The sequence below is a fragment of the Neovison vison genome, chromosome 5, assembly GCF_020171115.1.
Source record: "Neovison vison isolate M4711 chromosome 5, ASM_NN_V1, whole genome shotgun sequence".
Taxonomy (NCBI): domain Eukaryota; kingdom Metazoa; phylum Chordata; class Mammalia; order Carnivora; family Mustelidae; genus Neogale; species Neogale vison.
The window spans coordinates 18,753,746-18,889,913 of NC_058095.1; the positions used below are offsets into that span (position 1 = coordinate 18,753,746).

Consider the following 136,168-nt stretch of genomic DNA (forward strand, 5'->3'; position numbering starts at 1 on the left):
TTAGATTTGTGTTCCAAAAGGGTCACTCTGGCTTTGGAAGGGCCCTGGGATGGAGGCAGGAATGGACACAGGAATGTCTCAGGCCAGGGATGATTTGGTTTAGACCAAGCCAGGGGAGGGGTGGTTGTGGGAGGGGGCATGGAGTGGACTGAGTCATGAGATATTTTGTAGGAACAACCTTTAAAATTCATTACAGAAATATTTATTTCATTTACTTTTTCTGATTAAGTAATACATGATCGTTGCAAAATTTCAGATATATACAAAGATGAAGAAAACAAAAGGTAAATATTTTGGTATATATTCTTTTAAGCTTTTAAATATACATATGTATTCAGACATTTGGATCTAATTTGTTGTTTTTTACAATAATGGAACAATTCTGTAATACTCGATTTTCAAGAAAACAATGTATCATGAACATCTTTCAGGTCCATACAGACGTATATATATACGATCTGGATGGTATTCTGCTGAGTGCGTACACTAGTTTATTTGCCAATCCCCTGCCGGTGACTATTCGTGTTGTTTCCAACTTTTCCAACACCATTATAAACAACCTCTTTCCGTCTCCACTTATTTTTGAACACAATGCTTATTTCCTTAGGATCAATTTTTGTTAGTGAAATGACTGGGTCATTGACAAACTGTCTAGGTTTAATCACATATGTTCATACTGGGTCCTAAGGGGAGTTGGAGAGGAGGATGGCATCAGTCAGGAACCGGAAGTCTTCCTTTTGAAGGCCCTGAGCTGTTACAGCTATACTCTGGCCTTTCCAGTCTTTTCTTTCCCTGGCATGGATGCAGTGTGTGCGGTGGCATCTGGTGGCTTCAAGACCTGCCCCAGCCATCCGACCCCAGCCCAGCCCCCTAGGTGGGGCCTTCCGCGGCCCTCCCAGTCCCTAGGAATCCATCCCTAGTTGCCCTCCCCCATCGCGGGAGGACGTGTTAGGGAGAAGCTTAGGCAGGCAACGATTGCACCATCCACGGTTTGAAAGGAAGTTGAGGAAGCGCAGGGAGGAAAGTCGAGCGTCCCAAAGGCCAGGACCCAGCAGCCGGACCAGGTCCCCAGCAACGCTCCTTCCACCACTCCTCGCGGGGCTCGGACCTCGGGCCTTCCACCCCCTCCCCAGCCCTGCCCTTCGATGAGTGCCGGCCCTTTAAGAAGCTGTCACGGTGGCGCTGCTGGCCCCGCCCGGCGGGGAGGGCCGAGAGGGAGGGGAGGAGTTGGTGGTGGCTGAAGCTGGGGCGGGCGGGGAAGGGGGGGGGGGTCTGGGTCTATTTTTAGCTCCGGGTCGGGTCACGTGACGGGAGTGACGTCTCCGAATGTTGTTGTTGGTGGCGGCGGCGAGCGGAGCCGGAGGAGCCGCCGCAAAGATGGAGGAGCCGTCGAGGAGGCGCTGCCGCTGCTGCCGCCGCCGCTGCTGCCGCCGCCGCCCGCGAAGCCGGAGCTCGAGCCGCAGGGGGTGAGCGCGCCGCACCAGCCCAGATCCCATCTCCCCCGGGTCCCCGCGACGCGAGGCGGCGCCCCCTCCTCCTGCCGTCGCTGCCCGCGGGCTCCCCGCGCGCGCGCGCGCCCGCGCCCCCCTTGCTTCCTCCCGGCGCCCGGTGCCAGCCGGCGCCCCCCGAGAGCATCGCCAGCCCGGGAGCCGGGCCTCGGGGTATTGCCCGCGCCCCTCCACGCCCCTCCCGTGCAGGGGCGCGTTCCCTGCAGGTGAGGGAGGGGCCCGCCTTCCCGCGACCCGCACCCTCAAACGGCCCGGAGCCCGGCGGGGGCTGCCTGATTTGCCCCTTCCGGGCCGCGCGTGTTGCGTTGCAGAGCGATCTGAGCCCTGCACCCGGATTCTGTGCAGACCCCTCTTCGCTGGACACTCCTTTCTTGGTACTCTGAGGTGAGGGGCGCTGCCCACCCCACAGCGCTTCCACCCAGACCTAAGAACGCATCCTTGATTTTGTGTCCTTGACTTCTGTGCGTGAGGAGGGGGCCTGCGGGCCCACCTTACTTCTCTTTCCCATTATTCTCACCCCTTCCCCAGTGAGGCGTTATTGCGTTTGCTCCCGCCCTCTTCTCCGTCTGACACCCTGGAGCCAGGGAGAGGTGAAAGCTCCCCTCCTTCCTGTCTGGGGTGGATGCCCCCCATTTTTAATCCTGGGTCCGTGTCTCATAAAGGCTGGGACACTGCTTGTGCCTTTCAACTTGAGGGAGGCTGCTTCCCTACCCCGCCCTTCTCTGTGGTGGGGGGTGGGGGTGGGGGGGAGAGGGGGTGATGAACGCTGGCTTGGCGATAAGTAATTAATTTGGGAGTCTGGTTGTGGGGCAGGGAGAAGTGGGGAAGGTGGGGTGCCCCATTTGGGTACCTGATGGTCACCTGATGCCCCCACTGTTGGCCTTCTGAAACGACCTGTGTCCCCAAGAGGAAGGGTAGCAGCTGCAGTTACTTTTGAGGGGGTGCTCAAGAGACCCACCACTCCTGACGGTGACCACTGTGCTTCTGGGACCTGGAATTCGTTTTGGTGATTGGGGGTGATGATGGTGATGATGGGGTCACCTGGGAGGGGAGGAAGGTGCCAGATGGGAGGAACAAAAGAAGGCAGAGGTTGGGAGATCCAGGAGTCTTGGCCAGAGGTGCTCCTGCCTGGACTGCCCTGCAGGACTGGTGGCGGGGGTGGCGGGGAGTGGGGGCTGGGTCCTGCCCTGGTCCGGTTTGGGTTCAGAGGACAGAGGTAGAGAGGGTCCTTGATCCTAGTTCCCGGCACCAGGGTCCCTGAGATGAGGGGGGTAAGTTGAGAGGCTGGGCTGGGCTGGGCTGGTGAGTGAGCCATGTTGGGGGCTGCTCTCTTCTTCATTTCAGTCTTCTTTCCTTCCTCTCCCTCCTAAACACAAAGCTTGGACAATCGTTGTTTGCCCCTGCCCCTTTTGAATCCTCTCTTTGCTGTGTCTCCCCTTGGAGTTAAATCTGACCTGTTTTGACAGGGCAGGTAGGGGTCTTTCTGAGTTAGAGGGGTGGGCCCCCGGTATCCCCACTCTGTCCGGTATGGGTGCCTGGGATCAGAGAGACACGTACCAGGTGCAAGTTACTTGGGGGCAAGGCTGGAGGACATGTTTTCCCTGTGACAGCCTTCCCTTCCTCCCCAGTATATCCACGGGAGTAGCTGGGCCGAGTAATGGGGGTGGGGGGGTATCACATGCCCCACCCACTCCAAGTAGCTGCAGAAACAAAGGTTTGCTTTTCCTTCCCTAGGGGTGGCATCCTAGCCCAGTGTTTGGAAGTGGGGCCTGGGGATGGGGGTGGGGGATATAGTTTGTGTTTCTCCATAAGGGGGAGGGGGATCAGCTTTCAGAGCTTGGGGGGAGTGCAGTCGGTGCCTAAGTACCAGCTGCTCTTTAATAATTAATTCTTCCTACTCACATCCCTTTGAGGAGGGATGTCTGGAACACAGCATCAGGCTCAGCCAGCCTGCTAGAGGACGCACTCCTGGGTGGGGGGGGGGGAAGAGACTGCGAGGGGGGGCGGTTCTTGGCATTTTGGGAGCCCTGTCGCTTGCTCATGAATGAAAACCTGATGCAGCCCATGAGGGGGCCTATTGTAGTCGACTTTGGCTAATTAAACTTTCTCTGCCTTTCTTCTCCCCTACCCCACCTCACCCCAGCCCCCGCCCCAGCCCTTTTTTGAATGGGGACCCTGTCTGGTAGTGCTGGGGAGGGGGTATGGGTCTGCCTGAGGTTTTAGGGCAAACAGACCCGGTCTCTGCCCTCTGCCTCCACCTCCTCCCTCCCTCCCCTCTCATTCCCCCCTCCCCTTTTTTTTCTAGAAATAGCAGCCTCCTCCATCTGGCTTGTGCAGATGCCTGGAGCTGCGTCTGAGCAGACAAACAGAAATGGGCCGATTGCAAAAATGAATTTGTCAGCCTGGTGCCTTTTTTCCTTTCCTGTTCTCTCCCCATTCCCTTAGTTTGAGGCCTGGACATCCAAGTCAGCACCCCCTCCTGGCTCTGATAATCCTGGGCTACTGGTGGCCCTGCCCAGGGGAGGTACCAGGTGGTGGAAGCTCTCTGGCTGGGAAAGTGATCTGTTCTGGTCCCAGGCAGGAGGGGTTGAGATGAGAGGTCTTTTGTGCCTTGGGATGGGATGTGTGGGTTTGCACCTCTCTGATGAGGTCTTTGTCACAGATCTCCGATTCTGGGCAATCTCAGTTCCCAGGGTTTGGTTCAGATGGCTCCCCAGGCCATCTGTGACCTGGGGAGGGGACCCCAGGCTGCAGTGCTCAGGGCTGGGGAGAAAGCTGCCTAGTGGCGCTGGAGTCCAGGTTCCAGAGAGGCCCTCGGAGGCCTGATTCCCCAGGAATGCTGAGGGAGTTTTTCAGACACAGATACCTGCGGGGCAGCACTGTGAACTTGTGGCCTTTGGGTCCTTACGCTGCTGCATGTCTCCCTTATTTGTCTGCCCTTCTCCTCCCACTTTCTGCCAGAGTTTTTATTACTCATGAATGGGGTGGGCGTGGGGGATTGCCCTACACCCCCCCCCCCCGTGTCTAGCCGTGAGCTTGTAGGAGGAGATGTACCCTGTTACCTTCATTCCGTGCCATTGTGGCTGGAGGTCTGACCACAAGAGCGGATGGGATGGGGACTGGGCTCTGGGGGGTCTGCCTGCTTAGGAGTCATGGAAGCCAGGCTGCTCACTGCTTTGGCATCTACCTGTGCTATCATCCAGCAGTGACATGGCCCTTGGCCCCTGAGTGCCCACCAAGACCCTCCTATAACTGTAGGCAACAGCGAAATTTTGGCAGCAGAGTAGGCACCAGATAACCCGATTTAACCATCCCCCTGTCCTTTTCCCCCTTCATGCCCCACCCCAGACAAGAATCTGTACCTGTCCTGATCAGGCAGTGAACTCTGCTTTGTCTCCCAGAGAGGCCCCTGTTCATTCAGGAGGCCTGATAGAGGTGTCGGCAGACACCCCGTGCTGTGGGGCGAACGGGGGCCCAGGGGTCCTGCTGTGTCCTACAGAGCGGGGAGGAGCGTGGTCTAATTGAATCCTGAGCCAAATGGAGTTCTAGGAGCCCCTCCCTTCCTCTTCTCTGTGGAGGGTGGTGAAGATGATGGAGGGGGCGTCAGAGTTGATCTTAACTTCCATTTTTGTACCATTGAGACTCTGCCCCTTCTCAGCGCCCTGCTGTGGAGGCGCCTTTCACTAAGGAGATGGGCTGGGCCACTCAGGCTGCTGGGAATCGTGGGAATTTCTGAACCTGTGTTCCCCAGCCCACGGGAAAGGGTGTGAGCAGGACTGGGCGCCAGCCCTGGGGTGGGCACGAGCTGATCCGCCTGCCCACGCGGGCCCTGCCAGGGCACCAACAGCCCCACCTGCCACATTCCTGAGCTTGGCCTGAGCCCTGCGCAGCCTCTTTTGTCCTTGCCCCATACCTGTGCCTGCCAGGAGCAGTTCAGCCCCTTCTCTCTGCCTCCTCCTAACTCCCTATCTGAGTGCACCTTTCTCTGCTACAGAGACCCAGCCTTGTGGGTGAAAGCAGGGGGCAGCAGGCCTAGGAAGGCTTGAGGTCTTCCGTGCATGCGTACGTGTGTGTGTGTGTGTGTGTTCGTGTTCCTGTGTCCCAGCCATGCCTGACTCCCTAGCTATTGGCTCCAAATGGACCGCACTCCTGGGAATCTTTGATGAGAATGTAAGGCTTAACAATAGTGAATCCTGCCAGGAGGTGGGGTTTTGGGGGTGGGGGGTGGAGAGCTGATTGCCCCTCCCCAGCTGGGGGAGCAGAGTCTGGGCTTACACATCTCACTCCTTTCAGCCTCACTGGATCACTCCTGCTGCCTCACTTTATCACTGGGTTTTGGAGGGCCTGCCTTCATCTGGAAGAGAATGAATGAGGTCATGTCTGGGGTGGTTCACGGGCCATTCAGGGATGGGCCCAGGTGGGTTCAGGCGTAGCGTCTGAGGCTGGAAGGCTAACCATGGGGCCAGAGGGAGGCGAGGAGCTGGAGGAGTGGGACAGGTTGGCAAACTCATGGTCTTGTAATACTGGGATATCCCCCACTACTGTATTGGTCTGGGCAGACACACCGTTGACACCTTTGTACAAACTGGGAAAAGGTGTCCTTTATTTTGGGTGGTCTCAGCCTGGATGACCCATGGATTGGCAGGCAAAGCCAAGGCTGGTGTTCAGAACTCCTTGCACAGGGCACTGTCTGTCCCACACACACAAAGTCCTGGGCTTGGGTCCTGGACCCCAGTCCGGGGAGTGCTGGATGTGGGGTACGTGTCTCTGCCTTTCTAAATTTCTGGAAACAGCATGGGTTATGGGTAGAAGAGAGGCGGTTACCTTCTTCCCTGGACTCAGTGTTGAATGGGGGAAACCAAGACAGAAGCCTATCACAGTTCCCGAGCCGGGTGGCACGGGGCTTAGGGAAGAAGGAGAAAGTGGCACTCCGCCTGAGGGTCCCCACCCAGGCAGTTGGGGCTGGGAGAGCAGTGTCTCCCTTACCTTCTTCCCGGGACTCCAGCCCTGCTTCTTCCCACTGCCACAGACAAGAGTTCAAATCTGCCTGTGCTTTTCTCCTTTTGTGGACACCCAGTCCCATGTCAGGCACCCAAGCGGGTCTGTAAGGTCTTCCCACCTGGCCGTGGACACTGTCACCTGAAAAGGATTTTGGGTGTGGCTCCTGTAGCCATTTCCCTTTCCTTGAGTGCTGGCAGCCTCACAGTTAAGAGAAGAAGCCAGGGTCTGGCCAGTGCTGCTGCTTTCCGCTGCCCCCCATGCCCCCACCAAGCCTGGGACAGGTGTCCCTCTTCTCTTCCCCAAGTGTAACCCAACAAGCCCCGAGGTCTCCTTCAACTCTCTCAGATTCCCGAGCTGGGGGCCTCTAACCCTGCTCCATCTCTCCCTAGGGATGCCGTTCTGAGTGCCTGACTGCCTCACCCCGAAGGATGGCCTCTGATGGGCAGTAGAGGCCAGCAGCCCCGGGCTCCTGTCCCGTCCGTCTGTCTGTTATCGTCTGTCTCTCTTGACATCACCGCAGCTCCACCCCTTCCCATCCCAGCCCCCAACGCCAGCTTCCTGTGGGCCCAGAGCCGGCATGAACTCTCCCACCGAGTCGGGTAAGAGCTGGAAGGCCAGAGAAGGGCACCCTGGGGTGGTTTTGGCTTCAGGGGGCTGGGTGAGTTTCTAGCCCAGGCCAGCTGACCATCGGGGTCTGAGCTGTAAGGGAATGAGGGGGTCAGGACTGGAGAAGCATTTCCAGAAAAGGAATGAGGCAAACCTGAAGTAACTGACCTGAGGGATAGAGCTGGAAACATGGGCTGACAGTCCAGCCTGGCCCTGGGAGGACCCAGGGTCCAACTCAGTCCCCATGCCTGCTGTATCATCGCGGGGACCTGCTGTTCCGGTTCTGCGCAGTCCCGTTTGCCACTACAGGCAGGCCTGAGAGGGGATATGTGTCCCTGGATGTCTCTGGGCCAGCCGAGTATGATGTTGGAAGGTTTCCTACAAGAGCTGAATGCAGCTTCCTTTTTGTGGTGCTTCTTATCCCGGTGGAGTTTCTCTCCGTTCCATGCTTTTTTCTTAGGGGAGGGTTTGCAGGGCCTTTGGCCTCGGCCTTTGCTGGGGTGTGTGGTACTGGGATGGGGGATGCGATGTCACGCTGATGGAGGAGTCTTGGCTTTCTCCTTTGAATCTGGGTGGACCACTCCTTCTCTTCTTGGGCACTGGCCTGGGGTCCCCAGACTTGGATCTGGGGACTTTGACTCTGTGATGTCCTGTTCCCCTCTGTTCCTAGGAGGCTGCCTTGTGCTGCCAGAAATAGTCCATGGGTGGGACTCCAGGCGGCTTTATGTATGGGTGGGTCTGGGTGTATGCCCGTGAGGATGTGTCCAAGTGGCCTGAGCTGGACCCTCAGGAGTTTCCCAGGAGGGTCATGGGTCAGTGTGGTCAGGGTAATAACTGCCTTCTCTCCCTGGCTGTCTCCTTCTGCACAGTCTTAGAGGGCCAGAGTCTATCTTGTTCCGCTTCAACCCCCCATGGCCCAGCCTGAACCTCCACGTCTCTTTCCGGAGGGATAGAGGGATATTTCCCTTTCTTTTAGGGATAAAAGAACTAGGACCTGGGGATGGAAACCAATTTGCAGGATGGAAGTGGCATCAGTGGGGGTGGGGGGTGCGAATCCAGGCTGCCTCCCATCTCATTGCTTCTCAGCAGTTTGCTGGACCTGATGCTCTCTCTTGGGGGGACCCGATGTGGCCGAGGTCCTGACAGGGCTCCTGGAAGTTCCAGTAGACTTAGGGAGGCTGGGAGTTGGTGGGATTGTTTGGCTTCTTGCCGTTTGTTTTGGTCAAGGTTATGCCCCCTCCTCTTTGTCTCTTTGGCATGACAGTGACATCCTCAGGCCACATAGGGTGTCAGCGGGTGAGGGCTGGGCCCTCAAGACTCCCCAGGTCAGCTTTGCCCAGGGAACCCCCTCCTGCAGTGTGTGCAGTTCCCCCTGCCTCTGTCCTTGCCTTCATTCAACTTGGAGGGGCTGTGGCTAGGAGTTAGACACGGAGAGGTTCTGGGGGACTACAGGGCTGGGGGGGAACAGGCGGTCAAGCTCTGACCTCCTCCTTCCTCCTCTGAGGCTGGTCTGGCCAAGGGAAGGGAGAGGCCTGGTGGGTTCTCCCCAGTCCCTCGCCCCCCTCCTGGACACCGGCCACCATGCCAATGGCTTGTTTCCTCTGAGCTACTGTGCTGACCTATCTAGGGCCACCTACAGTCACACTGAGCCTGGGTCAGACCGTGGGCCAAGGGAACAGAAACTGCCCAGAGGCATCTGATGATGGCTTGGGAAGGACATTTCCCAGCTTTGGGATTTTATTCCCTGAACAGGGAAAGGCTACGACAATCCACTTTGGCTAGATGAGGCCCCTGGATTGCCTTACCAGATGCTGGTGCTTCAAGGTCCTCTTGCAGCCACTTTGGCCAGGGCTGGTGAGAGTATGGTGGTAGATGGAAGGGGGGGGTGTCCACCTGTGGCTCAGAAACCCCCGCCCCTGCAGTGGGGCTTATAGATAGAGCTGGTCTCACCTCCTGGCTGGCTTTCCAGCTCCCCCCAGCAGGGGGAGATGCTGTCTTCTCGTGTTTGGGAAGGAGGGTGAGGAGGAGGGGGCCAGATACCCGTAATTGCATTTTAGGCCTGCAGAGAGGCCTGGGGGCTGGGATCCTTGCTTGGGGGCAAACCCCAGAGGCTCTTCCCGTCCAGTTTCCCTGGGGCTCTGGGGCTGCCTCTCCTTGTGGAGGGAGAGCTGCTCTGGGCCGGGGAGGTGGCCAGCTCCCACATAGCTCTCCTTTTTGAGGGGCCCAGCACCTGCTATTCCCAGAGCTCAGAGTGGCATCTGGGCTGGGGCTGCCGGTGCCCAGCGCCTGGCACCAGCCTGCGGTCCACGTGCCTTTGGACACCACAGAAGGAAGATGAAACCATAGCCGGGCAGATGGGTTTTGACTTCACGATGGATACGCTGACGGGAGCGCTAGGAAGAGCACCGGGCCCTGGGGCCGGGGGAGAGGTGGGAGCAATGAGAATGGGTCGTCCCCGGGACCTGGCTGCCCTGGCCCGGAGCACCTTGCACGCACCCTGTCCTACATCCCTGAGACTTGCTCCCCTATCCTCAGGCCACAGAACAGCGTCCTTCCCTGCCTCCCTCCAGTTCTTTCAGTGTGGGAGCTTTCCGGCTGGCAAGTGCCTGAGTATCCCCAACACGCCCAACCCGGAGCTCAGCCTGCGGGGAAACAGAAGAAAAATAGAAGATGGTCCATCCCTGCCCCCCTAGCAAACGAGTCAGTCAGAGAGCAGGTCCTGGGTGAGGGGCGGCAGGCAGGGAGAGAAGTGTACTTCTGCGGCTCCCCCCCGCCTCCCCAGGGAGTGGGAGCTGACTGACTTACCTCTGGGCTGGGCTACACGCCAGCATTTGACCTGATTTGCCTCTTTTGCAGTCTTGGGAGTACAGGCGGAGGCCATTGATGGGGCTGCCTCTGCTTCCCTGAGGAGGCTGCTCCCCGGTGTCTGGCTTCTCCTCAGGCCAAAGGGGGCTCAAAGAGGAAGGCTTTCTTTCTTTTTCTGGAACTGGTCATTTCTGCTCCCCTCTGTGGGATTGAAGGACAGACAGAACCTGCCCCCTGTCGGGGCTCAGACTGGAGGAGCTGGCGTGGGCCCTGGGCCCTGGGAGCTGGGCCTGCTCTGATCTCTGCCCTGTCCTCTGTGCCATTGCCCAGGAAGGAGGGCAAGAACAAGGGCCGCTGTGGGAGCCGGTTCGGCCGGCGACAGGGCCCCAGGAGGTGGCAGCCAGGTTCCTTAGCCCCAGCGTGGGAGGGGAGACAAGCTTCATGACAACACCGGCCTGCCCAGCACCTCCCAGCACGCTCCACACTTTCTCTCCTTCCCTTTCCCAGGAAGGAGGGAGAGAAAGTAGCTGCCCCCTCTGGGTGACCAGAGAAACTGGGGCATGGGTGTGGGGTGGAGCCAGGAACCTCGGCGTCCTGCCTCCCAGCCTCGGGCTCAGGCTCTGCCTCGGAGCCCCCGGGGACGGCAGGCAGCCAGCCCCGAAGAGGAGAAAGTGGGTCAGTGCGGGCATGGGCCGGGGGGTCTGGGAAGTGGACTCTTGGCATCCCGTCTCCGCTTAGGTGCCCCCTGGTGCACCTGTGCTCCCTGCAGATTGGGATCTGCTCCGCCCTCCTCTTCCCGCTTCATCAGTCGAAAGTCCCATCCAAGGCTCAGATGGGATAGTCAGAGGCAGGGTCAGCCCTAAGGGGATGTGAAAGAGGCCAAAGTAGGTGTTCACGTTTTTCTGGGACTGGGTTTCAGACGACAGGGTTCAGCCAGCACCTGGGACGGAACCTGGCACCTGGCAGCTCCCGGGCGGTGCCAACGGGCTCCAGCATGATGGGCCTCCAAGGGCAGGAGAAAACTGGAGGGCAGGCAGGCCTGATGGCTCCGGGGCCCTGGGACAGCCGGCACCCCCTGCTCTACCCAGGGCGCTCCTGGGCCAGCCCTTGGATTTGTAATGGGCACGAAGAAGACTTGCTTTCTTCTATTAGGTCAGGGCCTTCCCCCAACCTTTTGTACCCAGGAAATGGTAGCCTAGAAGAGCTCAAGAAGCCAGCTTTGGGCTCTTCCCCTCCTCTACCTTTAGAGGGTTAGGAGGCCCGAGGCCAGCCTCTAGGAAGGGAATGAGGTCATTGTGGCCTGGAGGGGGTGGTGCTTGCTCCCAGTGGAGCCCACGCACCCTGTGCTTGGTGGGTGCTCTGGAAGATTTGTGGGATGACCCTTGGGAGAGCTGGATGGCTTGGGACGGAGAAGATGAATGAACCGCAGAGAGAGGCTATAAAGCAGGAAGGATTGAGGTTAGACATTAAGAGGACTTTGTATCTCTCGAATCTCAGAGGAAAAGAAGACACTTGTCCCCACCCCAGGTCTTGTCTCTAATTCCCCTGGAGGATTCTGGGAAGTGCATGGAGGATTATCTGGCTGTCTGGCACTTTGCTTCCCACCTCGTGCTGTTACCGGAAGTCCTGACGTTGCTGGGACCTGCCCTGAGCCCCAGGCTCTGACCACCTCTGGGTGCCCAATCCCCTGGGTGCTCCTGTCTTCCCTTACCAAGGAGTTCTTTTTCCTTGGGTTTTTTGCTGCTCCGGGTTCGGGGGGCCCTGCTTTTGAGTCACTGTAACTGATGACTTCTCCTCCTCCAGAACAGGGCTCCCCTGCCATACTCTCATGTGCCTGGGGCAGGCAGAGAGAGCCGGGACAGGGCTAGCCAGCCCTTCTGGTTGCTCCCAGCGTGGGTGGGTGGAGTCCTGAGCTGGGAAGGGCTGCTGCCTCCGGCTTTCTGGGGCGGTCTTGAGTCTGCTGCCCATCACCCCGCTGGGGGGACCTTGGTCTTCCCTTCTCTTCCTCTTCAGAGAGTCTGGTCAGCCAGGATGAGGTTGGAGCGGGAGGTCGTGAATGAGGTCCCCAGGCCCACCCCTGGGGTGTCTCTCAACTCCAAACCCCCACGGGGAGCACTGCTCCATCACTATTTTTCTAGAGTCTACCATGGCAGAGAAGCTGAGGCTCTGGATCTTTGTTCAGGTCCTGTTTCTCATCCCCCACCTCAAAGTACATCTTATCATAGAATATCGGCTAGTCCAGGGCCTGGGAAAGTCCACTTCCGCCACCTCCCCTGTCCCCGTGGCTCCCCTCACCTGCCCCTTTGCCGTCCTCTCTGCCTGGCCGGAGAGCCGGCTGGGAAGATGGGCCGCGGGCGCCATGGCTACTGTGTCCTTGGTTGGCCAGCTCCTCCAGGGCTCCCAACAGGAGGGTGAGGTCATCCAGTCCAGGGAGAGGACAGGTGTCCCTGGCTCCATGCCTGGAGTTGGGGGCAAGGAGGGGCCAGGAGGGGGCTCTAAAATAGCAACTGTGACATCAGGAAGGGGGGAGGGGGACCCAGACCCAGGAATAACCAGGCTATTAAAAGGCTCCAGTGAGGTCAGGGGGCCAAGTGGGATCTCTGTACCAGTGGGAGGCACAACCTGAGGAGGAGGGACGAGCCAGCAGTGGGCAGGGTAGGCGGGCATCACCGGTCCTTGTGGGGCCCTAGCCTGAGGTCCCGTCAGGGCTCCAGGAGCATGGGCTCCTGTGCCAGGTCTGGAGCTGGGAGGGAAGGGCTGGCTTTTATCAGCTTCCTAAGTTCTTAGAGGGGCTCCAGCCTCATGCCTGTGTCTCCTGGGGTGCTGGGGGTCATCGTACCTGTTCATGGAAACCCTGGGGCAGCTTCATGTGTTCCTTTGTGTAGGAGGCAGTGGGCTGTGGTGGTTAGCACTCAGACTGGAGCCTCAGACATCCCGGCCTTACCATTTAAGCAGCCGTATGACCTAGAGTGAGTGACTGCATCTCTCTGCCTCAGTTTCCCCACCTGCACCTATCTCCTGAGGTCATCGTGCAGAGTAAACGAGGTGATGTATGTGCTGTTGCTAGCGTCGCCCCTGGTATGTTGCCAGGGAGGAGCTGTGTGTGCTCCCACAATGGGCAGGTGCTCCCTGGTCCCCTTCTGTGGTGAGGGCCAAGGCCTATCCGGGAAGACCGCCTCTGCTCCCTGGATGGCAGCTGAGCAGCCCCTGGAGGTGACACCCTTCCAGGGGGTAAGGGTAGGAGGGACCCCTGCTGCCCCGGGGTCTCCCTTCTGAATGAGGGGGTGGGGAGGCACCCTCCAGCTCTTGAGGGAGGACAGAAATCAAATCAATTCCCATCTGGCTGGTAGGAGGGCTCCGGGGAAGATGTGAGGGTAGGGCAAGTGGCCCTGTCTGCCACCCTCTCCCAGACCTTTCTGGTTTCTTTACCTGCTCTGATGGCGAGAGGGAATGTGGAGATTGAATCTGGTGTTTGGGTCTCTGGCCCCTCGGATAGCACCCGAGCCGGTCCCAGACACATGGGTACTCTGGCCTGTGTCCTTCCCCGGCCCAGCCTCCGGCCACCCGGCTCTATGGCCTTGGCCCCGAGTGCGGGCCCTCCCCTGGCCCCCATCCCCCTGCCTGGCGCTTCCTCCTGGGGTGGAACGCGCCTCCCCCCCACTGGGGCCTCCGCCAGCCCGGGCTCCTGGGCTCCTGGCAGCCAGCCGGCGGCTCCCTGAGCATGCTCCACCTATTTATAGACAGGGCCCTCCCCCAACTGCTATTTCAGTCTCCTGCCAGCTGCCGGCGGCTCATTCGGGAAGGAGGAGCAGGGAGCCAGGCCCAGAGCTGTCACCCAGGGCTGGGAGGGAACACAGAGAGCCCGCCTGCCTGCTGAGCTCCCCTTCCTGTCCCCTGAGTGCTCAGCCATATAGCCCGGCTCCGGGGAGCTGGGCAAGGCCCGCGGTCTGATGCCCCTCTAGCGGAGAGCCGGGCCTGTAGCTCTGGGGCCTCCTGGCTCCTCCTGCTGCCTGGAGCGCCCAGGCCGGATGAGGCGCCTCCCCATTGCCCGGGTCCCAGCGGCAGTGGCCTGGGGGAGCCCCTGAGCAGCGAGGGCCCCGCCCGACCACCTTTCCCTTTGGCCGACTCACGCCTCCAGCGGCCCCCTCCCGCCTCCGGCGGCCCCTTCCCTGGCATGCTGCTGGTGCCCAAGGCTCAGGGGCTCGTGGAGATGCTGCAGACCATCTATGAGACGGAATCCTGTTTCTCAGCAGATGGGATGTCAGGCCGGGAACCAGCCTTGGAAATCCTGCCTCGGACCCCTCTACACGGCATCCCTGTGGCAGGTGAGTGCCTCGGTGTCCCCGCCTGCCCTCTGGCGTCACGCATCCTTGTCCCCGGGGCCAGGCGTCTGGCTCTAAGCATCGCCCAGCTGGGGTCCTGCCTGGATCTTTGTGGAGGGCTTTGCTGAGAAGATGGGTGGTCAGGGGAGCTGGGCTTCCTGAGGTGGGCTCTGTGGCTCTCCCCGGCCTGACCCTGCCTTCCCCGCCGTACCCTCCAGCCACACTGTGCTGCATTCGCGAGTCTCTCTGGTTTCCGGCAGGGTCGGCTTAAGCTGCTGGGGGCCATGGATCGCTGGAGGATCCTGGCCTAGTTGGCACTGTGGTCGGAGGGGAGGAAGTGGGTCAGTGACCTGCCTCCCAGGGGCCCACTTCCCAGGTCCGGGCAAAGGAATAAACTAGCTGAGGATCCACAAGACTAAAGGCGACCCCAGCTCCTCTGGCTGGTTTCTTGGGGAGCATGTGGCTTCTGCAAGTCTCCCAGTCAGGAGTTCCCAGGGAATCAGATGTGATGCAGGGTTAGGTAGGGTTAGGTAGAGGCTGTGTGGTAGGGTTAGGAAGAGGCTGGCAGCTGGCATGTCGGGGGTCCTGGCTCTCTTAGCTTCCTCATCTCTCTGTCCCTCAGGCCTTGGTTTCATCCCATCTCGTGATGGCGAAGGAGTGTTACTCCAGTTCATTTGGGCTTGAGGACCCCCTGGTCCTGCCACCTTCTCAGCAGGGACATTTTTGGTTCTTGGCTGGGGGTGGGGTCCTCCAGAGATGGGCCACTCCCTCCCTCCCTCCCAGGAACCTGTTGGCAGCATCGGGCCGTTCTGGCACAGCCTTCCCACTGGGCCGGCACCACGAGATGCTTCTTTTAGGGAGGGGCCTGCTGGACCCTTGCCCGCTTGGCCCCTCCTGGCAGTGGCTTGGCACTTGGGTGTGGGTGACTGTGTGCCTATGTACTGGGAGTCTTGGCCTCTGGATACGTGGGTGGGGGTCCCAAGCTTTGAATTGGGAGGTGGGAACTGTGTGTCTCTGCAGGTGCCTGTGATTGGCTCTAAGCTGTCCAGGGATAATGTTGCAGCTGGACTAAGATGCGTCAGAAGATAGATGTTTTGGGAAATTTTGGAAAATCCTTGGAATAAGGCCTGCCCTCTGCCTGGGCAGTGATGACCACAGAGTCTCCTAGGGTAGGGGCCTAACCTTAGGAGCCAGCCCTGCAGGGTGCCCACACAGGCCCCGGGGATAGGGGCCTAACCTTGGGGGCCGGCCATGCGGGGGACCGACACCATCCCCTCGGAGGAAACGTAAACCCAGAGCTCTAGCCCTGGTCTGGTGGAGTTGGCAGCTCTCAGTTCTAAGCTCTAAGTGCCTGTGGACCCCTGCCTGGAAGCCTCAGAGAGCTGGTCCCCTGGAGGGCAGAGGACTTGACGGACAGCTCTCCCCCATCATGCACATTTCGGTCCACGCATCCTGCCCTTTTCCCCTGCTGTCCCTTGCCTCCCAGCAGCGGCTGGCAGTTGGTCTGAAGTTGCCTCCTCAGCATGTTCTCTTATCTTCTTTCAAGTTAGACCCCAAAACCCTCACAGGCTGGATCCCTGCTGCTCTTGTCCCTTCCCTAAGACTGCCTGTTCCTGCATAGACCTCCTCTGGGCCAGCCCTCTCTCCAGATCCCTGTGTCCCCCCACCACACACACACGCGCACACATGCATTGCCTAGCTTTCTGATCGGCGGTGTGGTCCATGCCGGCAGGAGGGAGGTGTGAGTCACCTCAGCGGCTCCGGGAGAGGGCTAAGAATGTTCCCCCTGCGCAGCTCTGATGCTGTGTTTGTGACGCGGCTGGGGACAGATATAGGCCTGGAGCTCGGCTGCCTTGTGTTTTTTTTTTTTTTTTGGACTCTGGAATGTAAATAGATGTTTCAAATAGAAACGCTTTAACCTTTGGGTTAAAAAAAAATCCACCCCGGATAAACACGGCCATGAGGGCCCAGGCAGCCCGGTGTTCCCCCCCCGCCCCCGCCCGCCTCCTCTCCCTATCTCTTGATCAGTCTCCAAACAGGAGGCCGAAGCCTATGGCTAAAAAAAACAGGTGTCCAGGAACGCTTCTTGGGCAGTATGTGTCGCCTGGTCTCTCTGGCCGGAGAGGCTGGGGAACAGGGCTTTCCAGGGTGGCTGGCTGCTTCACCAGCAGGTCTTTGGAACTCTGTTTTTGGGCCATCCTTTGCTCCCTGAGTTGTCTGTTGCTGTCTGTGCACGCCGTTGTGGAGCACAGTGCCTGGCGCATGGATAAATGAAGGTTGCTTTGAAGGGGCTGGTGTCCAGGGCTGAGGTCAGGATTCCTGGGTTCTACTCTGGGGCTTGGCCATCTGGGTGAGCAGACAGATATGCTGAGTTGCCCCAGTGGGTGAGCCAGAGCCTTGGCAGCGGGGAGCCCACAGGGGCTGCAGGGCGCTCTGTGCCGTCCCTGCTCGAAGAGGGGAACCAGGCACCGCTTTCTTCTAGCCCCATAGAGATCTTCCTTGACGGATGGGATCTCTGCCGGACTTTTCTGCAACAGCCCACCACACAGCGGGCACCCCCATCATTCAGGCCTCGTTGCGGCTTGGGGAGCCTCGGGGCTCAAGTTCCTGTGTGGGATTCCCCAGGACACAGTGCTGGGGGAGCCCGTGTTTCCTGTGGGCCCTGAACGCCCCTGTGGCCCGGACTGGGCAGCGCCGATACGTGCATCGTGCAGGATTTTAGGAGCAGACATGGAAGAAGAGTCTCCTTTTCCCAGTGAGGGAGGGTGTGAGTCCTGCTTGTGCCAGGAAAGGAGGCTGTGAATGCTGGGAAGTGCCATGGCGTTTGGGTTCGGTATTGGGTTTTCCCTTGGATACTCTTGCTCATGTTTTTGGGGCCGTTCCAAGCTTGGCTGGGTGTGTGGGCGTGTAGGTGGAGGGGTGTGGGGAAAGTAGGAAGGGCGAGGCTCAGGTGGGAAGGGAACTAATTATGTCCTAAGCCACGAGCATATCGGGCTTTCCTTACCTTGTCTCTTTTAGGAAGGTTTTATTAGCCATGTTGTACAACTGAGAAGGATCAGAGAGGTTAAGGAACTTGCCCAAGGTCAGAGGGTAAGTGACAGCTGGGGTTCGGATTCAGGTCCACACAATTGTTCCTTTGTGTACGTTTTTGAGAGGTGGCCCTTCTTCTGGGGAGGGTGTACATCTTCATGCCGGAGCAGGTGGCTTTGCCCTTGAGGCGTGGGCTCAATTTCAGTCCTGACTGGCCCCTTGGGTTGGGTCTCCTTGTGTAGTATACAGTCTACACGACCTGTCTTAGTGCCTCCTGCGTGTAAGCATCTCCGGAATAGAGACCAGTGTGGTTCTGTGTGTGTGTGTGGGGGGGGGCTTCTGAGCTCTCAGAGAGGAGACTTTGTTTTCTGTGAACATTGGGGACCCCTTGGTCAGCGCTGTCCCTCCTGCAGGGATTTCAAGGGAGAAGGGACCTTGGGTGCGAAGTTGAACACTCCATCCTGATCAGACCAGCTCCCCTGCCCCCATCCACTCTTCTTGTGTTTGAGACCCTCAGCTGTCCCTTCCTTGCTGTACAGCTGCCAGACAGGAAATCAGATTAACTGTGTCCACACACACAGCTGTAACAGCTGTCAAGTTGGCAGCAGAAGTGCGTGCAGCCCGCCCACCCGGGGACACCATGAGAAAGAAAGTTCTCAAACTTTCAGTTGCATCAGAATTACCGATTTTACATATACTGAATTTATATATTAAAGTGCAGAGCTCCAATCCCAATCCTGGCCCCCCCATCCCCTGAAGGGTTCGGATTCTGTAGGGCAGCCCAGGAGCCAGCGTTTTGGACATATGTCCAGTGACTCTGATGCGAATGGACTCAGACCGTGCTGGGGGTAAGGGCTATGTGGACAGAAGTCGGGCGGACACAGTCATGGGGCCTCGCAGCCTGCCAGTGCATGTCACCAGCAGCCCTGGAAGGCCTGGGCAGGCTCTGGGGCTCCTTGGAGCAGGGTGGACTGCGGAGGGAAGAAGGCTGTCGCCCCAGTCAGAAGCACACCCAGCCCCTAGCAGCCTGGCGGCCTGCAGAGGGAGAATGTCTTGAGACGCTGGGCAGCCCGTGTCTCAACCCCAGCTGGGGGCCAGATTATGGCAAGTGGCCAGGTGACCAGGTGGGCAGGGTGCCCTGCTGGAGGCTGAGTTGCACTTGGGGAATGGAAGCAGAGCCCCTGGCCTGGGGCCCCTGCTGTCCACCCCAAGTGTGGAGTGGACAGTCCCACCAACAGCTGCAGCCTTTGAATGGGTAGCGTGCCTTTTAGCTGCCTCTAACTGGGCACCCTAATGTTCCCTGGAAATGTCTGGGCTGGGAGAAGTGAGTCCATTTCTCCTCCAGATAGCAGCCGAGGTCAGTGAGTAACTCTCTCTTCCTCAGCGAGACACTTCGTGCCTTCCAGCAGGCGTCCACACACCTGCTGGCTTGAGGTCCTTCAGACACATTGTCTGCCTCAAGGTTTCTGGGGGTTCAAACCACCCAGCCCCCTTCTCCCCTGTGCTCCTGGGCCCTGGTGTGCTGGGGGCCTAATGGATGCCCTCTCTAGATCCCTGCATCCTTAATGCAGAGTTTGGTTCCTCTCTTCATCTCTCATTAAATGCAGGAGCAGCCATCATGGTTTCTCCTGGTGGTTTTTCTGTTTGTGTTTTTTTTGGTGGTTGTTGTTTTTTATTGGGAGGCTATTAGAGAGAAGACCCTGTAGAAGCCCTAAGTCCTCTGCCTCCTTTCCAGATGATGTGGACAAACCTCTTTCTTTCTTTTTTTTTTTTTAAGATTTTATTTACTTATTTGACTGAGAGAGAGATCACAAAGTAGGCAGAGAGGCAGGCAGAGAGAGAAAGGGAAGCAGGCTCCCTGCCGAGCAGAGAGCCCGATGTGGGGCTCCATCCCAGGACCCTGGGATCATGACCTGAACCAAGGGCAGAGGCTTTAACCCACTGAGCCACCCAGGCGCCCCAGGGACAAATCTCTTTCATTGTGGCCCCCCGGCCTCTGTTGGTTTGGGAAGCTGAATTGCTGATCAGCAGGCCCTTCCCGCTCAGACGTTCTAAGAGCCTCTGAAGTTGATTGCACTTTGCTTCTGCCTTTCAGGAAGAGGGGCCCAGGAAGATGTGGGATGGTACTGGAGAGTGAGCTGGCACAGGGAGGCTAGAGACCAGAGAAGACTTTCTGACCGCTTGGGGTTGGGGCCCTGAGAGCACGGAGCCACACTCGTGCGCATCTGTGCTAAGTAATGCTTCTGAGGGACCCGAGGGAGGCCGAGGCCTGTGGGCTGTGCTGCAGAGGACGGGGCAGCCCTTCTGGGATGTAGCGAGACAGGACAGATAGCCTGGATATGCTGTGGTCAGCGGGAGGCTGTTCCCAGAGATCCCTGCTCGAGCGCAGGGATCTAGCTGCTGGCTACCCCAGGGTGTGTTGTGTGGGGCGCGCGGGCCGGGCTTTGATCAGGACCACAGAGCGACCTTTGAGTGATCTGAAACCAGAGAGCTAAGGCCTCCCTCTGGCTTGGAGTAGTTCTAAGTATTTTTTTTTTTTTTAAGATTTTATTTATTTTGGGGGGGCATACAAGTGGGAGGAGGGGCAGAGGGAGTGGGAAAGGGTCAAGCAAACTCACCGCTGAGCAGGGAGCCGGATGTGGGGGCTTGATCCCAGGAGCCGGAGTTCATGACCCTAGCTGAAGGCAGATGCCCAACCAACTGAGCCCCCCAGGTGCCCTGAGTTCTACGTATTTTCTTTCCTGAACTTGAGAAACATTCTGAGAAGTGGTCCAGACTGCCAGAGGGGTCTGGGACACACACAGATAGCAGGAACCATTAGTAATCGCCCTGACCAGCTACCCCTGAGATCTTCCTGGGCCTGGGGCCAGGCTCTCCTGGGAGTCCTTTCCTGAGCCTAAGAGCTCTGGGAGGAAGGTGCTGGTCTTACTCCTGTTTCACAGATTGCCAGCCTGGAGCACAGAGAGGGGCACAGGGCCTTGCGCTAGGAAGTGGCACAGCCTGACCTGTACCCGGGCGTTTTCTTACTCCAGGGCCGTGGCTCTTAACCATCACGTGGTGTGTGTGAGCTTGCGTTACGTGAGGAACTGCGAAAATTGCTAGGTGAGAGTCCTCCCCAGCTTGCGCATGGGGAAATACTGTCTGAATTGTGGTAGAACCTGTTGAGCCTAAATTGGGCTCCCTAGTCACGTAAGAGCCCAGAAATAGATCATGGGAAACCGTCCTTGGTGGGGAGGGGTCATCTGCGTCACGGGGAGGAGTGAGAGATGCTGCTCCCTGCCTCCTTCCAAGATCCCTCAAGGCCAAGGAAGGGACAAGTTCCTTTTCCCATTCTCCAGAGGGACAGAACGAGGGCGTTGGACATTGAAGGAAGCTGGGTACCGCCCAGCCTGTGGAGGGAGCTCTTCGGGGCTCAGGTGCCAGGGGAAGGCTCTGCCTTCCGGGTGGGCTGGCAGCATGCTGCTCTCCAGAGGGCCCGGTTCCATAGGTTGCCCTGTGGTGGAGTCAGGCTCTTAGCTAAGTGTTCAGAGGGTGTGAGTCCCCACTGCATAGCTGGGATCTTCTGCACAGTGGCCCAAGAGGTTTGGTTTCTTCGTCTGTGCACAGAGGGGCCCGAGGCAGGTGATCGCAAAGGCCTTTTTCATCCTCTCCCCTTTTCAGCAGGGTAGTTCCTTTGACCCAGGTCTTACCTACAGAGGCCTCGGGGTTTTTTTTTTTTTGTCCTTTGTAGACTTTCCAAATAGCTCAGTGCACCCTTGGCTCTTACTCTGCATACCCTGGGTCCCTTCCTTCTGCCCTAGCCCTCTGTGGTGTGCTCCAGGGAGCAGGGTCTTTAAAGAGCTAAGCGTTAAGCTGTTTTGGCCTGTGGGGCAGGTCTACACACTGGGCTGGCCCTTTCATCTCGGGCTTCTCCAGGGGTGGGTCAGAAGGCACCAGTTTCCCTGTTGCCAGAGTTTGGGTTACAGGGATTCTGGAACTGGTGATTTCTCCACTTGAGGGCTCCGAGCTGGGGCATGGCTTACAGGTATGTTCTGAGCAGGGGGAAGGCTTGGCTTTGCCCTCTGGCAGCCAGATGTGTTTTTTATTTTGAACTCTTATTCCTAAAGCTGTTGCTAAAACCTGCTACTTCCATCCCAGAGCTCCTGCCTGCTTAGGGGCTGCTTCCCTTTGTCTGGACACTCTTTTTAGTCTAAGGCTGTGCTGGTGCGCGTCCTAGAGGTTGTCCCGCCAGCACCTGCCTTGTCTCTACCTAGGAGCCAGCCTATCTATCCCTGGGCATGCTGCCTAAAGACTCTGCTACGGGAGCCCGCCTTGGGCTGGTGGGGCTTGTGGAGAAGTGGGGGTGGGGCAAGCATCCTCACTAAGGTTTTGGCACCGCCCAGGTGGGCCCACAAGACTGGGCAGGGCAGCCCTTCTCTGGCAGAGCCTGGTATGCGTGAGGCCACTCCAGAAATACACTGCCCTGCCCACTCATCTACCTTGGCTGGGGCTTCTCCGTGGAGGCAGCGTGAGTCAGTCTTGCAGAAGGCCGGAGGATGGGATGATAACCTTCTTCTAAGGCCGCTGCTCCCAGGAGGAAGGGTCAGAGTCCCGCAGGAGCAGAGTCTGGAGGAGGGAAGATCTGGACCCTTGTTGCATCTTCCCTCTCTAGGAGGTGACTGTGTTGGCCATCTGACTTCCTTTGTATTCTCTACAGCTCTCTGTCTGAGGGAGGCATGGGGGCCCCAGGACCTTGCCCTCTAAGACCCCTCTCCTGGCCTTTCAGGGATCTCTTTGCTACCTGGAGTTCCTGGCCTTTCCTCTTGGGGAGCAGTGCCCCTCAGCCTGCTTTTTTCCGTCGTCAGAAGTCCTCCCACTGTCTTGGTCCACCAGGAGGCGGTCGAGAGCCTCCTCCTGTCTTCACACACCCATTTCACCTTCCAGGTGCTTGGTTCTAATGGTAACCACGGCCGCCTGCTCGGCTCACGCCCAGCTGGCAGAGGGCACAGATCCTCCAGGGGGTGCAAGGCCAGCCAGGCTGCAGGTTTTGTGTCCAGCAGCCTTCATTCAGGAGGCTCTGTGCCTCCCCCACACCTTTTCCTGGACTCCAGCCGCTCAGCCGTCATCCCTTAGAGCTGGGCTGTGAGCGGGTAGGCCTTGGGCTGCTGTGTTCTGTCCGGGTCACCACAGCACCTGTGGACTCATATTCCCTCGTCGGCTGTGCTTCCTACTTGCATGGGAACGAGGCTGGTGTGGTAGAGCCCACGGCCTGTCCTGCTATCTGCAGAGCCATGGGGCTGTGGCTCTCACTACAGCTGGGGCCTACTCTCCCTGCCACCCCAGGGGGAGGGTCCCCGAGCCCGAGCCCGTGCCCTCTCCACGGGGCTTCTGCAAGGGAAGCCAGCCCTGCTGGCGGCAGTTGCATCCCGAGCCGGGTTATCTGCTGAGAGCCAGAAGCGCTTGGACCCCTGCCCTTCCCCAGGCAGGCAGGCAGGCTGGCAAGCATCCAGCTCCTACAGCCCCAGCCCTGCTGGGAGCAGCAGGTTGAAGCCTGTCCTTCTCTTGGCTGAGCGGTCCGAGTGCCACGGGCCAGGCCATGCCGAGGAATAGATAACTCTCCAGCCAGCTTGGGGCTTTACTGAGCATTTCCAGGGCTGGGGAGACCAGAGGCTGGCCGCTGGGTCCTTGCTGTCACCCTGCTTTGCACACTGGATGGGGTCGGCCACCTCCAGAAAAGCCCCATTGCAGGGCCTTTCCAAGGGCCCTTCCTCCTGGTGCTGGGGGAGGACGTGGGCTGGGAGGGAAAGTGAGTGAGTGAGTGTGTGTCTTTGTATGTAGCCCTGCCCTCCTGGCCACATCTGGCCACTCCTGCAGATGTGGCTCAGGCCTCGTGGCCACAGAGTCGTCAGTGTGGCTGGCGGGCAAACCACAGAGGAACGTGCCTAGCAGTGCTGGGCGGAGAACAGGCGGGCGGGGACCGAGCTATTCTGCTCAGGCTTTACCTTCCCCCAGCTGGTCCCAGAGGCCGTGTTCAGGCATGAGGGTCGTAGCAGGGCCCGAACCTTCAGCAGGCCTGGCCCCTGCCTGGGTGATACTCATTCAGGGTCACTGGAGAGATCCAAACCCACAGACTGTGCAGGGTATGGAAGCCTCTCTTAGCTCAGCCCTCTGAACCCTCCCAACTCCCTGTCCACTCCCAGTGAAGATAAGGGATGGGCGCCTGGGCAGAGAGGTCTGCTCACGAGGGCAGGAGGCACACTGGTAGCCACCAGCATGTTGGGGTCCTTCCTTCTCCAGGCCCAGGCTGGAGTGGGCTGCCTTGCCACAGGAAGGTCTTCCCAGCTCCCTGTGGCCTCCCTGGGCTGGAGTGAGAAAAGTGAGGGCTTTCTTTGGAGAAAGAAATGGAAGAGAAACAAGGTGGGTTGGCCCTGCCTCTCTCAACTTCCTCCTTCCCAGGCAGTGGGTAGCCTGTCTTCCCCTTCCTGCCAGAGGCTCTGTGGAGTTCGGGCTGGGCTTAGGGCTCCCTGCTGGTGTGGTGTTTGCCCAGTTGCCCTGGCAACCGCTGGGCAGTGGTGGGGAGTGACATTGAGTGGCCAGAGGACAGTGCACGAGGATCAAGAAGTCGAGACCCATGCTTCCCATGAGCCCCTTGGAACATTTGCCCAGGGATCCATTGTGCACATGGGGGCCTGGACCTAAGGTCTTGGGACCTAGCTGGCCCCTCTACCCCTTTCCCTTCCCTGCTGGTTCTCCCTGAGACTGGAGTTCTGAGATCTCTGCCTGAGCTCCAGCCTCCGTCCCCCCCACCCCACCCCACCCCATGCTGTTACCCTTCTTCCTGTCTGATTCCCTTTCCTTTCCTGTCTCCTCCTCCTACCTCCTCCCTGCACCGCCCGCCCATTCTCTCATTCCCCCTCCCCCCAGGCACAGCTGCTGTTTGGCTCACTCTATATATAGCGGCATTTTCAGGGTAATTACAATAAAACTGTTGAAAGGAGATAATCCAGCAAAGGAAGCAGAGTCTGACTCCCAGCCCCCTCCTGTCCCCGGTTTGGTGCAGCCCTGCACCCCCTTTGCCTGAGGCCTCCTGCTCCCACCCCCAGTCCCATAGCCTCTCCTTTGGGCCCCATCTGCCCCGTCTGGGTGTGGGACAGAGAGAAGGGGAGAGGCAAGGGTAGGGGTGTCCAGAGGGTCCCCACAGGTCTCTCTTGGGTTTACTAAGAACCCTAGCTCCCAGCCCCCTGAGTTCTAGAACCATCCTCGGCTTCAGTTTCTCTTCTAGTATAGGCTTCTTGGCAGGGAATGTGTGATGTTGAAAGGTGGGGAGGAGGCCTGGGAAGGACGGTGGGTGCAAGCATAGGGTTTGGATTCACATTCAGTTCATCGGTCACCCGGCCGTGTGTCTTTGGTCATGTACTTCAACCTTCCTAAAGCTCAGTTTCCTCTTCCGTAAAGGAGTTCCTGTAAAATGCCCACTAGCGTTAACCATCAATGACAGTATCACAGGTTGAGGACTCAGTCTCCCAGAGACTGTGCTTCATGCTTAAGCATATTTTCTGTTGTTTTCTTTTCTTTTCTTTTTGTTTGAAAGATTGAATGGTTTATTTTAGAAAGAGAGTGAGCTTAAAGTGGGAGAGGGAGAGAGGGAGAAGCAGAATCCCCCCCACCCCAAGTGCAGAGCCCGTTGTGGGGCTCAATTTCAGGATCCTGAGATCCTGATTTGAGCCAAAACCAAGAGGTGGACGCTTAACCGATGGAGCCACCCTGGTGTCCCGGCTTGTGCATGTTTTCTTTTCTTTTTTTAAAGATTTTATTTGTTTATTTGACAGACAGAGATCACAAGTAGGCAGAGAGGCAGGCAGAGAGAGAGGGGGAAGCAGGCTTCCTGCTGAGCAGAGAGCCCGATGTAGGGCTCGATCCCAGGACCCTGAGATCATGACCTGAGCTGACAGCAGAGGCTTAACCCACTGAGCCACCCAGGCACCCCTTGTGCGTGTTTTCTTATTGAAGTTCATGTCTTTGACTTCAGCTAAGACAGAACGTGGTTCTGCGGAGCAGAGGGATTTTCCTGTCCCCCTCCCAGAACTTACCCTCCTGGATCTGGCAGTCCCGGCTGGTGGCTTTCTGGGGCCCCAACATGGCTGCCTGGGTGTCGCGGTGTTGCCATTGGGCTCCCTGACACCCATCTCTTGTCCCCACAGTGGAGGTGAAGCCGGTGCTGCCCGGAGCCATGCCCAGCTCCATGGGGGGTGGGGGAGGAGGCAGCCCCAGCCCCGCGGAGCTGCGGGGGGCTCTGGCAGGCCCTGTGGACCCCGCACTGAGGGAGCAGCAGCTGCAGCAGGAGCTTCTGGCGCTCAAGCAGCAGCAGCAGCTGCAGAAGCAGCTCCTGTTCGCCGAGTTCCAGAAACAGCATGACCACCTGACACGGCAGCATGAGGTCCAGCTGCAGAAGCACCTCAAGGTGAGCGAGGGGGGCGCGGGGGGGCTGCCCAGACCTCCAACCCCCGCCCGGACCTGGCTCACCCTGGGTCCGTCCGTCTCCCCTCCCCCCACCGCACCCCTGCAGCAGCAGCAGGAGATGCTGGCGGCCAAGAGGCAGCAGGAGCTGGAGCAGCAGCGGCAGCGGGAGCAGCAGCGGCAGGAAGAGCTGGAGAAGCAGCGGCTGGAGCAGCAGCTGCTCATCCTGCGAAACAAGGAGAAGAGCAAAGAGAGTAAGGCCTGGGGCCTCCCGCACCGTCCCCCAGCCCAGGGGTCTGGGGCGCCGAGCACCTGGGTCAGCCGTGCCCTGTCCTGCAGGTGCCATCGCCAGCACTGAGGTGAAGCTGAGGCTCCAGGAATTCCTCCTGTCGAAGTCAAAGGAGCCCACGCCAGGCGGCCTCAACCATTCCCTCCCACAGCATCCCAAATGCTGGTAATGGCCCTTGGCAGGCATGGGACACAGAGCTGCCCTGCTCAGGAGCTTGCCTAGCTGCAGGATGGCAGGGGATCTCCTGGCCGGAACCCACAGTCGGGCCCTGCAGTCTCTTAGGGGATGAAACTCCCACCCCTGGCTTTTTTCCTTTCTTCCCTCCCCAGGATCCATTTCTTATCCCTTGATGTGCTGGGCATTTCCTAACGGTGCTTGCTGGGTGTGAGGCCCCGTTGGCTGGGTAGTAACCTAGGTCTGTTTCCATCCCACCCCACATCCTCCAGGGGAGCCCACCATGCTTCTTTGGACCAGAGTTCCCCTCCCCAGAGTGGCCCCCCTGGGACGCCTCCCTCCTACAAACTGCCTTTGCTTGGGCCCTATGACAGCCGCGATGACTTCCCCCTCCGCAAAACAGGTGTGTGGTGGCCAGCCTGGCTTTCTAGAATATGGCTCCTTGGAGGTGGGTGGGGAACGTGGTGGGGCCGGGCTACAGGTGGGTGTGTACCTATTCGTGTGGGTGCATCTGACCCCTGGCTCCCTTCTCCCCAGCCTCTGAACCCAACTTGAAAGTGCGTTCGAGGCTAAAGCAGAAGGTGGCTGAGCGGAGAAGTAGTCCCCTCTTGCGACGCAAGGACGGAACAGTCATTAGCACCTTTAAGAAGAGAGCTGTTGAGATCACCGGCGCTGGGCCTGGGGGTAAGGACTTCTGTTTCGTTCCTGTTCTGAGGTCCTGGGAGTTGGGGGGCGGGGAAGGTGACTCTGAGCATGTCCCGGTGACAGCCAGTTCTCCCGTAGTGTCGTCCGTGTGTAACAGTGCGCCAGGCTCCGGCCCCAGCTCTCCCAACAGCTCCCACAGCACCATTGCTGAGAATGGCTTTACTGGCTCAGTCCCCAACATCCCCACCGAGGTACAGGCCTGCTGAGGGCTGGGCGGGTGGGCCAACCTGCTCCATTTCCCTTGGAAGAAGAAAGGCAGCTCCTTCCTGTCTGTCTTGCTGAGAGTATCCAGCAGGGACCTCCCTGCCCATGTGGACAGGCTAGAGGGACCTGTTGCTTTTAGGTGGGCTTGTCCCATGGGCCTCTGGAGGACTGTGATCTCTCAGTACCCCCAGGTGGGGCTTGGTGTGGGGAGCAGGGAGAGCGAGGCCACCATTCAGAGCCCTTGGCCCCAGAAAGCCCTCCTTTGCTGGCTCTCATGCCTGTCTCTCCCAACTGCTCCCTAGATGCTCCCCCAGCACCGGGCCCTCCCTCTGGACAGCTCCCCCAACCAGTTCAGCCTCTACACGTCTCCCTCTCTGCCCAACATCTCCCTAGGGCTGCAGGCCACAGTCACTGTCACCAACTCACACCTCACCGTAAGTATGGGGTGTGTGCCTCCTCCTCCCTCTGGTGTTGAGGTTTGCTGTCCTGGATGCTTCCAGCCGGGGCTTTGGTCCACACAAGGCCCCGAGTGAGAGCAGATGGCCTTCTGGTGGGCAGAGGGTGGGTGAGGGATGCTGATCCTGGTTGGCAGGACTCGGGGCCATATAAGCCCCTCCCTCATCTCCACCTCCCTTCCCCACCACAGGCCTCCCCGAAGCTGTCAACGCAGCAGGAGGCCGAGAGGCAGGCCCTCCAGTCCCTGCGGCAGGGTGGCGCACTGACGGGCAAGTTCATGAGCACATCCTCCATCCCTGGCTGCCTGCTGGGCGTGGCCCTGGAGGGCGACAGCAGCCCCCACGGTCACGCCTCCCTACTGCAGCACGTGCTGCTGCTGGAGCAGGCTCGGCAGCAGAGCACCCTCATCGCTGGTGAGTGGGCGGGGGGTGGGTGGCTGTGCAGGGGGGATGGGGGGGCACCCGGGTGTCAGGCTGCTGCAGAGGCCCCGCAGGGCCTCCCTAGGGGAGTAGCTAGGGTCGCTCTCCAGCTCTGTCCCAGCTGCCCTCCAGGGCATCGGTGACTTCTGTGTCCTCCAGACATGACTGAGTACATACAGCCCACCAGGCACTGTTCTCGAGGTCATCCACGGCCGCCACGTGCTCACGTCCTCGAGCCGCACTATCCAGTAGACCTACAGCACGAGCCACGCTTGAAACTTCAAGTTTTCTTTCTTTTTTTTTTTTTTAAGACTTTATTTATTTGACAAAGATCACAAGTAGGCAGAGAGGCAGGCAGAGAGAGAGGAGGAAGCAGGCTCCCTGCCAAGCGGAGAGCCCGATGAGGGGCTTGATCCCAGGACCCCGGGACCATGACCTGAGCCGAAGGCAGAGGCTTTAACCCACTGAGCCACCCAGGCGCCCCAACTTCAAGTTTTCTAGAGCCATGTAGTAATATGTAAAATGGGGCACCTGGCTGGCTCGGCTGGGAGAGCACATGACTCTTTTTTTTTTTAAAGATTTTATTTATTTGTCAGAGAGAGAGAGGGAGAGAGAGCGAGCACAGGCAGACAGAATGGCAGGCAGAGGCAGAGGGAGAAGCAGGCTCCCTGCGGGGCAAGGAGCCCGATGTGGGACTCGATCCCAGGACGCTGGGATCATGACCTGAGCCGAAGGCAGCTGCCCAACCAACTGAGCCACCCAGGCATCCCAAGCACATGACTCTTGATCTCAGTCAGTGTTGTGAGTTTGAGCCCCATGTTGGGTGTAGCAGTTACTTAAAAATAAAATCTTAAGAAAAAAAAAAAAGTGAAAAGAAACTGTTAAAATTAACTTTAATAACATACTTAACTCAGTAAATCTGGAATATTGTCATTTTTTAAAGGATTTTATTTATTTGTGAGAGGACAAGCGTGAGATGGGTGGAGGGTTACAGGGAGAAGCAGACTCCCCGCCAAGCAGGGAACCCGATGTGGGACTCAATCCTGGGACCCCAGGATCCTGACCTGAGCCAAAGGCAGATGCTTAATTGACTGAGCCACCAGGTGCCCCTTATTTATGTATTTATTTTTAGATTGTATTTTGTTTATTTATTTTTATTTTGAAAATTTTTATTTATTTTTTTTAAAGGATTTTATTTATTTATTTGACAGAGATCACAAGTAGGCAGAGAAGCAGGCAGAGAGAGAGGAAAGGAAGCAGGCTTCCTGCTGAACCGATGCGGGGCTCGATCCCAGGACCCCAGGACCATGACCCGAGCCTAAGGCAGAGGCTTTAACCCACTGAGCCACCCAGGCACCCCTGTTTATTTATTTTTAAAGATTTTATTTATTTGTCAGAGAGAGCACATGCACAAGCAGGGGGAATGGCTCAGCTCCTGCTGAGCAAGGAGCCTGTTGGGGGATTGATCCCAGGACCCTGGGATCATGACCTGAGCCCAAGGCAGATGCTTAACTGACTGAGCTCCCCAGGGTTCCTTATTTATTTATTTTAGAGAGGGAGAGAGAATGTATGTGGGAGAGGGAGAGGGACACACACACTCTGTGCTGAGCAGGGAGCCCAGCGTGGGGCTTGATCTCATGACCCCGAGATCCTGACTTGAACCAAAATCAGATGTTCAACCGACAGCCTCCCAGACGTTCCCATCTCAATTTAGAGGGGCTGCATTTCAAGTGCTCAGTAGTTACAAGTGGCTGGCATCCCAGAACTGGACAGCATAGCTTTGGACAGTCAGACCTTAAGCAGCTAGTGGCATTAGAAGAGGTTCTGCCTAAAAGACATACAATCCTGGCCCCAGGCTTCCCCACCCGATGGCATCAATGTCTACGATCAGGGCAGTCTTGTTGCAGTTGGAGGAAACAAGTTATTATTCACCTACACTGAGGGCGTAAGACTATATGTGCAATCATAAGGGAATCAAAGGGAGAGAGTGGCGAATCCAGGAAGGCTTGCTGGAGGCAGTGACTCTGAGCTTACAGGACCGTTCCATTGTGGGGAGGAGGAAGAATGGGGCTCAGGTTGGGGAGCCAGGTGCCCCCAGGCCCCTCCAGGGTTTTTCCTGATTATGTAGTTGGTGGTGTTCTAGGAGGGGGAGAGAGCTGGGGTAGGACGGGGGTGCCCAGCACCTTGGCATTGATGGTTCCTCCCCTCCTCCCGCTGCACAGTGCCACTCCACGGGCAGTCCCCGCTGGTGACAGGTGAACGTGTGGCCACCAGCATGCGGACAGTGGGCAAGCTTCCGCGGCACCGGCCCTTGAGCCGCACGCAGTCGTCCCCGCTGCCCCAGAGCCCCCAGGCCCTGCAGCAGCTCGTCATGCAGCAGCAGCACCAGCAGTTCCTGGAAAAGCAGAAGCAACAGCAGCTGCAGCTGGGCAAGGTGAGCCTGGGGCGGCCAAGGGCCAGGGCGGTGCTGGGGGCCGGGCAGAGCAGGGCACCAGTCTGGCAGCGAAGGAGTGGGGAGAGCGGGGGGCTAATGCCCTGGGCCATCCCCCAGGCTCCATCTGCTCCATCATATCACCTGGCCTCCTGGAGAGGCTCCATACCGCTGGCCAGCTGCCAGGGGAGGCCAGGGAAGGACAGACCATCCTGGGCCACAGCTGCATGGCTGCGCCCCCTCCCAGCGGATGTCCCCCCTTGCTCTGCTCCTCCAGATCCTCACCAAGACTGGGGAGCTGTCACGGCAGCCCACCACCCACCCCGAGGAGACGGAGGAGGAGCTGACTGAGCAGCAGGAGGCCTTGCTTGGGGAGGGAGCCCTGACCATTCCCCGGGAAGGCTCCACGGAGAGCGAGAGCACACAGGAAGACCTGGAGGAGGAAGAGGAGGAAGAGGAGGAAGAGGAGGAGGAAGAGGGGGAGGAGGACTGCATCCAGGTCAAGGATGAGGAGGGCGAGAGTGGCCCTGAGGAGGGGCCCGACTTGGATGAGTCCAGTGCTGGCTACAAAAAGGTGACCCCTCCACCCTAGCCCTTGATCACCGCCCCTCTGTCCCCCACATCCCCATCTCCCCGCTCTGTGTGGCCCAGGATGCGGGGGAGGGGGTGGGGGGGACGGTGGCTTTGTGCAGAGGGCAAACACAGAGGAGGAGGGGGCAGGGGGTGGTAGAAGGGGGCGCTGCTTGTGCTGGTCTCAGGAGAGCCTCCTCCACCCAGTCCACCAGCCAGTCCTGGCTGCCACTGTGACTGCCCCCCTGCTGAGCTGTGTGTGTGTGTGTGTGTGTGTGTGTGTGTGTACGCGCACGCGCGCACATGTGTGTACTTGCGAGCGCCGGTGCGTTTCCGCCTGCTTCGGGCCAGTTGTGCGTCGGTCTGTATGTGCACACATGTGTGTGTGTGTGTGTGTGTGTGTATACACACACACCCCCGCTGTTACTCCCGTCTGCCCCGCACCTAGCAGCACTCCATTCATTGCGGACAGCGCTGAGCCCTCCAGGCCTGAGTCATCCTGCCCCCTCCCACGCCCCCGTCCCTCCTGCCTCTTACCTCAGTGCTACTCTGGCTGACTCATCACGTCCCCCCGCCCCCCCACCATCTCCTGGGAGGTGGCAGTGGTGAAGGCTGCAGTGCCTCCTGTCTCTGGTGGGAGGAGATGGAGAGCAGGTTTGGAAGAGACGGGCTGGAACAGGGGGGCCCCCCCGAGAGGCCCCAGGACACTTGTCCTCACTTTCATCTCCTGCCCGCTCTCCTCCTGTGCAGGTGTTCCCCGACGCCCAGCAGCTGCAACCACTTCAGGTGTTCCAGGCGCCCCTCAGCCTGGCCACTGTGCCCCACCAGGCCCTGGGTCGCACCCAGTCCTCACCTGCTGCTCCTGGCGGCCTGAAAAGCCCCCCAGACCAGCCCGCCAAGCACCTCTTCACCACAGGTGAGCCCCACCGCACCAGTGGTCCTCCCCGCATGTACCAGGAGCCTGTGTGTGCTACCCAGCCTTGTACGACCGGCTGAGGGACCACGGGATTTTTGTGCCATCATCACATAAGCCCTGGGTCCCTGGGTGCCGAGAGCCTACTGTCTCAGTTGGGCCCCGGCCTTCTCTGGGTCCTGTCCTCTCTGTGAGGTCAAAAGTGAGGCCTCAGTCCATCCCCGAATGGACTGGGCTCTGAGGGGGCACAGATGCCCGGTGATGGTCTGACCCCACCAGTGGGGTGTCGGGAGTTGGGGGCATGGCACACACGGGCTGTGACAGAAGGGGGAAAAGGAGGCCGTGCCCCAGAGGGGGCACACTGCAGAAAGCACAGTGGGCAGAAATCAAAACCAGTGGGGGTTTTGGCTGCGGCTTGAGGAGCGGGGAGGCTTTTGATGGGCAGTAACAGGTGAAGGGGACCACAGGCGGAGATGAGAGGGCAGGGTGGCTGGGGGGCAGGGTGTGAGGAAGTCCCCGGGACAGGGTGGGCTGGGGGGAGCCCAGGGAGCCCTGCCGAGGGTGGCCGCGGCTGGCTGGGCTGACAGGTGTGTGTGCGGCCCAGGTGTGGTCTACGACACGTTCATGCTGAAGCACCAGTGCATGTGTGGGAACACACACGTGCACCCTGAGCACGCCGGCCGGATCCAGAGCATCTGGTCGAGGCTGCAGGAGACGGGCCTGCTTAGCAAGTGCGAGGTAAGGGAGCCCTTCCTTCTTCCATCCCCCAGCCCAGACCCAGCCAAAACCCTTGTGTCTCCCCGTCCGCGAAGCCTCTCTCTGTGTCATCTTCATCCTTCGTTCAACCCCTGATCTCAGGGTCTGTCCCCTCAGCCACCTTTCTGTCCCTTCCCTTGCAGCCCTCTTTGCTGACTGGGGGCCGTCCTGGACCGGGGCGCCTGGGGGTCAGGGCGCACATTCACAAAAACCACGGGATTCTCTGAAGGCCAGAAAGTGGCTCCATGCGTCCCAGGCTGTGGGGCAGAGAGAGGGTGTGGGCCTCAGGGAGAGCTGGGCCTTCGGCGTGTCCCCTCACCGGCCTCCTCTGCTCTCTCTGCGCAGCGGATCCGGGGTCGCAAAGCCACACTGGACGAGATCCAGACGGTGCACTCCGAGTACCACACCCTGCTCTATGGGACCAGCCCCCTCAACCGACAGAAGCTGGACAGCAAGAAGCTGCTCGGTGAGCCGGCAGGCGGGGTCCGGGCTATGTCCACCGCCCTGTGGAGATAGGGAACTGTCAGGGTAGGGAGGTAGGCCCCCTAGGGCACAGGCCATCCCCTTGCTGCACTGCCCATCTTCAGGGGGTGCGTCTCCAGTCCACATAGACTATCACACGGGTGGGGTGCACTGCAGCTGGTAGAAAGAGGCAGGTCAGGGATAGGGGAGGGCTCTGCTTTTCTCCCTGATCGTCCCCTTTTTCTTCTTGCCATCTGCCCCAGAAGTAAGGTGTGCCCTCCCCAGAATAGAGCACAGACCTCTTCTAGCCGGTGCGGGCCACAGAGGCCTATCTTTTGCTTGGGTCTGGCCGCCTTTTTCAGGCATGGAGCTCGCCACTCTCTGCGGGCCCCAGCTTCCCAAGTAGCTCTGTCCCTCTTCTATGCAGGCCCCATCAGTCAGAAGATGTACGCCGTGCTGCCTTGCGGGGGCATTGGGGTGAGTAGGGTACCTGCTAATAGGGTGGGTGGGTGGCTCTCCCAGCTCTTGCCCCGCCTTTCCTGCCCACCATGGCTGTTGGGCCCACTGTCCAGGTGCCCACCCCCATTCTTGCCCTCCCCCTGCAGGGGGCACGCTGAAGCCTGCTCTCCTGCCCCCGCAGGTGGACAGTGACACTGTGTGGAATGAAATGCACTCCTCCAGTGCTGTGCGCATGGCAGTGGGCTGCCTGGTGGAGCTGGCTTTCAAGGTGGCCTCAGGAGAGCTAAAGGTGAGTGTGTGCCCAAGGCCGCGGCCCCGCCTTTGCTTGGTCCTCAGGGGTGGAGGACAGGGACAACCTTGCCTTTCCCTAGAGCAAGGCACTGTCCCTGGGCGCCTTAACTATCAGATGCCGGAGTCGGGGGCGGGGGAGGTGCTAGCTCCTGGACCAGCTAGGGAGGCGAGGCATCCAGTGGGGACTGGGAAGGAGGCACGGGCATCTGATGCTCTCAGGGGTATCTCGAGGTCAGAGATGGTGCGTGCTGGTGCATGTGGCCTGCGGCTCTGTTCCTCGCGTGAGGGTTCTCTTCCCTGCCTGGTTTATTTTTCCTCCTGTATCCACCCTCTCTGTGGCCACCTTGCCTGCCTGTCTGTTTGTTGTCTCTGACCCTCCGTCTGCACCTCTTCAGAATGGATTTGCCATCATCCGGCCCCCGGGACACCACGCGGAGGAGTCAACAGCCATGTGAGTGCCCCCTCTGCCCCTGCCAGACCCACTGCCCTCCCCCCTTCCCTTTTCCCTCCCAGCTGAGCTGATGTGTCTGTTTTGCTCCGGGAGCAAACATCTGCTACAGCTGACCTCCCCAACCGTTTTCTCCCCCGACCCGGCCACCAGGGGTTTCTGCTTCTTCAACTCTGTAGCCATCACAACCAAACTCCTGCAGCAGAAGCTGAACGTGGGCAAGGTTCTCATCGTGGACTGGGTAGGCAATGGGCTGCTGGGGTCGGTGTCTGCCTTCAGGAGGGCCTCACCCCGACATTGCCCCTTTTTCCTCAGGAGCCCACACCACTGCTGGGCCTGAGGCCTTACCACAGCTCTTCCTGCTGGAGCATTCACCCAGCCTTCCCATTCCCATGGGCCCCCCCTCCTCACGAAGAGACTCGAAAGTGGTTTTAGCCCTGGTCCGTCTTGGCCCCCACCTTGTAGCCTCAAGCAACCGAGATTTTCTACCTTGAATAGTATAGACCATTACTAGCATTGCTAGAATCACTCTTCTTTTTTTAAGATTTATTTATTTGTTTTAGAGAGAGTGAGTGTGTATGCCTGCTGGCAAGGGCAGGTGGAGGGAGAGGGAGAGAGAAACCCAAGTCGACTCTGTGCTGAGCACGAAACTCCATGCGGGGCTTTATCTCACGACCCTGAGATCATGACCTGAGCTGACACTTAACGGGCTGCACCACCCAGGCATCCCTGGAGCCACTCTTGATGCAGGGGGGTGGGGGGGCGGACTCTGCTGGGACACACAGTACTGCTCCTGGCCTCATAGAGTAGTACAGACAAGTTTGGATGTGCATTTCTGTAAGTGGAGATTCTGAGCTGTTGGGTGACATAGCCACAAAGTCACATAGTTTGGGGTGTTAGGCCTGATGCTTGTGTTCCTGCTGCGGGGCACCGCTTCTCAAACCCCACCTCTTAGGGCAGCGGGAAAGGCACCCACCGCTCCCGGTGACTGGAAAGTACCCAGGAACAGTCGTCAGCAAAGACGACATCTCTTTGAACCCCAGATCTGGCTTAGAAATTCATGGAAACGTTGGGTTCATCAGAATGTATCTGCTTTCAATTCCTTACCAGCTCTAATGTTTCCTCCCAATTGTTGAGTGGAATGGGCTTGCAGGGAGGTCCACCATACGTATTCCGCAGCTTTGTGTCTCTGCACAGTGACCCATGGACCCCGGGTAGAGAAGCATGGGATGATACCGTGGTGAACGGAACACGATGCCCTGTAGCCAGTGATGAGCTGCACCCCCTGAGTTCACCATAGAGTGGAGGTGGGGGGCAAGTGGAATTTTGACCTTTGGGGCCAGAGCCTGGGATTTTTTTTTCTGATGCTTCCATCCCTCCCCACTAGGACATTCACCACGGCAATGGCACCCAGCAAGCGTTTTACAATGATCCCTCTGTGCTCTACATCTCCCTGCATCGCTACGACAACGGGAACTTCTTTCCAGGCTCGGGGGCCCCTGAAGAGGTATGGTTCCTGGGCTCAAACGTGGGGCCCCTTGGGGAGGTGGCAGAACAGGACCCGGCAGGGAGCCCCGGAGGCCTGTGGTGGTGCTGGGTCCCCAGGGAGTCTGGGCTTCTAGTGGGAGGACCACACAGGCCAATTGCCTCTCCATGCAGAGCAGCAGTGAGTAGAGCAAGGGCTGGAATCAGGGCTGAGGGTGGGGGCGATGTCTGGGATCCCCAGGCAGTGAGAATAACCCCTCCCCCACCGCGCTGCCAGGTTGGCGGAGGGCCGGGCGTGGGGTACAATGTGAACGTGGCATGGACGGGAGGTGTGGACCCCCCCATCGGAGACGTGGAGTACCTAACGGCCTTCAGGTGGGGACTGAGAAGGGCCAAGGGCGGGGTGGGAGCCCCCTGGGCTCTGCCATGGAGGGGGGCAGAAGGCACTAAGTTTGGTGTGGGTGGAGGGGGTTGTCTCTGGGTGGGGAACAGAGCGAGGTGAGGCCTGGCCTAGCCACCCGCCCAGGTCAGCTTGGGCCCTCTCCTTTTGCAGGACAGTGGTGATGCCCATTGCCCATGAGTTCTCACCTGATGTGGTCCTGGTCTCTGCCGGGTTTGATGCTGTTGAGGGACACCTGTCTCCACTGGGTGGCTACTCTGTCACCGCCAGATGTGAGTGCTGGGGGATGGAGGGAGGCTGCGGAGCAGTGAGGACGGGGTTGAGTGGGGACACAGAGCAGGAAGGAACGGGTACTGCAGAGGCTGGGATGATGGACGCGGGATGGGGGGGCAGGTCCGAGACTTGGAATCATCTTGGCAGGAGCCTCCCGCTCTCCCTCTGCCTGTCTTGGACTTGGGGACAAGCAGGTGGGTGTGGGGTAGCAGAGGGTACGTCTCCTCCCAGATCACAGGGATAGAGCTTGTTGATCCCTTGTGTTTCAGTGGTGCTCCTTGGGACGTATAATTGGAATTTTTAAAAATCTCATCTGTTGTTTTATCTTTAATGGAGCATTTAGTCCATTGACATTAAATTTCATTATGGAGATGTATTGGGGCTTAAATCTGCCATCTTATTTTCTGCTATTTGTTCCACCTCTTGTGTTTATTTTCTCTTCTTCCTTACCTTCTCCTGTTTTTCTTTTTGTTTGTTTGTTTTTCTTTCTTTCTTATTCCTCCCTTCACCCATCTCTAAAGGCTTTGGCCACTTGACCAGGCAGCTGATGACTCTGGCAGGGGGCCGGGTGGTGCTGGCCCTGGAGGGAGGCCACGACTTGACCGCCATCTGTGATGCCTCTGAGGCCTGTGTCTCAGCTCTGCTCAGTGTAGAGGTAAGGGGTACAGGGAGGCAGTGGGGGTGAGAGGCCAGGGAGAGGCTAGTAAGGGAGGGCCCCTTTCTTGATCAAGCAACACTGATCAAGAAGGTGGGAAGGTTTTCCTGGGTCCTAAAGAGAGCTGCTGGCCAGGGAGGGCTTTCTGACCCAGGGTTCCTCCAGAAAGCTAGGTTCGCCCCAGTCACGGGAGATCTCTGGGGCCAAATGTGGGGTGTTTAGGGGACCAGGCCCCACCCTGGCTCACTCTCCACCATGAGCCTTCTCTTCTTTCCCCTTCCAGCTGCAGCCCTTGGACGAGGCAGTCTTGCAACAAAAGCCCAACATCAATGCAGTGGCCACGCTAGAGAAAGTCATCGAGATCCAGAGTGCGTGAGATGAGGCTCAGACCTCAGCCAGCCAAGGGGGCAGAAGCTTACAGGCCTACCAGGGCTGGGGATGTAGTATGGGGCTCTCTGTCCTCCCTGACCCCTGCTTGCCCCTTGTCCACAGGCAAACACTGGAGCTGCGTCCAGAGGTTCGCTGCTGGTCTAGGCCGTTCCCTGCGGGAGGCTCAGGCAGGTGAGACAGAGGAGGCAGAGACTGTGAGCGCCATGGCCTTGCTGTCAGTGGGGGCCGAGCAGGCCCAGGCTGCTGCAGCCCGGGAGCACAGCCCCAGGTAAGCTTCCTTTCTGACTTCTGCCCTTGCCCAAGCTGGTGCCCCTACCTCAGTGCCCACCCCCCTCAATCACCCTGTGCTTGTTCCTCCAGGCCGCCAGAAGAGCCCATGGAACAGGAGCCTGCCCTGTGACACCCTGGCCCCCAATCCTCTGGGCTTCATCATTGTGATTTTGTTTATTTTTTCTATTAAAAACAAAAAGTCACACATTCAACAACGTGTGCCGTGTGGGTCTCTCAGCCTTGCCCCCCTGCTCTTCCAAGCTGTCTTGGGCCTCGCCCCCAACTTCCCACAGCGTGGCCCACGTCTCCATTCTAGAAGTTTGCTTCCCCTGGAAGGCGTGTGTTGGGGGTGCCCTTTCCAGCCCCTCATCTGTGTTGTGTCCCATGCCCACTTTCCCGCAGGCTGTCCTTTTCCTCCTTGGAGCCTGGGCCAGTTTAAGGTGGGTATGGGGGCCCAGATAGTACCTTCTGGTTTTGGGATCTCCCTCACTGAACAGGGAACAGTAAGTTTGGTGCCTTGGCTTCAGTTGACTTGGGGGGAAATGCCTTAATTTCATCCTCCTTCCCTCTCCAACCTCAGGGGAAGATCAGGAAGGTTGCTTTACAGTGTAAGACAGAGTGGAAGGGAGGTGGTCTCCCACCCTGCAATTCCCCACCCTTTTCCCTCTTTGTTGTCCTCACATCTCTGCATAGACCCCTTTCCCCTCCTTTCTCCTGGCCTCAGCACTGAGGGGAGGGCTTCTGCCCCAGGAGGTGGGCCTGTGGTCTGTGGGCCAGGCAATCGTACTTCATGCTTCTCCTGGCCTGTTTTCTGTTCCCAGGGGCTGGAGAGGGTCAGAGTGGGGATGGAATGGGGCAGGACTCCTAGGTTCTGAGGGACGGGGGGAGCTGCAGAACCAGGCCTGCTCTCTGCCTTACTCTTTTGGCTTCCCTGGCCCTCTGCTGGCACAGCCTGGGGATGGGGAGGTGATCCCTGCAGGGGGACTCCAGGCTGGTGAGAGACCCACTGCTGTTCAGGACCACATTACCCCAGCCATCCAGCAGGCCATGAGAAGGGTCAGTGGCCCACCTCCCTCCTGGGGCCTTTGACCCTGAAGTCCAGGGATGGTGAGGGTAGGGGTTCTAGAAGGGGCAAGGCCAGAACCCAGGAACCCAGGAACCCAGGAGTCTGCCCTCAGCTATAGCTTCCCTTCCTCCTGGGCTTCCTCTGCTGGTCACTAGCCCAAGGGAGCTAAGACCAGGAGGGACTGAACAGCACCCTTTCTCTTTCCCAGGAGCCCAGCCTAGCCCTCTGTTTAAGAGGTTGGGGAGCTCATAAGTCTTCTAGGGAATACGGTCTAGCCTGTAGGAAACCAAAGATGAGAAGCGGTTCCCAGGGGGCTGAGTCTTCCTCTTCCTCCCAACACCACACATACTTTCTTTCCACCCCATCCTGAGGGCCTCACCTGTTTACACATTTATTATCTTAATGGGGGCCTGAGTAGGATTGAGGGAGCTAGGAGAGGGCCAGGAGTCCCACCACCGTTGGCTCATTGTGTGCTGTGTCTTGTGTATTGTTAGTATGTTCTAGATCCTCCTGGGGGATGCGGATGGGGCTAGGCCCAGTGTAGCAAGCCTCCCCTTGCTGAGCCCCAGCTCCGGGCCCTTAACCCTCCCTCTCCCCATGGCTGGTCTGGTTCTCATGTAAACCCACTCCTTGCTTTGTCTCCCTGGATATGGATTTCAGTTAAGTATTTTGTAATCTGTTACACTGTGTGTCCTTATGTAAATAAACTTGTTTCTGGCAGTGCCTTCTGGGGCTGTTGTCTCTCTTCTCTGGGCTTCCAAATGGAATAGAGGTTCTCATTCCCCATCCTGGCCTGAAAAGCTGCTCTGCTTTTCTCCAGTCCCTGGAGTAGCCAATTTAGGAAACAAGAGTCTGGGGTGGGAGGGAGCGGTGTCTCTGTCCTCAGAGGTTAGAGACGAGGTTTCACCAAACCTAGCCATAGCATTTCATGGGACCTCTCTTGTGGCCTAGGTGGCGATGCTGGGGAGAGGGCCCAAGCAGAAGGTCTCTGTGGAAACGGGTGTGGGGGGTGCAGAACAGGTGGCCTGGCGAGGGTCTCACTTGGACACACACAGGCAAGATAGTGGAAATGTGCGCATAGGCAAGAAAAGAATCCGGAAGTGTTCAAGGGCTTTATTGGGGCTGTTCTGAGCCCCTCACAGTGTTACAGGAGCCCATTGGTCTTGATGTTGCCTTAGCTCCCTGGGAGCTCAGAGGGGGAAGGCAGGATGACCAGCCTTTCTGGGAGGAGAGAAGGCCCTTCTCTGGGGCTAAGACCAGATGACGGAGCAGTGGGAGACTGAGGATGAGCAAGGCCTGCTGGGAGCTGGAAAGGGAATGGGGCTGCCTTCCGGAGTGTGGAGATCACGGAGTGTTGGCTTTTTGGGGTGGGGGATGCAAATGGGAACAGGAGGCACTTGAAGTCAGGAGGAGCGGACGGGTGGTGTTTCGTGGGCACTGAACGTGTACACCACCCAGGGAACGAGGGCCAGGACCAGGCATGGCCACAGGGTGTACTTGAGGAAATTGAAGATGTAGAAAAGGCTGATCTGAGGGGGGTGGCCCAGCCAGTCCAGGGGGCCCAGCAGCCCCATGGCCAGCACAAGGCAGGCTATCTTCTGGCCATGTCCCAAGTATGCCCGCCGTACCTGGGCATAGCAGGGAGAGTGCAGGGCGATGCCCAGACCCAGGGCAGCCCCCGAGTCGCGGCTCAGGGAGGCAAAGGGCCGGCTATCCACGTGCACCCACTCAGGCCGCTCACACCACTTGGAGGCCAGGCTGATGGACCTATGGGGAGGAGGGTCTTTGCCAGGAAAGATTCCCCTCAAAGCATGAGGACCATGCTCCTTTGGGGTCTACCCCCATGTTCTGCTGTGACCCCGGGAGAGTCTGTATTTGTGAAAAGGAACGTGTCCCCTTTTAGCTACAGCAAACCAGGGACCTACCAAGGCTAGGTACAGGCGAAGCAGGACAGGCCCCAGCCTGCCCAAGCTTCAAAGCAGAACTTACCAAGAAAGATCCAGGCCCAGTGTAAAGAGGGTCCAATAGATGAGGCTGGCACCCAGCAAGAGGGCCAGTGAGGTCAATCCGTAGAAGCTTAGCTCCCGCTCCGTGGGCACGCGGGGGGTCATGAGCCAGCCCAGGACAGCACCTAGAGAAGTAGGGTAACAGCAGCTTCAAGGGGTTTGGGGATATGAGCCCCCTGAGCTGTAGGGAAACTTGGCAAAATAGTCTAAATGAGCTGTAAGGGCACCCTGGGGTCCACTGTACGAAGGGAAGATCCTATACTGGTCCTCCCACTGCCAGAGGCACCCCCAGGCCCACCCTGGGGCCCCAGCTGCTCACCAGTTATTAGGCCACCCAACACCTGGTGAGGGAAATGTGCTAAGAGGAAGATCCGGGACAGGCCGACTGCCAATAGGAAGGTGCAGTAAGCCAGGCTGGGTATCATCCTTACCCAGTGGCTACAAAGAAAAGCAAACAGTTCAGGGGGTGTCCATACACAGCTCGGCTTCCCCCAGCACTCAAGCACTTCATGGTTTGACCAAATACCCCAGGACCCCCAGAACTCCAGCTCCCAGGCTGCCCTGCTGCTGGGTTTTTTGGATCCAGGGGTTGGGGGCATGGTAGGCAATGCCGAGGCGTACCTGTGGGTCCGTGTGGCCAGCTGGGAAGAGATGGCCGTCATGATGGGCCAGAGGGCGGCTCCTGTGATCATGCAGTGTCCAGAAGGGCTGCCTGCCAGGGGATCCAGAAGCTTGAGGTGAGAGCATGAGCGTGGAACTCAGGAGCCCCTGGTGATAGCTGAATGTAGTTGCCATTGCACACCTCCCTCTCACCCCCACCGCTGACCCTGCCTCGCCCCACCTTGGTCCAGGTTCCCTCGGCCCTGCAGCCTACTTCACGGCTGCCTGAGCCCACTGCTCTCAGGTTTCTGCTTTGCCCTGTGTCTCTTGGCTCTACTCAAAACAAGGTGGTTAGCTGCACTCTGGCCTGGGCGCTCTCCTCCCAGAATTCTACTCAGTCTTCCCGGGCTCTCTTTGTTCTCTGGGTCAGTAATGGAGGGGCTGGGTGTCCGGTTAGGCCACCCCGGCTGAAAAGCACTCTGAAACACTCACCAAACCCTAACCACACCAGGACAGGGAGGTTTGGGGCTTCCCACCTGGACCAGTTTCACAAGAAGAGGGGAACTGGTGAACCTGGGCTGGGGCCTGGCTGTAGTACCCAGACTCATGGACCCACCAAAAGGGCCTGTCTCCAAACAGAAACCTAGAAGAGAACAGATGCAAGATGACATTACACGCACATGCAGCCAGGGGAACAGGCAGGGAGCGGAAGGATGTTTTTGGAAGGCCTGCATGGTGGAGTCTGCAGGGGAGTCCAATTCTGTGCATTACCTTGCAGTGATTTTTTTTTTTTTAACTTTGGAAGAGAATGCACGCTATTTTTAAAGAAGTGATGAGGAGACAAGAGACCATGTGTGTGCACATGTGTGCAAGTGCACACTCAGAAATGTTCATTAGTTCCACTCTTATCCCACTGCAAGGCCAGCCCTACTCTTCTCACTCCTAGTGAGCCTAGGGCCTGCCTCTTTTGCTCCCAGACCCCTCCTCATGCTCCTGCTTCTCCCTCTTCCTGTTCCCCAAATTCCAGCCTCAATTACCTACATGTGAACTCCTTAGGTGGCTCTCCAGTGTTTGAAACTGGGAAAGGGAAATGGACAGAGGAAACTGAGAAAGAACAAGGAGGACCAAAAGCTCAAGTTCCCCTGGCTTGGCAGGTGCTTCGCTGGACCCTGGGAAACAGCACTCAGAAGAGGCTATGCTGCTGGGGCCAGAAAGAGAAAAGATGGCAGACCAGAAAAGATGCTGCTGGGGAGGGACATGAGAAAGGGAGCTGCCTCTCCTTGCCACCAGGTTCACATACCAGGTGCTCCAAACACACTTAGGAAATGAACAAGGGCTTTGTCACGTGGGGGAGGGGCACTGAGTGTGTCTACCCAGCACAGCTCACGCAGACTCTGAGCAGAGAGAGAGCACAAAGCAAAGGCAATTAGGCAAAAAGGAAATGGTGAGACCGTTGCTTTTTCCTTTTCAGGAGGGATGAAACTCTTGCAGAGAAGAGTGGAGGGGAGGGTAACTCCTATTTTGTTTTTCAGCAAGTCATTCCAGCCTGTTCAAATGTCTCCTCTGAACTCCCCTCCCCCAGGCAAGGCATCAGGCAACAGGGGATAAGGTGAATGGGGAGGAGCAGCTCACACCCAGCGGGAGGCATAGCTCCCCTCTTCACCCCAGAGAGAACAGGTGGCAACAAGAGATAAGCCCTGGGGGCCCCACACACTTGCCTGGGATTCCCGGCTTCTAAGTCTGTGTGAAGAGCCCACTAGTAAACGGAGGAGAAAAGGAAGGAGCAAGTGTTCCCTGGGAGGCAGTGCTTTTCAAGTCTTACTAGGCACTCCAATTATGTGAGGTGTTTGATAAAATGCAGATTCTGATTCAGTAGCTCTGGCCTGGGGCTTGAGATCTTGCATTTCTAGCAAGTTTGCAAGGGCTTCCCAAGCTGCTGGTCCCGGTCCAGGAAATGCACCTTAATACTCCAGCACCTTAGCAGCTATTGTGAAGCCTGGCACAAAGCATGCTTCTTAGCAACTATGTCAAATAAATGAATGACTAGATGAATGAAAGCGTGAGCTGAGAAGCAGGACTTTTTGCTACTTAAGCCGCCCTAGCCTCTTCTTAAAATACAGATTCCCAACCCTTTCCCTGAAATTTCTAAGTCTGTGTGTCTGAGGTGGGATGAGGTACTGCATTCTAAAGGCGCCTCTTAGGTGATTTCTCTGGTCAGGCCTGTTTGAGAAATACGGGTTTAATGAGTAAAATGGGGACTCTGAGGTCTGAGACCAAGATGCACAGTGATGCTCAAAGGAAAAAAGTCAGGGGACACGGGGTAGGGGAGAGGAGGTCTTAAGGCTATGGGTTCAGTGGGGCGGGTTGGCGGGGGATGTCCGAGCCTTTAAGGCACCTGCTTAGAGAGATCAGGGCTTGCCCAGGACTCAGGGCCCTAGGGGGTGGGGGGCCAGGGCGCCGAGGGCTTCGCTGTCTCACCACTTGAAGACGAGGTTGAGCCACTCGGTGATGAGGCTGATCCAGAGCACTGCGATGCCCACGCGGCGGGAAGCGTAGTAGGCCGCGGGGAAGTAGAACAGAAAGAGGCTCTTGGGATCGCCCAGAAAGGTGACCCAGAGCCACACGTTCTCCAACCAAGGCAGTTGGTTTTGCAGTGCCTCGGCCATCGCGATGCCCGCGCCCAGCGTGGACTCCATGACGACCCAGGGGGCCGGCCGGGCGGGTTTATGCTCTAAGGCGGAAGCCGAGGAGTGTCGGAGACAAGAAGCGGCTCCCCACTGCGGTCCAAAGCCCACCTCTCTGAGCCCCCGGCTCCGCCCCCTGCCCGCGGCCGGCGCAGAGCCCCGCCTCCTGCCCCGCCCCTCAGCAGTCCCAGACTCGCGCGAGCCGGGCCTTTAGCCGGTACCGTTTCCTCCAGTGCTCTTCCCGGGCCTTCCTTTCTACTGGGCAGCGCAGGGGACAAATCTTTGCGAAGGCGTTTCCGCAGAGCCCCACGTGGCCGCTGTTGCCGGCACGTGGGCATTGGGCGCAGAGGCGGCTCTCGCTGCTGTTCCGGGTCAAAGGAAGGATTGACTTGCGGGTCGGCAACGCGCTCGGTGTTCTTGCTTTGCCGCTGCGAGATGGATGTGTTATCACCGACATGTGGATTCCTTCCGTACCAGACCTCTTTTCTCCGGTACCGCTACCCTCCAGAGATATTCTGAGATTTCATGAAGAGAAGGCTACGGGCACTGCTTCATCCGGCGGAGCCAGGCATTGCCGGTCAGCGCTGAAGCGGGACCTTAAATTTACGTACACCTCTAATCAGACCATGCTCTTCTCCCCCAGCCCAAGAATCTTCCGCCCAAATTCATCCGTTATTGATTTGGAAGCTGAGAGATAAGCCTCTTAATTTTGAGGAGTCTTCCGTAAACACTTGCGAATTCTTACACGTAGCAGTCTAAGTCACACTTCCTCCCACTTCTAAGCTTGCTTTACCTTCCTCCTTCCATTTCTTTGCCTTCCAAAACCCCGATGGGCAGGTAAAACCATGAGGTAGTAGCTGGGTTGGTATGGGAAGAGGAGGGGCACACACCCACGACAAAATTTGGAATAATCTTCTCCAGGAACACACACACAAAATAGAAACCTCAGCTATTCTAGGCGAGATTCTGCCTAGAGGCAGAGCTGGGGTGGGAGGAGATTGTTGAGTGGCTCCCCAGTTCTTCCTACCTCAAGCAACTTTTTTCTTAGAGAGTTTTCTGATGGGTGGATGAAATTGAGAATGTAAATATGGTTCTTGGAAAGACATTAATTTCACTAATTAAAAAGGTGTGGGGAAGGGAAGCTGGATACAAATGTCATTTCACTTCCTTGCTAAATGTTTTTCAATTGCCCCAAGGAGAAAGCCTACATTTTCTAGGTCTTTAAAAGTTTGCTCAGGCTCTACCAAGACAACCTTAACCAGCCTACCCCCACAACTCCATTTCATCATATCTCTGAATTACTTTATGTTCTTTGAAATCACCAGTCTCTCTCTCTCCTTTTAGAGATCATGCTTGTCTTTTAGGTCTCAGATTTTTTCACTTCCTCCAGGAAGCTTTTCCTAACAGTACCTGACAGTCATATATATGAAAACCTATAATCATGCTACCATATAAAAAGTGGAGCAGCAGTTACATGTGACTTGAGAGGGTCAGGCTTGAAAGTTCTCTGAAAAAACACAACTAAGAGGGAGCAGTATATTTATTCCTATTACAATGATTGTACTACTATACACCCAATATTGAGAAGTTGATGTCTCTTGCAGGGCAAGGAGACACTTTTGTACTGTGTTCAGGTTAAGTAGGACCAGGGCTGGCCCTTTGCCTCTGTCTGGACTAGAGAAAGTTCAGCCTATTGTTAGTCAGGTATGAGACTCCAGAATTTCCATGGAGAGAGGGGCAGTAGGTGGATTAGGGATAGAAACTGGTGATGACAGGGCTTGAAAATTGCACCTTGCATGTTTAAACTTTCATATGTCAGATGGACACTAATGGGGGAGGGCCAAAACTCCTGCCCCAAGGCCACCTTTGTCACTACTGCTTCTCATTCCTGCCCTTTGCCTGGCTTTCTAGAGAGGGCAAGATGGGAAATGGGGAAACCTCTCAAGTTCCAAGGGTGATGGGTGATCATGGAGGAACAACAATTTATTAAAGACCTACTACATACCATTCATTTGTACACATCATCTCACTAAAAAATACTCTAGACAGTATTATTTAATATAGCAGAACAGTAAATAGCACTGTCTTTGTAAATTGCATTTGTCAGGTAGACCAAATCCTTTCTGACTGTGTGACCCCCACCAAGTTCAGTCTAAGACTTTGGTTTCTTCCTCTGTAAAATGAAGGTGTTGTTTCTTATCCCAAAAGATTGTTGGATTTTCAGTAAGTAATAATAGGGAAGAAATAAAGATTCAGGATCAGGTTTAGTAATTTGCTCAAGTTCATAGAACTTAGCGAGTGGCAGACCTGGGATTCTGATCCCAGTTTAGCTAATCCTATAAGCAATGTTCTTTCCACTACCACTTTGTAACTGGGTATAATAATTTTGGGCAAGTTTCCTTAAGTCCTCTGGGCCTCACATTCCTCATATATAAAATATAGAGTTCATTCATTAAACCCTTGTGTCAAGGTGCGCACATACGTAAACAGCAGCTCCCTCCTCCTTCCCTTTTTCATTCCACGTAGGTCACTTATCTTTAATTTCCGAAAATGACTCTGCAAAGACTTTACCAAGTGGACCCCCAGTTGCACAAACACACTAACTCAGATTCCCCTTTATTTCCTCTTCTTCCCTTTCCACCTAGGCTCCCGCCCCACCCAGCGCGAGGCCACGCCCTAGCGTGTGACGTCAGTGCGCCTCGTGCGTCGCGTCGCGTCGCGGCGCTCACTGGGGGCCCGGCTTTCGCCCGCTGCTGCCGCCGCCGCCGCCGGCCGCGGCTGCTCTCCCAAGATGGCGGCTCCTCCGGGCGAGTACTTCAGCGTTGGGAGCCAGGTGTCGTGCCGGACGTGCCAGGAGCAGCGGCTGCAGGGCGAGGTGGTAGCCTTCGACTACCAGTCCAAAATGCTGGCTTTAAGTATCCTTCGCTGCGCGGAGCCCGAGGCCGGGCCGGCGTGTATGTGCGGTGGCGGGGGGGTGGGGGACGACGGCGGCGGCTGGGGCCCTCTCCGGGCCTAGGGGCGACCGGCTACCGCGGCGCCCGGAGCGCATGCGCACGGGCCTGAGCTCCCCTCCCCCTCTTCGCGTGTCCCTCGGTCCGCTTTGGGGACCCTGTCTCCCACCCCCTGTGGGAGCTGGGCCCCGAGCAAGGGTCAGTGGGTGGAGGGGGGCTTGACACGAGGATGCCTTTTCGGGGGAACGCTGTGAGAGGGGACACGGTGATCCGGAGAGAGGGTGGTCGTGGGAGGGGGCTGGTGGATTGGAGCCCGGATGGAAGGGGGGCGGGTAGAATCATGTGGGGAGGGGGTGTGCAGATTAAGGAACTGCTAGTAGCTCAAGGGTATAGTTTAAGAAGGGGTGTCTTCTGGTAGGATTCGGTCCAAGGAAGGGCGGTGGGGCGGTGACCAAATGGGCCTTGCTTGCTTTTGGGGAGAGTAAGTGCAGGACAGAGTTTGTATCTGAAATGGGGATAGGGGCTTGTTTTGCTGGTGAGTGTGCATGGTGCTATTGGGGGCAGGGAGTATTGAATTAGCTTTCTCAGTCATTTGAAAATTGCTGTTTTGAGAATGTTTGCATAGGAAACCTGGTCCAGACAGAAGACCACGTTTTTTAGGGGCTCCCGTAGGGTTGTGTGGGCTACAGGTGAAAGAGTAAGTTATCTTCTCCTCCTCAGCCCAGCACATGGAGTCCTGACTTTTCCATAGTAGTTGCCTCCCGTTTTGGAAGTGGCGGTGTTAAACAGAATGGAAAAGAAGGCCTGCTTCTTTGGGGTGGAAATGATTTCTGAATTACTCCAGAAAACTCAATCTTGGAATTATAGTACTTCCTGATTGTAATAAATATGCCATCCCTTCCCCTTTCTGAGCCACAAGTGGGTTTATTTGGAATTTTTTTTTTTTTTGGAAGAGTAATCTTTTATGGCATCTTTCAAAAGGAAGTTTCCCTACCGAGTGCTGCATTTGAGTGGCAAGTATTTTAAATTATTTAATCACTTAGTTGTAGATTTGTAGCCTAGGAGGACATCCTCTGAAACTACAGCAACAGCCATGCCTTTTTTTTTTTTTTTTTTTAAATAAAAACTCAGATCTGGACCAAACAGACCTTTTACAATAGTGGTTTAATTGGAAGGGTTTTGACATGAGGAAGTCCTTTACTTTTAATTGGCATATAATACGCTCTTGATAAATAGTTGGAGGGCAGGTGAGTGAATGAATGAATATATATATAAATGAATGATTTATTTAGCTGGGTTCACCTTGAGTGAGCCTCCTTTCCAGTGCTGTAGTTTTCTCCTCTGCAGAATGGGAAATCTGAAATCTAAAAAAGTGAAAAGAGCAGTATATAGATGAAAGGAGTATTATACCAAGAACAGAAAGTACTGCCTCTCCTATGTGGTTCCTTAGGTCCTAGACAAACTATATATACGGTATTAACACGGCATTATCCCTCCCTCCAACCAGAGAGGGGACAGAAACCTTTTCTGAGGTTTCCAGTTTTGGATGGTATTTTGGCTTTGAAAAGCTTGAGATCTTTGGGTTCTGGGTTTTGAGTGGGCAGAAGGTGGCCGGCAGAGATACCCTGAGGAGAGCTGTGATTCTTGCAAGGCTCCCCTCTCTTGCTCATGGCACACCTGTTACACCAGCCTTGTGTGAATTGTGTTTTCCATGCCCCTTTTGGAATGTGTCAGTGCTCGGTTTGCCCCTGTTTTCCTTAACTTTATTTTCTCACCAGAATGTCCCTCTTCCAGTGGAAAGCCCAACCATGCAGACATCTTGCTCATAAACTTACAGTATGTTTCAGAAGTGGAAATAATTAATGACCGAACAGAAACCCCTCCTCCCCTAGCTTCACTCAATGTTAGTAAGGTAAGGACTTGAGGGCAGTTCTGGCTCTCCAGAATGGTGGGGAGATTTGAGATTCATTGACTTTTGGTCATACATACATTGTCCATTGTTTTTCATTTTTTCATTGACTTAAAATTGTTCTGATACCTTTTTGAAAGACTTGTCAGTTTAGGTGTTCTTTTTTTTCCTGGGTATCCTCAGAAGACTTAAGAAACCTTTTAATGCCCAAATAGAGAAAGTTGAGAGTTTGCTTTTGTCCTTTGTGAAAGAGGACTTCTTTTTTTTTTAAACCTGGAGTCCATGTGTGAACTTCTGGTGTTGGTGGGGTTGGGTAGGGGTGTGGCCTGTGAACCTCCTGAAATTGTGCACACATGAATATATGTGATTTTGGTGAACACAGGGAGTATTTTGCAGATCTCTGATTCATGACCTACAAAAATTTGAAAACTACTGCGTTAGAGCTTCATTTTTGTCTTTATGTTTGTATTTTGAGGTCTGACAGAATTAGAGGCTTAGGATATTTTAATCTTGGATGGATATGTTGATAATGTGGGAACCCCCAAATCACTTTGACTCTCCAGTTCTATGAGTGAAAGTTCATGTATAATAACATTAGTAATAATACAACCCCCATGCCCAGTAGTCTTTGCTGTCCTGTACTTGGAACACTCTTTCTTCCGGAATTTGGAGCCGCATCCTTCAGCACCTCTTCCAAGAAGTCTTCTCTGATCACCCAGGCTAAAGTAATTTGCCCCCATTATTCTCTCTTACAGTACTTTATCGTTTAGAGTTAAGGTGGCAGCATTTATAGTCCAACTTGGGACATTTTTGAGAGTAAAGCGTTAGTGCTTTTGTTTTACACTGGTACAGTGGGGCAAGTATAGACCAGTGTGTCCTGGGCAAATTGAAATTTAAGATAACCCTATTTGTAGCCTTTTTATAAGTATAATTGTGTATTGCTTCTTTGCTTTTCTATCTCACCAAACTTTGTTCAGAGGTTGGGAACCATCCCTGTTTTGTATATGGCTGAATATACAGAGCCTTGCACAGAATAAGTGCTTAATATTTTTGAATGAATATTAAACCTTATTAGACGTTCGATTTTAGTAGCAGCTGCCTTTCCTTAAGTCTCTTGAGTTAGTGTGGTGGAAGTTTTTCCCTCTGGAGGAGTCTTGTAATAATGTATATTTTCTTGCTTCTCTCTCGGGAATGTGGTATGTTGGCTACAATTCAGCAAAGCAAGGAAACACTCAGGCAGCTGAAACAATAGAGGGTAACTGAGGCTGGTGGAATATAGTTACCTGCGATCTGGAGCTCCCTTTTTTTCAGATTCCAGGGAAATGCCACTTCTTTTTTTAGTTATGGCTGAAGACAGATTTGGGAGGGTCTTGGGTTTCATGTTAAAGGCTGTTGCATATAGAATGTCCCATTCTTAAAAATCTATAGATTTTTTTAAACCCTGCCTTAGGTACCTCCTACTAGAATATAGGAGCTCCTTGAGTGGTTGTCTTTTTTTTTGACTGAAGAGATTTGAAAGATTCAGGTGAAGTTGTTTATTTCTAGTATATTGAAGAGAAAGTAGTTACTTTTGGTGTCTATACGGTATGAGAAGTTTGTTACTAAATAACTGGATGTTTAGTGAGTATTAGAGGAAAGATTATCTGAAAGGGGGATGATTTTCTCAAATGTAGAGGACTAAGTTTCTGTTCTTGGGACCAGTATGTGCCCCCATTTAGCTGAGAGGGCTTGGAGTATTATGGGGGGGACTGTTAAGAGGTAATTTTCTTATGCTTGACCTCAAATATAAATAGTTCTCGGTTATGGAGTTTGTCTTTAGGGTTTTGCTTTCTGCTGGTCAGTTTTAGATTATTAGTATTGTTGTAAACTAGTTGTTTACCCACTCTTTCAAGAAAGCAGCAGGAATCAATAGGTTAGGGAAGACCAGAAGTTCTTACTTTTCTTATTTTGTGGCATGCTTGCCAGGTCTTGAAAAAGGTTTGCTGAAAAGAGGAGTCAGAAACTAAAAACTAAAATTAGGTTGGAGGGCTATCTTTGGACTTCATTTATTCACTCTTCCCTTCACAGACGTGTTGAGGAGTCAGCTATATTGGCTTTCCCTTGAAACTATCATTTGAGGAGGCTTTGTGATTCCCTGGATTCGATTAGACTTAGAAGAGCCTGCTGTACTGTTACTGAAAACTTAAATCTGGGCAGTTGTTTATGTATTGCTTGAATGACCTGAGAAGTTCATCCCATTGAAGAACATGGACTTGGGGATTTTTTAAGATGGAGAGTTGTTTAAGCATGTTAGGAGGGAACTAAAGTGTTCAGAGATCCCTGGAAGAAAGCTGTTGCTCTCACAGTCTTAGGGAACACCACTTATGTGCTCCACTTTCAGTAGGAAGATACCATCACATGTTGGCTCATGTTGCTGATCTAGTAAGTGCTCCGTTTAATCAATCCCGTTGATATAAATTGGATATTTGTTTACTCTGACCCAGCAGGAAATGGAAGAGAAGGACTTTTATAGAAAATACTTAATTCCAGTCCAACTAGAGAAGGTACGAACTAGCAGTTTTTAGAGATGAGTCTGTTTTGCTTTCCATTGACAGTTCACTGCTGGCTAAGAAGTCCTGTGTCTGTCCACAGATGTGGGATGTGAGAGACAGTGGGGTTGCTGAAGGTGGAAGTTACAGGTATCAATTGATCTTCTCCATAGTACCGTGGTACCCTGTTAAAGTGTTCTGAATTTCCTGACTCTAAGACAGAGGCATTTCAATAAAAGTACAAAAGCACATCAAAGCCAGTCATAAGTGAGGTTCAGATTATTCACCCTCTGGCTTATTAGTTTATTCGTCATGGGGAAGGTATAAATGTTTCTTTAGGACAAGAAGAACTGTAGTGTCCACGTGGCAGGATGAAGTATGATGTTTCTGAACAAGTTCCTTTGAACTGACTCTGCTTCTTGCTCTCTGGGGATGGAGATTACCCGTGGGTTAGTAGTGTTCTCAGGAGACGATTTGGGACATGTCAACATTAACAGGGTTGCTCTTGTGTAGCATTATAAAACATTTCCTGAAATCTGTTTTGTGCAAGGCGCTGTGGTAAGCTCTGCTGGGGACCACAACTTGCAAAGAACTTGGACACCTCTCATTCCATTATCTCAGTCACACCGTGTGATCTTCAGAGTGTATTCTTTTCATTTAACAGATGAGAAAACGGGCTTATTAGTTTAAGTGACTTGTTCTAGGTTATGTGGCTGGTAGCGTAGAAACTAATGTTTTTATGTGCCACTTTAAGCTAGCAACTGGTAGACATCTCATTTAATTCTAACAGTTCTTATGGTATGGGTACCATCAGCATCTCATAAGAGAGTAAACTGAGGCTCAGAGAGAATGAGTCACTAGCTCAAGATCATCCACCTACTAAGTAACAGAGCTGGAATTTGAACTCAGGTCTGATGTTTTGACTGCCAAGTCCCATGTTAGTAATGTTTCTACGTAGAGAAACCTGTGTGTGTGGTCAGGAGCATTGTGGTCTAGTAGAAAAAGCAGGAACCAAGCAGGTAAGTCTTTAAAGTTACTTCTCTGCCTCTTAACTGTACTAAGCATGAATTTCCTGACTGTAAAAATGGGATAATGTTAGAACCTATCTCACAGAGTTGCTGCGGGGATTAGATCAATTGACTAGAATTGGCAGGCGTTAGTTCTGTTCTTCTGCTTAGCTATTTGTAGCCAACTGATGTTCCTTGAATAGGCATAGGGGCACGATGGGAGGATGGGGGCATTGTGACTGAGGGAAGGCAGCCAAGAACATGAATGCTATTACTTTGTCAGTCTTTCCTGGCTTTGGATCGACATTTGTTCAGTTATCCGAACTTGCCAACCCAAGATTGGGGAAAATCAAAATTGTATTGAATGCCATTAATATGTAATAGAGTTAAATATTTTTAAGAGATCTCTTCTTGGTGACCAGAACTAACTTGAACTTTGAGAGCAGTGTTACTAGGTGGTGTAGTTAACAGTTGGCTGGGTACTGGAATTTAGAGTGAGTAGTCACAGAACCTAGGAGGCTGTGCTTTCAACCTCTGAGACCCTTAGGAAAGAACTCATGGACATAGCCAAGGCAAGTGTATGTATTTATTAAATGCATCCAGGGGCACCTGGGTGGCTCAGTGGGTTAAGCCGCTGCCTTCGGCTCAGGTCAGGATCTCAGGGTCCTGGGATCGAGTCCCATATTGGGCTCTCTGCTCGGCAGGGAGCCTGCTTCCTCCTCTCTCTCTCTCTGCCTGCCTCTCTGCCTACTCGTGATCTCTCTCTGTCAAATAAATAAATAAAATCTTAAAAAAAAAAAAAAGATAAATGCATCCAGTGCATTGAATGAGATGTAAGTCATCTTCTCACTTTGCTGAGTCGGAGAAGACTTTCTTGAAGAGATATTTGTGAGTTGTGGGGGGAGGCAGGAAAACTGACAAAGCATAGAAATTGAAATCCGCAGATAAGGCATCCACCTCCCTTACCAAACCACTGACTAATTTGTCAGCCTCTTTTATCCATTTATTACCTATTTAGATCTTGCTAACAAGCATTGAGTTACCAGATGCACCCAGGAAGAAGAGATTCAAAAAGCTTGTCATTAGCCCCTGGTAATGAAGAAGGAGTTGGGTGCCTTTGGATAAAAAAGGGTATTTGGAGATTGGGTGCGGTAGCAGGGGGGTAGTTCTGGAACGGTTGAGAAAACAAAAGAGTCACAGAGTTCGCTTAAAAAAAAAATTGTTTACCTTTAGGTAGTTGTTGTATTCAGGGAAGAGCTGACTTACTCTTTGTTTTGAGTTCTCCCGATTTCAAAGCTAAGGTTTAGGTTAGGGACACCTGGGTGGCTCAGTCATTAAGCATCTGCCTTTAGTTCAGGTCATGATCCCAGGTCGAGCCCCGCATCGGGCTCCCTGCTTGTCAGGAAGCCTGCTTCTCCCTCTCCCACTCCCCCTTCTTGTGTTCCTTCTCTTGTTCTTTCTCTCTCTGTCAAATAAATAAATAAAATTAAAAAAAAAAAATAAGCTAAGGTTTAGCATAGCCATAGACTTTCCAGTGATTTGAGGGTTAATTCCCACGTACGAGTACACTCCTGGAGTGGTTAATAGCTGCTGCCTTACGGCCTTTGTTCGTGGATCTGTCTTGTCAGGTGGGCCCTTGACCATATCGTGACCCTAATGTGTGGAGATACGGAGTTAGCACTGATGGAAACAATTATGTTTCTAGAGAAAGCAAGTCTTTTTTGTCAGATAAAAATTTTTCTAGGTTTTAGAAGCTGTATATAACCTGTTGGCTCACTTGATTAGAGTGTAATGCCAAGGCCCCAGTACCAGGTTAGAGTCCACCAGTGTTTTGCCCGTGGCTGTGAGCAGACACAGCTGTTTCCCTATGAAAGCATCATGGTTTAGGTTGGGGGTGAAAAGGAAGAGCCCATTACTGCTGTGTGACAGGAAGTGTTAAGTAGTGAGTGGTATCAGATGAAGTTAGCACGGTCGAGTGATTTCCATTTTATTTTATTTTAATTTAGATTTATTTATTTATTTTAGAAAGAGGGAGAGCACATGGGGTGGGCAGAAGGAGAGGGAGAGAGAATCTCAAGCAGACTCCCGCTGAGTGGGAAGCCTGACAAAGGGCTTGATCCCAGCACCCCGGGTTCATGACCTGAGCCAAAGGCAGACTCTTAAGCAACTGAGCCACCCAGGTGCCCCTTGGCTTAGGTCTTGATCTCAGTGTCTTGAGTTCAAACTCTGCCTTGGGGTCCGCGGTTCAGTGGGAAGCCTGTCTAGACAATCACTAGCCTTCTGAAGCAAGTCACATTCAGTGGCATTCAAACTTTAGCGTCCAAATGACAGAGCCATAGCGGGGGATGCAGTGCTCTGGGCTGGGGCTCGTGGCTCAGTTAGCTATAGTGCCTGGCAGCCAGCCAGTCCTGTGAGCCTTCATTAGGTTGTTAAGGGTTTAGTTGCAAAGGGGGCTTTCTTGACATCGCGGGGTGTGGAGACAGTTGCTAGGCCTGAGTTACTGGCAGAGTGCGCTACCTGTGTGTGACTGAAGCCACCTCTGCACTCTGACGTGGAGGTGGTTTAAACTGAGGGCTTTACTGCTGGGTCAGTGGGGGTATCGCTTCTGCTGTTAAGGGCATCTTAACTGTTTGGTCTTACAGCTGCAGAACAGGCTTGTGGAGAAAAGGGTGATGCAGTCAAGTTCTAGCCCTGGAATTTTGAGACTAACTTAGGTAAATATCAGAAACTACCCTGGAGAGTTCAGCAAATTGTACCTGAAGTGGAAAATGAAAGGATCTGCACACTGTGTCAAAAGCCAACTGTGTGTGTGGTAGAATGTGGGGAGTTTGAAGAGCTGAGTTCTTCTAAGAGCTGGGTTTTTACTGAATTGTGTGACCATGTGTTAGTCACTTATTGAAACTGCGAACTGTTCTGTGAAATTCTGATAGTTGAGGTTTCTTTTCCTTTTATCCTCTTTTCCTCTCACTCCCCTTCCCTTCCAGGCACTGGGAATGTTAAGATGATTAAGACTGCCTTTTGCCCTCAAGAATCCCATGTGTGTTGGTGGTGGCGAGGGAGAGCAGCATTTAGCGGGTGCTGACAGTACGGCAGGGTCCATGTGACGAGAGATGTGAGCAAGGTGTTGTGGGCGCATAGAGCAGGGGCCAGCAAACTTTCTCTGTGAAGGGCCAGATAGTAAATATTTTAGGTTTGTGGGATATCCATCCTCTGTCACAACTACTCCACTTTGTCTTTGTAGCAAAAGCAGCCATAGATGATACAGAAACAGGTGGGTGTGGTCTTTCCAATATGGCATAACTAAAACAGGCGGTTGGCTGAATTTGGCCCAGAGGCTCTGGTTTGCCAACCCTTGGCGCAGAGTGGTAAACATTTTAGGGAAGGCTTTTCTGTTGTAATAGTGGAGTAGGGTCTTGAAGAGTAAATAATAAAAGGAAGGAACTTAAATGGAATCAAGCTAATTTGGAAGGTGCTCAGTTTGTCCATCTACAGTTTAGAAGTTTAGAAGTTTGCTCTTCTGTCGGGAAGCTAACCTGGAGGTTATTAGTTCTCAGAGGGAGGGAATGGACTTGTTACGTGCTGGGATTGGTGTTAGGTGCTGTACATGCTCGCTGAATTCCAACAATAACCCTTCAGGGTGGGCCCCAGATGAATGGACTGAGGCTCTGGAGAGGTTGTGCGTCGTGCTCAGGTTCCCACAGCTAGTGTGTGGTAGGCAAGAGTTTGAGCCAGAATCTCTCTTTGAGGTAGTAAAGGGGTGTGGCTCTTCTATTTTACCTTGTTTTCTCTCTTTTCAGAGCCCAGGAAACAACCGGGCATGGCTAATTTCAGTACCATTGAATAGAAGCAACTGTTTTTTGTTTGTTTGTTTGTTTATTTTAAGAACGAGAGCAGCACACATGCTCCCCAGGAGGGGAGGGAAGGTAGGAGTGGGGGAGGGACAGAGAGAGGGAGAGAGAATCTTAAACAGACTTCATTGCCATGGAGGAGCCTGACATAGGCTCACTTTCCACCCTGAGATCCTGACCTGAGCCAAAATCAAGAATTGGACACTCAATTGCCTGAGCCACCCACACACCCCAAAATCAACTCTTTATTTATTTATTTTTATTTTTAAAGATTTTATTTATTTGACAGAGACATGGGGAGAGGGAACACAAGCAGGGGGAGTGGGAGAGAGAAGCAGGTTTCCTACTGAGCAGAGAGCTCAAGGTGGGGCTCTATCCCAGGATCCTGGGATCATGACCTGAGCTGAAGGCAGACGCTTAATGATTGAGGCACCCCAGCTCTTTATTCCATAGGTAGTGCCCCTATTTAGGCACATAGAGTTAAAGACATTTCCAACTTACTATTCTAGTTATATTTTGGAAGATGTTAAGATGTTCTGTTTAGGACTTATAACTTGTCTAGCAGCTCTTAGAGAAACCAGAAAGGAGAGAGCACTGAGTTCATTGGCTAAAAGGTTGGATTGTATGGATTTTTCTGAAATGACCCACAAGGCACCTCTGTGCTAACAATAATGATATTATAATAATAGTGTTAACGGCTAATATTTATACAGTGCTTTACAGCTCCCTTATGGCTTTCACCTGGGCTGTCTCCCTTAATCCTCACAGCCATGTGTGAGTTGGCTAATTTGAGTGGATACTCTCAGATTGTTGAGGTCAGATTTTAGCTTCTTTCTCAGCCAGTTTTCTCTCTGGAAGGGCCACTTAGAGGTTCCACAGCGGTACTGCTTTCAGGGTCTCTGGAGTAGGAAATTATTTAGTGTCCTGGAAATTTAGCTTTCTGTTAGAGTTATGAATTGTGTTTGGTGACATAATTACAAATTGCTAACAAACCACTGACTTAAAACTAGTTTTCGTTTTAAGCCAGGGAGAGAGAAACCTTAGCTTTGTGGACTGGCTGTGACTTGAGGCTGGTCGATACTGTGCAGTAGCAATATGATGGTTTAACAAGTATCACGTCTCTATGGCCTTCTGGATTTGTAGGGTGTTTTTCATCTTAGCTCAAAGCACTCAATGTAACTTTATTTTTAAAAATTTTTATTTATTTGACATAAAGATCACAAGTAGGCAGAGAGGCAGGCAGAGAGGGGGTGAAGCTGGCTCCCTGCTGAGCAGAGAGCCCAATGCGGGGCTTGATCCCAGGACCCTGAGATCATGACCAGAGCTGAAGGCAGAGGCTTACCCCCCTGAGCTACCCAGGCACTCCACTTTCTTTCTTTCTTTTTTTTAAGATTTATTTATTTCAAAGTGGTAGCATGAGCCAGGGGAGGGGCAGATGGAGAGAATACTCAACCCCACTCCCCCCACCCAGGTGCCCCTAGATAAATATTAAAAAAAAAAAAAGAAAGAAAATGAGGGTCCAGGGAGTACTTACAATTATTGGCCTGAAATTCTTTGTCACACAAGATGTGTTTTCTGAAAAACAGTTCTGTGATTTACCTTTAACAAAAGAAGTAAAGGGGCGCCTAGGTGTCTCAGTAGGTTAAAGCCTCTGCCTTCGGCTCAGGTCATGATCCCAGGGTCCTGGGATCAAGCCACGCATCGCATAGGGCTCTCTGCTCGACGGGGAGCCTGCTCTCCCCCACCCCACCGGCCTGGCTCTCTGCCTACTAGTGATCTCTGTCTGTCAAATAAATAAAAGAATCTTTAAAACAAAACAAAAAAAATAATGTTCTTGACGTTTAGGGTGAGACTGGAGCCCTTTTCAGGTAAGAGCAGTCCTTCTCTAGAAGGCAGACAGCTTTGTTCTGAACTGGGGACATTGGTGGAAATGCCGGAATGCGTTGACGAAAAGAGAAGGTGGCAGCTGAGTTTTAAAAGTTTTTCCTTTCTGGAAAAAAAATTTTTTTCCTTTCTGAAAGTATTTTCTTTTGCATTCAAATTTATATTTTCAACAATAATTTAGACTTACTTAGGTGAAGCTGTTTGTAGCATAGGATTAAGAATGTAAGCTCTGGAGTCAGACTGGGTTGAAATTCAGATTCCCACTTGTGGCTTGGTAAACTTGGCCAAGTCACTAAATTTCTCCATCTATTAAGTAGGAGGAATTTTAGCCCCTATTCTGTAGGCTTGTACAGATTTTTTTTTTTTTACGATTTTATTTGTTAGAGAGTGAGCACAAGTGGGGTGGGGGGAAGGGGCAGGGGGAGAGAGACAAGCAGACTCCCCACAGGGAGCCCAACATGGGACTTGACCCCAGGACCCCGAGATCATGACCTGAGCCGAAGGCAGATGCTTAACCTACTGAGCCACTCAGTGCCCTGTTGTGCAGATTAAATGTTTTAATACACGTGAGGTGTGTAGCTTGGTGCCTAGGATGGAGTAGGCTTTCACTCAGCAGGTTTGGCTCTTAGAATTTTAATGTTAACTATCAAGCCTCTTAGGCTCTACAGTTCCTCTTTGATTCAGTGTTTTTATACATTATTATATATTCTAAGATAGAAAGACAAGTGGGGTACTCTATTTTTGGAGTTCCCAACTATCCAAAGTTGTAAAGAACAGTATTTTACTGAAACTGTCAGATAGGAGCTTTCAGCGAGGGAACAGGAAGACTTGGGGATACTGATTGGAGGCTGGAACAAATATTTTTGAGAGCATGCTTGTTGCTAGCTAGGAAGGAGGGCTTTCTGAAGGCGCACCCCAGGATGGGGACTGCAGAGGCAAGCGCGGCCCCTAGGATGCTGGTGGTTCTTGGCCGCCACGGTTCTCAGCCGCCGTGGTCTGTCATCCGTCTGCCTCCCACAGGCATGATGGCCAGTGCCGGCAGGTCCCGGGTGGCAGCTGCCGTGCTTCCTCGCCTCCGTGTGAGGGCAGCTGGCTGGATGGCCCGCGTGCACACATGAGACAAACTCAGAGTGGCTCATTGGAGTCAGTAGGTCACATCCAGTGTGTTCCTCTTTGGACTCTGCTCCCTTGTTGTCTCAGCTGTTGCAGCCTGTTAAATACTTGCGGTAGGAACCCGTCTGGGTTCCCCACAGCGCCTGTGCTTCCCCGGTCTGGGTGTGTGGGGCTAAGCTGGCCCAGCTGGTGACTCAGTAACAAGATGAAGTGCGTATCGCTTAGATTTTGTCATTGTGGCTGCTTCCTTTTCTCCATGTCACTGAGTGTAGGAGGAGAGGTTTGTGCATTAGTTCACTCATTCAAGGGTTACCCCGCAGCAGGCATGACTAGATGCCTTTTAATATTGATGTGCTTTGGTATCAAGTTCACATACTTTTCTCTGTTGCCCACATCAAGTTGCTATATCCAGAACGGCCACGAGAGGAAGCTCTGGTTAGTAGACCAGGAATAGTTGTTTCCACTGAGTTTCATACAAAATAAAAGGAGAGGCAGGTAAGCACAGGTTGTCTTGTGCAGTCATTTCAATGAAGCCACATGCACATTAGTAACAAGTACTCTCATAGGTTTGTGCTTCTCACTTTGCCTGAACTCAGTTTGTAAAGTGCTGCCTTTAATACTCTTGGAGATTCTCAACAGTTAGTACTTCATTTTTTTTTTTTTTAAAGATTTTTGTTTATTTGACAGAGAGAGATCACAAGTAGCAGAGAGGCAGGCAGAGAGAGAGAGAGAGAGAGGGAAGCAGGCTCCCTGCTGAGCAGAGAGCCCGCTGTGGGATTTGATCCCAGGACCCTGAGATCATGACCTGAGCCGAAGGCAGCGGCTTAACCACTGAGCCACCCAGGCACAATCTTCCCAGGTTGTACACCCTACACCTCTACTGAGGGCAGCTTTTATTGGTTCCCTCTAGTGGTTTGATAGTAACTGTAAACTTACTATCTTGGAGTAACTGAACCATTTATACATATGCATGAGTGATGTGGGGGGATTCAAACCTAAGTAACTGCTAACTTGAGGGTAGAGTGATAGTCATTTGCTTTACAAAAGGAGTCTTATCTACGGTTTTCATGAATTTTCAGGAACATGCCTAAAAAGAGCAAGGTAATCTCACCCCCAGTTTTGAGAGACTTCTGGATTCCTTTTGTGAGGGTAACCATCCTTATTCCTGTTTGTTAGGCTCCTCTGAGGGAGAAATTTACCCCTTTGTATAAGTTCCAGGTGAAAGCAGATCTATGTAGCTGAATCAGATAAAAACATTTTTCAGATTGCCATGAAAATACAATTCATAAACAGAAAGCAGGAGGTTTCAAAGGTTGCATTGCATCCAGATCCCCCAGAGCACAATTGCAGGTACAAGTAGAGTAATTGAGAATATTGGGGCAAATTGAAATACAGTCAGTTTACTCTGATTTCTGTTGACTTTTCTTTCTTTTTTTTAAAAGATTTATTTATTTATTAGAGAGAGAGAGAGGCAGAGAGGCAGGCAGAGAGAGGGGGAAGCAGGCTTCCTGCTGAGCAGAGTCCAAATCGCAGCTTGATCCCAGGATACTGAGACCATGAACTGAGCCGAAGGCAGAGGCTTAGCTCACTGAGCCACCCAGGCGCCCCTCTGTTGATTTTTCTAAGGCTCTTTTTTTTTTTTTTTTTTTGGTAAAGATTTTATTTATTGGAGAGCAAGAAAGGGCGATGAAGGGCAGGGAGAGGGACAACCTGACTTCGCACTGAGCGCGGAGCCTGCTGCAGGGATCGATCTCACGATTCTGAGATCACGACCTGAGCTGAAACCAAGAGCTGAAACAGGAGTCGGACACTTAACCAGCTGAGCCACACAGGTACCCCTCTAAGGCACTTTATCATTTAGCATTTGGGACCTGTTTGCACTATGAGTTGAAATAGAGAATCATCTAGTCTATTCTCCTTTGCTCTCAGAGCCTTTAGAGGAGATTATACACCTGGTATTTTGGGGGGCTAGAAGCGTATTTTGAAATCCTTGTTTTCTAACTGTTGCTGTTACTCAGGCTGTCCAAAGGAATCACTTCTGGCTGAGATTTATATTTGTTTTATTCTGCCTCTGGCAAGAATTCAAAAGTGACTCCTTTCCTAGCCTTTTTCCTTCTTCTTCTAGCCTAAATTTGTCAGTTCTGTTCTTAAATATTCAGCATAGGTGCCTGGTTTCCTGAGCCATTTCCTCTCTTACTGAATGGGTGAGGTTAGTTTTTAATCTGCTATGTAGGTGACAAGGATATTTTGCTGGGGGTATCCTCTCTTGTCTAGTCAACACAAGCTTTATAGAAGCAGCTTTGTCTGTCTGATCCAACCAGGGAGATGATTTTGGTTTTCAGGGATAAGCTTTGTTGTTTTTAAAGATTTTGTTTATTTGAGAGAGAGAGAGAGAGCATGAGAGGGGGAAGGGTCAGAGGGAGAAGCAGACTCCTCGCTAAGCAGGGAACGCGAGACTCAGATCCTGGGACTCCAGGATCATGACCTGAGCCAAAGGCAGTTGCTTAACCAGCAGAGCCACCCAGGCACTCACGTTTTTTAAAAGATTTTATTTATTTATTTGACAGAAAGAGAAAGATCACAAGTAGGCAGAGAGGCCTACGTCGGGTGGTGGAGGGAAGCAGACTCCCTGCAGAACAGGGAGCCTCATGTGGGACTTGATCCCAGGATCCTGAGATCCTGACCTGAGCTGAAGAGCTGAAGGCAGATGCTGAGCCACCCAGGCGTTCCAGGGATAAACACTTTTTTTTTTTTTTTAAGATTTTATTTATTTATCTGACAGAGATCACAAGTAGGCAGAGAGAGAGGAAGGGAAGCAGACTCCCCCCTGAGCAGAGAGCCCGATGTAGGGCTCTATCCCAGGACCCTGGGATCATGACCTGAGCTGAAGGCGGAGGCTTTAACCCACTGAGCCACCCAGTGCCCCAGGGATAAACTTTTGTGGTTTTTTTAAGATTTTATTTATTTATTTATTTGACAGAGATCACAAGTAAGCAGAGAGGCAGGCAGAGAGAGGAAGAAGCAGGCTCCCTGCTGAGCAGAGAGCCCTATGTGGGGCTTGATCCCAGGACCCTGGGATCATGACCTGAGCTGAAGGCAGAGGCTTTAACCCACTGAGCCACCCAGGCGCCCCAAAGATAAACTTTTTTTTTTTTTTTTAAGATTTTATTTATGTATTTGACAGAGATCAAAAGTAGGCAGAGAGGCAGGCAGAGAGAGAGAGGAAGGGAAACAGGCAAACATTTTTAAAAAGACCTGCAAGTGAGACCTTCCTGCCTGTTCACAGGGTAAGTTAAATAGCTGCCTGGTCACTTGTGCTCCACAGGAGCCCTGGGAAAGTGTGGTTAATCCAGGGGAGCGCTGTTGCCCCCTGGTTTTCCCTTCTTTCCTTGGAGACTTCAGGTTTTCTACAGGGTTGTTTGGCAAGTGAGACTCAAGGAAACTCCTTATTATCAGGGTTTTCTGGGTGACTAAGTTTTGCTTTTTGCTGCTTAAAATACGCCATCAGTGGTTCTTTTTCTATAGAGACCGAGAGCTTTCTTGCTGCAGTTGGGATTGCTGAGGCTCTGGGGAATACTGTCAGCCCTGTGCATTTCTTTCTCTGTGGAGTTCTAGCTTGGTAGGGCCAGAATGGCAGGACCAGGCTTGAAAGATTATTTATTTAATGCTGCTGTACTTGCCTCTCTCCACGTTCTGGGGACTATGTGAAAAGGGAGCTCAGGCTTCAGATCACTGCAGAGTTCTGGCCTTTCTTTCCTCTTTTCCCTGGGGACACTGAAATGACAGCATGCATGACCTCTCTGTTCTGTGTTCACACCCCTCACCCCTCAGATGATTTTTGAAACCTAGAGGCAGTGCTCCCCATAACCCAAAGGTCTCCTTTTCTCTTCTTCATAGTCAAAACCACACCTTAATAAAGTGCTTCATTTTGCTAACAATTAGACACTTTGCCTAAATAAACAAACTGTATTTGGTCTATGGTTTGAGGGGTCACTGTTAAAATGGAATAGAAATGTTTAGGAATTCCAAATATCCAGGTACTTTGGGGATGCGTATGAGGTGTGACTCTCTATTACAAGGAGCTGGTATTTGGGGACAAACTGTGTGTTCTCATGTGTGTGTCTGTGAGTATGTTAGTGTACTAGCTGCAGCATCGTGCTCATGTTCGTGGGCCTGAAAAATCTCCAAATCATTTGTTTGACTTTCAGATGTATTTTCTGCCTTTCATTTTAACCATCTTGTGCAGCACATTTGTTTTGCTCTACACTGAAACGAATTTGTACTTCTGGAGTCTCTAGCAACGAGTATAGTAGGGTGGGGACTAGAAGTGTATTAGAGGGACAGTAGGGGTTGACAGGGCAACCCACCCCTGTTGGAAGGGATTTACTAGATTTTAGTAGACTACAGTAGTCTCCCCTTATCTGCAGGGTTTGTAGTCCAAGACCCTGGAGGGTGCCTGAAACCGTGAATAGTACCGAGTCCTATATGTATTAGTTGTTTGTTTTTTTTTTTCCTTCCTGTACATACATAACTATGATAAAGTTTAACTTATAATTAGTCACAGTAAAGACTAACAATAATTATTAATAACAGAAAAAGTATAACAATATGCTGTAATAACAGTTACGTGAATATGGTCTCTCTCTCTGTCTCAAAATACCTCATTGTATTGTTTTTACTCACCCTTCTTGTGCTGATGGTAGGTGATAAGATGCCTCTGTGATGTGATGAAATGAGGTAAATGATGTAGGCACTGTGATGTAGCATTAGGTTATTGTTCACCCGACCTGATGATATGTCCAGGAGGAGCGTCAGCTGTTTCCAGACCAAGGTTGACCCTGGGTAAGAGGAGGGGAGGGGCGGGGAACTACCGTACTCGAGTTTGTTAGAATTTCTTTTGATCAGTTTGTGAGCGTTCCACTAGAGGGCAGATAAGGAACAAACATAAAGTAGAATGCAGACCATTCCATATTCTAAAGAGTAGGATATCGGTCTTTTAAGTTGAAGGTCGGCAGTATCCATGGGTTAGGTTTACTTGAGTTTTGGCTCCCCGTGTGAGCACAGATAGTGGTACCAGAAAGGTCATCTTTAGAACCTAAAATTCTGGTTTCTGAAGGTGTCATAGACATTAATTTCTGAACCTGAGACTCTAGCAGTGGCTGATAAAAATTCTTAATTTTCTCCTTTCATAGATATGTGTGCGTTACCTTTTTTTCCGACTGTCACTTCCCAGTCCCACTGTGTAACATTGCTGTGCTTTATTTTCTGCCTAGCTCCTTTTAGCACCGTCTGAAGTTACTCTGTTTTTGTTCGTGGTCTCTGTCCAGTTCCTGCCTCCGTGCTGTATCTCTAGCCTAGCACAGCGCATGGGTACCTGGTGGGCGCTCAGTAAGTGGATGGAAGGAATGTTTGCCACCGTAGCGGTAACTACTCAGGCATCTTGGGGTGCGCTTTGTTTCACTTTTGGACTCTGAGAAAACTGAAGCTACCAAACCAGTCTTTCCTAGCCTCCTTTCCTCAACAGGTCCTGACTGTTGGGAAGAATGAAGGTGAATGCTTTTCTGAGTCTCTTTCCTCTCCCCCACCCTAGCTTGCCAGCAAAGCACGGACAGAGAAGGAGGAGAAGCTGAGCCAGGCCTATGCAATCAGCGCTGGTGTTTCCCTAGAGGGCCAGCAGCTCTTCCAGACCATACACAAGACGTGAGTCGGGGGAGCATAGGGGTCCCTTATCCCCGGGGGCAATGCTGCCTGGCCGCGCTGTGTGGTAGTAGTGTTCCTGAAGGTCAGCAGAGGTGCTGGGTAGTATGTCGGCAGCACCTCGGTGTCCAGGGACGTGGGTTTTCCCGTCCAGGAGAACGGTGGAATCGCGGGCAGGTTGTCTTCCCTGGCCTTCAGTGCCTTCAAGTGCAAAACTTCGTTTGGGATTGGATTTTCCTGAAGATCCCTTTCAGAACTGGTATTCAATAATTTAGAACTCGTGGCTTCTTTCTCTTTATTATTTTGATCTTGTAACTTTCTCCAGAAGCTGATGCAGTTTTACTAAGGGAGAGTTACGTGTCTGTTTCTTTCTAATTAATTGTACATCGGGGTGTATATAGGGAGTTAGGGAAAGCAGAAGGCCACCTTATTACCACCTCCTAAAAGACATTTTGTCACAGCAGAAGTCATTTGACTCTCCACTAGCTTCCCTAGCTGCTGAAAAACTGAAACATTTGACACTCCCCCCTCCCCCCTGCTGCCTTCTGTTACCCTATTTAACCACCTGGGTCTGGTGCACAGATGGCAGCTGGCATCAGAGCTGTCTGAGGCCTTGGTATGAGTGTCTGAACATTTACAGGTATGTGAGGGAACTCTGAGGAATATCAGCTGCCCTGCGTTTCCCCAAGTGTGAACTGGAATGGGTTTTCCCAGTCTGGCAAGTGCCCAGCTGTCTGATAATTGAGAGGGGCTGGTTTGAGGAGCGGTTTCCGTTTCGGGTGGTAGGGGACAGTGTGCAGATCATAGCAAGTTGGGGGAATTTCTTTTCCCGTCTTTCTAAAGGTGCTATTTCCCCCTAGGTCAAAGGTTGGCAAACTGCAGGCAGATCAACTCATTTCCTTATGTATCATCTGTGGCTGCTTTTGTAGTAGGCACAGCAGCAGAATTCAGTGGTTGTGACAGAAATTGGATGGCGCTCACAGCCTCAAATACTTACTGTCTGACTCTATAGAAAAAGGTTGCCAGCCCCTGCCCTAGGCTGCTACTTTAGTTGAATCTAGTGGCCTGAGCCTCGCTGTTCATTTGAATTCAATTTGGATTAGACTTCTGAGGCTGCCACCAAGGTGTCTCTGGTTTTCTAGGTCCCCATTGCTTCTGAGTAATTCTTCTGGAATGAATGTGCATCATGTCATTGCTTTCCCTAGCCAGTGATGCCCAGGGGTTTTCTTGGCTACGGCACCCTATGGGCTGCTGGCCTCTGGTTACTGTGTGAGCTGTGAGCTGAGAAGTTGGGGTCAGTTTTCTCAAATTAGTTATTCATCAGGCAGGAGGTGTGGGATGCCTCCAAGAGGCAACTTTCACCTGCTTTCTTCTCCTTCCAGCATTAAAGACTGTAAATGGCAAGAAAAAAACATCGTAGTCATGGAAGAAGTTGTTATTACACCCCCATATCAAGTGGAAAACTGTAAAGGCAAAGAGGGGAGTGCACTGAGCCATGTACGCAAAATAGTAAGTAAAGGAGCCGTGAACCTTTAGAGAGAGGATGATTCTTGGCCTTCACCCCTCCAGCCTCAGGGCAGGCCCTTGTGCTGCAGTCTCTGCCTGCTCTGACATGCCAGCTGAGAGCAGCCCTGCCTAGTCCCCTGCCCCCTGCACTGCAGTGCTCCGCTGCTGTGTCTGGGCCACTTGTGTGGGGAGGGAACCCACTGGGCAGTGTGATAAAGTGAGCGCTCAGCCCCATGTCCTCGGCAGTGTGGCTTTTCAGAATTAGCCAGACCATTCCATGGGACTGCGCCTGAGCAGTTCTTTTCATCCCAGGCTGGGTTCTTCTCAGGATGGGCTGGTTGGTATCAATCAGTTGTTTTTGGCGTCTGTGACCCTGCATATGTCATGTGACTGTCTCGACTGAGTGGCAGCATTTGTAAACAAACACTCTGAGCATCGAGAGACCAACATTTTGGGTGTAAAAAGTCTAATACTGTTAATTCCCTGTCAGCTTTTCTGCACTTACATGAAGAGGGGAGAGGGAGTTGGGGTCAAAATAATCTCTTTTCATACTGCGTTTGAGCTTATCGGTTCACTTTCTTTTAGACAGTCTGAGCTGAAGGTGCAGCACATGTGGCTGAAACAAAGAGGCCGCCACCTCTCCCTGGCCAAGAAGGCCCGCAGATAGCGAGGGCGGAGGGGCCTGAGTGGTCCCTGAGCTGGACAGCCAGGACAGGCTGTGGAGGCCTGGCATGAACTGTTTGGGAGGCCTTGGTGCCCATCTCCTGTTCTGACCTAGGCTGAACTGGTCTCTTTCAGGTTGAAAAACATTTTAGAGACGTGGAAAGCCAAAAGATACTGCAGCGTTCACAAGCCCAGCAACCACAGAAGGAGGCTGCCCTGTCATCCTGAGTCCGCACACACGGAGGACTCTTCCAGCATCCAGCCGACGAGGCGATGGTGGTGGCTTCGGCGGAGGCAGGCCGGGGGAGGGAAGGGATCCTATATTTCCTGTTGGCTCTTGTTAACAAAGGGTCGGCATTTCCAAATCTTAGACTTGAACAAACAAAACACCCAACAAAAAAGAACAAGAGAATAATTTAAAAGTTGAATCATTACTTGACTAACAGACTTCGGTCCACCATGTCCTTTTCACAGCCCCCTTCTGGAACAGTCACCTTGTTAATTTTATTTTTGAAAATTCCTTTCCTGCTCTGCCCTTTCACCTCTGACTTTCCTAGTCTGTCCCTGCCATTCTGTTTTTATAAGTGGCTACACTTGCCTTCTGAGTGATCGAAAGAAACTTTTACATCTTCTCTTCCAAAATAAAAGTAACAAGCTGACTGTGATACTTAAGTTGAGACTAGAGCAGCAGACAGAGGTCTCACTTTAAATTTGTCTTTTTTTTTTTCTTTCTTTTTTTTTTTTCCTTTTTTTGCACAGGGCATGGCTTGAATTAGTTTTATTTTTCTTAACTTTAAATATATATATGAAAATATATATTAAAATGTTCTCTAAATATTTTCTGCTTCTTGCAGGTCTCTTTTTACTAGATCATGGCCGCTCTTCCCACCTCATCCCTTCGAAAATAAAAACGTATTACCCTCCCCACCACCTATAGCCAGGCAACTAACTTGACTTGGTTCACAGCAAGAATCTTCTGCAGCACTTTCTAGAGCCAGTGTTTGCAGGTGGGATTCGGCTGTGAGGGTTCCTGATGGCTTTTTAGTCTTTAACCGTGTGTGTGTACCAGTCTCACATTGGGCCAGAACCTCAGGATTCTCCCTCTGCCTTTTGTCTTACTTCATGGTACTAGAAGAACTTCCTCACCACTCTCCTGTCTCCTAGATGGGAGAGTCCGCTGCCCTGTCTCCTGTGCCCTCTGCAGGAAGAAAACTTTTGCATGGCACGTCTCAGCTCCTCCTCGAAGGATGATTTTCTTCCATAAGAAACCTGGAGCCCACCTCTCCCGGTCTCTCGAAGTCTGTATCCAGAGCCACTAGCCCAGGAGAAAGCTTGGGTGACCTGTAGTTTCTCTTCTCCCACCAACCTCCTGCTTTTATGCCCTTCCCCACCCCCTTAAATTTTACAAGCTTATGATAGTTTGTATGTGCTCAGCCGATGGGCAGAAAACCTGGAGAGAACTTCTGGACTTTAGCCCACCAGTTTGTCTGGTTTGACTAACCTGCTGAGCGCAAAAACTGGCACGCGGTGCCCCTGTGCCTTCAGGGCAGTCCAGTGGGGCCGAGTGTGCCACCAGCTGAATATCAGGCACCTAGTGGGAAGTGGGTGATGCTCATGTGACTGGCTAGAGCTTTGGGGGTGGGGTGGGGGTTAACTACTATCTTTTTGGCCATGATCTCTTTCCCCTTCCTTTTTTTTTTTAATTAAATAAATGGATCAAAATTAAATAATTCAAGCCCTGCCTTCAAAATGAAATTTTTTTTTTTAGTATTGTTTAGCAAAAACAATAAAACCCAAATTTTTTTAACCATCACTCATGTCTCAGGTTTGTACGTGCTTTAGAGACCCCAGAGGGTGGGGGTATAAGGGGAGGGTGTTTGGTAATCTTTCCCTTTAGATTCTCTGCTTTCTGCTCATTACTCTGTCTCCTTCCACCCCATGGAGCTCACCCAGAGATACAGTGCAAAGTGTATAATTTGAGAAGGGGATCCAGGGTTGGGAGGTGTGTGTGAGTGGGGTAGGGGCACAGAGAGCTGGACACATTCATGAGGCCATTTGTTATGGGATGTTTGGAAGAAAAACAAGAAGACTGAGAAGGGTACTTTCATCTGCTTGGTACTTGTAGATTTAAAGTACCAGGCCTTCAATTTAGTCTGCATGGAAGTGTAAGCTTCTGGAAAAGGTGAAAGAGGGAGGCAGAAGGGAGGCCTTGTAAGCTCTAGAAACCGTAAGAGATGCCATTAAAGGAATGAATGTGATTAATGAAAAATAGAAGCCTGGGAGGAAGGTCTGTGTCATGTAGCCACACCATCACTTCCTCCCCATTAGTCTTTAGGTGTGAATGGAAGACTGTAGGTACCAACTATTTCTGGTAGCACTTTTTTGACTCTTCAGTTTTAGTTTATGAAATGATGGGGAACCTGAAGCACTTCCAAGATGTGGAGTTAAGACAGTGTAAAAGGCAGTGAGGTAAAGAAGAAAGAACAAGGACTTTGGAAGCATAACGAATTGGGCTGGAATCCCCACCCTCCCTTTCCTCACTTTGAGATTGTGGGTAAATCATTTCACCAGTCTGAGCCTTTGGTTCCCCACTGTCAACATGGAACTCATACCTGTCCCCTACTGTTGGTGTGGAAGGCTAAAGATCTTTAAAATGCTTTCTACTGGAAGGTGCTCTGTAAATGTTAGCTGGGTCAGAGGCCAAACTGCGTCCTTTTCTCCCCTTAAGGTCCCCCGTGCTCTTATGTCGAACCCCTTAAGTTTAGGCTGTACATGCTGATGATTCCTTTTTTTTTTTTTTTTTTTTTAAGATTTTATTTATTTGGCAGACAGACATCAGAGGCTCTGGCTTTGTTTTGGAAGCCTGGCTTTACATGGCATTTTATTTATTTTTATTTTTTATTTTTTTAAGATTTTACTTATATATTTGACAGAGAGAGACACAGGAAGAGAGGGAACATAGGCAGGGGGAGTGAGAGAGGGAGAAGCAGGCTTCCTGCTGAGCAGGGAGCCCAATGTGGGGGTGAATCCCAGAACCCTAGAATCATGACCTGAGCTGAAGGCAGACACTTAACGACTGAGCCACCCAGGCGCCCCTTTATGTGGCATTTTATTTATTTATTTATTTTAAAAGATTTTATTTATTTCACAGCACAAGCAGGGGAAGTGGTAGGCAGAGGGAGAGGGAGAAGCAGGTTCCTTGCAGAGCAGGGGAAGCCCGATGTGGGACTTAATCCTAGGACTCTGGGATCATGACCTGAGCCAAAGGCAGTGGCTTAACCAACTGAGCCTCCCAGGGGCCCCTTCTATGGCATTTTAAATGAGGTTGGTAAGGTAAAGCAGTTGGGCAACGGAGGGGGTTGTCTCAGTCCTGCCTTCTTTCTAACCGATTTCACCTCTACCTCTGCCCTGCAGTCGAGGGGAATTCCTTTGATTATAATATGAAAACCACTCCTTTTACAGAAGGAGAGTGGGTTCCACAGGGCTAAGTGACTTGTCCTGAGAACCACTGCTACCTGTGCTGACAGAGCTGGAACAAAACCTCAGGCTTACATCCACATGTGGGCTCCTACTGCCGCTCTCTGACTTTCCAAACTGATGGCATGTCCCCTGCTCACTTGCTTGCCAGGTGTAGGATGGGACACAGACGGGCAGAGGGGCAGAAACGGCCCACTAGATTGGAAGAACACTGAACTGTTGAAGAGTATGGTGCGGAGGGCTCACGTCTCTGATGACCCGTGTGCAGGTAGCTCCGCAGGACACACCGACCTCCCTACCCCAGCGCTCAATGACTTCCCCTTCCCGTGGCCGCATGCCTTTGGATTTACTGCTGTGGCAAAGCTGTGTCAGGACGTTATAGGTCGCATGTGCACAGGGAGCCAATGCTGAGTCTGTCCTGTGAAGAGGCCGAGCAGTTTCTTGCTGCTTTGAAAATTGCTCAGGCGCTGCGGTCTTAGGTCAGGAGCTCCAGCCTGGAACTCGTGATGAAGGATAAAGGCCCCTTTACATTTTTGAAGGTTAGAATGTGTGTGTGTTGCAATCTGTTCTTCCACAAGACCTACTAGTGAGTAAAGGAAGATACTGAGATCTTTTAGTCCTACGCAGGAATGGAACCGCCTGTCTTCTTGACACAAGGGACACGGTGGTGAGAACGAATGAGGCTAGGACCTGCAACGTGCAGGGTGAGCAGCAGTGGGGAGAGAGGCCGGGGCAGGCCTGGGAATTGGGATTGGAGGATGGTCATTGTTTACATGGTAGGTTTGCTTTCTCATCACTGCTGGAAGAGGCTGCTCATGCCAGAGATTTCTCCTTTAAGAATCATCAGCATGGTGTCGCCTGGGTGGCTCAGAGGATTAAAGCCTCTGCCTTCGGCTCAGGTCATGATCCAGGGAGGCTGCTTCCTCCTCTCTCTCTCTGTCTGCCCCTCTGCCTACTTGTGATCTCCGTCTGTCAAATAAATAAAATCTTAAAAAAAAAAAAAAATCATCAGCATGTACAGCCTAAACTTAAGGGGTTCGGCATAAGAGCACGGGGGGCCTTAAGGGGAGAAAAGGACGCTGTTTGGCTGCTGTCCACTGGTCATAGACTACTGTGGATAGAGTTTCAAAACAAGTTTGTTCTTTTTTATTTTAAAAGCCTTACGTGGCTCATTAGAGAAAGCTAGAAAATAAGGCAAACCTTTTCCCACTCCCACCCCTGATTGCTAACATCTTTCGTAACTTCTAGATTCTAAAACATTTCTTTACCCCTACCCCTTGCACTTCTGACAATGCAACGTGCTTCATGCCGAATGAAACTTGCCGGCTGCGGTTGCCTCATCCCCAGCTCACGAAGGGCATGCTAATCTTAGGATCTTAGACTTGTTACGATAGAGGAGACACGGGGATTGATGATCTCTCCGATTACTCCCAGCCTGTCTTATTTTATCTTGTCTGTCTTACCTACCATGCCTTGCTTCAGAGCCACCTTGGAAGCCATCCTCGACAATTAAGGTGGAAGGCGATTCCTAGAATTTTTTTCTATTACTCACGTCATGGGGCATGTATGATGTGCATTAGAAGTTATTTGTTTAGGTTTGCCTTGCGTGGTCTGATGGGGAATTTTGAGGCTCCAAGGCAAGGATAATGACTTACTCATTTTTGTATTATTCCCTGGCACCCGGCTGTTGAATATAATTGAAGGTAGAAGTTCGAAAGTTACCAGTTTAATAACTGGATGAGTTGCCTGAGTGGAGGAGATGTAAAGCCATCCAGGATGGGGTGGGATTTGAGGAGGGCTGGAGGTCAAGCTTGAAAAGAGGACAAGGGATCAGCAAAGGACATGGGAGATGAAGGGCAAGGTGGGAGCAGCGGGGCTCTCCCTCAGGTTTCTTGAGCGCATACTTGGGCGGCTGGGACCAACCCTGGGCGGGCTGTGGCCTCCCCGTCCCATTTTCCTGTCATTTTCAATTTTGTTGAAAAGTTTAACAGGGAACTAACTCACTTCCTGACTGGTTAAGTGAGGCGAGGGTGAGGCATATTTCTAGTGACTTCTCAAATAACCTGTCCCATCAACCCTTCTGATGCTGACTCTGCAGTTAGTTTTAGTGGAGGAAATCGTAAATGGTGGCTTCTTTGCGGATCCGGCCCCCTTTGTTCTGGTCTCTGTCCTGGTTTCAGGTAGCTTCTCCTGGTCATTGTGGGGAGGTACAGGTACTGCTTTGAAGACAACATTCTGGAATGCTCCCTTGAGATGTCATATAAGCCGAAATCTGAACAAAGTGCCAGCCAAGAGTGCTTAGATAGGGGCAGCAGCAGGTGCTAAGTGAGGGTGCTAGGAACTTGGGGAGTTTAGGCACGACTAGAAGACAGGTGGCTGAAGCCCCGTGAGCAAGAGCCGGATCAGGCAGGGCCTTGTTGCCATCGTAGGCACTGGAATCTGTTCTTGGCACAGTGGGGAGCTATTTGAGGGTTGGAAGCTGTCGAGGGCCTTAATCTGTCAAGGCGCAAAGGTGGAATCACATCGCTGCATTCCGGTCATCCAGGCACAACATGGTGGTGACAGAGGAACAGGGCTTGCTGATGAAGAAGGTTTGCGGCTGAGGTGATGGGCAGAGAGGAACTGAGAGCAGCTACTGGGTAGATGGCAAACAATGAGAGAGGAAGAGTTTTGTGGAAAAATCAAGAGTCTTGTTCTGCCATATTTGTCTTACCCGTGAAACCCTGAAGAGCAGATGGCAGCCGGACAGGTGGGTGACAAGCCTGGCATTCAGCAGGGACTGGGCTGCAGCTGGGGTGTTTCAGAGTCATTACCTCATCGTGAATTCCAGAAGGTCGTAGACAAGATCCATGGCCACAGGTGTTTTGGCCTCTGATGGGAAGAGGCTCTTCTTCCACTATAAAGAGGAAGGAAGGAGAAGACTGTACAGTTGCTGGTGTTTGTAGATTTAACGGGGAGGTGAGGGCAAAGGAGGGCATGTCCACTGGTTCAGTAGACACGGGAGAAATGGCATGGTTGCTGAGGTCCGAACTCATGCATCTAGGGTGTAACCAGATGCCCATTGTGTGACCTTGAGGTTGTCCCGCCAAGTGGCCGAGGTGCAGACACAGAAGGTGGAGAGCTGGGCACAACCAAGGGTGTTCATCAGGTGGGCACTGTAGGAGGAGGGGCAGTTTGGCTGGGATCCAGTAATGGACTCTTCACCCCTGCAGATGGAAGCTGTCCTCAGATACACTTTGGCTTTTTTCCAGATTACTCTTTTTGAAAGTGTCCTGCTGTCATCCTTGTGTCCTGGCTATGGAAGGAGAAGCCAGAAGTCAGTACGTGAACAGTGGGCAGAAAGAGGAGGCTTCTGGGGCCGGGATGGCCCAGGCAGTATAAGAAGCTCAGCACAGATATCCTGACTTAGAAATGTCACGGATTTTGCAGCTCATAGGGAATAGTCCAGCCTTCCAGTTTATAATTTTTTTTAAAGATTTTATTTATTTATTTGACAGAGAGGGAGAGACAGTGAGAGAGGGAACACAAGCAGGGAAAGTGGGAGAGGAAGAAGCAGGCAGGGAGCCTGCTGAGCAGGGAGCCTGATGATGAGGGGCTCAATCCCAGAACCCCAGGATCATAACCTGAGCTGAAGGTAGACACTTAATGACTGAGCCACACAGGCGCCCCTATAATTTTTTTTTTTTTTCTTAAGATTTTATCTGAGGGGCACCTGGGTTGCTCGGTTGAGCGTCTGCCTTCGGCTCAGGTCATGATCCCAGGGTCCTGGGATCAAGTCCCACATCAGGCTCTCTGCTCAATGGGGAGCCTGCTTCTCCCTCCCTCTTGCCCGCCGCTCCCATGCTTGTGCTCTCTCTTGCTCTCTCTCTGTCAAATAAATAAAATCTTTAAAAAAAAAAAAAGATTTTGAGGCACCTGGGTGGTTCAATGGGTTAAATCCTCTGCCTTCGACTCAGGTCATGATCCCAGGGTCCTGGGATCGAGCCCCACATCGGGCTCTCTGCTCTGCAGGGAGCCTGCTTCTCCCTCTCTCTCTGCCTGCCTCTCTGTCTACTTGTAATCTCTGTCTGTCAAATAAATAAATAAAATCTTTGGGAAAAAAAGAGAAAAAAAAAGATCTATTTGAGAGAGAGAATGAGTGAGACAGAGAGAGCATGGGAGGGGCAGGAGCAGAGGGGGAAGCAGACTCCCTGCTGAGCAGGGGGCCCAACCCAGGGCTCCAATCCCAGGACCCCGGAATCACCCAAGGGTGATTCCGACTGAGCCACCCAGGTGCTGCATCTTCCAGTTTAAATATCCTCTCTCCAGCTTCCTCAATAGACTGTCTGTCTCTACTTGACCTCTTTCATTGATGGGGAGCTCACTGCTTTGTGAAACTGTGTCCTTTTGTCCTGTAAGCAGCAGCTCCTTTCTAGAGCCATGGCTAGAGCCCAGGTGTCCAGCAAGCTAGGCCCTGCTCTTCAGGATGTTTCCTTTCCTCATAGCCCCCGGCCGAGGGGCACACAGATGTGACTGGGAGCGTGAAATGACTTTTTTCAGCCAACTATTCCAGCCTGTTAAGAGCTTTTAAAAAGTCTTGATTCTATAATATAGCGGTTATCCATCCCAGTGTTGTATTAGTTCCAGTTCGTATAAACTGTCTTCTGTGTTTTCATTATCTCAAGGAATGTGATGAGAGACTTTAATAAGATCCAGATGTTTGTCTGAGATAGTCATCTAGTTAGCCTATCAAAAAAGGAATCAAAGTTGTTTGAGTATAACTTACTTTTGGTGCCCTCACGCGGGCACCTGGTAGTCGCTGTGTCCTAGGTAACTGCTCACACAGCATGCTCAATGAACCTTTTTGAATTTTGTTAACTGTTGTTACACTTGTCTGACTTAATGAAAGTTGGAACTTTTTTTTTTTTAAAGATTTTATTTATTTATTTGACAGACAGAGATCACAAGAGGCAGAGAGGCAGGCAGAGAGAGAGGGGGAAGCCCGCTCCTCGTTGAGCAGACAGCCCAATGTGGGGCTCGATCCTGGAACCCTGGGATCATGACCTGAGCCGGACCAGAGCCTTTAACCCGCTGAGCCACCCAGGTGCCCTGAAAGTTGGAACCTTTGATGAGCGAGCTTGTCTCTGGTAACCTTCAGTTTGTAATATTTTCTCAGATATTATAATTTTTAAATAAAAGATCTTATTATTATTTATTATTTGAAAGAGAGCTAGCTCATGAGCAGGGGGCAGGAGGAGAGGGAGAAGCAGACTCCCTGCTGAGCAAGGAGCCCCATGTAGGACTCGATCCCAAGACCCTGGGATCATGACCTGAGCTGAAGGCAGACGTTTAGCCCACTGAGCCACCCAGGCATCCATTGAAGATTATTATAATTTGGGGGGCACCTGGGTGGCTCAGTGGGTTAAAGCCTCTGCCTTTGGCTCAGGTCATAATCTCAGGGTCCTGGGATCGAGGCCTGCATTGGGCTTTCTGCTCAGCAAGGAGCCTGCTTCCCACCCCCCCCCCCCCGCCTGCCTCTCTACCTACTTGTGATCTCTGTCTGTGAAATAAATAAATAAAATCTTTTAAAAAAAGATAATTATAATTTTTAAATAAGATCCTATTTTTTTAAGTAATCTCAACACTCAAGGTGGGGCTTGAACTCAACAACCCCACAATCATGAGTCACACACTCCAGCGACAGGTTGCCAGGTACCCCTTAAAGATTATTGACAGTGATTTTTCAAATTTTTCATTATAATTTCCTTGAACCAGATCCCTTGAACTAATTCAAAGGGGCCCAGATCTGATCAATCAAAGGGTCAGATTCATATTCTAGGTTGACGGTGGCTCAGCTGCTTTTCCCATTGTGGTGATAATCTGTGTTATTCACCCGTAGACCTTAATTTTTTGAGGGGTGTTTGGCAAGTGAGACAGTGGCCCAGTCTTGGTCACTGTGATTTGGTGGTTAGGTGCATGGCCAGATTCAGACAGGTCTAGGTCATGTCAGATTTCACCGCAGCCGCTGATCAACAGTGTGGCTTGGCAGCCTGTGCATCTTTGCCGAGTGTTAGTTTCCTCTGTAAAGTGAGTGTCTCAGTTGAGGATTAAATCAAGCCTTTAATGAGATGCCTGGCGCTTGGTAACCATGTCTTCCATATGGCCATTAGGATTCTCTTAAGGCCTGCTGCGTGGGGCTGGTGAGCACACTAGGGAACCTAGAAAGAAACTTGTTTGGTTGGCCTCCTAGGGGAAGGCAGAAGTGGTGGGTACAGACACCCTGTCCCCAGACCAGTCTGTTTTCAGGAGGCAGTGCTGGACACTCTTCAAAGACCAGAACAGAGTATTTTGACCTTTGGCCCAGTGAGAAGGAGAGAGAGTATTTCTTTCCTTTGTGTCCAGAGAAGATGGATTATAGATGGGCGAATATATATGCGCATATATATATATATGCAGATTATAGATGATGGCAGATTTCTTAGGCAGGCAGTATAGAATGAAAAGAAGATGCCTGACCCCTTTTTGACTTGTGGATGTGAGATGTGCTGAGTGGAGGCCTCCTAGGGGCCTCAGGCTGCCATCCTGACAAGTGATAGACTAGGATGTGGGGCTCAAAAGGAGGGCCATGGTGTGGGGAGTGAGGAGTGGTGTTCTTAGGCAGGGCAGGTTCCTGCTCCCCTGGTTATAAGGTCACAAGGCCTTGGAGATGTCCTCAACCTGCCCCCTGCCCCATCCCCACCCTCTGCGCTGTGGCTTCCCTAAGATCGGGTCTCTGCTGCTTGGGGCTGGGGTTCTGGCAGGAGGCCAGGAGGGCAGGTAACTAGAGCTGAGATTCTTTTCACTGCTATTCCTGGGCTGGGGCTGCACTTGGCAGGTGGTGCCAGGAATACAAGGAAGTGCGTTGCACTTCTGACCTCAGTGGCCAGATTAAGCCAGGATCCAGTCAAGGCTGTGTCCTCTTGCAGAACAGGGACTCTGCAAATGTTGGCTGGTTGAGAGACGCAGGGAGTGTTTAGGGCCAGGAAAAGACAGAGGTGCTCCTGGGCTGTGGGAAATAAGTGGGGGTGGGTATGGAGTGAGAGGAAAGAAGGGGTGCCAGGGTTTAAAAAGGCCATCTTCCCTGATTGCTTTTCATCCAAGTAGGCATAAGGGAATGACAGGTGGTGGGGGTAGGGGATCAGAATGCTGGGGTCTCAGGCTGCAGTGGCACTTGCCAGAGCCTTGGTAGCAGGTTGAATTATGGAAGATGGAGGGAGGTGTCCATAAGACCATGTTGGGGGACATGGCCAACGGTGAGACCCCTGAGTAGTATCTGTTTTTCCTCTCCCTAGCACACCCACACTCCGCAGAGTCCTGGCTGGAGGAATGAGGCACCAAGGTCTGTACATCCATGAGCCTGATGCAGGCCTGAGGCTGTCATCCTCCCAGCCCCTCATGGGGCAAGGATGGGGGAGGTGTGGCTACTCCTTCCATATGGTGGCTATGGCCTTACTCAGGAATCTGGCGGCAGTGAGCCCAGCACCGTGCACCTGTCCAGCCACAGGAAGTGCGGGGTATGGGGGGTTCTCCCCCGACTCAGCCTCCCTCTCAGGCTCTCTGGCAGAGCGACTCTTGGAGCTGAGCCATGATAATCTGAGTGGGGACTTTGGGTGTTGCTGTGGCATCTGGCTGTGGAGCCCTGGGGGGCCTGGATCTCCCAGAGTGGTTGCACCTCAGCCACAACTAGCTGGCCTGCCTGCCCCTGGACGCCTTCACCACCCCAGACTCTCTGCTCCTCCTGGCTCTCTCTCACAACCTGTTTATCATCCTGGACCCCTGCAGCCTGTGGGGCCTGGGGAACCTGAGCAGTTCAAGCTAAGTCCCAACTGGCTGACGGAGCTGGGCAAAGCCAGGCTTGGGGCCTCTTCTGTCTACACTAGCTCTTGCTGGCTGGAAACTGCTATGAGTGGCCTGGCCACCATGCCAGGCCTGGAGGTCCCCTGTGGCTAGGAGTAACATCAGTGTGCTGGAAGCTGAGGTCTCTGCAGCCTCATTTGCGCCAGGCAGCCTCTCTCCAGTAGACAACTGATTGCCACACCTCAGTTTCAAAGTGACTGCAGACACCTAGATGGCGGGCATGTGGCTGCTGCTGGCTAGTAACCCCTGGGTGCAAGACTGACCTGCAGTAGGCCTTTGGGAAACTTGGACCACCTGTGGTACTTGTGGGTGGTCAACCTGGGCAACCTGACTTGTCCTGGCCCTCACCAGTTGGGGGTGGAGCTGAGCAGTGCGGAGGCCCGGCTCTGCCTGCCTGAGACAGCTATTGTGCTGGATACCCTGGGCACCATGCTGGTCACTGTGGCTCTGGGCATGGCAGTGCACAAGCCCAGGTGGAGCTCCAGAGGAGCTGGGGAGTGGGAGAGCCCTCTGGAGAGGGAGGGGCTGCTGCAAAGGGAAGTGAAGGCAGCAGGAGGAGGGAAAGCAGATAGAGAGGTGGACATCAGGTAGAGATGTAGACGACAAAAAAGGCTGTTCTTCAGAAGTCTTTCCAGCTGAATTGTCGTCCTGGACAGGAGTGGGAAGAATGGGGGGAGGGCGGCAGGGGGCAACAAATGGCTGTGTTCCTCTCGCAGGCATTCCTCCCACTCACTTAGTCTCTGCCTTAGCACAATGCTAGCATCTTTCCCAAGCCTAGAAAGGGATTTGACCCTTAGTACTTCTCAGCAACCTTCTAGGGACTAGGGAAGTAGAAGGCAGAGACTGGAGACCAGAGGGAATTAAGGTGGGAGGGGTACCCAGGGAAGCTTCATGAATCCGTCTCCTGCCCCTCCCCACACATGTCCCTGGCCACTGCTGTTGATAAAGTCATGAGGGTGGTGGGATGGGGTAGGGGGATTGTTCCTGTGGGGACAACCCAGCCAGGCTCCTACAACTATTTTGTGGGCGTACAGTGTCCCAGTTCCGGTCCTCAACACCTTAGCTTCCTCCTGAGGGCTCTGCATTCTTGTCACATTTGAATTGGGAATGGGTGAAGAGATGGAAAAATAAAACCAAGAGAAAATCTGATTCTGTACTATGTACTTGTGGAAAACTCACCTCACGTGGTTGTCACTGGCGCATGGGGGGAGGTAAACAAAATGGCCTTTAATCCAAGTTTTTTCTCATTCCCTTCGTCTGGACATTCCTCTTTCCCACCCCCACCCCAGCATATACGTACACAATAATCCCATTTCCTAGATGTTATATCCTAGATGGATATATCTGTCTCTCCCTCATGTTTCTGTTATGCCCAAGCTTTATTCCAGTGACTAAAAAATAAGATGTGAGAGGTGTTGTATGTAGCTTTACTGGCTGAGTGGGAATTTTTAATTCACACGAGGCTCCTCTCCCCATCTCAGGCAACTGGAAGCAAACAGACCCGAATTAAACAGCCTGGTGGGAGTGCTTGTATTCTTAACTTCAATACTGGAAGATGAATTTGTGTGTGACAGGGTGGTAGGGGGTGCAGGAAGATAGGTGGGGGTGGCTTTGTGGTGGCAATCCTGGAGTGCCCAGAACTTTCGCCCACTTACTGAATGAATTACTTACTGACTACCTACCATGAATGAGACCTACTGGCCACATCTTCTGTTCATTTATCTATTTAACATGTATTTTCTGAATGCAGCGCATCTACTAGGCTGTGAGGACAGTAAACAGGAATCCGAGACTGTCCTTGCCCCCACGAAGCTCACAATCTAGAGTTAATCTGGTCGTTAGCAAAGAATCTAAAATATATAATTGCCATTGTGCTGAGGGATTCAAAGGAAGGGTATCTGATGTCAGGAAAACTTAAAATAGGGGGCTAAGAATTAACAAGGAGGCCAAAGGAGAAGCTGGGGAGGCCAGCTGGAAGCCTGCTGCTGTTAAACCAATAAAAGTTAGCAGGAGCACTGGAGCTGGAGAGAATAGACTGATCTGAGATGTCCCCTGTGTCCACATCGGATCTTGCTTTCTCTCTCAGGGGATAGAGGGTAGACAGACAGAGACCAAACTTCTCCACAAGTGACTTAGCCAAGGGAACACCTTACTCTAAAATTAAATAGAAGAAGAGAGATTTTGTGTATGTTTACACCATCTACCTACCCCCTGCTATGAGCTGGTACCAACACTGCCACACTAAAAGCACTGAACTACGCTGGGAAGTGGATGTCCTCATTTTTTTTTTTTTTTAAAGATTTTATTTATTTATTTGACAGACAGAGATCACAAGTTTGCAGAGAGGCAGGAAGAGAGAGAGGGGGAAGCAGCGTCCCCAGAGAGCAGAGAGCCTGATGCGGGGCTCCATCCCAGGACTCTAGGATCATGACCTGAGCTGAAGGCAGAGGCTTTAACCCACTAGGCCATCCAGGTGCCCCTGTCCTCCTCATTTTACAGATGGGTCTTAGAAAGTGCAGGTGATATGCCCCAAGTCCGTTAGGGTTGGAGTTAGGATTGGAGCCCAGGTTTAGCAGCAAACACCAGTTCGTCTACGGCGCTGATATCCTGAACCCACTGTTCCTTCCTCTGGTCTAGTTTTCAATTTTGCATCCACGAGGAGGGGTCCTTAAGTCCCAGAACAGGGAGAAAGGCTGAACTCCGCAGCTGGAACACATCCTTCTGTCCGGAACTAGAGAGCGAGAGCACTATTTCCCGTCGGAAGGGGAAAAATGCTGCCCTCAACCCCGCCCCCGCCGCCTCGCGAGATCCGGAAGTTGCGTGTCGCATCCCGGCGCCAGCCTCTTCGTCGGGGGTGACGCCGCAGCGGACTGCCCTTTTCCAAGATGGCGTCGAAGATGGGTTCGCGACGGTGGATGCTGCAGCTGATCATGCAGCTGGGTTCGGTGTTGCTCACACGCTGCCCATTCTGGGGGTGCTTCAGCCAGCTCATGCTGTACGCTGAGAGGGCCGAGGCGCGCCGGTGAGCGGGCCCACGCGGCCGCCGAGCGCGGTGGGGTGGCGGTACGGCCCGTCCCAAGAACGGGGGTGCAGTGAGGTGGGGAAGAAGTTGGGACCCTTGGGCTGGGGAAGAATTGGGATCTCGGGCTTGGTAGGGGCCCTGGTCTGGGGCAAGGTGGGCATCGAGCGTAGCGCAAGGGTCCTGGCCGTGAGAAGGGCCTCCGGTTCAGGGGCGCAAGGGAGCTTGTGGGAACTTAGGGGGTCGTAAGGCTCTTCTCCCCCTTCATTCTGTCCTCGTTGCTTCTTCCCCTCTCCGGCTCGCAGGAAGCCCGACATCCCAGTGCCCTACTTGTACTTCGACTTGGGGGCGGCCGTGCTGTGCGCCAGCTTCATGTCCTTTGGAGTGAAGCGGCGCTGGTTCGCGCTGGGGGCCGCCCTCCAGCTGGCCATTAGCACCTACGCCGCCTACATCGGGGGCTACGTCCACTACGGGGACTGGCTGAAGGTGAGCACCTCGGCCCAAGGCGGGACATCGCTAGGGGGCTGGGGAGCCCGAGGTCAGTGCCCAGTGACCCTGGGGCAGCTGGTAATGCATGGTGCTAGCCAGGTGCATAGTGTGAAGCCTGGGAAGGCAGAACCCTTAGGCTTGTGGAGATTGTTACAGACTGCAAAGATGAAAGGCCCTCAGAGACCACATAGACCACACAAGACTGTCTTTCAGGGCGTGAAAACTGAGGTGCAAAGATGAGAAACAGATTTCCCCAAAGTTACACGACAGATAGCATTGCAGGTGAGACCAGAACCCTTTATGCCATTAGTTAGTAATGTCAGAATATAGGGCAAAAGGGACCTTGGAGAGTCCTGGTTCCACCCATCTGATTTCATGAAATTTAATTAATTTAGGGCGGCATGTAAATCTGAAGTGCCAGAACCTGTACCAGGTGCTGCAGGTGTGTAGATAATCCTGGACAGAGGCAGGGACTGTCAGTCCAGTGGGGGTGGCAGATGTGCGAACAACTACCGGACAGTGGGATCCCTGATTTTTTTTTTTTTATGGGATAGACTATACTCTATAGCAGAAAGAACATTGGGATTCGAGTCTGTACACCTGGAGGTGTAGAGGGGGCAACTCTTGGTATCTGGACACTTTCTGTAGGACCTTGGACAATTTTAGTAATCCCCTGGGCCTCAGTTTCCACTTCTGATAAAAAGAGTTCTATCTCTGCTGCACCTGCCCACCACACTTGGAAACGGTAAGAGGGTTCATCGGATGGAATGGGATGTATAGAGATGGGCAGTGCTGTGCTCTAGACAGCCAGGAGAAAGGTGGTGGCTGCAGTTCCTGACTGGGGTCCCCTCGCCTCGGTCCAGGTCCGGATGTACTCGCGCACAGTTGCTATCATTGGCGGCTTTCTTGTGTTGGCCAGCGGCGCTGGGGAGCTGTACCGCCGGAAGCCCCGCAGCCGCTCCCTCCAGTCCACCGGCCAGGTGTTCCTGGGCATCTACCTCATCTGCGTGGTAGGTTGGGGGGTTGCTGGTAGGTTGGCTGGAAGTGCTTGCCCGGGAGTGAGGCAGAACCCAGGGAGGTGGGCAGAATAAGGCCCTGCATATATAGTTCCTGATGGTCTGCCTCCTGGACACTGCCCCAGCCAGCTATTGGGCTCAGAGACCATTCAAGTGCCTGAGACCTGGCTGAGGGTCCCTTCTTCCAGCATTATTGCCACCAGGGAGAGAAGAGGTTGGATTGACTGTCCAGTCCCAAGCCTGAGAGGCAGCAGAACAGGGTGGACTGGTCCTCTCGTGGCTTCAGCCTGCAGAGGACTGGGAGAGGGAGCAAAGGAGAGGTTTGGTGGGATTCAGACCCCAGATGGGGCTCTGTTGCTTAGAGTTGGTTGGGGTTGCCTGGAGTAGTGAATTATGGTACTCCCTAGTGGACGACCTAGGGGGAGCCAGTGTGGCTGGGGACCTGGACAGGCTCCAGGTCATTTGGCTTCATCTTGGTTCCTGGGCACCATATCCCATGTGCAGAGCTCTGTACTCAGAGGTGAGAGCCCCAGTCTGGCAGCAGAGACACGCTTCTGCCCTCCTGAGCCCCAAAGGTGAGGAGAGACAGGCCCTAACCTCCGGAGTTCCTAGCCTGTGTGGGGGGAGATGCAGGCCCTCCTTTTAGAGAGCCCCAGGTCTGAGCCAGGAGTCAGGGGCCCCGCTGGCAGAGGCTGACTTGCAGGTGGCATCTCAGGGCCAGCCGTCCCCAGACAGGCTCCTCAGCCTGCAGGAGAGACTTAGAGGATGGTGTGTCTTTAGGCCTACTCGCTGCAGCACAGCAAGGAGGACCGTCTGGCCTATCTGAACCATCTCCCGGGAGGGGAGCTGATGATCCAGCTCTTCTTCGTGCTGTACGGCGTCCTGGCCCTGGCCTTCCTGTCGGGCTACTACGTGACCCTGGCTGCCCAGATCCTGGCCATTCTGCTGCCCCCAGTCATGCTGCTCATTGATGGCAATGTCGCCTACTGGCACAACACACGGCGCGTTGAGTTCTGGAACCAGATGAAGCTCCTTGGAGAGAGTGTGGGCATCTTTGGGGCTGCCGTCATCCTGGCCACCGATGGCTGAGTGGCACGGGGAGAGGCCGAGATGGGCGCAGCAAGCCACCGAGGGCCACCCACCTTCCTGCTTGCTGGCCCCGTTGTTTCCTTCTGCTTTCCACTCTGTTGGTTTGGTTCTTTGCTGTGTGTGTATGTGTTGGTAAGAGGCAAGTCTCTTCCCTGGTACCTGGGCTTGGTCCTGGGTGGGTGGGAGCCCTGCTCACGATACCTTACAGGGCTTTTTCCTGTTCGGTGGTGGGAGACCTGAGGCCAACTGCTCCCTGGGTCTCCTGTCTAGGAGAAGGGAGTAAGGCAGGGCTTGGGTGGGGCTACTGAGAATGGAAGACAGAGGAAGGAAGACCATGAACCAGAAGTGAGCAGATGTGAAAAATTCCTTTTTGAACCTGGCCAAGTGCAGCTAGGCTCTACAGTGCTTTCTGGAGACTGAGAGTGTGTTGACACGTGGTCGGGGCTGGGAGGAGTCAGGGGCCGGGTGCCACTGAAGTCACGTGAGTTCTCAGGGTGTGCTGGAGGCAGAAACAGCACTTGCTGTGCCCCACCTTGAAAGCAGAGCAGGCCCCTGTCCGGGGTGTGCGGGGGTAGGGCAGGCGGTGGCTAGCTTCCTGCCTCCTGCCTTCTGTTTCCAGCTCTATGGTTGGCCTGGTTGGGGTGAGTGCCCTCCCAAAGACCAGACCACACAGTCCTCCAAAAATAAACATTTTATATAGACATTTGGCTTTGCTTCTCTGTTCTCCCCGCAGGGCACATTGCCATTGGCTGGGATTGATCTTGGGTTTCTTGAGAGACCGCATCTGGTTAAGACCCACTTTGGTTCCCTCGTGATCTCTGCCCTGTTCTGAGGGTTCCCACAGGCCTTTGGCTGTCTAGTCAAGATCCTCCCTGTGTTCTGCCTTTGATCCATCGCCTCGGTCCCTGTGTCGTAGCTTGTCTCTGCCTCCCCTTTTATCCTCCTGGTTTCTTTTGAAGAAATCTTTGGTGAGGGCAGCTGGCAGGGGGCAGGGGGGCTAGCATTGAGTGTCCACTCTGAGGATTTTACATCTTACAGATGGGGCAAATGGAAGCTCAGAGAAGGTGAGCAGCTTCCCTCAAGCCACAGAGCAAATGCAGCCGCAGCTGGATTCCAGGTCGGGCCTGTCTTAATGCCCACACACAGCTGTTCACTCTTTAACCCTCTTCTGAGGGAAGGCAGAAGCTGCTCCTGGGGTTTGGTTCTGTCATGGCCCTGCTGTACCATGATGGCCCTCTCCCTGCTTGTCCATGCACCTCCTGATTGAAAGTAGCCTGGCGACCAGCATGGGGGCCTGGCACATCGCGGGGGTCAAAAATGTGGAAGGAGACCTCTGGCTTTGGGCTCCTGCTGGCTGAGGTATTCTCAGCAGGTGGAAACAGCCTCCAGTGGGTCTAGGGGAAAACATCCAAGTCTGGGCCTTGCTTAGAAAGAGAGCTGGGGCTGCTGTTGGTCTGGTCTGTGGGATGGAGGGGCGCCCCACTGGGGGCTGCTGACATCCAGGTGAGGGAGACGGTGACAGCATTCATCTTGGAGGCACTCCATCTCATTTAGCTCCTCTCTTCCCTCTGGGAGCCCCCTGGTTCTCCAGCCCTCAAGATCTTGCTCCCAGAAGGTCACTGCTCATTTCCTTTCGAGTGTGAGCTGACTCTCAGACAAGTATTTGTGTTTTAATCAAGGCCTCCTGAAAAGTCGTAAGACCCAAACGAATTAAAGTACGTGGTGGAATATCAAGCAAATGGGGGTGATATTTCGGATAAGGGAGCCTCAAAACAGAACGGAGGCCACAGAGACTGGCCCACCTTTAAGGTTCGCTCTGAGGAGAGCTCTAGAAGGCAAACCGGCAAGCCTTCGACCCTGGCTTCCCAAATCTCTAGACTGAAAAAGGAAGGCCATCTGGTTATAGTTATGGAGCCAGTGGTGAGGGTCGGGGTTGTCTTGGACACACCCTTCTTCCTGGGCTTGTCCCCTCTTAGGCGCCCCCCTCTGGACAGAGTAGAGTAGGAGCCGCTTCCTTCTCTGCAGATCACTTAGCCACCAAGCCTGGTCCAGCCTGTGGCTGCCTGGGATCACCTCCAGCAGGCATGACTTTGGTTCACCCTGGTTGTCCCAGGGCCTGAAGGGCAGGCAGTGAGGGTCAGCTGCCTGGGTCAGAAGCTGGCTTGCAGAAGGAGTCCGGCAGCCCCTTGGCATGGTTGACCAGCTCATAAGAGTCCCGGATATCAGCCAGGCCAAACCAGAAGAAGATCCACTGCTTGTTGGAGAAGCTGCCATCACTGTGTTTGAAGTACCTGGTGGGGGGAAGGAGGCAGCTTTTAGGGCAAGCTTTTAGGCATGCCATCTACATGCTAGGCACCCTGCTGTTATCCAGTTTCATCCTTACAGCAGCCGCCAAGAGCCTGGTGGTGTGGTATGCTCTTTGCACAGAGAAGCAGCTAAGGCCCGGAGAAGCTAGTTGACCTGCCAGAGTCCCAAAGCTAGGAAGGTTAGACTGAGGACGTCCTTTGCTCTGCGCCTCCAGGGGAGGGGTTCTTGTTCACCTCTTGGTCCCCACACAGCTGGATGAGGGGATAGTTGTAGAAGGAAAGAGAAAGGAGAGACCATTATGCTGGAGATGCAGTAGGCCTGGGGTCAGTGCTTGGCCATTAGGCCGGGAATAGAGACTGGAGAATCAGGACTCTTCTAAGGACTCTGGGAGAGTCAGGGAGTGTCTTCAAGGAATCCACTGCAGTGGGACAGAGCGTGTTTAAGTGTGCTCTGCTTCTGGGGAAATCTCAGATTCCGTGTGTGGTCTGCTCCTTAGGGAATGTGGGGTCACGTGGAGTGGAGCCTTTTCCTTGGGGGAGGCCCAGCCTTCGGGGGGCGTGGCTCTGGAGAGCTGGGCGGGGGCGGGGGGCGGGACCTACCAGGGATTGATGGGGTTGGTGACGCGGGAGCGCCAGAAAAGCGTCTGCAGGTCCCGCCGCAGGCACTCCCAGAGCATCTGGCCCGAGCCTTGTCCCTGGCGGCTGGAGCTCACCACAAACTTGTCTAGATATGGGGTGCCTCCCAGTACGGGCTCCGTGGTCAGAATGGCGGCCGCGTTGTACCTGGCGCAGCAGGGGAGAGGCAGGCTGGGACCTCTCTTAGGCCCCAAGCTGCCCAGCTCTGTCCCTCGGTCCCTGTCCTCTGGATCCCGCAGGCTCACCCCTCAGAAACGTAGACAGAGTGCAGCCGCGGGCGCAGCGAGGCCAAGTAGTCGTCCCGGAGCTTCTTGCCGAAGCTGGCGTTGACCAGGTTCACCAGGCGGCGCTGGTCCAGGCTGTCCAGGCTGCGCACCCGCAGCATCCGCTCGGCGTTCTTGAACAGGGTCCCAGACCCTGGGGGTGGCGCGGAGCGCGAGGGGTTAGTTTAGCCCGAGAGCCAGGGCCCATCCGCTCCTGCCTGTGCTCTGCCTGGTCGTCGGAGGGGGGAGGGGTGTCCGGCTATGACAGGGGCCAGTGGGACAGTGGCCCCCTTGGGAAGATCTCCGCAATGAAGTGATCTCTGCGGTCAGCAGAGATAAGTGCAGGATTTTCATACGGGGAGAAGCTCTCTCCTGGCAGTTTGTCCCTCAACTTCGGTCCTTCGTGCGGAGTCTCACCTACTTCCCCTAGACCCGCCTCCCCCAAAACCCTATCTCGCCTGGTCTCCGCCCCGTCCCGCCCTCCCGGCGCGGCCCGCACCCTTGTTGCTGAAGAGCTCGGTGAGCAGCGTGGCGGCGGCGGCGATGACGGCCGAGGAGCTGTGCGGCAGGCGGCTGAGCACGTCCACGATGAGCCGCATCTGCTGCCGTTCCTTGGTGCTCACCCACTCGGCGTTGCTCACCACGTCCAGGTCGGCCGGCAGGTTCACGTTACTCAGGACCTGCGTCCAGGCCCAGGGGGTGAGCCTCTGGCCCGCAGCCGGCCGCGGACTGCACCCCTAACCCCCACGGACCCCTTTACCCTCGCACCCTCCCGGAGTCCTCGGCTGAGGAGGGTTCGGATCTGGGCACCAAGCCATTCCCTAGCCACCCGGCTTGACTCTGGGGCCCGTCAGGGAGGCGAGCAGGAAGCCCAAGAAGGACTCAGCCGGGACCGGGGTCCCGCGAGCGGCGCCCGAACGGAGGGGGATACACCTTCTGACTGCTGTCGCGCAGGCCTCCTGTGTTATTGAGGAAGATGATTTTGGTGGGCTGTAGCGCCTTGGCCAGAGCCGCGGTCACCTCCAGCGAGTCGAGGAGGACGGAGCGGCGCGCCGTCGTCTCCCCGATGGGGCACAGTATGGGGATGCTGCCGGACTCCAGGCACCACTGTAGCAGGTCGGTCTCCACGGAGACGATGCCGCCGTAGCTGTGGGGCCAGACGCCGTGCTCAAGAGGGCCCCCTCCAGGCCTGCGGGGCTGGGGCGGGGCGGGCGGCCGGGAGAGGTCTAAGGACGCCGGGCGCGCGCGGGGCCCGCACTAACCTGGCGTGAGGGGCGGGCTCAGCCGCGCTCAGCACCGAGCCGCCGCCGAAAAAAGGCACGGCAGGGGCAGCGTTGTGCCGCAGCTCATCCACCAGCACCTTGCAGTTCTGGGCCAGCTGTGCCTTGGCCTCCCAGAAGGAAAGGCAGCCGGAGGGCGCCGTGGGAGCGGGCAGCCCTAGGACAACCAGGGGCTTCATGTCCATGCGCTGCAGGAATGCCAGGGCAAAGGCCAAGCTGGATACGGCGCTACTGCACTTGAGTACCTCCTCGTCCACCTGTGGGGGAGGGAGCGTTCAGAAGGGGCAACACTGGCCCTGACTCCCGCAGCCTGACCACCCCCCACCCCCAGCCCTGTCGGTGCCCCCTGCCCTGCCCAGGAGCAGTCAGGCCCCATTCCTGGCTACCGGCGCCCACCTGCTCCGCCCTTTGCCCCGTTGGGTCTTGCCATACCCTTATCTCTCATTGGTGTTCCTCCCTCTGTGCCTCCCTGCGACCTTGGACTCTATGAGTTCTTGGGGGGAGGGGTAACCCAGGCAGCTCCTGTCCAAGTTCCCTACTTGGGTTCCCATCTGAACCCATAATCGCGCCCACGGTGTGTGTGCGTGGTGGGGAGACTTCTCCAGCGCATCACACTTGGGGGATTACGGTCCCCCAGTCTCCTCGCTTGGGCTGGGCGTGAGACTATGGGAGCAGCGCGCAGCTTCACCCCGCGCCGGGCACTCGTCCCGGCACCGTCTCACCCTTTCGGCTTCCGCTGTGCAGAGTCGCAGCGGGTCCCGCCATGCCTGGCGACACGTCGCCGGACAGCCCCCATACATCCCCTCGCTGTGGCACGGCCGGCGCCGGACTCCGCTCACCTCGATGACTGCGAAGGGCTTGTCTGCGGAGTGGTAGCAGGTCTGGAACTGCGTGAGCCAGTGGCGCGCCTCCCCGGGGCTGGCTCCGCACTGGTTCAGAAAGGCCTGGATATCTCGTTGCACCAGCGAGCGGCCGGCCGGGGGCCCCGGGGGGTCGGGAGGGCCCGGCGGCGCCGGGGGCGGTGTCCACTCCTGCTCTTCCGCGGCAGGCGAGCGGAGGTCGTCCTCGGCGCCCTCGGGCCCTTCCCGTGCGGGCTGGGCCGGCGCCCAGGCGGTGCTGAGCCGGCGACCCGGACTGGCGCCCCTGGCCGTCCGCCGTCGTGCGCTGCCGCTCAGTCTCCGGGCACCCCCAGGGCCTCGGGGACCGCGCAGCCTTCCCCCCACGGAGGTGGCCCGTAGGGCCCAGGCCAACCGCGCCGTCGCCATGACAACCAGACTGGCTTGTCCCCCCACGAGTGCGCTTCTGTCCACAGCTCCCGGCTCTGGGGGGCTCTTAACCTGCTGCAAGGCGGGACTGGACCAGCCGGGGCGGGGCGCGGACTGGGGGCGCAGAGTCTTCTCTGCGTGCATTTGAGGAGGGTCAGGCAGGGCATGGGTCAGAGGGCGGGGCCACCAGTATCCCCCGCCCCTGGTGGGGGGAAACGGAACCCACTAGCGCGGGTCACGCGGCAGAGATAAGGGGTGGCGAGGTGTCTTTCATCTGCTGCCAAGGCCGGTTCCAGGAAGGGCTTAGGAGACCCAGGGTGGCTTTGGCGGTCTGCGGGTTCTGGATGATTAAACGGGAGTGTGAGGAGGGCAAGAGGGGAGAGCAAGTGGCCGTTGCCGCTGTTGCCGTGGGAGGGAGGAGACTGCAAGGAGAGGCAGGGAGGAGCGGAAGGAGGGTGCAGGTGTGCCAGCTCTGCGGAGGGCGGGGATGCCTCTGTCCTATCATCGGAGGTCAAAGAAGATTGGAGTCATGCGGTTACCAGGGTTTGCAGGCTCCAGACAGTGGGTACCACTTGGAAGAATTTTGTCATATTCTTAAATCACCCCTTCTTATTTATTTTAGTTTACTTTTTATTTTTATTTTATTTCATTACCTTGTTTGAAACCAGGCCATCAGCTATATGCTCGAGACTGTAAGCACTGGGAAGCCAGCTTCGGTGTTCTTTTTCCTCCTTTTCCCAAACATAAGCCCTTTTCCACCAAGACAAGCGTCCAGATCTGATGGGAAAGGGAACCGAAAGGGAAGTCACCCCTTATTAGTATGAAATTTTAAATTTAATTTTATTATTTTAAAAAAATATTTTATTTATTTATTTGACAGAGACCAGAGATCACAAGTAGGCAGAGAGGCAGGCGGAGGGGGTGGTGATAGGAAGCAGGCTCCCTGCTGAGCAGAGAGCCCCATGCGGGGCTCAATTCCAAGACCCCGGGGATCATGACTTGAGCCGAAGGCAGAGGCCTTAACCCGCTGAGCCACCAAGGCGCCCCACAGGAAACTTTTTAAATTTAAAATTTATCCCTGTCAAGATTGTAACTAGAAAACCAGTATCCCCTTGCTATCATCAGAAGAAAGCCTTAAGAATAAAGCCAGAACGAAATCTTACTCAGTTCCAGCTGGCTAGTGTTGCCAGCTCTCTTGGTAACACAGAAGGCCGGCGAGTGCCCAGGGTCAGAAGTACCCTGCAGCCTGGGAGTCTTTCTGCTGACATGTGGAATGCCCAGGCACTGTGCAAAGCATTTCACATATAATAATTCATTTCGTCCTCACGATGACACCAGGATGGGTATTATTATTCTGCCCACTTTACAGGTGAGGAAATCAAGGCACAGAACAATGGGAAGGCCAAGGTTGTTCCTCTCATCAACAGTGGGGCTGTTCTTTGAAGCAAAGCAATTCTGCTCCAGCTGCATGCTCTTAGCCAAGATTTGAAAAGAACCTGAAAACTTTCACAGGATGTGATTCGCTGTGACTTGATACTGTATCCGCCCATTGTCAGAAGCACCCCCCACACTATCCGTTGTACACATCCTGCGCTCCCGTACTGTACTGGGTGCTGGATCCCCCACACGCTGTCCTCGTAGAGGAGGAAAGCAAGTGTGAAGGAGCAGTGACTTGGCCGAGGTCACACTGCTGTTAGTGTCACTGCCAGATGTTAGGCAACCTAAGTTCTCGCTACAGCTCTCTTCTTCCTTCTATGCAGTTCTGTGCTCCCTGTGCTGGGAGTCAGGACTCTGGGGGCTCTGCCTGAACGGCCAGTGGTGGCTTGAGTTGCTTCTCTCCTGAGTATCTCAGAGGATGCTGGGGGAACACGCCCACCCTGTCCCAGGATCCCCTGCCAACACGCTCATGCCTGCACCCACACGTGCGCACACACAGCACACGCAGGCGCTATCCTGGGCAGGAGACTCCTGGCAGGGGGAGGGGGGAGCTGACCTTTGTGACCTTGTCCAATGACTTTTCCATTTTCCTACTTAGAAATCCTGGGTTCCCTTAGAGCATAGAAGGTCTGTACCCCCTACTCTGTGGGGGCACCTCTAGGGCCTTCTGTCTCTTTGCAATTTACTCCTGCCCACCCCCTACTTCCCTACACTTTCCAGAATCCCCCAGGGGAGGTGGTCCTAGCTCCTGGGGGGACTAATCATTTTCCAAGCCCCTCATCGGCGCTTCCACCCTCCCTGGCCCTGCCCCACTCAGGATTCCTCCTTTCTGGTCTCTCTGCCCCAGCTCTGTCCTCTCTTCGCGCCTCTCCTAAACGTGCCTCTTCCAGACCCTTTCCCCCTCCTCCCAACTCAGGGCCTCTGTGAGAGCAAGGCTGACTTCTCTCTTCAGACGGGAGCTCCCTGAGGGCAGAGTGGATGTCTCCCTCCAACCAGGGGCCCACCCATTTCAGCTGCCAACAGCATCAGCCCCATTTCCCGTAGGCTGGTGGGGCGGGCAGGGGCTGGGGAACTGCTTCCCACTGCCTTGGGCTTTAGCCCAGAGGGCCGTGTCCCCAGGCAGCCAATGGGCCCAGGGATACCCTGAGTAGATGATTAACTCTAGGCCCAGTGACCCTGGGGCCACTGTGTCCTCACTGCCTCTCTCTGGGGGAAGGCCAGCCTCTGGTTGGAGAACTGGCCCTGCTTTGTGGAGGAGATGAGTGTGGGTATAAGAGGTCAACACCCCTACCCGACCCCACCCCTCTGAATTGAAGGCCGCCAGGATCCCTGTGGGTCTGGGTTCCAGCGTGAATTTTCTTCATTCCCCCTAAAGCAGGCCGTCGTTTTGTTTTTCAGAGCAAAGCTTGTTGTCATTGTGCCCAGAATCAGGCTCCTGTCCTCTCCCCAAGCTCTGGGTCATGAAGATGCTGGGAACAGACACAACCCGCCAACTCCTCCAGACACTTCCCCTCAGCATGGGCTGCAGCCTTGAGCATGGGAGATGCACATGTACAGGCACAACAGGTGAACAGAGAGACACGGGTCCACCCAGACACGCATTCACGTGCAGAATTATGCCAAATTACACGTGCGGCCACTGTGTCATTCATAGGAACACAGACATGTGCATGCGAGCAGGGGCTGAGAACACACAAAGACATACCAGCTGTTATCAGTGACAACTATGGGGACACTTAGATCTGGAGACATGAATGTATGTGGACTTTTGTATGTGTGCGGGCACGCGCACACTCACACACACACTACATACAGAGTTAGAGGCAGACACACACACCCCCCGCCCCGAGGTCACACACATCTACCCACAGACAGAGGCACAGAGCCGTACACATTCACACACCGTGATGGGGTCTGGCATGGGCGAAGTGGCCAGTAAACATTGAAGGAAGAAAGGAAGGAAGGAAGGAAGGAAGGAAGGAAGGAAGGAAGGAAGGAAGGAAGGAAAGAGAAGACAGAAGGAAAGAGGTAGGACCCTGTGGAAAGGGAAGCCTGGCTCTGCGGACCCTGTGCTGTGGGACTGGCTCGAGAGCCCAGCGGGAGAGAACAGAGGCCTTGGTCAACCACAGTTTTGTGAGCACGTATTATGTGCCTGGTCGTGAACGGGGTGCTCTGAGGATGCAGTCCTGTTTCCCTGGCTGGAGACCAGCAGGCCTGGTGCTGCCACTTCCTTGGCTGCCAGGGTTTGGCCAAGGCACTTAACGTCTCTGGGCCCCCGTTGTCTCCCCTGTATAAAGCGGGGAAAGAGAATAAAACTTAATCTCATGCGTAGTAGTGAAGACGGAAAGCTCTCTGTGGGCGCGCAGTCAGCCAAATCCACACTGTGGGAAACCATAGGACAGACAACCTGGTTTCCTCAACAGGTAAATTACAAGAAAAAGAATAAGAGAGAGGAGGGCGGAGTAGATGAAAAGGTGTGTGTGTGTGTGTGTTTTTAATGGATTCTATTTTAAGTAATTTCTACACAACTCTGAGATCAAGAGTCATAGGCTCTACTGCCTGAGACAGCCAGGGCTCTCCCTAGAAAAGACTGATTGATTGATTGACTGATTGATTTTAGAAAGAGTGAGTGCAAGCTGGGGGAGGGGGAGAGAGAGAGAGAATCTCAAGCAGACTTGGAGCCTGTTATGGGGCTCAATCCCACAACCCTGATCATGACCTGAGCCGAAATCAAGAGTTGGTGGTTTGGGTGCCTGGGTGGCTCAGTTGGTTAAGCATCTGCCTTGGGCTCAGGTTATGATTCTAGGCTCCTGGGATTGACTCCAGCATTGAGCTCCCTGCTCAGCAGAGATTCTGCTTCTCCTTTTATTCCTCCCTACTGCTCATGATCTCTCTCTCTTTCTCTCTCAAAAAAAAAAAAAAAAAAAGAGTTGGCAGCTTAACTGACTGAACCAGCCAGGTGCCCCCCCTCAAAAGATTTTTTTTTAATTTTTAAAATTAATTAATTTATTTAAAGATTTTTATTTATTTATTTGACAGAGAGAGAGAGAGAGATTACAAGTAGGCAGAGAGATAGGTAGAGAGAGAGAGGAAGGGAAGCAGGCTCCCTGCCGAACAGAGAGCCCGATGCGGGGCTTGATCCCAGGACCCTGGGATCATGACCTGAGCCGAAGGCAGAGGCTTTAACCCACTGAGCCACCCAGGTACCCTTTTTAATTTAGTTTTAAAGATTTTATTTGTTTATTTGAGAGAGAGAGAGATCACGAGCAGTGGGGAGGGATAAAAGGAAGAAGCTCCATGCTCAGCAGGGAGTCCTCCTGATGCGGGAGTCGATCTCAGACCCTTTGATCATAACCTGAGCCAAAGGCAGATGCTTCACAGACTGAGCCACTCAGGCACCCCCAAAAGATGTATCTTAAAAGTCTCTTTTAATCCTTATTTGAATTCTGAATCAAACAAGCCATAAGAAATGAGACAATTGGAAAAATTTGATCACAAAGGATATTTGATATATTAGTTTTTAGGTGTACTATGATTGTGTGTTATGTTTTTTCTTAAAGATTTTATTTATTTATTGGATAGAGAGTGAGATCAGAAATAGGCAGAGTGGGAGGCAGAAAGAGAGGAGGAAGCAGGCTCCCTACTGAGCAGAGAGCCTGATGTGGGGCTCCATCCCAGGACCCTGGGATCATGGCCTGAGCCAAAGGCAGAGGCTTAACCCACTCAGCCACCCAGGCACCCCGTATGTTATGTTTTTAAAACTACTCCATATGCTTTAGTGTACATCCTGAATATTTATAGATGAAAGGATAAGATGTCTAGCATTTGCTTCAAAATAGCCCTGGAGGGGGGAGGAAAAAGACACAAGGCAGAGGATCAAAAGGTAAGAGAGGAAAAAAGTGAAAACAAGAAACAAAAAACAAAACCCTGGAAGGGACAGGGCGGGGTGGGAGAACAGAGACAGTAAGGCTCACTCCGAGTCGGGAGGTGGTATGTGTTGAGCTGGACAGTGGGCACAGAGGATTCATTACACTACCCTCCACTGTGTATGATTGGACAAATGAGAAAATTCAGGGAATCTCCATAGGTGCAAGTTAGCAGCCTGACACATAAACTCCCCATAAAAGCAAGCTTTCTTCTTCCATGAGTACTTTTCCTTCAAGGCACAAAAATGTGAAATATTAAATAACTCCACAAATACGTAATTGATGGATTGAAGAATTTCGGTTCCAAGTGTGCCATGAGCCTCTTGTCCAGTAGGGGCCTCCCTACTCTCTGCCTCTTCTGGCTGCTGCCCTGGAGGTGTGTGAAAAGGAGGAAGCTATCCCCGGTGGTGTAAGGGAGATATTGGAGGCCTGTTAGCGTTGGCCAGAGACCTTCTCTTGGAGATGAAAGAAGAAAACACACACACACGCACACACAGAGGGAAGAATCCGTCCATAACCCTATGATGGTTAGAGTCTTTCTACAGTCTACAATCTCTGGGGACTGGGGGTATTTAGGAAAAGGCTACTGTCTTTTTTATTTAATTTAATTAATTTGTTTGACACAGAGAGAGAGAGATCACAAGTAGGCAGAGAGAGAGTGGGGAGCAGGCTCCCTGCTGAGCACAGAGCGTGATGCAAGGCTTGATCCCAGGACCCTGAGATCATGACCTGAGCTGAAAGCAGAGGCTTTAGCCCACTGAGCCACCCAGGCACCCAAAAGGCTACTGTCTTGAAGATCATGATGGCAGACTTTTGGTCCGATAGGTTCTAAGCACACGAAGTCGGTGTGATGATTATTACAGAGATGCTCGGAGACAGATGATAGACAAGTGGAAATAAAATTCTTGAGGCAAGGGCGCCTGGGTGGCTCAGTGGGTTAAGGCCTCTGTCTTCGGCTCAGGTCATGATTCCAGGGTCCTGGGATCAAGAAGGCTCTGCTCAGCAGGGAACTTGCTTCCCTCCCTCTCTCTCTTTCTCTGCCTGCCTCTTTGCCTACTTGGGATCTCTGTCCATCAAATAAATAAAAATAAAAAAGTCTTCAAAAAAAAAAAGAAAGATTATTGAGATAAGATTCTGGAGAAAGCGGAGAGCACAGTGGAGAGGTAGAAGGGGTTCCACCGGGAGTCACCCGGAATCCATAGGTGGAGATGGTTCAAGAAGAAAGGGGCAGCCCGCACCATAGATGCCTCAAAGCCTGAGAACAGGCCACTGGTTTCACTTATCAGTGACTTTCCCATTTCAGTGTGTGCATGTTGGGGCAGGGGGTGGGGGGATGTAGGGTTGGAAAGCCAGGAAAGCCAGGTAGCAGACAGTTGGGGAGGGGCCTGGGATGAGCCCACTGGAACTCTGGGAATTCCTGGCCAGAGAAAGAAGCAGAGCCTCCTTCTTCTTTTTTTTTTTTTTTTTAAATTTTATTTATTTATTTATTTGAGAGAGAGAGAGAGAGAGAGTGAGAGAGAATGAGAGGGGAGAAGGTCAGAGGGAGAAACAGACTCCCCATGGAGCTGGGAGCCTGATGTGGGACTCGGTTCCGGGACCATGACCCGAGCCCAAGGCAGTCGCTTAACCAACTGAGCTACCCAGGCAGCCCCAGAAGCAGAGCCTCCTTATTTGAAACATGGTTCTTCACATCAACTGGGGGCTGGTTGAAAATGTGGAATCTGGGGCCCTGCTCTAGGCCTACTGAATTAACATCTGCACTTTAATGAGGCCCCCAGGGGATTCTTCGGGGGCGTCAAAATCTGGAATAATAAACTGAAATAAATAAACTGGGGCAGAGATGTGGGCGGGTCTCAGGAAGTCAAGAGAGGTGGCATTCAATATGGGGGTGTCCCTCGAGAGTTTGAGGTCAAGGAGGAGATGGAGGGAGAGGTGAAGGCCCTGGCGTGGAGCTGAACATGGGGCTGTTGTGTTTATGGTTTCGCGGGGTATTGTGTGGGACTCATGGGTAAGGTTAGGGAGCGTAGCGCTGGGTGGTACTTCTCTGACCCATGGCTGAGGGGGTTACTCATCTGTGTGTTCCAGAGAGGAAAGAGGAATGTGCAGAGGTGAGTGTGTGTGTGTGTGTGTGTGTGTGTGTGTGTGTGTGTTTGAGGGTTCTGGCATGTATGAAGGGTGAGTTGGGGAGCAGAGCTCATATATATCTTTTGTGTGTTTTTGTGCTTTTATAAGTTAGAAGCCAACAAATGGAAGTTTCATAGGGTCCATCCTAATACATGCGTGTCCCAAGGAGAAGGTGATGTGTAGGCAGAGAATTGTGGAGTATCAGGGCTTAGAAAACTGTCCTAAGGTTGAACAGCCCGCCTGGACTTAGGGAACTTAGGGCCCCACCCGACCTTGTCCTCCAGGGAGAAGGAACCCCGCAGATTGTAATTACACACTATTGCCACGAGAGGGCGGTGTCGGCTCGGCCTGGCTCGGCCCGGCTCGCCCAGGTGAGCTCCCTGCGAAGTTAACAGCGGTTCGCTCCAGGAGCCGAGTGAGAACCGGTCCCCGGCAGCGAGTCTGGGGGCCGACTCTTGGTGCCTTTGGGCCCAGGCTTGCCGCCCCCCCCCCGGGCTCTGACTAACCCCCACCCCAGCCATTGCTCTTCCAGAGTCACCCCATCTTCGGACGCCGCTCTCCCATCCAGACACCCCCAACCTTCCTGCAAACTCGACCAGCCCTGGGGTGGGGAGAGAGTGAGGATGCAGCCAAGGGGGAGTCAGGGGCAAAGGCGTTGAGGGGAGTGGGAGGTTTTATTGGGGGCAAAGTTGGGAAGGTGGGACTCAGGCGTCCTCAGTCGGTGCACACGAAGGGAGCGCCCAATGTGGACTGGGCAGCGTGCTGGACGAGTGGATCCGGGGACACAGGGCTCAGCCCTTGCCTTAATCTGGAGTCGGACGCCGTGGTTTCGAGTCCCAGCCTCACAGAGTGGCCTCGGGCTGGCTTTCAGCAGGACTTTCCCTCCGACTGCGGGAACTCTCCTTTTCGTCTTCTCTGTGGGGAGGAGGCTGGCTTCCCTCCCGATTTACCGATTCACTGGTCGTTGCAGGTCGTTGAGAAACCCCCCGGGAAGGTACTAGTGTTAGTGTGCCAGGGCAAGGGCAGGGGCGGGGAAGGGCAAAGCCGAGCGTAGTGAGGCCAGTGGTGTGGGTGCAGCTAAAGGAGACCGGGGAGCCCTGTAAGATTTTGAGGAGTGGCCCAGTGTCTGCTGGGCTCCTAGAAGTTAAGGGTTGGTGGGGAGGGGGGAGGTGGTGGAGCCCAGGCAGAGACCAGGGGTCTGACAGTGGGAGTGGAAGGAGCAGCTGGTGGATCCGTTTAGGGTGTACTTAATAAAAGAACAACCGCACAAACCTCAAAACACCGAACACCTTTTTTTTTTCTTCGTTATAAAAGTAATTTAGGAAAACTACTGAAAACTAGATAAATAAACCTGTCTAGCCTACTAAGACGTTGCATTTGGTCTTTCTTTCCAAGCTCTTATACATGAAACAAACAAGGATGGCTGTATTATGGTGTGCCTGTAAATATTTCCCTGAGCTTCACTTAGGATGTCAGGAACATTTTTCATATTAGGTCCCTATATTCGTTTCCTAGGGTTGCCCTAACAAAAGACCACAGACTGGGTGGCTGAAAATAGCAGGAATATGTGGTCTCACAGGTGGGGAGGTTAGAAGTCCAGGATCAAGGCACCAGCAGGGCCACCAGAAACCTGTAGGGGAGAATCCTTCCTTGGCTCTTGTAGCGTCTGGTGTTTGCTGGCAGTCCTTGGCTTTCTTTGGCTTGAAGACGCCCCACTCCAATCTCTGTCTTTGGGGTCACATGGCTACCTTCTTCCTGTGCGTATCTCCTCTTCTTAGAAGGACACACAAGACATATTGGATTAAGTGTTGCCTACTCCAGTATGACCTCATCTTCATGAATTAAGACCACAACATCTTCCTTCCAAATAAGATCCTATCCCGAGGTACTAGGGTTAAGACTTCAGCATATCATTTTGGGGAACCAATTCAACCCATCACACTTCCTAACTGTGCCTTTTATTGACTAAGATTTCAACAAGCGTAAAATTCCCTCATCTACTTAATTAATTTCTATTATTAAACATTCGATTTGCATCCAACTTACATATGATTATAAATATAATTAGCATTTCACGCATAACATGTTCCTTCAGACTGTCAAATGATTTTTTTTAAAGGATAAATATTCAGAAGAGGGAATATCTGATTGAAGTTTATGGGAGGTTGGGATTACATTTTCAGTTTGGGGAGAGTATAGGATGTGAGGAGACGAAGCACAAGGCAGAAAAGAATTACCCACAGGCTCATCCGCCAGAGGAAGCTTCTATGAGCCTGATGTATTTTTTTTAAAGATTTTATTTATTTCTTTGTTTTTAAAGTTTTTAAACTTTGTTTATTTATTTTGATTTATTTATTTGATAAATAAATTTATCAAATTTTGTTTATTTATTTGATAAATAAATTTATCAAATTTTGTTTATTTATTTGATAAGCAGAGATCACAAGTAGGCAGAGAGGCAGGCAGAGATAGAGGAGGAAGCAGGCTCTCGGGGCTCGATCCCAGGACTCTGGGATCATGATCTGAGCCAAAGGTAGAGGCTTTAACCCACTGAGCCACCCAAGTGCCCCTTAAGATTTTATTTTTAAGTAATCTCCATACCCAAGGTGGAACTGAAACTCACAAGCCAGAGATCAAGACTGGGAGGGCTCCACCGACTGAACCAGACAGGCGCCCCCTGCTGTATATTTTTATATATACTTCCTACCCTTGTTTTTTTCCTGGGTTGAGATGTTAGGGCAGGTAACATTTTGTATTCTGCTTTTCCCACTTAAAGTTCCAAACAGCTTCTCATCGCAGCAACCTCATGATCAACTTTTGGGTGACTTCATAATGTTACACTATAGGGATACTTTAAAATTTATTACTGAATATGCTATTATCAGATATTTATGCTACTTCGAAGTTTTCACTATTATAAACTTTGACACACATTTTATGCATATATTGCTGAAATGATTTTATTTCAGTCGTACTCAGAAACTGAACTCCTAGGTTAAAGTGCATAAATGCTCCTGAGTCTTTGGAAGTTGCTTTTCAAAAGGGCTGTACCAATGCCCACTCCTTAGCCGAGAATGGACGCGTATGTCTATTTGCCAGCACTCTTGCCAGCAGTAGTGTTATCATTTTATTTATATATTTTTTAAGTTTTGAAATCTTCCCAGGCAAAACAGGGTGTTCTGTTTTGTCTTTTTTGGTGACCAGTGATGCCATTTGTTCTTATGTTACCTTCCCTCTTTCAGAAGTTGTCTCTTCATGTCCCTTTGTCTTTTTGGAACCTAATGTTTTACATAGAGACGTAGAGATCTGTATATTCATTTTATGTATAAAAGATATTACTTTTTGGGGCGCCTCTCTGCTCAGCCGGGAGCCTGCTTCCCCCTCTCTCTGCTTGCCTCTCTGCCTACTTGTGATCTCTGTCTGTCTGTCAAATAAATAAATAAAATCTTTAAAAAAAAAGATATTACCTTTTGTCATATCTGTTGTATGGTTTTTTTTTTTTTTAGTCTATTGACTCATTTAAAACTAGTTATTGGAAGGGATGCCTGGATGCCTCAGTTGGTTAAGCTGCTGCCTTCAGCTCAGGTCATGATCCCAGGGTCCTGGGATCAAGTCCCACATCGGGCTCCTTGCTCAGCGGGAGCCTGCTTCTCTCTCTGCCTCTGCCTTCTGCTCTGACTGCTTGTGTTCTCCCTCCCTCTTTCTCTCTGACAAATAAATAAATAAAAATCTTAAACAACAACAACAACAACAACAAAAAAAACTAGTTATTGGGAAATGCAAGCTAAAACAACAGTAGGAGGCACCTCACTGGCTCAGTCGGTGGAGTGAGCGACTCTTGATCCTGGGGTCGTGAGTTCGAGCCCCACGTTGGGTGTAGAGATTATTAAAAACAAACAAACAAACAAACAAATCCCCATAACAGTAAGATGCCACCTCACACACTGTCAAAAACACCAAAAAGTAAGGAGGACTGGCGAGGAGGCAGAGAAATCAGAGAAATTGGAATCCCTGTGAGCTGTTGGGAGGAATGCCAAATGGTGTAGCTGCTATGGAAACAGTATGGCATTTCCTCAAAAAGTTAGGAGGGTAAGGGGTGCCTGGGTGGCTCTGCCTTCGGCTTGGGTCATGATCTCAGGGTCCTGGGATGGAGGGTCCTGGGATCAAGCCCCGCATCGGGCTCTCTGCTCAGCGGGGAGCCTGCTTCCTCCTCTTTCTCTGCCTGCCTGTGCTCTCTCTTTCTCTCTGTCAAATAAAATCTTTTTTAAAAAGTTAGGAGGGTAGATTTTATGTTACATGTATTTTGGGGAGTTTTATGTTATGTATATTTTGCTGCAATTAAAAAAAAAAAAAACCCAGGGAAGGAGAAAATAGAACAGATAGCCACTAAAAAACTTAATGGATTTTACCCCATGTAAAAGTATTTCTGTGCGCTGGGCACGGAGATTATAAAAACAATAAGATGTCAAGGTGCCCATGCACCACGAGGATCCAGACACAGTCTCATCTGCGTTTTGCTGGAGGATGGACCAGCGGGGGGGCCAGGGAGCATTTAGGGGTGACAGCCAACCCCAGCCAGAGAAGGTGGGGTGGGGGGTGAAGGGAGGGAAGGTTCCTGGCGGGCTCCATCTAGGACAGATTAGGCTCAAGCCTGGCAAAAAAGAGGGGTTCATGCGTCATTTCAGTTCTGCTCTGCTTTTATGAAACGTACCTGTGTTTAACGCTTCTGTGGGCAAAGCTGTTGACCTTTCTCCTGGGTTCTCGTCCAGTCCTTTCTATTCACAAAGGCCTCTTCCCTCAACAGGTCTGGTTGTGCCACCTTCCAGATTTTCTATGGTTCAATGTATTTGTTTTTTTAAGATTTATTTATTTATTTGACAGACAGAGATCGCAAGCAGGCAAAGAGGCAGGCAGAGAGAGAGGGGGAAGCAGGCTCCCTGCTGAGCAGAGAGCCCGATGTGGGGATCGGGGTCTCGGGGACGTCAGGGATCGATCCCAGGACCTTGAGACCATGACCTGAGCTGAAGGCAGAGGCTTAACCCACTGAGCCACCCAGGCGCCCCAGTTCAATGTATTTTTACATGTAACTCCTTAGTCTACCCAGAAATTACTTCGGTGGGGGGTGGGGCGCCTGGGTGACTCAGTGGGTTAAAGCCTCTGCCTTTGGCTCAGGTCGTGATCCCAGGGTCCTGGAATCAAGCCCTGCATTGGGCTCTCTGCTCAGCAGGGAGCATGCTTCCCTTCCTCTCTCTGCCTGCCTCTCTGCCTACTTGTGATCTGTCAAATAAATAAATAAAATTAAAAAAAAAAAAAAAAGAAATGACTTTGGGGATGGGTGCGGTGTCCTGGGGTTGGAGGGGAGGAGGACACTGGAGGGGACCCCAATGGGAGGGCAGAGAGGCAGGAAGGGGATGTCGGGCGGCTGCCGCGGATACTGTATTCATTCTGCTGTTCTCCCTCCTATGTGCTGGTTGTGGACCCTCTTTCCTCCCTGGTTGTTTGAGGTGATGGGTGGGGAGGTATATAGCAGAAGCCCTGGGTGATGGGAGGTGATGATCCAGTAAGACCCTGCTGAACTTGACGCATGAGGATGCAGGGCAGACTGCTGTCGGGACTTCCAATATAGAGATTGACTAGGACAGGATGGAATTGTATATGCCATCGCTGCTCCTTAAGCTATCACTCTGAGCTCCCGCTTTCCCCTTCCTTATAAATACAGTCAACCCTTGTACCATGTGGGGGTTAGGGATGTCAAAAGTCTGTGTGGAACTTTTGACTCCCCCACAACTTAACTCCCAATACCCTACTGTTGACCAGAAGCCTTACAGAGAACACAAACAGCTGATAAAAATAAACGTATTTTCTTTTTTTTTTTTTTTAAGATTATTTATTTATTTATTTGACAGAGAGAGATCACAAGTAGGCAGAGAGAGAGAGAGGAGGAAGCAGGCTCCCTGTTGAGCAGAGAGCCCAATGCGGGACTCGATCCCAGGACCCTGAGATCATGACCTGAGCTGAAGGCAGCGGCTTAACCCACTGAGCCACCCAGGCACCCAAAATAAATGTATTTTCTATTAGATGTCCTGGATGCTGTGTTCTTACGATAAAGTAAGCTAGAGAGAACATGTTATTAAGAAAATCATAAAGGATGGGGCGCTTGGGGGCTCAGTGGGTTAAAGCCTCTACCCTCAGCTTGGGTCATGGTCCCAGGGTCCTGGGATCCAGCCCTGCATTGGGGGCTGCTTCCCTTCCTCTCTCTCTTTCTCTGCCTGCCTCCCTGCCTACTTGTGATCTTTGTCTGTCAAATAAATAAATCTTAAATAAAAGAAAATAAATATATATAAAATAAATATATTAAAAAAAAGAAGAAAGAAAATCATAAAGGAGAGAAAATATATTTAAAGCACTGTATTGTATTTACCGAAAAAACTTGCGTGTAAGTGAATCCACGTAGTTCAAATCCCTGTTCTTCAAGAGTCATGGGTCACTTTATTTATCTGCTTTTTATTTATCTACTTGTTTCGGGGTGTGTTCTTGCTGGACCATAGATCCCTGGAAGGCAGATCTCGCTGCCTGTGCCTGGAGCAGGTGCTCCTGGAGTATGGGTGAGTGAATAAGAGGAAAGAATGGCCTCTTTGTGCTGACCCCCGGGGGCTGTGGGTGTGCCGGAAGCCAGGATGAGCTGCGTTCTGAGCCGTCTGGTCCAATGTCCGCCTGCGGATTGCAGGACGAGGGAGGATCGGGATCCTCCCAATCTGGGGAAGATCCCTTATGGTCTGGTTTTTGGGGTCTGTGTTCCTGCATTCTATGGGGGGCAGGGGGACTGAGGGGCCGGGGAGTCTCCAACCCACGGATGCCCTCTTAGCTGAAGCTGGGGCTGGGCTGGAGATGAGGCAGAGACTGGGCCTCCGTCTGGGTCCAGAGGGACGGGGCTGGGGGAGGCAAGGCTGAGTCATGAAGGCAGCAGTTCCTGATGACGTTTCCTGTCTCAGGGGCTCAGAGACATTCATTACAGCCAGGAGGAAAAGTAATTAAGCCAGAGAGCAGAGGGGTGGGGGAGAGGGAGGCCTGGTTTTCTCAGGAGGCTCCTGGTAAAATTAATAAAGGCAGAGGAAGGGAGGACTATGCCCAGTCTGGGAATATTGGTGATAGAGCCGTGGCTTTAGGGCCGGAGTCACCCACGTATGTGCTGAACACCAGAGGAGGGGACACAGAGGCCTGAGGCACGTATCGCTATTCGGCTCCACGAGGGCAGCCTGAGATAGAGGAAAGAGCGTGGATCAGGGCCCTATTGGCCTGAGCTTTTGCCCCGGTGTCCATTTAACTGTGGGACCTGGGGCAAGTTGCTTAACCTCTCTGAGCCTCAGTTTATCAGTAAAATGGAGCTAATAACACGGACCTTACAGGATTGCAATGGGGCATCAGTGTAACACGCTCAGTGGGGGGCCCGGCATGCATGGACACATGTGGAGCTGGGATTCCTGAAATAGTTGGTGGCAGTTGGGCACAAGAATCCATCCACATGTGAGGGGGTGATTGGGTGGAGGGGCAGGGATGTGCAGGCTCCCCTGACAGCGGCCCATGGCTCTGAGTCCCGGGGGCAGGCATATCAGTCCCAGGTGTGGTTTAACAGACACCTTCTTGGTGGTTTTTCTCCAGTTTCTGTGGTCCTTGCTATGGCCTTGCCATGGGAATGGTATGAGTCCCATTCACAGATGAGGGAAACTGAGGCTCAGAAAGACAAAATCAATGGGCTGTAGAACTGGGATTCCAGTTTAAGCCTGTCTCGGGCCACAGTCCTCAAAGGATCGTTTCCTTTAGGCTGCAAGAAACCCAGTCTTGAGGGGAACCATGGGGAGCAATGGGGCCACCTAGCCTCCTCTGCAGACACCCTAAATTACTTGCACAGAAATGGGAACCTGGATAAAAGGTAGACACCTGGGGCGCCTGGGTGGCTCAGTAGGTTAAAGCCTCTGCCTTCGGCTCAGGTCATGATCCTGGAGTCCTGGAATTGAGCCCTGCGTTGGGCTCTCTGCTCGGTGGGGAGCCTGCTTCCTCCTCTGTCTCTGCCTGCCTTTCTGCCTGCTTGTGATCTCTCTCTCTGTCAAATAAGTAAATAAAATATATATTTTTTAAAAAGGTAGATACCCCTCACTCTCACTCTAAGCCAGCCTTCTGAAAATTCTCCTACAGTCTCCTCTCTAGTGTTCAACGTGGCGCTGATCACAGCCTGGGTGACTATGGGTGTTAGCGCTGAAAAAAACAAAAAAACAAAAAACTTCGTCCCATCCCCCAATTTTTTAATTGGAAAAAAAAGTATCTCTTTCTTTTAATTAATTTGTATTTTTTTGATTAATAGTGAGATAGAATACGTATTTTTCACATTGATTAGTTACTTGTGTATTATCCTTGCTCGCTTTTTGAAATGGGGGTCTGGGTCATTTTTTTTTTTTAATTGATTTGTAGGTACTCCTCATATATTCCAGACCTTAATGCTTCTTTGGTCATATATGTGATAAATATGTTTTCTTGAGTTTGAGTCCTGCCTTTTACTTTAGTTTTTTAAAATTATATAGAGAAATGTTATGTTTTAATGTCGTCCAACTTATACAATTTTTAATATATTTATTTTGTTTGTTTTTGTACTTAGAAGGGCCTTTTCTTTTTTCATCATAAAAGTCCTATCACTGGGATGCCTGGGTAGCTCAGTCGGTTGGGCCGTTGCCTTCCGCTCGGGTCATGATCCCGGGGTCCTGGGTTCGAGTTCCGCGTTGGGCTCCTTGTTCGGTGGGGAGCCTGCTTCTTTCTCTGCCTCTGCCTGCCACTTTGCCTGCTTGTGCTCTCTCTTTCTGAAAAACAAATAAATAAAAATCTTAAAAAAAAAAAAAAAGTCCTATCACCACTTTCGTACAAGTTTGGAGGAGGAACAAAGTCATGCCCAGCATCACGGGACCTCATGCAACCAGAGTGGATTTAATTAAGAGCAAAATCGAGATTTAATGATCTGACCAAGTCCGGGTCTAGACTTCGGTAATCGATTTCAGTGACCTTAGCGCCGACTTGGTGCCTGACAGCCAGATGCCAGCTGTTTCCTCTGCTATGCCTCAGTGTCCTCCTCTGGAACCCGAGGAGGCTGGACTAATCCGCTGGCTTCTGGCTCTGGGTTCAGACAGGCTCCAGGTTCAAATTCCCATGCTGAGGTTTCCACCTAAGTAAGCAGTTTCCACCTCCGTGAAATGGGATAGTCACGGTGCCTCCCTCACCCAGTGGTTGGAAAATTGTGGCGAAAATGGAATCAGATGATTCTCAGGCAGCCCTGATCCCCAGCTAAGCCTCGGTCGAATCAGATAGGAGTAGTACCAGTAGTGGTAGTGTTAAGGAATTCCTGACCAGTCTCCTGCTCCCACCCATTGGGAATCGAGGTCAAGACGTGGGTCCCTGGCTGTGTCGCCGCCACCAGGGGAAGGAGGCCGGGGCAGACGGATGAGCTCGGGGCAGCCAGGGCTAGTGGCTGAGGCCGGGCCCTGGAGAGGAGGGACCGGGGGCGATGGGCTGGGGCGGGGGCAGGTAGCACGCGATGCAGTGTGCTGGGGAGTCTCCGGCCTCCCCCGGTTGGGGCCCTCCTAACCGCGACCCCATCATATCTCTGGATCCGCGGGGCCATCGGAGGCGGGCAGGATGCCGGGAAGTGGCGGTGCTCTCCGCTGCCTCCGGCTCTTATCAGCGCCGGCCGGATGAGCGCGGCGGGGCGAGGGGTTCCGGCACTGCTCGCCGCTGGCGTTGCGGGAGATAATGTGTTTGCGGGAGATAAGCGCGGCGCGGCCCCTCGCAGGCTCTGTACACAGACGCCACTTAGCTGTGCAAACACCTGCTGCTCGCCTCGGGCTGGCAGCCGGCGCAGGACCCCCGGGAGGGTGGGGCGGCGTGAGACGGTGGCGGTCACCTGCCAGCCGCCCGCGTGTGGGGTGAGCGGTGGGAAAGGGTGTGGAGTGGGCAGACCTGCGCGCCGGGATTCCCCTGCAGCCTCTGGGTCCCTGAGGGTGAGAGCTGCGTGCGTGTCCGCGAGGCACGGTGGGCGGTGGGTGCAGGTGTGTATCCGAAGGGGTCTTCTTGTGATGCTTGAGCCCCTGGGTAACAGCCCTCACACCCAGTGGTGTGCCTCCAGAGGGGGCCCAGGGATCTATGCAGGACTCCCTAACAGGTGTTGCCCTCCTTCCCATGGGGACAGGCACGGAGACCCGGAGGGTCCCAGAAGCGGGGGTGGGGGACGCCCTCAGGCCACCTGTGTCCTGGCAGGGCTAGGTCTGCAGGGACACTGATCAGACTCCAGAGCTAGGAGCTAAGCTTGCAGGGGCTTCCCTGGAAGAGGCCCTGGAATGTGACCACACCCTCTAGCTACCTCCTTCATCCCAGGGCTGACAGCTCTGCCCCCTGAACTCTCCTTAGATCCCTGTTTTCCACTCCCAGCTGCTTTGAGGACCTCAACATGCTGTTCAACATGGCACCACGGGCTTGGTGCCTTCACCACACTTTTCCTTCTAAGGCTACACCATGCCAAGGTTGTCTGAGGGACAGACCATCTTATCTAGGACAAAATGAGCAGCTGCCCTCAGAACAGGGAAGCCTACTCAAGAGACTGGTTAGAGGCATCCAAGTTGAGCCCAGCATCCAGCTTCAAGCATGTCTTACTGACATCTCATTAGCTTGAAAGACTGTCCACTTCTGCCATGCCTGTTTCTGCCACATGCCCAAATCTGCTTTATTTCCTGCTTTTGCCAGAAGCTTGGTTAAATCATCATCATCATCATCATCTTCTTCTTCTTCTTCTTTTCTTTTTTTTTTTTTTTGGCCTGACTCCTGCCCCAAAGTCAGGCCAAGTACTAGCATACAGGTTGTACACTGCAATAGAGTATTGAATCTCAGGGGCACCGTTCACATTGTAGACACAGAGTAGTGTATATGAGCATGCAGTGATCTCGCCATCAAATGCTTGGTCAGTAAGGGAGCCCCCTCCTATGAAATACCACACAGGCACCCGGGGCCTTATGATAGGAGAATTAAGCAGGCAGGACACCCGGTTGGCTCAGTCCATGGAGCCTGTGACTTTTGATCTCTCAGAGTTGTGAGTTCAAGTCCCACGTTGGGTGTGGAGACCACTTAAAAATAAAATCTTTAGAAAAAATGACATTCACACAATGGAATATTATGGAAGATGAGAATGAACAAGATACAAACACGTATAACAACAGGATGAACTTCACAAACCTACTATGGAGGGTGAGGAGCTGGACACGAACACTTACCACGTGATTCCATTGATATGTTTGAGATAAGGGTACGTGATTACCCTCAGCAGGGCAGTGACGGGAAGGGGGGCAAGAGAAGGACTTCTGGGAATGGTAACGTGCTCTGTCTCTTATACGGGGTGCTAGTTACACGGGTGTGTTTAGTTTGTGGAAACCCACTGAGCTGAACATTTACAGTTTGTGCGCAATAATGAATGGGGGCTATACTCCTATTTTAAAAAATGTTGAAAAGTTTAAGACATTCATAGATGGGGCACATGGATGGCGCAGTAGGTTAAGTGTCTGACTCTTGGTTTCAGATCGGGTCATGATCTCAGGGCCTGAGATCTCAGGGTCATGATCTGACCCGGGGGTCAGGCTCAGAGTCAGACTCTGGGCACAGAGCTTGCTTAAGATTCTCTCTCTCCCTCACCCTCCGCCCTTCCCCACCATCATGTGCTCTCTCACCCTCAAATAAATAATCTTTAGGAAAAAACATTTATAGAACCACCATTTGGATAACAGTAAGCTCTCTGCCACGGACTAAGCTCTCTCTGGCCTGTTTCTTCCTCTCCTCCCTGTCCCCCGCCCCTTCCATCCCTGGGCTTTGTCTGGATGCCCAGGTCCTCATTTTCCCTTTGGTCGGCTGGTTGCTCAAATTGTGGGATTGTATGCAGGTACACCTACAGTTTTTCTTGTTACTGTTATTAGAGAAGGGAGTGCTTTAAAAGGTTTTATTTTTTTCACAAACATGCTGTATAGGTAAGTGCAGTCCTTATCCAGATGTCTTGTTTCCCCTTCAGTGTGTTGTCGTTGGGGATTATTAAGTCCAGCTGTGCGTGAAGAAAAACTCAAATTTATAAAGTCTCAACCTGGTGGCTCTCAAACTTGAGTGGTGTCAGAATCCAGCAGCGGCCTTATTAAAGCCCAGTCCCCACCCCCAGATTCTGATTCAGTAGTTGTCAGGATGGAGCTGGAGACTGTGTTTTTCTAACAAGTTGTGAGGTGATGCTGTTGCTCCTGATGCGAAACCACACTTGGAGAATGATTGCCACAAACATACAAGGTCGTATTCTCTTGTATAAAAAGCCCAGAAGTTGGCAACCCCGGATTGATGTGGTGGTGAGTTGTCAGGGAGCCAGGGCTTGCCAGGCTTTCCCTCTGGCTGTCTGAAATGTGTCCTTTGCCTTATGGTCCAACGTGGCTGCCTGAGCTCCAGCCATTAGGTCTTCCTCCAGCAAATAGAAAGGAGGATGAAGCAGAAAATAAAAACAAGAACAAAACACATACTATTATGGTTCCTTAAAATGCCTCGAATGACACTTTCTAGAAATTATAAGCATAGCTTTCATTGGCAATCCATTGGCCAGAACTTAGTAGTATCTACATAACAAATTGCAAGAAAGGTTGGAACTATGCCTTTCTTTCTTTCTTTCTTTCTTCTTTCTTATCAGGTTTCAGCTAAGTCTGAGGTTCTCTGACTAATGAAGAAGAGAAGAATAGATTTGGGGACAACCAGCAAGAGTCAGAGAACATATCCCAAGCCACCCATCCGCCCAGGGCCAGGGAGCCAGGCCTGTGCCAGAGGCCCAGGTCCAGCTGGTTAAGATTAGATGACCTCACATAAGGCAAGTCACCTTACCTCTTTGTGTCTCATATCTTTGTCTATGAAATAGAGACTCGCTCATATCTACATTCCAACTCACATTTACTGAGGCTCTTCCCCCTCGCCCCTGCCACTGGGATGGGGCCACAACGGAGAGAGATAAGTCAAGGGCACTGTCTGCAAGGTGCCCACAGTCCAGGGGGCCGATGGACAAACAGCTCTGCCCTTCTGAAGCAGGGTGTTGGGGGCTATGCTTTGGAGAGCCCAGCCACAGAGTTTCCTCCTACCTTTACTGTTGCAGGAACAGATAAATATCATGAGTGTGTGACTTACAAATAGCTAAGTACTTTGGAGAACGTGTGGCTTTTCTTTCTGATGGACAGACCTACACAGAGTGTCTGGGCAGTAACTCTCAATGCTGTCACGGCTCACCAGGAGCAGAGGGGGGTGACCTGGGGGAGAGCGTGGTGGGGGCTTCAAATATTCGTGGAGGCCATGGACAGTCTTCCTCAGAAAGACCATCCTTCACACAGATATTGTCACACAACTTTGAGGGGTTCACAGATTCCTGAATCCCATCAAAGGATCCTGGTTAAGAACTTACTGTAGGGGGACAGCTGGGTGGCGCCATCAGTTAAGCGTCTGATTCTTAGTTTCGGCTCAGGTCATGATCAGGGTCATGAGATCGAGCCCCATGGCAGGCTCCCCATTCAGTGGGAAATCGCTTGAGATTCTCTCTTTCCCTCTGCTTCTGCCCCCACTCATGTGCATGCTCTCTCTCTCAAATAAGAAAAAAATAACAACAACAACAACCCCCCCCAAAACAAACAAACAAACAACAACAAAAAAAAACAACAACAAAGAAATCCCAAAACCTCTTATTGTAGAGAAAATCTCAGCTAGTGATGGTTTTTAAGAGCCTGAGGTTCTGGGACAGCAGTTTCAAGAGGTTTTCCTGAACATTCTGGAGCGGGGACCACCAGCAGGAAAACCCCTGTGGCAGGGGCGGGGATGGCTCAGAGACTGGACTGTGGTTTCTGGGGACCTCAGAGCTGGGCAGAGGAGAGTGGAGAGCAGGGGGAGGTGAGGCAGGAGAAAGTGGCCAGAGGGGCAAAGGAGGAGGGAGGCGGGGAGGGCCAGGAATGTCATGCCAAAGAATGGGCAGGTCTGTGGTGCCTGTGTTGGGGGTAGGTAGGCCTAGAATGGGCCTCAGGCCAGCATCCTCTGGTGGGGGGCAGTGCCACCCCCGCATCGGCGTCCTGTCAGGTACAAGGTAGTGTCAAGGAGAGTCACACACACACACCCCCACCCCCTTGCCAAACCCTAGTTTCCGTGCAGCTGGCCTGGGTCTCGGTCTCCCCAGGAGGCGCCAGCAGGGCAGATGGTGGGTTGTGTTCTGTTTTCTCCTCTCTCTGCTGTCACCTCCCTGTTCCCTGCATGGATGGCACAGACTGAGTCACACTAATGGCTTTCCATGGAGCCCTCGGAACCAATGAAGCTGTTAACAAGTGAGGGAGCAAATGAGTCGGACTACTTATCCCTCCACGGGGGCCTGTGGAGCAGGCCAGGGCTGCACAGGGGGCATGGAATGGAGTAGGGGTGAAGCCTGTTGCTTGGGCGAGGGAGGGAAGGCAGGGGGTGGGGAGAGGGAGAAGCAAGAGATTCTGGGTGGGGGAGGAGAGGGCAGCGTGTGGAAAGGGAGTTAGTAAGAGCTGTGGAGTGGGATGGGAGATGCAGAGGGGAGAGAAGTAGAGAGGGGACCGGAAGGGGTATTGGGGTGGGGTGGGGTGTGGGGTGAGGGTCCCCCCAGGTGCTGGGCACTGAGGGAGGCAAAGATAGAAAGGCCAGGCTTTGGCCTTGAGGAGAGGAGACCACAGCTTGGATGGGGAGGGAGACAAATATATCCATGATTTTATTTATCAAAAGAAACCTGTGACCTGGGCTTTATTGTTCCCTTTTTGCAAAGAGGCTCAGAGAGATCAGGCAATTTGCCCAAAGTCACACAGCTGAAAAATGCTAGTGAGATTCAAACCCAGAGCTGTCTGACTCTGGAATCCATGCCTTTCCCACTGCCCTCGGTTTTGCAGGTATGTGGAAGAGAAGACATGATGGGAAACTGCTAAGAACAGATTACTCTGGGTTGATCTAATTTGCCTCATTAATGGAATTACTGGGTCGGGGGTGGAGGTGCCACAGGCTCCTTGTGTCTGGATTTTAGCAAGGCGCTTGGCAAAATCTCTCCTGACATCCTGTGGACACAGGGGTGACATATGGGCAAAGGGCTCAATGGCTGGAAGAATTTCTAATTGGATGTGGGGCTGATTCTAAAGGCAGTTGATGGCAGAGCCGAGGCAGTGACTCTGTTCTTGGTCCTGTTCTCCTTCACCTTTTTTTTTTTTTCTTTTTCCTTCCCTTGTAACTATATTCCATTATCCAAGTAACAAATGTCTATTGTAGACAAATGTAAACTATGGATAAGCAAAAAGGAAGAAAATGCATCCTGAGGGGCATCTGGGTGGCTCAGTGGGTTAAGCCTCTGCCTTAGGCTCAGGTCATGATCCCAAGGTCCTGGGATCGAGCCCTGCATCAGGCTCTCTGCTCAGCTGGGAGTCTGCTTCCCCCTCTCTCTCTGCCTGCCTCTCTGCCTACTTGTGATCTCTGTCTGTCAAATAAATAAATAAAATCTTAAAAAAAGACAAAAAAAAAAAAAAGAAAACGCATCCTGGATCTTACTAAGAACATTCACCAAATAGTCTTTTCAACTTGCTGTAAGTTTCAACATTTTTGGAATGAAATGTTGGAGATAAAAAAACCGTCAACAACAACAACAAGCCCTCCACAAGGGACGCTGGGCTGGCTTGGTCTGTAGAGCGTGGGACTCTCGATCTCAGGGTTGTGAGTTCGAGCGCAGGTAACCCACTGTTCACATTTAGGGTGTATCCTGCCAATCGCTTTATTGCAAATAATGGCCATAAACTCTAGCATTTTATTGGGCATTTACGAGAGCTGGCCATGGTGCTGAGCATCTTATGGGCACCATGTCTTTAAATAGCCTCATCTCCCTTTATGGGCACTTTTATGATCTACTTTCCACAGATGACAACGCCGAGGCTCAGAGATGACGTAGCTTGGCCACAGAGGCTGGGGGAGAAGATGAAGCGAGTTTGTACCAGGATTTCTCTGGCTTTGGAGTGGAATTCTGAGCTTCTAGGAGACCCTATGCTCTCTAAAAGCACCTGGACCCACTCCCCCACAGTTCTCCCCTTCCCACCTCACCTCCTCCAGGGGGCTGCTTGTGCCCGGTGGTCATGAATCTTCATGCTGCTTCCCTTCTGCCTGTACGTCCCCGAGGTGGACCTCCCAGAAGGAGCAGACCCCAGTGGAACAGGATATTCTCACGGCCTTTAAGCAGCCATCTCCAGTGGGCATTTCTCATATGTTCCTTATACAGGCAGATGTCTCAGTTCAAAAAGCGAGGAATTTATTTTATTTTTAACACTTAAAAAAAAAAGATTTTATTTATTTATTTGACAGAGAGAGAGAGAGCACAAGTAAGCAGAGCAGCAGGCAGAAAGAGAGAGAGAGAAGCAAGCTCTTTGCTGAGCAGGGAGGCTGATGCAGGGCTCGATCCCAGGACCCTAGAATCATGACCTGAGCTGAAGGCAGAAGCTTAACTGACTGAGCCACCCAGACACCCCAATTTTTAACCCTTTTTGAAATCTTACTATTTTATCAGGAACTGTGTCAAGCTCTTTAGAGATAATAACTTAAAAAATGATTCTGAAAAGTAACATACACTGAAATTGACTTTTTTTGGTTGGGGAACAGTTCTGACTTTTTTTTTCTTTTTAATTTGACAGAGATCACAAGTAGGCAGAAAGGCAGGCAGAGAGAGGAGGAAGCAGGCTCCCCACTGAGCAGAGAGCCCCATGTGGGGCTCGATCCCAGGACCGTGAGATCATGACCTGAGCCAAAGGCAGGGGCTTTAACCCACTGAGCCACCCAGATGCCCCAACAGTTCTGACTTTTAACATGTGTGTAGATTCCTGTGGTCACCATCACAGGTCAGGGTTTGCAAGAGTTCGTCACTCTGCAGGACTCCCAGGCACTATCCCTGTGCGGTGATTCCTCCTCCTACCCCTATCTTTAGCAACTACTAATGTGCTGTTTATCATCATAGTTTTATCTTTTTGAGAATGTCCGTAAATAGAATTCTACAGTGTGTGACCTTTTGAGACAGGCTTTCTGCATTCAGCCTGACGCCTTTGACATTAATCTAATTTATTCTGCATCTCAATGGTTCATTTCTCTTCACTGCTAAGTAGTAAATATCCCAATATATGAATGTACCATAGCTTGTTCACTCTGTCCCTCCCTGAGGGATACTCAAGATTGTTTCCAACTTAGGGCAATTATGAATAGAGCTGCTATAAACACTCATGGACAGGGTTTTTTTTTTTTTTTTAAGATTTTATTTATTTATCTGACAGACAGAGATCATAAGTAGGCAGAGCAGCAGGCAGAGAGAGAGGAGGAAGCAGGCTCCCTGCCAAGCAGAAAGCCTGATGCAGTGCTCGATCCCAGGATCCTGAGATCATGACCTAAGCCGAAGGCAGAGACTTTAACCCCCTGAGCCACTCAGGCGCCCCATGGACAGGTTTTTGTGTGGACATATGTGTTCATTTCCCTAGGATAACTGCCTTGGAGTGGGATTTCTGGGTCATATAGGGTCTAAAGGTTTTCTGGTTGAACTGAAGAAGAAAATGGCAATGTCTTTAGACATCTGTCTGACCCTTCCTTCACAATTCTTTTAGTGCAGATCTGCTGGTAGCAAATTCCCTTAGTTCTTCCTTTCACTGAGAATTTCTTTTCTTTTTGCTTTTTTTTTTAAAGACTTTATTATTTTTTTAAAATTTTATTTATTTATTTGAGAGAGAGAAAGAGAGACAGCATGAGAGGAGAGAAGGTCAGAGGGAGAAGCAGACTCCCCGTGGAGCAAGGAGCCCGATGCAGGACTTGATCCTAGGACTCTGGGATCATGACCTGAGTTGAAGGCAGTTGCTTAACCAACTGAGTCACCGAGGTGCCCTTTAAGATTTTATTTTTAAGTAATCTCCACACCCAACGTGGAGCTTGAACTCATGCCCCGGAGATCAAGATTCACATGGCTCATCCACTAAGCCAGCTGGGTGCCCTCTCTGTGGCTTAGAGTGGATGATTTCTCATGCGCTATCTTCAAGTTCACTGGTTCTTTCTTTTGTTATATCCATTCTGCTATTTGATCCCATCCAGGGAATTTCTATTTTGGTTATTTTATTTTTTCACTTCTAAAATTTCCATTTGGGGGGCGCCTGAGTGGCTCAGTCATTAAGCGGCTGCCTTTGACTCAGGTCATGATCCCTGGGTCCTGGAATCGAGCCCCACATCGGCTCCCTGCTCAGTGGGGAGCCTGCTTCTCCTTCTCCCACTCCCCCTGCTTGTGTTCCCTCTCTCACTGTGACTTTGTTAAGTAAATAAATAAAATCTTTTGAAATAAAATAAAATTGCCATTTGGTTCTGTTTCCCCCCCCAGGTGCCCCTTTATTTTTATTTATTTTATTTTATTTTATTTTATTTCCAATTTATTTATTTTCAGAAAAACAGTATTCATTATTTTTTCACCACACCCAGTGCTCCATGCAAGCCGTGCCCTCTATAATACCCACCACCTGGTACCCCAACCTCCAACCCCCCCGCCATGGTTCTGTTTTTAATCTTTAATTTAATAGCTGAGACTTTCTATCTTTTTATTCATTTCAAGAGTATTTGCCTGAAGCATTTGAAGGAGCTGCTTTCGGGACACCTGGGTGGCTCAGTCCGTTAAGCATCTGCCTTTGGCTCAGGTCTTGATCTCAGGTCCCGGGATCAAGCCCCCCCCCCCCCAAGACTCCCTGCTCAGCCAGGATCCTGCCTCTGCCCCTCCCTCTGCCTCCCTACTCCACTCATGTTTTCTCTCGATTGCTCTCTCTCTTTCAAATAAAATTTTAAAAATGTGGAAAGAATAAATAAAATAAAATAGCTGCTTTGAAGTCTTGGTCAAAGAAATCCAATCTATGGGTCATCTTGGCATTTGCATCTGTCTGAGTTGAAGGTTCTTCTGGTTCTTGTATGTTGCATAATGCTCGCTTATATTCTGGGTATTTGAAAAAATTATGCTGTAAGAATCTGGCAACTGTCAGAGTTCTCCAGAGAATGTGGGCGATTTTGTTTTAACAGGGTAACTGACCCAGGTTACCAGGTGGCTTCAGGCTCTGAGTCCTGACTGGATTTCCATGGGTGATAGTTTCAAGGTCATTTCAACGTCAAAGCTTTTGCACTGGGGTTCAGCTCATTGTCTTGTGTGTAGTGTCCAGTGGCTAGTCTGGGACCTGGGCGGTGGTCTGTCCTTGAGTCCAGTCTCAAAACCTTAGGCTCACTGCTGGAGACCAGATCCATTTGAGTACAGCTGAGGGGTAAACTCAGGAACTTGTGAATTTGGTGAACTTGCTCTTCCCTGGCCGTGATTTCCTTCATGCTCCTCATGCCCTGGGGCTTCCCTGCTTTGTTCTCCAGCAAGAAAACTGGGGCTTGATTTACCCTGCCCTGCCACACACTCCCTGTGACCGTGACCATGTTCTGGCTCACCCCAGCCTCTCGGGAACACAGCTCTTTGATCAGAGGGGGATGTTCCCTTCCCTTAGAGTTTAAGGCGTGCATGGGTGGGGGACTTACTGTCACCACTACCACTGCCATGGAATTCTGGGGGCCAGGACAGGAGCGAATGCAGAAGAGAAACCCCGGGGCTGCACTACTCTAAGTGTTAGGACCCCCTTCTCCCGGGCTCGAGGCAGAACCAGGACAGTTCTGCTGGCGATCTCTCTTTTCATTGCCGTCCTGGTTCTGGCTTCTGGGCTGTCTTTCTTATGTCCCGGCTGGGGGCCACCAGAGGAAATGGAGATGTCACCACCTGTTCAGCAGTGCTCCGAACTCTGGCTTTCTTCCTCAATGTGCCCAGTGTGCTTGGCTTCTCTGACTCCCCACATGGCTGCTCCACGCCTCGCCGTTCAAGTTTTATATCTCCACTCAGTGGGAGAGACGGGGCAGCCTGGCCTTAAGCCATCTCATCTGGAACATAATCGCTTTTAAAAAATTGTCACAACTGAGGGCACCTGGGTGGCTCAGTGGGTTAAGCCTCTGCCTTCGGCTCAGGTCGTGATCTCAGGGTGCTAGGATGGAGCCCCACATCGGGCTCTCTGCTCAGCAGGGAGCCTGCTTCCTCCTCCCTCTCTCTCTGCCTGCCTCTCTGCCTACTTGTGATCTCTGTCTGTTAAATAAATAAAATAAAATCTTTAAAAAAAATTGTCACAACAGGGGGTGCCTGGGTGGCTCTGTCAGTTGGGCGTCTTTGGCTTTGGGTCATGCCTTTGACTTGGGTCATGATCCCAGAGTCCTGGGATCCAGCCCCGTGTGTGTGTGTGTGTGTGTGTGTGTGTGTGTATGTCTCAGGGTCCCTGCTCAGTGGGGAGTCTGCTTCTCCCTCTGCCTCTGCCCTTTCCCCCATTCCTGCTCTCTCCCCCACCTTGCTCGCTCTCTATCTTAAATAAAAAAAATCTTAAAGAATTAAAATGATCACAACTGTATGAAGTAGATACTGTTGTCATCTACATCTGACAGATGATGAGACTGAGGTTCATGGAGGGTGAGTAATTTGTCCAAGGTCTCACAGCTTGTAAGTGGCCAACCCCATCCTCCTGGCCCTGGGAGTGCGTGTCCTCAGTCCCGAGTTCTGCAGCCTCAGAGGCAGGTGCACGCTGCCCCTGCAGAGCGGAGCGAGGTCTGGTGCCCCTTATGGTGGGCGGGGGTCCCATATCCGCCACCGCTCAGCCTGCAGGGCGGGCAAAGGGAGGGCGCAAAGTGCAATGGGACAAGAATGCACTGAGGAGTTGTACATGTACGTGTGTATGCACGCTTGTATATGTGCTTGCTAAATCGTGCAGCCCATGAGGAGGTGGATTCATTCGTTTAGCAGAAGTATTGATCCCCACCCCCAACCCCGCCCCGTAGCATCCCCCACCCCTGGGGATACATCGTGAAGAAAGCAAAGACCCCTGTATTCTAGGAGTGTCTCTGTCTCTTCAGGCACTACAACCAATTGCCATAAACTTGGTAGCGCTTAAAAAGCAAAATTTATTTCCCACAATTCTGGAAACTGGGACATCCAAGATTAAGGCACCAGTAGATTCAGGGTCTGGGGAGAACCCCTTCCTGATTCATGGAGACGGTTCCTGCTACGTCCTCACCCTGGCGGAAGGGCTGAGGGAGCTCGCTGGTACCCCATTCGCTGGTCCTCGTCACATACCAAAGACCCCACCTGCTGAGAGCACCCCAGTGTGTGTGTGTGTATGTGTGTGTGTGTGTGTGTTAGGATCTCCACATGCGACATTCGGTCTGTCACAAGTAGGCAGACAATACACATAATAAATAAGTTATTGTGTGGTGTGATAGAAAGTGGGAAGTGCTGGGGGAAAAAACAGGACAGGAAAGGAGCATCAGGAACGCTGGGGGAGGGGCTGGGTGTCTGTTTATTGACAAAGAAGGACCCCTGCGATGTATCATCGAATGACAGATAAAAGCCAAAATGCCTTCTATACTGCATATCCCATTTTTAAAATTTACGGATCAAAATGTGTTCTACAAGCCTTAAGGAGGAGGAAGGCCCCTCACCTGTACATTCCATGTGGTCCCCTCTATTCCCGGGAGCCCACAGTAAAGTCAAGCCCTCTCTGACGAATTCCTTTGTGGTTACTCCCCAATTCCGAGACCTGCTGCCCATTCGTAGATCTGCACTGCTCTGTCTCCAGACTTCCCAAGAGCGATGCAAGTCACTTGTGCTCGGAAGCCAAGATTTCCCACTCAGCCGCCTGTGAGTTGGAAATTCTCTTCAAGGAGCCGGAGATCCCTGGAGATTTGGGGATCAAGACAAGGGTCAGCTACTGACTTGCACTCTCGGTGCTTCCATTTCATCTTCTGCACGAATGGGGCGAGTCGTGTTTGCAGTGAAGACTCAGCGAATATGTGAAAAGGCCTGGTGTCTTGACAGCACTAGAGAAATGTTGATTCATTATTTTGGTTCTGTGGGTGGCATGGAGTTTTGGTTGACTGGCAGACATCCAAATGGGTATGTCTGGGACCAGAGATGACATGGGTCAGGAGCTCAGCAGAGGAGCAAGTGACCGGGATCTAGGGCTATTCGCAGAGGGGGGCTGTGGCATAAGAAGAATGTATATTTGGTCTTTGCACCCAGTTCCCCATGCAGAGCTCCTAAAAGCCCTTGGCATTTCCTGGGTAAGAGGAGCATCTTTTAGTTTTAACGAGGGGATTCTTGGTGAGTGGGCCCCTAGATACCTTCAGGAGGGGGACTGGTCATCAGAAAGACCAAGCCTTGATGGGAAGCCTGGAACTTTCAGCTCTGGTCTCCCATCTCCAAGGAGGGCGGTGAACCACAGCCCTGCAGGACAGGAGCTCCTGCCCTTGGGACCCTTCCATGCCTTGCCCCGTATGCCTCTCTATCTGGCTGCTCATCTATCCCTTCTAACGTGTTTTATAATAAACCAGTAAGTGTAAATAAAGTGTATTCCTGAGTTCTTGGAAATGTTCTAGCAGACTATCAAACCCAAGGATGGGGTCACAGAAGTCCCGGATTTATAGCCTCTTGGCCAGAAGCACAGGAGGTCCAGGGGTTTCGACAGCATCTGGAGTGGGGGCAGGACTGTGGGACTGGGCCCGTGAGTGCCGCCAGCTGTGCTCACCTTAGGAAGTTAGTGTCGGAATTGGATCAAACTGCTGAGGGCCCGCTCGGTGTCGGGAGAATCAGAGACGGTGGCTGAGGCGGGAAAACACCACTGAGTTGGCTAAAACCATGGGGGAAGGTGGTATCCTCGTGGTGGGGACCATGTTTCCTAGGCTCCCTCCTAGTAAGGAGTGTCCACGTGACCAGGTTCTGGACACAGGGGTAGGAGAGAAGTCATGTGTGCAGCTTCCCCCATTAGATTTTCAATTTTTTAAAGATTTTATTTATTTGAGAGAGAGAGAGAGGGAGAAAGAGCATGAGAAGGGAGAAGAGGAAGAAGCAGACTCCCCACGGAGCTGGGAGCCCGATGTGGTACTTGATTCAGGGACACCGGGATCATGACCTGAGCCGAAGGCAGTCATTTAACCAACTGAGACACCCAGGGCCCTCCCCTCACATTAGATTTTTTCTTTTTTTAAAAGATTTTATTTATTTACTTGACAGAGAGAAACACAGCGAGAGAGGGAACCCAAGCAGGGAAAATGGGAGAGGGAGAAGCAGGCATCCGGCCCAGCAGGGAACCCAAAGCAGGGCTTGATCCGAGGTTCCCAAAGGCAGCCACTTAAGGACTGAGCCACCCCGGCGCCCCCACCCACCCCTATTAGATTTTTAAAAGGAAAATGCTCACCCTCTACTTCTTCTTTACTCATTCCTATGAACTGGCAGTGAATGTGGGGAGATGATCACTCTTCTGCCATACAGATGAAGGCAGCTATCTCGGGGTAACAAGATAGAAGGTGCTGGGCTCCTTGGGGGTCAGAGCTACTACCAGAGCCCCCACCTCTGGACCATCTGCCAGCTTGGACCTTTGTAGGAGAAGGAAATCAACCTCTTCCTTCCTCCTTCCCTCCGCTCCCTCCCCTCCTCTCCCTTTTCCTTCCTTTCTTCCTTCCTTCCTGTTTTCCCTCTTTCCCTCTTTCCCTCTTTCTTTCTTTCTTCTCTTTCTCTTTCTTTCCCTTTCCCTTCTTCCCTCCCTTCCTCCCTCTCTTCCTCCTTCTCTCTCCTTTCCTCTCTTCCTTTCTTCCTTTCTCTCTCCCTCTTTTTTCTTTCTTTCCTCTCTCTCTCTCTCTCTTCTCTATGCTGGGTATGAAACACAATGTGGGCCTTCAACTCATGACCCTGAGATCAAGACCTAAGCTGAGATCAAAAGTTGGGTACTTGGAGCACCTGGGTGGCTCAGTTGTTAGGCGTCTGTCTTCAGCTCAGGTCATAATCTCAGAACCCTGGGATCAAGCCCCACATTGTGCTCCCTGCTCAGCAGGCAGCCTGCTTGTCCCTCTCCCACTCCCCCTGCTTGTGTTCCCTCTCTTGCTGTGTCTTTCTCTGTCAAATAAATAAATAAAAGCTTAAACAACAACAACAAAAAGAGTTGGATAGTTAACCAACTGAGCCACTCAGGCGCCCCTTTATTAGTTCTTTAAACTATTTAAGTGATATATACAATCTATAAAAACATTCAAATTCAAACTATACAGAAAGTAGGTAAACTGCTGGAGAAGTTCTTGCTTAGATAGAAGCAGTACTGGGTCACTGGCCGGTCTTCAGAAAAAGCTGGCCCAAGTGGGCAATCATAAAATAGAAACAGAGGGGTGCCTGGGTGGTTCAGTGGGTTAAAGCCTCTGCCTTTGGCTCGGGTCATGATCCCAGAGTCCTGGAATCAAGCCCCGCATCAGGCTCTCTGCTCAGTGGGGAGCCTGCTTCCCTTTCTCTCTCTCTGCTTGCCTCTCTGCCTACTTGTGATCTCTGTCAAATAAGTAAATAAAAATCTTAAAAAAAAAAGAAGAAACATATATGCATTTGTTAAATCCTTTTGACTTCAAACCTATAAATGCACATTTAAGCATCAGGCTGTCTTTGGGCTCTTGACTCGAGGTGTCCTTGTCTTCCTTGCATTAATCACTCCCACAACCCATCACCTGTTATTTCCAGTTTCCTTAAATGGGGTGAGAAGGTAAGGACACAAGTGAAAATATCTGGTGTAGAAGCCACCTAGATTTTTTTTTTTTTTTTTTTTTTTTTTAGAATTTTCTCCAAAGAATTTCTAGTTACCCTTCACACCTCATTCAACATTTCTGCAATTCTCTGGTCGGTTCAAAGCAGCCAAGTTCGTTTTCAAGGAAGTGATTCTGTGCACTCACATTTCATCAGTTTGTGTACTACTTAATTGAATTATGTGATAATAGGATTATGGGATTATAGGATTACAAAGACAAGTATACCTGGCTGAAACAAGGGGAGAGATCCAGCTGACTCTTGGTAAACAGGCAGCCCCTGACACCGGACACCTGACACGGGGGGGGGGGGGGGGGGTGCGGATGGGTACCTGCTCTTTGCTCTTTGAAGTACCTGCTCTTTGAGATCTGGGGTCAGAACGCTGTGATTCCCCGAACCTGTTTTTGTACATCCTGAGTACAAATGGTTTTAGGACGGATGGTTTTATATCTTTAAATGGTTGGAAAAAGTCAAAAGGAGACTATTTTATGGGCTGAAACGGATGTGAAATTCAATCTTGGATATCCACCAGTAAAGTCTCACTGGGGTGCAGCCACGCCCCTTCTTTGTTTGTTTGTTTGCATAGTTCTATGGAGGCTTCTGTGCGACTGCCAAGGTGAATGGCGGAACAGAGACTAAAATATTTACTGTTTGGTCCTTTACAGAAAGGTTTGGCTGATGCCTATTCTAGAGAGAAGCCTGAATCTTGGGATTGCACCAGGCCACAGGTATCTGTCACCGCGATTTCCAGAAGGACAGAGAACTTGCGGTAAGGAAGCTTCTCTAGGGGAACTCTGGCCATCCGAAGCAAAAATCCTTTCTTTCTTGGCATTCCTGCCTCCCAAAGCCGCCCCCTTGGTAAAACCAGGATCCATGGTGTGACAATTTGAACCATTTATTATTGACCTCACTCAGTCACCCATGGTCCCCGTTGTCCGTCACAGGGCTTTGTACACAATGACAGATCCCGAGAAGGAGAGGGTGGCCCTGTCTGTTCCCCTGCCATTAATCTAAGCAGATGACAATGCTTCCTTGAATGCAGCTGATATCCTTTCCGACAGGTGCCATTGCTCCGTGGTGTCAATGGATTATTCCTCATTCTCTGCTTCACTCCGTGCAAATGGCCAGTGTTTTTAGGCAACAGGACATTTGTACTTATGACAGAATGAACAGGCTTGCATTTCGAGACGTGCCATCGTGGTAGCCAATATTTTCCAGGGCTATGGCTGGGAATCAAGGTGGCATAGAGAGTTTCACATGGGCTAATAAATGCGCAGCCTTAACCATCGGAGAACAGAGCAGACCGATCCGCTGCCTAACCACCACTGACATCCATCGATTTTCCACTGTCTCCTCCAGGGGATATTTTTCCTAGCTAGATGCAAGAATCAGTACTGTCTGGATATAACCGGGCATTGTCCTTAGGTGACACGTTTGTGGGATATCTGCACCTGTGAAGAGTGTGTGTGTGTGTATGTGTGTGTATGTGTGTATGTCTGGGCTACCATCACGTTTTGGCTGGATTACTGCAGTGGGTTCCTAACTGGCTTCTCTGGTTCTGACCTTGCCCTCCTACAGTCTGCTCTCAACATAGCAGCTGGGATGCTTCCTTTAAAACCCAAGTCAGGGGGCCCCTGGCTGGCTCAGTTGGTGGAGCAGGTGACTCTTGGTCTCAGGGTTGTGGGTTTGAGCTGCACATTGGGTGTTGAGATTACTTAAAAAAAATAAAATCTTTAAAAATAAATGAAAAAAAAAATAACACCTAGGTCCAATCATGTCACTCCTTGGACCGAAGCTCTCGTGTCATTCTGAGCAAAAGCCAAAGTCCTCATAGCAACCTACAAGGCCCTCCATGGTCCAGTACCCTGATGCCTCCCTAATCCTCTCCTTCTCACTGACCCCACTGGTCACACTCCAACCACATGGACCTCCTCGCCATCCTCAAACGGTGAAGCCCACTCCTACCTCAGGGCCTTTGCACTTGCTCTTTCCCCTGCCTGGAACATTCTTCCCAACATAGCCTCATGGTTTGCTTCCTCACTTCCTTCAAATGCCCTCTCATAAGTGAGGCCTTCCACAACCACCCAATATAAAATAAGTCCCGCACACCGCAGTACTCTTTCTGCCTTACCCTTAATTTTCTCCATAGTACTTATCATAATCAGACATGCTACATGCTTTCTTGGTTGATTTTCTATTTCTTGCCATTAGAATGTAAGTTTCACGAAGGCAAGGATTTTGCCCCTTTGTTCACGGCTCTGTGCTTAACATAGTGCCTAGGAGAGAAGGGGCTTAATAATTGCCATGTGGCAACCTGCTGTCCACAGAACCTTGGGCATGAGGCCTTGTTGAGGGTGGAAGGCAGTGGCCTAGCCCTGCCCAGTGCATGGTAGATCAAAGAGAGCCCTTGTGTGTGGGAAGTGGGGGACAGTGGGCAGGCAGTGGGGTGGGGGAGAGAATGCTAAGCAGCTGGGGATGTGTGCCATGGGTCATCCTATCTTGATGAGTGGCCCTGGAGCCCCCCTGGGCAAGGGGAATGCTCAGCTGGGGTCCAAGTTCCTGGCCTCCCTGACCTCTGGAGAGGCTTTACTAGGTGTTCTGAGAATGGGGATCAAGGGCAAGGGCACCCCCGTGATTCTGTCCCCCTTGCTCTTTGAGGACAAGTTGGAGGCAGGTGCTGGTCCCAAGTCTACAACAATTAATTTGAAGTTTCTTCTTTCAGCTATCAGCCCCCCACCTCCCAAACACGTCTAATAGCAACTGAGTCATGGGTCAATGATGGTGGTGCGTACGTGGGGGGGGGGGTAACTGAGTCCATTGATTGAGGGCCGAGACGTCATCCCCACTAATGAACAAGTTAATAGAGTCTTCAATGAGGAGGTGGTGATTAATGAACCAATCAGCTTGCCCTGTGATTGGGAAGTGGAGCTGAAGGCCGGGGTGGGCCCGTGGGAGGTTTGTAGGCTGTGGTGGGCCGGCTGCCGTCTCTCTCACAGTCACTCTAAAGGCAAAGAGGGAAGCGACTACTTTAGGAGTTGTACCTTGAACCCAGGCCTTCTGCCGTACCTTCTGGCTTCTCTACTGTTTCTCCTCTGCTCCCGTCTGTCCTCAGAACCGTGCCCCCCCAACTCCCGGAGGAAGGAGAGGCCAGCAATTCCCTTTGGGCACTTTGCAATCACTGTCCTCTCTTTCTGCCTGGGATCAGTACACCAGAAACCTCTGTCATGACCCCAGCCAGGGCTGCAGAAGAGCAAATGGCTCCCACTCTTGACATCCTTGTCCCCATTAGCCTGCGGGGCTAGACTCTGACCCCTGGGATTACAGCTGTTCCAACCAGCTCCCTGGCTATTGCCTTGCCGTCTGCTCCCCCAACTGGACCCAGACTTGTCCCTCTGTTTTCCTCTCTATCTCTGTGTCCTGGCAACTCTCCAGACTGGGGCTCTGCAAGGAGGGTGCTGTGCCTCCTTCCTTAGGATGGGGCTCCCTGGTGATATGGCTTTGCCCCTCCCCAAGGGTATGGGGATCCCCAAGGGTATGGCCACGACTGTCCTCTGAGACTGGGGGTCCTGGAGAACAGGGCTGTGCACCTGCCCTCAGGTGAATGATTTTTTCTTCTCCCTCTGGGTATAGAGTCCATGTCCCCTCTTCTGCCTTCATGCTCAGCGTGCTGCCCTGGCCTTTCCCGGGATATGCAGGGCCCATGGGCCCGACTGGTTGATAAGGCGCCTTTCCGGAGAGTGCAGGTGATTGAACCTATAAAAAGGTGATTGAGGGAGCCCTAGATTCTCCACCTTGAGAGAGCTCTAAAAATAACACGGCCATCTGTCCTGGGGGGTGGAGGGGCTGGCGCAGAAACAAGATGGTGCCTCCTGCCCTCAGGGGCTGATGGGACACAGGGAAGCCCTGGAGGCTCTGGCCAGGCTGGGAGAAAGGGAGCCGGAAAGGGCTTTATGGGGACACTCCCTAACAGCCCTCTTTCCCCAGTGGGAGCAAGTGGGCCTGATGTTGTTGGCCTCTCAGATTGGGTAGCAGGCCCCAAATTAGACTCCCCTCTCCTGCTCCCACGCCCAACTTCTGAGCTCCCTGGTGATTCCTGGTAGTGAGCCATTCTGCCCCTCAGTGGAGAGGGCCTCTTCCTGGGGTCTACCCCAGCGCTTTCCTCTTGTTCAAATCCTCGGTTCCTTCCTCTCTCAGACCTTCAGTTACCTCATCTGTAAAATGGGTATAAACTCAGATCATTGGGTTGTTCTTCGATCCTGTATGGCCCGTGCACAGTAGGTGCCTAATAAACAGAGTCCCTTCCTCTTTCTTTCAAAGGCCCTGGGTGAGGATCTTTGCCCCAGAACCCAGTGGAGACTGAAATGGGCTGGGGACAGTGGGCCTGGGTCTGTGCGTGTCAGGCTGGATGCGCAGGTGGCCGACTCAGGTGCTTCTGGGAGAGGGGACTGGCCTCTGACTCCTTTTGGCCCTCTCCCCAGATCTTTATCAGAGAAGGGACATAGTGGGGTGTCTAGACAGACCTGTCCCCTAGGACATCATAAACAGCGTGTCAAGAGCCCAAACCATAGCTCCTACCCCACCTCCAGTAGAAAGAGGCTTTCCCTGCTTTCCCCACGGGTTCTGCCTCTCCTCAGCCCCTCTCCAAGGAATTGCAGAGGGAGGGCTGAAAAGGTTGCCTTTTCCGTGGACCAGTCACGGGTCTCATGGCTGGAGGCAGTGTCAAGCCTATGCCTGTTCTTCCCACCCATGGGTAGACTAGGGAAGATGGAGTCATATCCCTGGTCCCAGGGGCTGCCCCAGGAGTCTACATGCCAACATTCCACTTCCTGGGGAGGCTACACCCTGCTGTTGGGGGGCTGTGGAGGGAAGATGGGGTTCAGGAGCTGTCCAGGGTCTGAGTCTGAGTCTGATCTCCAGCAAGGTGGAGACATCACGCACTGTCTGCGTGTACACTCAGCGATCTGGCGAGGGTGGAGGCAAGGAGGAGGAAGGGCCCTCCCCACCCCTCGAGCTCCCCCTCCCCCTCAAACTCCCCCTCCTTTTCCAGGCCGAGATATAAGCCCCGCAGGGAAGGCGCTGAGCAGAGGAAGAGGCCACAGCCCGACCTGCAGCAGTCCAGCCCTTGGGACGCCTTTCGCTGGCCACTTGCTCATCCCTGCTTCCGGAGCTGTCGCCGTGAGTGGCCCGGGAATGGTCTGGTGCGGGGGATCCCGGGCTATTTGGTGGAGAAACTGAGGCTGGGATGGTGAACATTGGGGCTGAGAGGCCAGCATAGCCCTCTGCTTCCAGCTACCGTTCTGGGCAGTGCGAATGGGAACTGGGGAGACCGGCAGGGCTTCTGCCTCTCTGAAATACAGGGAAACCGAGGCAGAGACAGTGCAGTGCCCAAGAACACACAGTGAGCGGGTGGCTGACCGTCGGGCAGTGGCCCTGCACAGGCCGGGGAGCGTGGGCCCGACGGCAGCCTCAGCCTGCCGCAGTCGGGTGTCAAGGCCCGGGATGACCCACGATCCCTGCCCCTGCTCCAGATGGTGACGGTGCGCAGGCCGTGGCCTGCCGTGGCCACAGTGCTGCTGGCCCTGCTCGCCTGCCTGGGGGCGCTGGTCCAGGCTTACCCCTCCAAACCCGAGGCTCCCGGCGAAGACGCCTCGCCCGAGGAGCTGAGCCGCTACTACGCGTCGCTGCGCCACTACCTCAACCTGGTCACTCGGCAGCGGTGAGTCGGCGGGGCGCGGGGTCCCTGGGGCTCCCGCCCTCCGCCCAGGGGCGTGCCCGTGTCTGACCCCGCCCCCTCTGGACCCGCCCCCAGGTATGGGAAACGCGACAGCCCCGAAGCGGTCCTCGCGAAACTGCTCTTCCCCGACGACGAGGACCGCCGGGTCAAGACACGGTAAAAGTGTCTCCCCGCCACCCACCCCCCGACACACATCCTGTCCCCCAGTGCTTGGCCTGGGATGCGCGGCCCCACGGAAACACCTAGCGCGTTCCCCCAATCTAGCCTCCCCAGATCCGAGGTCGGTCTCTGAGCGATTCCTTTCCGTTCCTTCCTACAGGCCAGAAGACCTGTACATGTGGTGACGACCTCAGGGGCTCCTGGGAGATATGCTAACTACACCGACCTCATCTGCACGGTTGCTCCTGATCCCGGAACCTGGGTTCCTCTCCCTGCCTGCTGCGCCTGGGGGGTGGGTGCGGGATGGGGGTCTTCATTCCATTTCTCTGTGTCCTCAGCCCCTGGGCTGGAGGGCTGTGTGTGGTCTTTTCCTGCTCCCCAAATAAAGAGCAAATTTCACTGAAACAGAATGTGTGCCTTTGTATTTCCTTTCCCTTCTCCCTCTTGGAGGTGGCTTCCGGAGGGAGAGGATGGTGGAGGCACCAGTCAGGAGAAGACGGGGCACCGCAGACAAAAGCCTCCGCAGGACAAGTCTGGGGCAGAGTGGGGGGTGCTCTCTGCTCTGAGCTGAGAAGACCCTTTGGCCCAGCAGGGGCAAGGAGGATGGAGCCCAAGCAAGGGACTTCTGTGGCACCTTCCAGTGGGGCAGGATGAAAGTTCTTGACAAGGGGCAGAGAGGAGCAGGAAAAATAATTGCGAGAGAATGGGGAGGGTAGAAAGGAGCTTGCTAGGCAGCCTAGGAGAGCAGATGGAGACAGAGGTGCAGGTGGCTGGGGGTGTGGGCTTGGCATCAGTCTCTCAGAGCAGTTACCCTAGCCTCCAGGGCTGTTGTGGCTGGGAGTAGAGATGGGATCCAAGATGGACCTGTGGAGGAAGTCATTTGGGAGGGGGGTGAGGTGGGTGTACATGTGCTGGGGGAGGGGTCATTTCTAACGTCCCCTCTTCCCTGGGCAGGAGGTGCGATAGGAGTGTAGAGGCTGCCCTTTCCCTTAGCAACTGCCCTCCCCCACATCGCTGAATTCCCACTCCATGGATAAGGCACTCATTGTGCCTTCCTGGTGACAAGGGACACCCGCCCCCCGTGCACCCCTGCCACGACTCCCTTGACTAGAGGCTGAAGGCTGATGGCTCTGTGGATGTTTAAACTGGAGTCTGATCCAAATTTCTCACCACTCTGTGACAGAGGAATCCCAGAGCCCTCCTGCAGGCTGATCTTCCCTGCTACCCTTCCTTCCCAACCCCTTTCCTCCAGGAAGCCTGCCTTGATTGTCCCTGCTCTGCACTCTTCCTGACCTCTGTGGCAGCCTGGCTCTCATGGCCACTGCTCTGTTGTGTCCATGTTGCTGTGCCTGGTCTCCCTTCTAAGTCTGAGGAACCCCTAAAGGAGGGGCCCACGTCTCCCCACTCAGACACAGCCTCTTCAGTCTGTAGGCTCTTGCCCGGACCTCTAGGTCATAGGACACGCACAAGCACAAGGTGGGGAGCTGGGCAATGAGAAGGAGAATCAGGCTGAAGCCAAAGGCACAGATCCAGAGTGGGTTGGCCAGTCAGGGAGGCGGGTGCGGCCCATCAGAGAGTAGGAGTCTCTTAGGACTGTTTGCAGTTAGATGGCTATGGAGGAAGAGAAGATCCTAAAGCCGTCTCTGTCATAGCTGCTCTGACACCATCTGCCCTAGGGGGCCTGGGGCTCCGACTCCTATACTTTCCTGTGCTGCCAGCCTTTGAAGGTAGGGCAGGAATGGGTGGAAAGGAGGCAGGTCCGGGGCCTGGCACACATCACAAGCTATGTGGACTCTGACGCTCGATGCCTTTGTCCAGACCACTCCCCTGCCTGCGGAGCCCTTTCGCTCCATTGCAGTCTGAAAAACATCTTCAGGATAGTGTTCACCTCTTCCCAGAAGCCTCTCCTAATTTCTCAGGGTAGAGTTAGTTTCTCTGGTTCTCCCTTCTCTATTGTCATTATCTGAGATCTACGCCCTGTGTCATTCTGCCCCTTCTCTCCCCCAGTCCCACTCCCTCTGCACCAGGGGAGGAGGGGTGGGAACCTATAGTGGCTGCCACGAGCTTTGGCTCATTTTATGGTCAGAGGAGTGGGACTGCTTGTGCCAGTGCTCGTGTCCCTGGCCCCCCTGTCTGGCAGTCTGCCTGGGAGGACTTCGGTCAGTTTGAAGCTGATGGAAGCGATCCCTGGTATGAATTATGCATGACCACAGCCAATTTCAGTTTGTCTGGTTGGCCATCACTGACCTGGGTTCATCTCCCATTCACTTGGAGGAGGGCTGAGCCAGTGGTTTATTCACAGACAACAGGACTCAACCAGCCTTGCCCCCGCAGGAGCCTTAGATGGGATATTAATGGTGACAACAGGTACCTTTTGAAAAAAGCACTTACTTACGTGCTAGACACCGAGCTATTTGTTTTACACACACCTTATTGCTAGAATATTGATTTGGCTTTTAAAATAGAGGCAGAATTAGCAGTGGCTTAAACAAGACAATTTATTTCCCTTTTATTTAAAATTCAAGTGGCATCTGGGGGAGTCAGCAGCGCTGTTCCAGGAGGACATCCAAAAGCCCAGGTCCTATTTTGTGGCGTCTCCATGTCCTCCTCTGCGTGACTGAAGATGGCCCACCATCACCACCTTCGTGTTCCAGTCCCAGGGAAGGGAGGGACCGGAGAAGGGCAGGTGCGCTGGGTACTATGCTGATTCGCATCTACCCGAAGACTTAGCAGCGTCCACCAACCACTTCATATCACTCATGACTTTGTGGGTCAGGATTGAGAAGGGCTCAACTAGGCCCCTGTCCCTCGGAGTCGTTCATGCAGTGACGGGTTGGCTGGGGCTGGGATCGTCAGAGGGCACCCCTGGGTTGATGCCAAAGGAGGCTCACTCACGTTGTCTGATGGGTGCTGCGGGGAACTCCACTACAACTCCACGTGGGGGTCCCTCCCACGCCATATTCTTGGGGTAACTGGACACACAGGGTACCTGGCTTCCCCCCACCCCCCGGAGTGAGGGTTCTGGGAGAAGCAGGAGGAAGAAGGGCGCCCTTGGCTTTCTGGTGCTACTGTAATAGAGCATCACACGCCCAGAGGTTTAACAGCAGTTCTGGTGGCTAAAGCCTGAAGTCCAGGGGTCCTCGGGGTTGCTGCCTTCTGAGGGCTATGAGGGAAGGGGCTGTTCCAGGCCTGTCTCCTCCACTCGCAGACATCTTCCCTCTCGGCATGACTGTTTCTGTGTCCAAATACCCCGTTGACTTAAACACAGCAGTCATATTGTGTGAGGGGTCTACTCTCCTTCAGTGTGACCTCATTTTAATTAGCGACATCTGCAATGACCCTATTGCCAGATAAGGCTGGGTCCTGAGGAACTGGGGGTTAGGATTTCAACACACGAAAGTGGCGGGGCGGGGGGCGGGGCCGGATACCATTCAGCGCCTAACGGCTCCCTTCTATGACTTGGCCTCACAAGCTAACAAGTCACCTTCCAACACACTCTATTGGTCAAGCAGTCACAGGTCCACCTGCATTCGAGAAGAAGGGACACGGGCCCCGTTGTAGAGCTACACTTGGGAGAGGAGTTGCTCTGGCAACTCTTTTGTGGTCATCTTTGCGACCACCGGCCTCAGGACCGCACCCCCATTACTAGAACCAGAGAGGTGCCAAGGCACTTGAACACTCATCTCATTGGCTAGAACTTAGTCACGTGGCCCCACCTCATTGGCTAGAACTAGTCACGTGGCCTCACTTCATTGGCTCGTACTTAGTCACGTGGCTCTAAGTCGTGGCCAGAACAACCCGGGAGCTGCCTTTAGCTGAGTGTGCCAGGGCTATTCTCAGGCTCTTCTTTCGTCATGGAGGGAGGAGAGAGAGGGTACTGGGACAACGCACGGTGTCCGTTACAAATACGATCTCCATTGCACAGCCTGAATCTGAGCTCTCACGCAGGCCTACGCCCAGGAGTCCGGTGGTGGGCAGTGGTGGGGTTTGGCGAGGGTAGGGGGGCGGTGTGACCTCAGATACGAAAGATCTGGATTCCCCTGTCTGCCGATAGTCAGCCATGTGATTCTAGCCAAGTCATTCCATTTTGCTGCCTGTATGTCATCACTGGTTACACATGGAAGTTTATACCTTAAGTAATAATGATAAGAGTTCACTGCTTAGGCTTAGAGAGCTTATGTCCTCTGATGAAGGTCACACAGCTGGTGAGTGGTAGAGCTAGTGAGGAAAACAGCTGACTCTAGAGCCTGATCCATGCTTATTTTTAAAAAATACTATTTATTTATTTGAGAGAGAGAGAGTGAGCAAGAGAGAGCACAAGTAGGTGGAGGGGCAGACTCCTTGCTGAGCAGGAAGTCCTGTGTGAGACTCAATCCCAGGACCCTGGGATCCTGACCTGAGCCCAGGGCAGATGTTTAAACTGACTGAGCTGCCCAGGCGGCCTTGGCATATGCTTATTAGCACTCCCTCTTTTCCTTTACTCTCCCGCTCATTTGTAACCCTTCTCAGAACTGCTCTGGCTACTCTCCCTTCCAATATCCTAAGGGAAAAATTCTCCTCCTTCCACACCCAGATTTTTTAGGAAAAATCTGGGCTGATGATGATACGATTTGCTTTTGCAGGCGCTGTGGGCAGGGAGGGAAAATTACTGAACACTGTGATGCCTGCAGGGTTCCTGGCTGCAGAGGGAGTCCCCAGTCAGGCCTGCCTTGATTTTGAGGGAGTGGGATGGGGGGCTTAACTCGTGTGTGTGTGTGTGTGTGTGTGTGTGAGACAACTGTTCTCAGCCTAAGGGTTTCTCCAGCAAATAGGGGACCCCCTGGGTTCCTGACATCCAGGCGCAGCCACCTGTCCCCACCTCTGTTGCTGCCACCCAGTGCAGGACTAAGACATGGTCCTAAGAACTGAGCCAGGCTGCTCTGGAGGCACTCTTGGGAGAGGGGGGTACAGAGGATGCGATGCTGGCCAAATCCCTGCCCTGCAGTTCCATATATGGGACCCCACTCCACTTGCTAGAGCACACTCGGCCTCCCCCTGTGATCCCAGGTGTTCCTTCTAGTTTCACTGAAGCCCTCACTCCATCCCTAATGTGGCCTATCGGCCATCCTCCTTGTCTTAGAAGGCATGGGGCTGGGCGGGTGAGAAGGGACCTTTTCCATCTCATTTGGTCTGCCTGCAGGTAAGTGCTTGGTGCCTTCTCTAAGCCGGGCTCCAGGGCAAGCCCTCGGAACATATGCAGATGAGTGAGGAACATCACCCGGTTCTGGATCTGACCATACAGTTCAGAAAGCACACCCACTATCTTTCCCTCTTCCTTTGTCCTAACATCGCTGAGAGGACCCGGAAGGGCAATCTGTTGTTTGCAAAGGAGAAAAATGAAAGCTATAGGTTCAGTTGACATCGTGGAATACAAGTCATTTCTTAGGCACAAGACAAAACTATAACTGGCCCCAGCACTCTAGTCAGTCCGCAGACCTGCCATCTGTCTGCAGGGGCTCCATTCCAGCATAGGTAGTGGCCAGAACAGGTCCCAGCGGGCTGTAATCTTGTAGGCGGTCAGACCTTCTGAACTAGGATTGGGCCCTGGCGCCCCCTGGTGGCACAATGCAGCTGGTGCGGCCTCATCACCTCTGTTTCGCAAAGTGGGCACCAAGTCCAGGGTTTGCCGGGACAGACCAATTATTTATGTATTTGAGAGAAAGAGAGGACAAGCAGATTCCCCGCTGAGCAGTGAGCCCAATGTGGGACTCCATCCCAGGACCCTGGGATCATGATCTGAGCCCAAGGCAGACGCTTCACCAACTGAGCCACGCAGGCATTTCTCTATATTTGTTTTTAAGCTGTTGTCTGGTGAAGCATTATTGTTCTTCTTGTTACCAGAAACCAGAATTGAGAAGAACAGACATTTACTAATACTTTCTTTATCCTCCCTATCTGGAGGAAAATCAAAGCTCAGAGAGGCTAATGGAATTATTTTCCAGGGTCCCACAGAGCCAAGGGTAAAGCCAGGATTTGGACACTAAGCTCGCTATGCCAGATCCCTGGGGTAACACCTCCGGCTGTCACACCCTCTACGACTCCCCCTGTAACACACACACTTTTGGTGTCTTGATCTGGGACAGCTGGACCTCAGGGGTAAGAGGTCCTGTGCTCCCTACTCAGGCTTCAGTGTATCATTTAGACACAGCCAGTTACTGCTGCTTGGCCTGAGCTGGAGAGGGCTTGGGGGTTGAGGAAGGGACGCTGAGCTGGGCAGACTCACAGGCTTTTGGGGGTGGAGGCGAGGCGGCACGGTTGGGATGGTGGGCTTGGGATTCCAAGCCAGAATTTAAGTCCTAGGTATCTGTGTGGTCTTGGGCAAGTCTCTTCGCCTCTGTGAGCCCCACCTTGCTCAGCCAAAAAATGGGAAATTATAGCAATACTTTGACAGCCTCACTTAGGAAGTAAGGAGTCCAGATTTTGGAGAGTCCAGATTTTGGAATTAGACTTTGTGTTAAACTCTGGATTTCCCACTGACTAGTTATGTGGCCTGGGGCTAGTTACGTAAAGTCTCTGAGTCAGTTTCTGAATCTGTAAGATGGGTCTTTGCAGGGACCCAGTGAGATGATTGAGTGAGGGGCACACTGGAAAGTTCAAGGCTTTATGATGCTGGTTTATCACTGCCTTGGAAAGGAGCTCTGGGAAATGGCTCTCGCACTCGCTCCCGCCACTCCAGTTCCCCTGATTCCAGGCACGTGGGTTCTCATTCTGCACCCCACACACCAGCCAGGTCTCTCTGTGCCTGGGTCCCCACTCCTTCCTCCACTGCCTAGCTACCTAAGGCATCTCCCCCCACCCCCCAGCTTCCCTGTTCCCACTTCGTTCTAGTCACAACCTGGAAAGGAAGTCCTGACTCTCCATCCCGGAGTCTGGAGCCCCAGCCTTGATCTTATGATTCCCGTTAATCCCTGGGAGGCAGGAGGGGCTGTTCTGAGGCCTGGGACCAGAATCTTTCAGTCATCCTGAGGTCCTAGACCCCCATTCTTCTTGAACCAAGCCTCCTTTGGTGCCCAAAGGTGGTTGGGGGCCCACAGGAGACCTTCTGTGGTCCACTTTTACCTGTTATGCTGCATCCCTGTCCCCCTGCCGGCCCTGGCCCCAGGGCTGGTGCTGCGGATACCAGGGAGACGGGGTAGGGGTGGGGGTGAGGCTGCGGAGTGAGAGAGGCTGACAGGAGGCGGGGACTCTGGGGGGCTGGGGACTATAAAGGGACACGGGGGAGGGCAAGGACACCCATCTGGCCCTCAGGACTCAAGGTAAATGGTCCTAGTCTGGAGGGGACTGGGAGGCCAGGCTCTGGGGAGTCCTTGGGATTAGGGGCCTGGGGTGGGGGAAGGAGCTTTGCAGAGCAGGGAGGTGGTATTGGGAGGTCTGGGGTCCTGCTTGGGTCCGGCTCTACATCTGGACAGACGGATGACCCTGGCAGAGCAGTCTGTGGACTAGAAGACTGAAGACGTGTGTGGGGAAGTGCGTGGTGGCCGTGCACACCAATGTGACCGTGGCCTTGTGAGTGGCAGGGTCCGAGGGTGCGCCCGTGCCTATTGGCTGAGGACGATGCAGGCAACAGTGTCTTCTCCAGGACCTGTCCCTGAATCCCGGCGGCAGTTGCAGGGGGGCAGACCCGCAGGTCCTGGTTTTCTGTCCTTTGATTCACAAGTTCATCCTGTGCACTCCCACCCCGTTGGTGAGCTGGAGCACGTCTTCACCCCACCCCGAATCCAAGTCCTCAGGGCTACCAGGCCCTGGACGTCATGAGTCCTGGCTCTCCTGTCCCAGATCCTCCCTTCTCTGCTATGTTTTTGACTTTGCCGAAGGCCTGGGTGCAGACTCGGCTGCCGAGCGGATCGGGCTCATGACCCGGGCTGTCCGCGCTCTCCAGGGCACGTCTGGGAGGACCAAGTAGCCCTTTGCTCAGCCCCTTTGTTCCCAGGCTTGGAGAAATGGGTGATGGGCGAAGGGGTTGGGCAGATGGGCTCCGTTCTGCCTCTACCTTCCCTCTCCCCACTCCTCAGATGCCTGCTGCCTGCCGCTGCCTCTCCCTGCTGCTCCTGTCTGCCTGTGCG

At 52.8% G+C, this 136,168-nt stretch overlaps 7 protein-coding genes across 15 annotated transcripts in view; 5 read left to right on the forward strand and 2 right to left on the reverse strand.

Moving 5' to 3' along the window:
- The first annotated feature begins 1,352 nt into the window (after positions 1-1,352).
- On the forward strand, positions 1,353-37,970 carry HDAC5 (histone deacetylase 5). 6 transcript variants are annotated; one of them, XM_044247805.1, is made up of 28 exons: positions 1,353-1,466; positions 6,899-7,108; positions 12,806-12,965; positions 14,174-14,245; positions 25,453-25,712; positions 25,818-25,962; positions 26,048-26,162; positions 26,444-26,574; positions 26,709-26,855; positions 26,955-27,067; positions 27,383-27,514; positions 27,727-27,949; positions 30,178-30,389; positions 30,664-30,960; positions 31,707-31,872; positions 32,474-32,607; positions 32,971-33,091; positions 33,515-33,564; positions 33,728-33,835; positions 34,233-34,288; positions 34,439-34,526; positions 35,673-35,792; positions 36,048-36,145; positions 36,324-36,442; positions 36,965-37,098; positions 37,382-37,466; positions 37,591-37,756; positions 37,849-37,970. In XM_044247805.1, the coding sequence occupies exons 4-28, from the start codon at positions 14,179-14,181 to the stop codon at positions 37,886-37,888; spliced, it is 3,327 nt and encodes a 1,108-aa protein (XP_044103740.1). In that variant the 5' UTR covers positions 1,353-1,466; positions 6,899-7,108; positions 12,806-12,965; positions 14,174-14,178; the 3' UTR covers positions 37,889-37,970. The 6 variants fall into 6 exon arrangements, with proteins under 6 accessions (XP_044103740.1, XP_044103737.1, XP_044103738.1 ...); XM_044247802.1 differs by lacking the exon at positions 12,806-12,965 and having other exon boundaries at positions 14,171-14,245; XM_044247803.1 differs by lacking the exon at positions 12,806-12,965.
- Positions 37,971-39,922: 1,952 nt separating this feature from the next.
- Positions 39,923-44,410, reverse strand: G6PC3 (glucose-6-phosphatase catalytic subunit 3). 3 transcript variants are annotated; one of them, XM_044247808.1, is made up of 7 exons: positions 44,336-44,354; positions 43,909-44,161; positions 41,967-42,073; positions 41,452-41,542; positions 41,150-41,268; positions 40,814-40,955; positions 39,923-40,591 (listed from the first exon to the last, which is right to left on the reverse strand). In XM_044247808.1, the coding sequence occupies exons 2-7, from the start codon at positions 44,124-44,126 to the stop codon at positions 40,228-40,230; spliced, it is 1,041 nt and encodes a 346-aa protein (XP_044103743.1). In that variant the 5' UTR covers positions 44,127-44,161; positions 44,336-44,354; the 3' UTR covers positions 39,923-40,227. The 3 variants fall into 3 exon arrangements, with proteins under 3 accessions (XP_044103743.1, XP_044103744.1, XP_044103745.1); XM_044247809.1 differs by lacking the exon at positions 43,909-44,161 and having other exon boundaries at positions 44,336-44,410; XM_044247810.1 differs by lacking the exons at positions 41,150-41,268; positions 44,336-44,354 and having other exon boundaries at positions 40,480-40,591; positions 43,909-44,253.
- Positions 44,411-46,856: 2,446 nt separating this feature from the next.
- Positions 46,857-67,892, forward strand: LSM12 (LSM12 homolog). The gene is made up of 5 exons (XM_044247811.1): positions 46,857-47,029; positions 48,844-48,977; positions 64,945-65,054; positions 66,434-66,560; positions 67,356-67,892. Exons 1-5 carry the CDS (start codon positions 46,906-46,908, stop codon positions 67,446-67,448), a joined length of 588 nt encoding a protein of 195 aa, XP_044103746.1. The 5' UTR covers positions 46,857-46,905; the 3' UTR covers positions 67,449-67,892.
- Positions 67,893-81,415: 13,523 nt separating this feature from the next.
- TMEM101 (transmembrane protein 101) lies at positions 81,416-84,888 on the forward strand. Its single transcript, XM_044247814.1, has 4 exons — positions 81,416-81,594; positions 81,897-82,077; positions 82,944-83,090; positions 83,877-84,888. The coding sequence occupies exons 1-4, from the start codon at positions 81,458-81,460 to the stop codon at positions 84,183-84,185; spliced, it is 774 nt and encodes a 257-aa protein (XP_044103749.1). The 5' UTR covers positions 81,416-81,457; the 3' UTR covers positions 84,186-84,888.
- Positions 84,889-85,825: 937 nt separating this feature from the next.
- On the reverse strand, positions 85,826-89,950 carry NAGS (N-acetylglutamate synthase). The gene is made up of 7 exons (XM_044247812.1): positions 89,510-89,950; positions 88,653-88,927; positions 88,324-88,537; positions 87,890-88,070; positions 87,373-87,544; positions 87,092-87,274; positions 85,826-86,476 (listed from the first exon to the last, which is right to left on the reverse strand). Exons 1-7 carry the CDS (start codon positions 89,933-89,935, stop codon positions 86,323-86,325), a joined length of 1,605 nt encoding a protein of 534 aa, XP_044103747.1. The 5' UTR covers positions 89,936-89,950; the 3' UTR covers positions 85,826-86,322.
- Positions 89,951-122,903: 32,953 nt separating this feature from the next.
- PYY (peptide YY) lies at positions 122,904-128,282 on the forward strand. 2 transcript variants are annotated; one of them, XM_044250392.1, is made up of 5 exons: positions 122,904-122,942; positions 127,221-127,348; positions 127,702-127,889; positions 127,983-128,063; positions 128,227-128,282. In XM_044250392.1, exons 3-5 carry the CDS (start codon positions 127,702-127,704, stop codon positions 128,249-128,251), a joined length of 294 nt encoding a protein of 97 aa, XP_044106327.1. In that variant the 5' UTR covers positions 122,904-122,942; positions 127,221-127,348; the 3' UTR covers positions 128,252-128,282. The 2 variants fall into 2 exon arrangements, with proteins under 2 accessions (XP_044106327.1, XP_044106326.1); XM_044250391.1 differs by lacking the exons at positions 122,904-122,942; positions 128,227-128,282 and having other exon boundaries at positions 127,293-127,348; positions 127,983-128,067.
- A 7,835-nt stretch (positions 128,283-136,117) lies between these two features.
- PPY (pancreatic polypeptide) overlaps positions 136,118-136,168 on the forward strand; it is a 661-nt gene continuing 610 nt past the window's right edge. The window contains exon 1 of the mRNA XM_044250393.1: positions 136,118-136,168. This exon is cut by the window's right edge and continues 140 nt beyond it. Within this exon, the coding sequence (XP_044106328.1) occupies positions 136,118-136,168 (51 nt within the window).

Bases quoted from the DNA above. Each gene is read 5' to 3' on its own strand.
- LSM12 (XM_044247811.1), top strand. From the start codon at position 46,906: ATGGCGGCTCCTCCGGGCGAGTACTTCAGCGTTGGGAGCCAGGTGTCG. The intron at 47,030-48,843 runs GTATCCTTCGCT...TTTTCTCACCAG, and splicing joins GTCCAAAATGCTGGCTTTAA to AATGTCCCTCTTCCAGTGGA. The intron at 66,561-67,355 runs GTAAGTAAAGGA...GGTCTCTTTCAG, and splicing joins TGAGCCATGTACGCAAAATA to GTTGAAAAACATTTTAGAGA.
- NAGS (XM_044247812.1), bottom strand. From the start codon at position 89,935: ATGGCGACGGCGCGGTTGGCCTGGGCCCTACGGGCCACCTCCGTGGGG. The intron at 88,071-88,323 runs GTGTATCCCCCT...GCCTGGACGCAG, and splicing joins TGCGCGACAGCAGTCAGAAG to GTCCTGAGTAACGTGAACCT. The intron at 87,275-87,372 runs GTGAGCCTGCGG...CTGCTGCGCCAG, and splicing joins TCTGTCTACGTTTCTGAGGG to GTACAACGCGGCCGCCATTC.
- PYY (XM_044250392.1), top strand. From the start codon at position 127,702: ATGGTGACGGTGCGCAGGCCGTGGCCTGCCGTGGCCACAGTGCTGCTG. The intron at 127,890-127,982 runs GTGAGTCGGCGG...ACCCGCCCCCAG, and splicing joins AACCTGGTCACTCGGCAGCG to GTATGGGAAACGCGACAGCC. The intron at 128,064-128,226 runs GTAAAAGTGTCT...TCCTTCCTACAG, and splicing joins GACCGCCGGGTCAAGACACG to GCCAGAAGACCTGTACATGT.
- G6PC3 (XM_044247808.1), bottom strand. From the start codon at position 44,126: ATGGAGTCCACGCTGGGCGCGGGCATCGCGATGGCCGAGGCACTGCAA. The intron at 41,269-41,451 runs GTACGCCTCGGC...TTTTCTTTGTAG, and splicing joins CTGGCCACACGGACCCACAG to CCACTGGGTAAGGATGATAC. The intron at 40,956-41,149 runs GTGAGCAGCTGG...CTACTTCTCTAG, and splicing joins GTTGGGTGGCCTAATAACTG to GTGCTGTCCTGGGCTGGCTC.
- TMEM101 (XM_044247814.1), top strand. From the start codon at position 81,458: ATGGCGTCGAAGATGGGTTCGCGACGGTGGATGCTGCAGCTGATCATG. The intron at 81,595-81,896 runs GTGAGCGGGCCC...TCCGGCTCGCAG, and splicing joins GAGAGGGCCGAGGCGCGCCG to GAAGCCCGACATCCCAGTGC. The intron at 82,078-82,943 runs GTGAGCACCTCG...GCCTCGGTCCAG, and splicing joins ACTACGGGGACTGGCTGAAG to GTCCGGATGTACTCGCGCAC.
- HDAC5 (XM_044247801.1), top strand. From the start codon at position 14,095: ATGCTGCTGGTGCCCAAGGCTCAGGGGCTCGTGGAGATGCTGCAGACC. The intron at 33,836-34,232 runs GTGAGTGTGTGC...GCACCTCTTCAG, and splicing joins TGGCCTCAGGAGAGCTAAAG to AATGGATTTGCCATCATCCG. The intron at 37,467-37,590 runs GTGCGTGAGATG...CCTTGTCCACAG, and splicing joins GAAAGTCATCGAGATCCAGA to GCAAACACTGGAGCTGCGTC.